Source organism: Hydractinia symbiolongicarpus, chromosome 2 (genome assembly GCF_029227915.1).
Source record: "Hydractinia symbiolongicarpus strain clone_291-10 chromosome 2, HSymV2.1, whole genome shotgun sequence".
In the NCBI taxonomy this organism is placed as follows: Eukaryota; Metazoa; Cnidaria; class Hydrozoa; order Anthoathecata; family Hydractiniidae; genus Hydractinia; species Hydractinia symbiolongicarpus.
In genome coordinates, this window is record NC_079876.1 from 30,595,374 (window position 1) to 30,720,926 (window position 125,553).

Here is a 125,553-nt window from a genome sequence, read left to right on the forward strand (position 1 = left end):
CTGAACATGATGGTGGCATCAAAATTTTGATTTTTTGTCAACTAAATGCCGCTTAAGACCATAAACGTTTCAATCGCAAGACTTTCAACCATGAATGATAGGCTGTATTTTTTGTTAGCAATTTTTTTAAAATGTGAGTTTAATATGACACGTTTCTTTTTGTTTGCGTTTGTTGTAAGATATAATGTCACTTGTGTGCTTTATCTTCAGAGCTTCATGCACCAAACCTCTTCGAATGTTTGGCACGATAACACAACGAATTAGCAGGTTGTCATCAAATATTTTAGAAGCAAGCGGAAATTCTTAGAGCCCCCAGGGCTTCTTGTTTTATTTGCTTCTGTAGACGAGCATTGTAAAGTCTTTTTCCGAGAAACTGTTGGTCGGTTTTGAACGTGTTAAAAGATGTTTTTGGTTGATGCGCATTTTCCGAAGTTGCAAGAGGGTACTGCAGGATGTAGAAAGTGCAGAGGTGGTTTTGGTACTTTTTCTGTCTTAAAGAAGAATTATCCTTCGCGACAGTTCTTTAAAGAAGCCGGTAACTCGTACACACAAACGAAATAATTTGCAAAAAATTTGATTTAAATAATTCGAATTCAATTCGATTAGGAAAAACTGTTTCACCTAAATTTCAGATTAAACACTTGTTTTGATAGACCAAGTTTGGAATATAGTATTTTTTTTAGCGAAATGACTCCTTTAGCAATATAAACAAGATGCAGAGACTGCATAAACTATCTCACTTTTAAAAAGGTGCAAATCAATACACTCATAATAGTGACACACCCAATTCTGTTGTTTAATTCACACTTGAAAAAACCAAAGTGCTGTATGCAAGTTTACATGTGACCACAAATCATGTTAAGTTTTGAAGCCTATTAAATAAATCTGGTCAGATGCTAAAAGAACTTTGAGACATAATACAATACATAAGATGTTAAAACAGGCTTGATCGAAATAAACTTTTGTGGAAACAATATCAAAAATATGATGCTTCACGGTATACACGCTTTTTATAAAAATAACAAAATTCTAACCAGGCTGATCATTATTCTATCTCTTCATTGTTTTTATTTCTCTGTATTTTTCTACAGAACACGCCTATTTCTTTTTCCTTGAAACACCGGACGAGTGATGAAGGGTGCTAACATAAAGCAATGAGGAGAACGGTGTGATTGGGTAGCGAAGCTTAAATAGAGTGAGAATAGGGTACACATACACTCTTTTTTATAAGAATATGCTTTATAAGAATATCATGCTGGGTTTTTCAGTTAAAAACAATAGGTAGACCTATTGTTTTTAACAATATTGTTTAAACAATAGAGAAATAAAAAATAATGGATTTAAGACCTTAATGCATCCGGTCAATGACGTGGACGTCGTGTTCAGTATTTTGAAGAAAAAAATAATATCTTATGCGCTCGCGAAGTGTTACTGCAAGCATTGTAATCATCATTTTACTTAAGTTATTTCATTTATGATAGTCACGAAATGGGCCTGGGCACAATCATGACGATATGATCACTACGGTTTAACTGATGGTTGTCTTTTTTTGGTTGTCTTCTTAATGACTTAACCGCTAGAACTAATTTCATAGACGAGGCAACAACAAACCAAATGGTTTAAAGACATCCTGTAGTGCTCCAGCCATTGGCTTTCGGCTAGTTATACATTAATACAAAATAATTTATTCCTCGTCCTTAGGTGGTCCAACAATGAAATACTTATTTTTACTTATTTATATTTTGCAAATACAAGAAACATTATTAAGATAATAACACAAGTTTGTACCTACGTAATACCTCAACAGTCAATTAAAAGTTATTAAAACTTCTAAGAAGTGACACAATAAGAAAAATGCATCGTCATTGTGATAAATTAGGCAGTCCAATGCTATCGATTTTACAAAAAAAATTTAATTAGAATCTGTAAAAAACAAATAAATCAATAAGAAAATATATCATGACCCTCTTGGTTTGAAAAGAAATTATTTTTTTCTTTCCAACGCTTTTTACCGAGTTGTCTAAGTTTAAAAATAACTGATCAGTGCCGGTAGAAATCAATTAAATACAAAATTTTACAAATACATAAACAAAATACAAACAAAACAATCATTTGTATCTAATCGAGTTCGTCTGCATCAATCATTGTTTCAAGAGTCAACGCCATAATTTCGTTAGAAGCTCTTTCCATACGATCCAACTGATCGTTCAACATATGATACGTTGTTGCGAAGGATAATCCACTTGAAATCAATGTTCCAATGCCAAGAATATATCGACTAACTTCTTCTACGGCCATGCTTGACGAAAAGGATGCAAATAAACTTAGAAGGTTCTCAGTTGTATCTATAGATGTTAGTATTTGCACGTTGTTGAGGATGTCTTTCTTGTCTGAGTGGACTCTCTCTGAAAGACTGGCTAACGTTTCTTTACTTATACCAAATTGTTGTCGGTAAAATTGTAACTCATGTAAGATAAGTGCCGTATCTATTGCTATGGACGCACCAAGAAAAGGTATGCAGGCACCAGCAGCAGACATAAGCGACACGTACCATACTCGTTTCTGAAGAATTTTCTTTTTCTCTACAATCATCGTGTCCGACAAGGATTGCAACGAAAGTGTCATCGCTTCTTTTTTTAGCTGTGGAAGTGCATCAATCAACTTCAAGCACAAGGATGGAAATTCATACTTTTGTGGGTGAAAATTAGATATTAGGAAAATATCAGGGTTGTCAAAATCTGGTTGGAGTTTTTTAACACAATCGTTTCTTATTTCTTCCATGACATCTTCAACTTCAAAGTTGTCACGACATCGTTTCTCATTAATTAAATCCTGATCGATTTTGCTTCGGACAAAAAAAAAGTTTTTTTTAGCCTTTCGAATTTGTGACGCCAGCCAGATGTCATTCTCGCTAAATCGGTTGGCCGTAATGATCAAAAAGAAATCATATCTGTAAAAAAAAATCAACGATATACCATGATAATGACAAAACACAGAATAGCTGCAGCAATATAAATTGGAATAAAGTCACCCTACCTTTCAAAACCAATCTTTTTTAGGTAACTTTCATCTTTTGGAAATTTCGGGGTCCCAACACCTGGCAAGTCCCAGTACTGCAACATTGGATTTTTAGGGTCTGGATAAGATGTTGGTTCAGTTGTACATTCCACAACACCCACACTCGCTGCATTCTCATCACGAGGTGTCAGACCCCGAATTGTATTTATAAAGCTGGATTTTCCAGTGCCAGAGGAACCAGTAATGCCACAATGGAGAGGTTGAGATTTCCAACCATCTAGCTTTGACTCCATGTAGGATTTTACTAAATCCAACCCTTCTGTTACCATTTTTTGCTTGATATCTTCCACATCGTCGGGCGTTACTACTGTGTATTGTCTTCTCACGTAGTCCTCAGTAAAAAGATCGGAACATACTTCATCCATTTTTTCAGAATACGAAGAGATAATATAAAGAATGTTGTGTCTGGTTTCTTATTTTTGATCTGCACAGCTAGGCGTTTAGAAGTTTAATAAACAAATTACAGTTGACTGCGTAAATAAATTCTTAAACGAATTGTTTATTCAGTGATTAATTGTACCATATATATCTATTAAAACATTTCCCGGAAAAACCTAATAGTAAGAAAAATGATTTGTCTTGCGAAAGCCATAGCTTATTAGACATAGGAAGGAGGTTTAAAAGGAGAAGGAGAGACATCTAAGCGACGTCCATTTAAGTTCTATTGAAATTTCTTTTGTTTATGCACTCTTCTTGAAACCCATCCGTTGTGCCCCTTTTGGTGTATTTCTACATGGCGAGAGTGAGACGAGTGTTTTAACGACAAAGCAGAACTTTTGAAAAACATGTTAGAACTAAATCAAAGATAAATTAAACACATAGCTCTGGTGAACTATAAGAATTAATGCTGGTGAAGTTTTTTTTGTCTACTTACAAACTAATCCAGCCAGCGTTTGGAGCTTGTATTGTGTAAATTGTTGCCCTGAGATATGATATAATTTTATATCTTGTAGATATTTCTGTATGTTCCCTCCTAGCACAGCGTCAGTTTAAAGATTGATAAAACTTTTAAAAAATATATTACTGCAGAAGGGGTTGCATGTTTGCACATTTTTTTTTCTTCAATGTTACTAAATTTTTGGTATAGAATCAGTCTTCAGTGACTATTGTGTTTTACATTGAGCAAAATATTGATTTTGTCTCAAATTATGCGTTGTGTGATGATTTACTTTTATTTTTTGCGTTTTTTTTTTTCTAATATTGTTTGATGTTACTAGGTTGCATTGCTTTTAAAAGTGAAACGATTGACCGTGGGACCTAGTTGAACAGATTTTGGACTTAGACCATATCAATGTGAAAAATGAGACAAGTTAATTTCAAGAATTATTATTCTTCTCACTTTGGTATGAGTGCTGGAACTCCACAGTAACTCTCGACGGTCGGTTAGCTCTTTATTTAGGTATTTAGTTCGATAATTCTTTTTTTACAGTTGGACCACTCCAAGCCGTTAGCGCACGCTGAAGAAATACAGACAGTTTCAAAAACTACATTTCATTGACGTTCTATCGGCGTCAGTCCGTTTGAGTTGCAACAATTGCGTCACATAATCGTACCAACATGTATTTAGCGATATTTTGCCGATGTTACTAGGTTGCATTGCTTTTAAAAGTGAAACGATTGACCAAGGGATTTAGTTGAACTGATTATGGACTTCGACCTTGTAAAAGTGATAAATGAGGCAATTTGACTCCAAGAATTAACATTCTTCCTACTTTGCCATGAATGTTGGAAATACACAGTTACACTGGACGCTCCGTTAGCTCTTTATTTTAATATTTAGATTAATAAGTCATTATATAGAGTGGGACGAATCCAAACCGATGCAACTCGCTGAAGAAATAGACACAGTTTCAAGGCCTACATTTCATTGACTTCTAACAGTATAGGTTCGTTTGAGTTACAACGATTGCGTCGCATATTCCTACCAACATGTATTTAGAGATATTTTCCAATATTTCCTAGGTTCCATTGCTTTTAAAAGTCAAATGATTGACCGTGGGACCTAATTGAACTGATTTTGGACTCTCTAACGGTATCAGTCCGTTTGAGTTACAACGATTGCGTCACATATTCGTACCAATATGTATTTAGCGATATTTTGCCGATGTTACTAGGTTGCATTGCTTTTAAATGTGAAACGATTGACTGTGGGATCTAATTGAACTGATTTTGAACTTTATCCTTACAAGTGTGATAAATGAGACAATCGAACTCCAAGAACTACCATTCTTCTTACTTTGGCATGAAGGATTGAACTCTGCATTTACATTGGAAGCTCTATTAGCTTTTTATTTGATATTCAGAACAATAAGACATTATATACAGTTCGACCAATCCAAGCTGTTAGCGCGCGCTGAGGAAATAGACACAGTTTCTAAAAATACATTTCATTGACTTTCTAACGGTATCAGTCCGTTTGAGCTACCACGATTGCGTCACATATTCGTACCAACATGTATTTAGCGATATTTTGCCGATGTTACTAGGTTGCATTGCTTTTAAATGTGAAACGATTGACTGTGGGATCTAATTGAACTGATTTTGAACTTTATCCTTACAAGTGTGATAAATGAGACAATCGAACTCCAAGAACTACCATTCTTCTTACTTTGGCATGAAGGATTGAACTCTGCATTTACACTGGAAGCTCTATTAGCTTTTTATTTGATATTCAGAACAATAAGACATTATATACAGTTCGACCAATCCAAGCTGTTAGCGCGCGCTGAGGAAATAGACACAGTTTCTAAAAATACATTTCATTGACTTTCTAACGGTATCAGTCCGTTTGAGCTACCACGATTGCGTCACATATTCGTACCAATATGTATTTAGCGATATTTTGCCGATGTTACTAGGTTGCATTGCTTTTAAATGTGAAACGATTGACTGTGGGATCTAATTGAACTGATTTTGAACTTTAAACTTACAAGTGTGATAAATGAGACAATCGGACTCCAAGAATTACCATTCTTCTTACTTTGGCATGAAGGCTTGAACTCTGCATTTACACTGGACGCTCTATTAGCTTTTTATTTAATATTTAGAACAATAAGTCATTATATACAGTTCGACCAATCCAAGCTGTTAGCGCGCGCTGAGGAAATAGACACAGTTTCTAAGAATACATTTCATTGACTTTCTAACGGTATCAGTCCGTTTGAGCTACAACGATTGCGTCACATATTCCTACCAACATGTATTTAGCGATATTTTCCAATATTTCCTAGGTTCCATTGCTTTTAAAAGTGAAATGATTGACCGTGGGACCTAATTGAACTGATTTTGGACTTTATCCTTATAAGTGTGATAAATGAGACAAGTGGATTCCAAGAATTATCATTCTTCTCATTTTGGTATGAGTGCTGCAACTCCACAGTTACTCGGGACAATCGGTTAGCTTTTTATTTAGATATTTAGCTCGATAATTTATTTTTTACAGTTGGTCCAATCCAAGCCGTTAGTGCGCGCTGAAGAAATAGATACAGCTTCAAGAGCTACATTTGACTGACTTTCTAACCGTATCATTCTATTTGAGTTACAGCGATTGCGTTGCATATTGGTACCATCATGTATTTAGTGATATACTTTTAAAATTACTAGGTTGCATAGATTTTAAAGTTGAAACGATTAAACGCGGGACTTAATTAACTAATTTCAGACTTTGACCTTATAAATGTGAAAAATGAGACAAATGGACTCCAAGAATTAACATTCTTCTTACTTTGCGATGAATTCTGGAACTCCACAATTACATTGAAGGCTTTGTTAGCTTTTTATTTAAAAAGTTGGTTCGATAAGTCATTTTTTACAGTTGGTCAAATCCATGCAGTTAGCGCACCCTAAAGATATAGTGACAGTTTCAAAAACTATATTTCATTGACTTTCTAACGGTATCACTCCGTTGAGTTACAATGGCTGCGTCACATATTGGTACCATGATGTATTTAGCGAAATTTTTTCAATATTACTAGGTTGCATTGCTTTAAAGGCGAAGCAATTGACCGTGGGACATAATTGAACTGACTTTGGACTTTGACTTTAAAAATGTCAAAAATGAGACAAGTGGACTCCAAGAATTATTCTTCCCACTTTGGTATAACTGCTGGAACTCCGCATTTACACTTGTCAATCGGTTAGCTCTATATTTAAACATTTAATTCGATAAGTCATTTCTTTTACAGTGGGACCAATCCAAGCCGTTGGCGCGCACTGAAAAAGTAAAAAAAACAGTTTCTAAAACTACATTTCATTGACTTTCTAAAGGCATAAGTCCACTTGAGTTACAACGATTGCGTCACATATTCGTACCAACATGTATTTACAAATATTTGTCCGATATTACTAGGTTGCATTGCTTTTGTTGTTTAGAGGGTGCCTCGCCTCTCTCAATTCTCAACATCAAGTGTTCTTATAAGCGCCTTAGAAACGAGGTTGTTTAATTTTTAACTCTAACCACAAAATTATTAAAAAACTTTACAAATTTTAGCGATCTATTTTTGGGGGATTGTTTTTAAGGAAATCTAAAACATGCAAAAAAATTTCTTTTTACAGCTTCGCAGGGCTTTTTCTCACGATAAACCATGAAAGGTAAAGTCCGTCTAAATATTATTATTTTTCTGTCATTCTTATATAAGATTTTTAACAAAAATACATTATTAATTTTAGCCGTCAAATACAAATTAAAAAAAGAAGGATTCCGAAGATAAGAATCAAAGAAAAACTAAAGAAAATAAAAGATTTTGCCAGTCAACAGAAACTTAAAATCCTTGTTAACATTATTATTTATTTTCTAAAAGTGACTTTAACTGTTCGTTTAAGGTTTTTTCATATTCGTAATCTAAGCTTGCTTTGTAATCAATTTGTTGCAAGAGAAATTGTTGATGATATCTAGCATGCTGAACGTCTTGTTCGTCTTCTGGCAAGTTTAACAGAATGTAAATCTAAAGAAAAGACGAAATTATTACTTTTCCATTTTTTTCTTCTAACATTTATTAAGTTGTAAAAAAAAGCTATCTTCCACTTTGTAGGATTTTTTTCCCCCAAGCTTGCAAAATATTAGCTATAGGGAAGAAGCTTCGTGCTGTTCGTCATCTTGTATTCTGAATCTAAATAAGTTCCTTCGCGGAAGATCATGTGATGTCAACTACTTGATGATAATTTCGCTGACTTAGCCCCGGCCCAGGACTTTGTATATACACAGGGGTCTTTAACCCAGCGATTGTTGACCACTTGTTTTGTGTTTTAACATTTATAACATGTAAATCTTGTTTGCTACTTTTCTCACAAAAAATTGCTTGCTTTTAGTTTTAATAAAAATGCCTGCACAAGTGTAGAGAACGTACGAGTTTTTGTTGTTTACAGTTTGACTTAACAAGTGTTTTTGGTTCAATTTTTCCTTTGGCTAGATTATTGACCGCGTTAATCATCACGACCACGTTAGTAAACACACAAAGTTGAGACACCAGGTCAAAAATTAAGATAACATGGGCGCCGACTAACACCTGGACTTAAAATACCCGCAACCTTGTACCAGGGACCCTTTTAATTTGAAAATGAAACGCGTACATGGCGCGAAAAACAAAAAAACATGAAATAGTATAAAAAAGAAAGAAAGAAAAAAGAGACAACAACAAGTACGCATTTCATGCTTCATATCAAAAGAACGCTACATTACCTGTGATTGAGGTTAAACTTCACGCAAACGCACACAGGTTTAAACGGACCGCACGACAAGCAGGAAATAGCACCCAGAGAAAATTAGAAAGCCGCAAATTAGAATTTTTTAGGTTACAATTTTCATTTTCTGCTTTCTAGTGCAACTTCCCATTATTCTTAGTGCAAGAACGTATAGCACAAGAAGACAATTAAAATTATTCACAAAATTAAACTTAGTTATAATTTACTCTTCTTCTTTTGCTCCGGGTTTTTTTCAATTGGTTTGGCAACAACATGTTCAAGGAGCCTTTTTTGCCATCCGGGAGATAACTGGGTTTAATCCGAAAAATAAATTACCATGAAATGGCGGGTTTTAACGAGGAAGATTGTTGTAAACACAAGAAAATGTGGCTTTATGTTTGCTTTATCATTTGATTTTTATTCAATAAATGTTAACCCTAGTGGTGCGGTCCATTTGTCAAAAAGCCTAATTTCAACACCACTTTTTTTCTAGCTTCAATTGATCATTATTTAAGAGTAAAAACGAACTAGATGCTCAATCCCAGCTCATTTGATAGAAAAACACCTAAACTTTCATTTTGGGGTGCAGACATTTGCGACTGGGCGTCCGTCGCCTCCTGGACCCAGGCAACCCACTCGGCTGTTGACTTTAGTTTAGCATAAGAAAGGATCGCAAGCATTAGATGTGTCGCTAATACATTGGCTGCATGCTACATAGGTTTGTGATGACACAAAACTGCCTTTGAGTGATAAAGGGCCGAAGTTTCACCAAAAAGCGCTTTTAAACTCCGGTTTCCTTTTTAAAAGGCAGTGTTTTTGTCTTACTACTAGCTCTAAACAAAGCCTGTTTGTTGAAATTCCTTGTGACGTAGCTGGGCGGACCTGTAAAACGCTCGTGGTTATCCCGTATAAATACGGGATCTGCACCTGTAGGGTTAAAGTACTAATTCTCAACATGAAAAAAAACTTGGAAGAAAAATTCAATGCAGAAAAGATAATGATTTTTTTAAATGTGTTTTTTTAAATGTATCACGTGATATAAAGAATACATACCGTCAGCCATCCAAGCATCACCCCGAATATGAACCCGGCTAGCACATCATACCAAAAGTGTAAATATATCGTGATCATGTAACATGAATACACCAAAGCCAACGTTATTGGAATGAGTTCGATTAATGTTAAAATCAAAACAAATTTTCTCGAGTAGATAGTGTAGTGGATGTATAGTACTATGACGGTCATACCATAGAACGACGCCTGCGCAACTCCCGAGGGAAAAGAGAATCTAGAAAATTAAATATAATTTCTATTATTTACCTCTTTTACGTGTTTTGACTAATCGATAGATACCGATATGTTGACTAATCGATAGATACCGATATGGTGACTAATCGATAGACACCGATATGTTGACTAATCTATATCTATTGATGTGTTGAAGAATAAATAGGTACCGATACGTTAACTAAACGATAGATTTGGATACGTTAACTAATCGATAGATGCCAATATATTTTCAACGAATCTTATATATGTTCAACAATTGTGATGCATTTTCAACGAATCTTATATATGTTCAACAATTGTGATGCATTTTCAACGAATCTTTATATATATGTTCCATTTTCAACGAGTCATTATGCGGCCAACGCTCGATATCGCGAACACTCAGGGGATCAACAAAAAAGTTTAAGATATCGAAAGTTCGAGATAAAGGATAGCGGAGATATCGAGCGCAAAGAAGCTTAATGTTTGAGATAGCGAAATACTCGTATTTGTTTACAAAGTTTATGTTTCTTGTTAGATTGTTTAGCGGAAATATATGAATAATAGTATTTTTACTTAAAGAAAAAACACTAACATTTTAAATTTCTGTGCTTTAATGAGAATTAGTCAGATTAATTTTCTGTAATCGGACTTTTTATAAAATCTAATGTTTTTGTTTCAACAACAAGGAAAAAGTTCGAGATGACGTAATAAAATGAGCTAAAGGAACCGGGAAAATAATTCCAAAAAGCGAAAGTTCAAGTTTGCATATATTTTTTTTTGTTGAGTATTGCTCCAAATTGGCAACGATAACCGTGTATTTATGAGAGATGTTTATATTCACTGTTATTCCAATCTCCTATACGAGTGAGCAAAAGTTTAGTTTAAAAACGTGAAAAATATTTTTAAAACAGGAACCTTTATTTCACTTTTTATCTTATCTAACTATTACCTTTCTGCGTCAGGAACATGTTGAGTGCATATGTCAGATGTGACGTAACCAGCAGAACAATTCGCTTTGCTGTAATCAGGTTGACATTGTGTTAAGAAGTTTGGTCGTAGTTCTCCTACTGAGCACTTGATCAAATTTAACATAAATTCGTTCAACAGGAATCCACCAATGGCTATAATGACCCGATTACACAATCTGCAAAAAAAGAAGTATATACATGTTCCGTAGATACAAAAAATATGTTAAATAGCCGATTTGTAATAAAAGTTGTATATAAATCGCGATGTCCTGTAAAACTTTTCAAGTTGAAAATGGGCTCGGAAGGAGTTCGAAAATGTACTTTAATATAAAACGTTATATTCCTTTCGAACATATTTACTACTATTTGTTTTTAATTGTATCACAAGTTTTGTGAAGATTACTTAATCTAATGTTATACATTTATACAAAAAAAACTTTTTTCTGTGGAATTTTTTTAGCGTGTGTTTATTGTCTACGTATTACAAAAAACTATCCCAATCCAACTAAAGAAATTACAATGTATACCTAACTCGACCTTACCGTGTAACCCAGGCCTTAATTTTGATTTTACCAATTGATAGGACAATCTCATCATCATTACTTTTATTCCCTTCACTGGGAGAACACCAATATGTTGAAATATCCACAACTATAATCTGAAAAAAAGTTAAAAATTTAAAAACAGGACGTCTAACAAGCAAACATGCTTCTAAGATAAATTAATATTTTACAGTTAGTGGTGTTGTTTTGTCCAATCTTTAGACGCTAAACAAAACTGGACATACCTTATCAGTAAAAAAAGTCGGCAAAAATATTAGTCACTTGGACAAAATTTAGTCACTTTATGCCGACTAAATCTTGAATTTAACTCACTAATAGAGAATAATTGAATAAAACTGATAAAAATTAGCAACAAGAAAGAAAAAAAGGCAAAAAGTGGTAGGCAAAAAAGTCGGAAAACAAGTTAGGTCAGAAAAACAAAATGTCGGCAAAATCGTTTGGTCAGTAATAAAAAAGTCTGCAAAAATTTTAGTCGGCAAAAAATATTAGTCACCTCGCCAAAATTTAGCCACTTTTTGCCAATAAGGTAGTGTCTGAAACTTTATTGGACAGCCTCAGAGAAGCATGGCTCGTTCTTAGACGCCGTTCTATAACATATAGTCTGTTTGGATCTATATAGCTTCGCCAGAGACACATTTACAGTTTAGTTTTGACCGTAGTTTGGCTTGGGAAATCTCTCGACACATTCAAGTAATTTTAAATGCTATGTATATATTGAGGATATTGTAATGCTTAGACGATACACAACTAATTGAACCAAGCGCAAAACGCACAACGTTATGCTAGCTAGTTTATTAAATGGTACCGTACACAAGTTGCACAAAATATTACTTTCTTCATATTCAGTTTATATTGTATTTATGCAATGTTTTCTAACCCTATCCCTACCACACCCCTCTCTTTATATATGTGCTGTATACCATATAGGGTTAGACGTTGTTTTAATTTCGGCTAGCGGATAGATTAAGCCGGTAAAAAAACAGAATCATAAATTTATCCTTTATCGATTCTAAACAATGTTTTTTAGCTTATAAAACTAAAATGGGTTTAAAGGTACAAAATAATATATGAAATAAGCCAAATGTTTTTACTAACACATGCCAACCCAAAAATATATATAAGGAAGTTGAGGTTGATTACTGCGAGTTTTTTTTTTTAATAAACTAGTCAGTAGCCCGTGAAAAAATATTGAATACAAAATGTGGATATTATTATAGAGAGCAGCGCAGCCTTGTCCCAAGGGTCTTGTGACCCCGCGCCTGAATCGCACGCCATACTTATGTCCCGCATCGCTATTTTGTGAATCTCTACACGTCTGCTAACATGAGGTATTAATTATAAGTACGATTATAATGAAACTTTAGTATAAACAAAAAATTTTAATCTTGTTTAGCTTTTAATTGTCCTTTACTATAGATCAAAAGATATTTTTACAAAAATAAAAATGCTCATTGTTGGTTTATACTTTTTGTTGATATTGATAACTGCCCAAACGATTTAACAACCTCCCTGGTTTCTACAAAAATGCAGAAAGATCACAGTAATATAAGCTACCAATTTGAACAGACAGACAAAATAGAGAATCTCTTTGTTGCATGTCTGTTTAAGTCCTTCTCTATTTCTGCATCCTTTATATAGAAGCAAACTCATCACTTACCACCATCACAATTGCGAGAGCAGTGACACTTCTTGTTTTTGTAGATATAGTTCTCTCGTGTGGATGTAAAGGTTTCATGAGACTTTCATCGTTGCATAAAAACACGACATGAACCGGACTCATAAAGTAACGATGTAATATAAATATTACTGAAGTTATAATTAAACCAATGAAATTTATAGCAAGTATTCGTAAAGTCGCTACCTCTGCCATTTTAAGTACTTTTAAAACTTCTTTACTGTAGCTAACAATAGTTATCAACACTCATTATAGCGCCATTTCACTACATAACTCTATTATCATGCAAATCCAGTTACTCTCTTGCTCACGTTATGGGTTGTCATGCGTATCCGTGATCTAATTGTGTTATTAAAATAGATAGTAGTTAGTGGTAACTGTCACAGTGCACAACAACGGTAAGACAGTTTTAATGAAATCAAAACATATTGTTACTAAAATAAAATTGCTCATTGGTGGTTTATACCTTTGTTGAAATTGATGATTGCCGCGATGTTCCAATTAATGCTGGAATATTTAAAATTTCTTTACTATAGCCAACGACAATTCTCATAGTGCCATTTCACTACATAACTATGTGTTTATGCAAAAAAAAGTTATTCTCTTGCTCACATTGTAGGTTGTATCCGCGAAAAGCTAATTGTCTTATAAATTAGGTAATAGTTAGTGGTAACTGTCACAGTACAGAACAAGCTGAAACATAACTATGGCTTGCCTAGCTAGAGTTAGCTTAACTACAGCTAACGTAACTGTACCTAGCTTTTTACTTTAGTCAGTACTATTCGAAGTACCGAATAAAGTAACTAGAGCGGTCATAAATACAATGTATATAAAAATAAATCTATATAATCAATAAAAAAGGGTCGCAGAGCAGGGAGTAGGGTTCTCTAGGTTCGCAAGCTCAAAATTGTAGATGCCACTTTTAGTCGAAACGTAATAGAAACCGAGTTCTCATGTGTTTTATTTTGTTCAATCAAAAAATTTTATCTTAACAGGCACGGTAAGGGCAGGAAAAGCAGAAAACGGCAAAGGAAAATTAGGAACATTGCAGATTATAGTTAAATAAATATAACTACATTTCGTTGTGATGAAGCAAAACGGTTTTATTTGGAACAAGATGCAGGCGCTGCATAAACTATCTCGCTATTAAAAATGCACAACTATGAAACATCCACAATGCGACCCAATTCTACAATTTCTGCTAACAAAAATACAGCCTATCGTCCATGGTTAAAAGTCGCGCGATTGAAACGTTTATGGTCTTAAACGGCATTTAGGTGACAAAGAATCAAAATTTTGATGTCACCATCATGTTAGCATACTTTTTTTGTTATCTGTGCCAAATTTTGTCGAAAATAAAGTAGTTTTAATTTCGGACCAATTTTGGCCTAAAATGACATTTAGGTGACAAAAATCAAAATTTTAATGTCACCATCATGTTCAGCATACGTTTTTTGTTAACTTTGCCAAATTTTGTCTAAAATAAAGTAGTTTTAATTTTTGGACCAATTTTGGCCTAAAATGACATTTAGGTGACAAAAATCAAAATTATGATGTCACTATTATGTTCAGCATACCTTTTTGCAATTGACCATTTGGGACATGTAGTTAGTTACGAGTTGGAAACCTATCCTCGCAGGCGAGATAGTAAAAAGAAAAAAAAAAAGTAAAAATAGTTACCAAGATGAGATTCGAACACACGACTACTCCCGTGTCGGTGCTCAGAGAGCCAAAAATTTCCATTTTGGGACGGACAGCTGTATTTAAATACTCCTCGCAGGCGAGATAGTAATAACATTTCGCTAATTAAATTAACTATGTGCTATGAAGATAGAGCTGCATGTAATTTTTTCCTTTTGTTAAAGGTTCACTAATGTTCTCCATACCGATCCGAACGCAATATTTAGTGTTTATTCTGGAAAAACCTCATTACTCATTAAAGTAACTGTCTGGTTTTTATTCGCTGAGAACGGGACAGTTGCAGTAGAAAATGGCGTCCAGTTCAACACAAGTTAAAATACATTTTAGAAATGATCATGACGTTTTAAAGTTTATAGACCATTTGGATTGTGAATTTTCTGCTGAAGAAGATTCTTGGGATGCCTCAACTAAGATTTGTTTTCAAATATGTCATGCAATGAAATTGTTTTGGCCCTAAGGCGTGCTTTACGTAGCTACCCTTTTTTATATAGCTACCTCTGCTTCATTACTTATGTTTAGACTCTGATGAAGAAACCGAAAATAAAGTGAGTAGTTCAAGCTGGTCTAATCAGCAAGGGCACACAACCTTTTATAAACAATGAGAACAATAGTTATCAGGAGAATGACACGCCACCCTCTACAACATCCACGCCACCCTCTACAACATCCACGCCAAAACCACCGTCAGAAAGTAAAAGTCAAAATGAAGCGTATGTAACAAAAAACGATTTTACTTTTAATGATGATCAAACTACTGGAGAAAAAAATGGTTAAAATAGGCAGGGATTTTCAATGCTAAAGGCATTTGTCACCACCAGTTGTTGCGTAGACACGTAAAAGTTAACGAATGGCGGTCGTTCAAGTCGCTTCAAAGAAGGGGTCACTCGAGATGCAGCTAACGAAGAGCAACAATCCAAATCAAAGAGAAGGTCTAGGTTTACTGGGAGCCCTGGGATAAATGTCCAAACTTACGACTCAAAAAGTACCCTTTAATCACTGAAGTAATTCTTAACGTACGAAATGCTCGATAAGAACTTACAAACGACCTTGTAAAAATACTGATCAACAGTCCCAAACTCCAGGAAAAGATTCACTCAAGTCAAAAAGTATGTTCAGTAAATGGGTACCAACGAATCGTGATGAGCTCTGAATACACGTAACTGTCCTACTTATGATGAGAATCGTTCAGAAACCACAGTCTGGCATGTACTGGATAAACGATTCGCTTTTTAAAACTCCTATTTTCGGGGAAATGTGTCATATGATAAGGTCAATGATTCACTTCTCTGAAGTTGTTGACTATGATCTAAATGATAGCCTACATAGGTTGCGCTTCTTTATTGAAAAGATATCTGAAAAGTTTGAAACCGTTTACACACCAACGGGAAATATTGCAATTGACGAATACTTTTTTTTTTTTTTTTTTTTTTTTTTTTTTACATTTATTCGGGTTCCATTATACAATGGTTCTTATCCCTATAATAACATAATAATAACAACAATAAGAATAAAAAGTTTAGAACAAAAATGATACAAGAAGCATGGAGATCTAGGTTTCAATAAGAGTTGTAGATTTAGGTTTTGTTAAATGGTTGTTGATAGATTAAATAGAGGAAAGGCATAGGCTATAGTTGTATATCGGCGGAAGGTCTCCTTCGACTCTGAAAGACTTCGTATACTATATATATATATATATAAAAAAAAAAAAAAAAAAAAAAAAATTCTATAATATAAAACCCAAGCATAGGAAGGCTCACTGTGGAGGCTCAGAGACTTATCTTTGTGAAAAGAAAGGTTATCTTTCAGGGTTCTATCAAAACGTGAGCGGTATGAAATTAAATTGTTTATGCTGTGCAAGAGCAATACGGGATATTTACCGAAGTTTATTATTTATACTGGTGCAACCACTGATTATGGTAATTGTAGTGACATATACTTACCCGCAGAAAATGAAATTTATCAGAAGCTGTTGAAGATTATAGGTCTCTATCCAGAGTTGTATTATCTTTCAGGAGACCTTTTCTACATAAGATTACGTCCCTACACTAGATAAGTATTACACTTTGCCAGAGCTAGTAATTGCGTTACTGAATACGCAAAACAGATTCTTAAGGGGCATTTTGCAAGAGAGAGGCCTTTCCTACAGACTTTGGTCCTGGAAGCTAAATAAAGGAGACTCGCCTATAACAAACCATTATGATAACATAATTGTCCTTAGATGGAATGATGTCACCAAAACAAAAGCACCAAGTTTGTAAGAATGCTCTCGACAATCCACACAGGAGAGCTCGTGAATAGTAGAAACGACTTACTGGAGAACCTGCATATAAACCAGACGTGAGAGTTTTGATTCCTTATATTTCCCAAAGGAGAGAAATCAAGTGGTGTCGAAAACTGGCAGAGTTGTTGGCTTTATAGTTTACCAAAAACTGAATCCGGGTAATAAGCATTTTGACCATTTATGTTTTCGTAAACAACTATTCAACGAAATAATTATTTTTCACAGTTTTGGTGTGAAAAACTGTCAAACTGGTAAAAAGAACACTGCTGACAAACCTTTGAGATTGATTGAAAAGACAATTCATCCAATCCTACTCCAGGAGCGGTAAGAAGAATGTCCCACACCTTGAATACGTCCGCTGTCGCAGAAGAGGCATGCGAAAAGATAGTCGGTACTGGTGTGCTGAATGTGGTGTAAGGTTTTATTCAATGGATTCTTTTAAGGCTTCTGGGTTTACTTTTTTAATTTTGCATAACCGGTTCCGGAGTTTTAACTGGCTTAGCACTTATGTTATTTCCACCAAATAAGGAGCGCACTGGAGTACCAACTGAAAAAATAGGTTAAGCAGAGAAGCCAAATCACAACAAGTCGTCGCTTGGTCGCCTTGTTTGGTTTTAATTTGCTTTAAACTTCGTACTTTTTGCGAAGTGGTTATATTCTTCGAAATTTTCTTTGATACAATCTATAAAACGTCACTAATTAATTTGCTCTGTAATTTACCAAACTTGATGTTTAAATATTATTAACTGCTAGATTTAACAGCTTCTCAGCGATTAAGATTGTGCGTGAAAGAAATTAATGCCCATAGGACCCGTGATATTTTTGATCTATCATCATATGAATTGTATCAGCTGATGTGTCGAGTTTCCATGCAGATTAAAAAAAGAAAAGAAAAAAAGTATGGGAAAATAGATCAAAACAATTTGTACCAACAGGACACACTAATTGCATTCAGGAACGCATGGCGAAGAGGTCTTATTGACAATGGGAAAAAGTGAATATTAAAACTGACAAAGAATTTGACAAGTCGCAAAGTTTTGTCTCACAGACGAAAGCAACTTTCACAACTTGTAATGAGAATAAACCCAATGCCACTGGTTCCTTAAAAGAATGTGAAGTTGAAAACTTTATGAAGTCAAATACTTCGACGTTGAAGATGGTAAGTTACTTCAACGAACAATATGGAGGATTTTGATCAGCGTTTCAAACTGTACCCATTTCAATTTACTGCGGACGTTAGAAAAACATCCTAAGCAACCTAATTTTCCTACGCTACAATCATGTGGAATCGTTTCGACACAAAAGTTACGAGAGCGAAACGGAACTATCGAATCTGGTATGGAGACTGAAAGATTAGTCCAAACCGTACCAACTGTCATTGATTATCGCTGCAAGAGCATTCCCATACAAATGAGGAACACGGAGATGTGATCTTTGCCTGTCACAGAGAACGCTTATAATTAGATCTGAACCTAAGCGACTCTTGAATAAACGAACTGAGCTTTTATCAAAGTGCCGACATAGAATTAAGTTTATAATAGGAAATATTATTTATATTCTATGTTGTAACAAAATAGATGTTTTTAACCAACCTCGTCCCTAGGGTCTTGTAGCCTTGAGCCGTTATTACAGAGTGGCCGCTATCAGCTTCATAACAAGGCAAAATGTCCTGGGAACGAGGTTGGTTTTTAACAATTTTCTAAAGTTACGTTTTATTTGTAACCTGATTATTGTACAAGATACATGAAAAGTTGCCACAAAGTTGTAATTTCTTACTTGTGTAACAAATATTATAAGGCTCTGTTTTTTAGAGATTGTGTAGCTACTCTGAAAACCAAGAAAAACCGTTTAATGCATAGAATACATAAAAGATACATATAAGATGCATATAAGATACATATAGGATACATATAATATCGATATAAGATATATATAAGGCACATATAAGATACATATAAGACAGATATAAGATACATATAAGACATATACAGGATATATATAAGATACATATGAGACAGATATAAGATACATATAAGACATATATAAGATATATATAAGATACATATGAGACAGATAAAAGATACATATAAGACATATATAAGATATATATAAGATACATATGAGACAGATATAAGATACATATAAGATACATATAAGGAACATATGAGACAGATATAAGATACATATAAGATACATATAAGGAACATATGAGACAGATATAAGATACATATAAGATACATATAAGGAACATATGAGACAGATATAAGATACATATAAGATACATATAAGATACATATGAGACAGATATAAGATACATATAAGGAACATAAAGATATGTATAAGATATGCAAACATGCGAGGATGAAATTTGTTAAAAAGGTAAAAATAATGAAAGAATCTTGGTCAAATTTGTTTTGGATCTGGGATTGAAAGGAGGGGCTGAAAAGGAATACTTTTTTTTAAACAGATGCATAGAAACATGAAAGAGTAATATCGGAGGAACTGATGTTAACCGAAATTGAATAATTTTATCACACTTGTTCCTTTTTAAAGAATAATTAAGAAAAGGATGTCATTTGAAAACCATTCAAAAGAAGGAAATATTAAGAAGAATAAAAATTCAAATTTGCTTTAAAAATCACTTCTTCAGCTGCGTGTACATGTCGAAACGACGTGTCCTATTTTGACTTTTTTATTATTTATTGTTTCATTGTTTTTCTTTCTCTTTTTTTTTTTTTTTCGTTCTTTGTATTTATTTTGCCATCTTAACAGTTTTATTTTTCTCTAGTAAAGACTTCTTTCATACTGGATATTAATTTATTTATTTATTTTTTCATTTGCAAACGATGCTGTTAAGATCGAGAGATTTTTTGTATCCAAAAAATCATGGTTTTTGTGAAATTTAAAAAAGAATTAACCTTTTTTCAGGGGCATTTATCCACTTTACTCCCCCGGTTGCTAAGGAGAGGTGAAGACCTTTCTCAACATAAGAAACAAAGCCTTGTAATTTTTCGGCATGTGGTAAAATATCCTCTAACATTCACATCAGATACTCGCTGCAATATGTTATCTTTCTTCTTGAGAAATTAGTTTTTTAAAAATTATCATGGTTGTATTCTATTCTATTTTATTCTATTTTATTCCATATGTTTTTACATATTCTTTATGTAATCATTTTCGTATTTTTTATCTATTGCTTTTGTATTTCTTATCACTTCTATCATTTGATTCTTTATTTTTAAAATATATAAAAAAGAGGCAAATTAAAGAGAAACATAACATCAACAAAAATATATTTCCATAAAACTTGAAAGAGAAAGACTCACGCGTGTTGTTTAAATGCTCCAGTATCGTGGACAAATTTCTCACTGCTTTTTATAATTTTATTTTAAGCTTCTAATTTCAGTCAAGAGAAGACATGTGTGTCTTGGATCAGATTCGCATTATATTTTTTGGTACTTTATTTTGTCATATATTAATTCTTTCTTTATGAGGAATGGAACAAGTATGTAGATATAACTCCTCCGTTACTAGTGCACCAGTTCGCGTAAATTTCTTCTTGTAAATGAGATTGCGTTTATATTTTTGCACATAAAGACGAGTACCCACTCAATTCGATTCGATCGGTGTTGGTCAACGCTAAAACTACGATCGTTCCAACTGGTCATAGTTGTTTAGGATTTCCTCTGTTAATTTTTAAACAAGTATTCTAATTTGATTTTATAAGGTTAATCCCTTATTTTCAGTTACACTTTGGACATCTCTAACTCATGTTGGTGGAACAACAGCATATTCACAATGCTTTCAAATTTCACGATTCACACCAAACATGTGTCAATATTCTGCCATGTTGCACTTGTGTTCTCATATGTGTTCGTCCAAAGTGAAAGGTACGTGAAATATTTCTTGTTGTTGTTGTTATTGTTGTTGTTGTTGTTGTTTTTGTAATTATTATTTATTTATTTTTGTTATTATTGTTGTTGCTGTTTATTTTTTGTGTGTAATGTTGTCATTATTATTTTTTAAATAATGTTGTTGTTTTTGTTGATGTTGTTGTTGAAATTATCCTTGTTTACTGTTTATTAATTATTGTTGTTATTAATGATGGTGATAATGATAGCGATTTTGCTGACATACAGGAGCCTATTCTTCTATTTTCAGATCATCTTGACTGTGGAGAACGCAAGCCTCTTTATCGGCGCATTATCGGCGGTGTCAAAAGCACCCAGGGTGAATGGCCATGGCATGTTAGCTTGAGCTTCAAAGGAAAACAATATTGCGCTGGTTCAATCCTGTCTGAATATTTTGTTCTCACGGCGGCACATTGTTTCGGTAAGGGCTTTTGACTAAAGATTGGCTGTGTTTAGCTCCAATATAGAGTGATTTGATTACATGCTGTGTGTTTTTCTTGTTTTTTTTCATCCCTAAATTTGGTCATTCTTCAAGGAAATGTTAAGGATTATACGAAGCTCAGAATATTTTGTCAAGTTTTTATGTTCTTTGTTTCATGAACAATTTTTCTTGACAATTTTTCTTGAGTCTGAATTTTTAATGCTACAGTATTACTCACAAAAGCTTTCTATTTAAAATATAAAGACTTATTATGAATTGATAAATTTCAATATATTTTTTTCAAATAAGCATATTTGAGCCTGATCATGTGTTTACCATAAGCATATTTCAATAAGTCTTTTTACCATGAAGCATAACCTAAACATATTTTGAGCCTTAAAAAGTACTTTTCATAAGCATCCTTAAGTCTTATTTTCCAGTTTCAATTGCTTTTAAAAAAACATGTAGCTTATCAATTAATAACGTCATCTAGGATTGTGCAGAATCTATTTTCTTGATTCAATCATTTTGTATATATGGCATGCAACGACGCCATATTTCGTCCATTTCGCTGAGAAAAATTTAAGTCTAGTAAAATAACTTTTGTATTAAAAACATGCATAGAGATATAAATATAAGATGCTACCATTATGAAATAATAATACAATCTTATTTGTATAAAAATAAAATCCTTCTGACCTTTAGTATATTTTTTTTGATCGAGTCAACAACTTTTTCATAGATGAGGATTACACCAGCAATAAAATTGAACATTGGAAAGTTTCTGCAGGAGATCATCAGCTCTCAATTTCGGAAGCATTTGAACAAAAAATAGACGTCAAAAAAATTATAATGCATCCAAAATATCGTGTATCTAAACATGGTCCTGATCAAGGCCTCTGGGTTATCCACAACGATATAGGTAGGTTGTCGTGGAAGTTTGCTTAAAAACGCTTCTCTAAACTTTTCAGAAAGTTTTAGATCAATACCTTGTTGGTAAAAAACAAAGTCGCAAACGTTTTTTGTCAGTAATAATGTTTTCAACACGTCTTTTAATACAGTGCAACTTAAAAAAACTAATTATTTTTGGAGCGTCACACTAATAATTAGAGGAAATAAATTATCTTGTTTAGAAAATTTAAATTTGCACTAAATATAGGAGTAAAATTTGACCTTAGTCAAAATAAAGAAAAAAAAAAATTTAATTTTTATTTCTTAATTTTTTTTATTTCTTTTTTTTTCTTCGCTTTTGTTGTACTTATTTTCCTCTGTTACAGCTACTTTTACTATTCTAATAAATAAACTTTAATTTAACGTCAAAAAACAATATTCGGCGGGGAGTTCCAATCCAATAACAAAAAACATATCCCCTAAATTATCTGGTTCACACTCTAATTAAAGGAAAATTTGACCTCAGTCGCATTAAATCTTCGAAAAAAAAAATGACCATTCGCACTAATTAGAGAATTAGTATTAAATTAGAGAAATGAAAGTTTACAAAATAAAATATAAAGTATATACAAGCGAATTTATTACAAGTTCTTCTTAGAATTTCAACTGTAAAGTTTTAACTAAAAACATCCAATCTTTGCATCTCCATTTTTCGAGTTTTTTGTGTTCTTAATGCTTGAAAAAAAAGACAAAAAGGAATCGGTAACAATAAGTTATCGGTTAGAAAAAAAGTCGGTAAAAATTTTGATTGCTAAATTATAGTCACTGAGTTAAAATTTGTTTACATTTTGCGAAGGCGATAAGTATTTTTTTTACTATGCACTTTAATCGCCCGATTTCCCGTCGCCATTTTTCCCGTCGTTCTTTTTTTTCCGTCGTTCTATTATTCGTTGCTTAATTTTCCGTCCTTCTATTTTCTGTCGCCCTATTTTCCGTCGCTCTATTTTCTGTCGTTTTAATTTCTGTCACTCTCCTTTCGTCACTCTATTTTCCGTCGCTTCATTTTCCATCCCTCTATTATTTGTGGCTTTATTTTCCGTCGCTCTATTCTCTAAAGTTTATCTCGACAAGGCTGGTTAGAAGACGCAGCGTGATCTTCAGACTGACGTTAATTGTGATTGGATATTTCGAGATTTTTAAAACATACTTTTATAAAGAAAATAATTTATCGTGTGTTTTGTCACTGCAACTTCTTCGTCCAAAACTAACCATTTCACATTCTAGCTATAGTTGAACTTCAAGAATCGATCAAACTACACCACAGCAACAAAGCTTCCTTGTGTTTACCTGACGATTATAAAAGTATACCCGATTTTTATGGCTGCTATATTGTTGGATGGGGTCACACGGCCTTTGCGGGGGAACAATCCGATGAATTACGTCACGCGAAAGTTTACACAGTACCGAATTCTATCTGCAACAGTGAAATAGCATATAACAATACAGTGAATTCAAAAGAGTTGATCTGCGCTGGATATAAAGATGGCGGCATAGACGCGTGTAATTACGACAGTGGTGGAGCGCTGGTTTGCAACAAAGAAGGTGAAGTTCTTCATAATGTTCTTAACAATGGGATATCGTGTAAAAAGATAACATGGATAAAGTTAATAATATTTTCCATGTCAAGGAACCAAAAAAGGAAATTTAGGCTTGTTTTGAGAGATATTTTCTTCTGCATAATGACAAAAAATCTTTCAACACGTGATGTTATTATCAGTCGTTTCTGTAACTTCATTTCTTTCTTATAGGTCGTTGGTATGCGACTGGAATCGTATCCTCTGGTTTTGAATGCGCGAGACCACATTCGTATGGTTTATATACTAATGTAGCAGAGTATAAAGATTGGGTCATCAAGAACATTTTGTTTACAACAAATTGAACGTGTGTCAGCATTTATCAATGACGGTCAACTAGCTAACTTTCTGTGATATTGACGTCACTGATATCATTATCTGCAGTCGACATCAGCTATCTAAAAAACACACTATCTCAAATATTTTCTGCGTCTCCCCTAACCACTTTTTAAAACTGATAAAGTAAAAAGGATACAAGAGGCACAGTTTGGCGTTCCCTCGTTTATTCTAAATACTTTTGTTTTTCCCCGCAGACTTACGTCACACAAGTTACTGTTTTACCGAACAGAAAGTCCTAATCGACACTGTCATGGCGGCAGCCGTAGTACTACTTTGTCCTCAAATATCTCGAGAACTAAAGCTCACAAATATAAAAAAAAATATCACAGTTTATATTCACAGTATAATAAACATTTTAAGCATAGCATGTTATCAGTCGTTAGTTCTTCTTTAAAAGCAACTAAACATATCACATTTGGTTACGTTGCAGATAGAATTCGGTACCGTGTAAACTTTCGCGTGACGTAATTCATCGGATTGTTCCCCCTCAAAGGCCGTGTGATATGTTTATATGTTTTACCAAACATATCATATTTGGTTACCAAAGAATATTTAGAATTTCCCAGTATTTAAAATGTTTGTTATTTTGCCCGATTTCGCCGATTCTGTTGAATTTTAAGCTAATGTCGACTTTTTAGAGTTTTCCACGGGATAATAAAGAAAATATAATGGTGTTTATTTTTTCTCATTGAAGCAGAATTTCAGATTACCAATAATTTTGACTCTTAGGACAGTAGCAGTGTCTTATAAACTTTTTGAAACCTTACAGCGATAGAATAACTGCTGGAAATGATGTGACTACTGCCCAACACATTTTTGTTTCATTTTTTATAAGGCATGAAACTTCAGCTGTTTATATAGATGTCTGTTTACACAAATACATACAAGAAGCAATAATTTTCAGTTATTTTTAAATTTGTTTATATCATCTCTTCGATTATTAGGCCCGACCATAATGAAATCTCCTTAGACCGTTAATACGAAATGTTTTTTAAACTCACAATCTCGCCCCTTTAACTAAAAACCTGTGACTTTATCTCTGTAACTAATCTAAAAATGTTGCTAATCTAAGACATCAGATTTTTATAATTTTCTTTTGCAACAAGTTAAAGGGTGGAGAGAAAAAAAATTATTTTAAAACATCATTGCTTTTTTCATCATGAAAAACATTTCAGTCGCAACCACCGCAAGTCTTTTTGCATAATTTTTCCCACCCATCCAAATGGCAATAGTAGAAGTTATTTCTCCAGTTGATGCAATGCGCTTCTGGTGCTTTGTCTGTGCAAATTTCTGAAATAAATATGAAGTGAGAATGTTACAATAAAGTTATGATTGAAATGAAAAGTGACAAAAATCCAGGGATGTAATAGAGAAAGGATTGATATACAATTATTTTTCCTACTATGTACCGGTGAAAATAAAATGTACTTTAAACGTTAATGCGGACCTGTTTTATCACCGTTATCTATTGAATGTTGAATGCTATTTTTACTGACGAATACTTTTTTCTGATCTTCCCAAATTGGCGTTACAAAGGGGACATTATGAATTATTTTTAATAGATTTGACAAGTTGGGACAATAAGAGCTGATACAGATTGCACTACCCGCTGAAAGAACTGAGGCGAGGTATAAAATGAATACAAGCGCTGCTAGTAGCAATCCTCTCATTGTGACACTCAACATGCTATTAACCTTATGTTAACTTTAGAATAAACCCCTTTCTTGTTCATGCAGTATACTTGGTCGTGTTTCCATCAATGAAAAGACGAACTGTACAAGCAGAGGAGGACAGCTTCGCAAACACCTTTCAACAAATTCTGTAACAAACTTAATTAAATCTTAATTTTGAAGAAGCACTTAAAAAAATTGGCGAAAGAGCACAAATAAAATTTTTTAAGATTTTTTAACATAACTTTATAAATAATAAAACATTAAAATTGAATTTAACTAGACAGCGGTACAAAATAGATAATTATAAAATGAAGTTCCAACGAATAATTCCTATACAATGGAGTTATTATCTTCTGGATAACGAACTGAAAATTGTCAGAGAAATATTTCGTTGGACAAAATGTGCGTCACCTAAAATTTTATAACCTTTGTCCAATTTTAAACACTCGGTGTATTCATTCACTTTTCCCATTGAAAAAATCTACAGAAATTCGCAACTGATATCTTTGGTTTGCAGACAGATAACAAGTAGTATACTAGACTAGTCGTTATCCCGTAGGAAAAGTAATCCGTTCCTTAGATTATCACCGTGCATATATCCCAGGCGTGGCTATCTTAGGTAAAATTCGCACAAATTCAGGTACTATTTTGAACACATTCGATAGCTCTTTATAAATACCGTCTTTGTTTCAAATTGTCCACCATATTATTTGGCAGCATCTATCCTGTTGTTACACCGTTAACCTAACAATCACACGGCAATTTTATTTGCCGGTATAAGATTTTGTGGAAGTTTCAAAATTATCACCAGTTTGTTATCACCAGTTTGAATAAAGACATAGCCTAACTACGTTTAAAAAATTAATTATAAAAAACATACATAGGTGAATATTTATCATAGTACATCTTCATTTCATTGTCAACAGAGAATGCTTCACCCCGATCAGACCTCTGATCATGTCGGGCGAGTACAATGCGTGTAAGTCATATTATAGAAGAGCTACTCTGTTCATCACTAACATACTACCTGGCAGTGACCGGGATTCGATCCGCGGTCCCCAGAACTGTGAGCAGCAGACGAACCCACTACACTACATGCGGCAATATGTTAGTGATAAACTCAGATAATTTATCCGGATGGTGTGTATACATAGGTGAATATTTATCATAGCACATCCGTATTTCCTTCTCAACAGACAATGCTTCACCCCGATCAGACCTCTGATGGTGACGGGCGAGTATAATGTGTGTAAGTCGTATTGTAGAAGAACTAAGATGAACAAAGTAGTTCTTCTATAATATGTTAGAAACCCAAATATTTCAAAGGCTTTAAATTTGTTTGCACTGCTTAATACATTAAGATCTTCGTGAAAAGAAAAACGTTATTTCTTCTCTTTTAACTCCAATTTGAAGAAAACAAATCAAATTATCTGGGAAAATAAACAGACAAATTATTTAAATTCTCCTGCAAACGTTAAAGTCCTTTTGTCCTGAGATAACAGATCGACATGATGAAGAAAGTCATTTCTCTAATAATCAAGTGTTTATTATGCAGATTTTTTTTGTGTTAGAATCTTGCCATTAGAAAAAATGAAAAGAAAATGAAAGAGAAAAATAGGGTAACGAATTTCGTTTCAACAAAAAGTTCACAAAAACCACATATGTGAGCAAAAAGAGTGGGAAAAACATGATGTAATTTAAGGTGTTTTATCAATCTAGCGTGCTTTTAACCCGGTGGGGGGAGGGGGTAGAAAATGATTAAAATATGTGCCTTTTTTTGGGCTAAAACTTTCCAATTTTCCAATATAAAACCCGTTTAAAAAATTATTAAATTATTATTTTTTGTTTTACATTATTAGTCTTTACAAACAAAACATAGTGTGCAACAAACAGAAAACATGAAAATTTTAAAATTAAATATCATTTTGTGGTATTTTGTATACTCAGTTACACAAATTCTGCACCGCTGGCACACGCCCACTTTTAATCATGCGTCCCCAAACCTCTCAACATTTTGTATAAAATAAGAACAGTAATTTTAATTTAGACATTCTTTGACAAGAGATAGTAAAGGTATGTTCATACTAGCTGATTTTTGAAAAAAATCTCAGCCGTAAGAAGTGTACTAGATATGTTGCTTATTTTGTTTAGATGAAGCTCCTCCTCGGTGTTGCATGTCTGCTTTTAGTAAGCTCTGCACTGTGTTATTCAGTGGCAGAAGATGATACTCCAGCCTGCAATGAAGTGTTCAGCGCACAGGTAAGTCATATCACCAATATTTCTTAAGCATTTTTAGTCAATAAGTTTTTTTGTAATACACTCTGCGATGGTGTGCAAATCTGTGGTGTCGTATGATGCACAACCTTCATGTAACATGCACTGGGATAGCAGAAACTCTTTAGGCGTACGCACTACCGTGGATAGCTTCGATAATTTCGAAAACTTTCTTTCAACACCTCGTTATAGAATTTAAATAGCGTTTTAGCAAATATTAAATTTCAGAATTTTCTGCGTGGTTCTATCCTCGACCCCAGATCTCTTTGAGATTAAAACCTTGAAAGTTTTGAGGTTTATCTCAAAGAACTCTGGGGTCGGAGAATGGTCGATTCCAAACATAATGGGACCTCCTTAATCAGTATATTTGCTGCTTCAGTTTTAAAAACAATTCGTCGGTCCACCAGCCCGTTTTTAGAAGACTTATTTAAGACTTATTCTCGGGACAATGTTGAATATGTAATTTTTGATATTCTTTTTAGGTTTGTGATGACTTCGATCAAATAGATGTGGACATGGCTGATGAGCTAGACCGCGCAAGGAGACAACTTCCACCAGGACCAGACCCAAATCCCGACCCAACTAAACAACTTTTGGAAGAATGTAAGACCAATATTTTAACCTCCTTAAATATTTTGCTGGTCTTTGTCAACTGTAATTCTTAAGTTGGTTATTTTGTTGCGCTTATCTAGGAAGAAGTAATTTGTTCACACTAAAGCGAATAATATACCTTATGTATAAATTTTTAAATGTGAAATTTTGCAATTTTTTTGAAATTAAAACCCCGGAAATTTCTTCATTGTTTGCTAAATTAAAAACCATATAAAATGATTTTAGTCTCGCGAAACGAAAGGAATACCGAGAACTTTTTCTCGTACTTAATAATTTACTCCAGTATAAACCGGGCTTAACGATAAAATTTTATCTAGTAAATAGGATGTTTTGATAGATTCATGTTTCAAGATCTATAAGACACTGAAATAAATAACTAAATTCTTTAAATATATATTTGACTGCTGCGGTCTGTTGTTTACATTCTCTACTTACAGGAATGAGTGCGCATGTCTATTGTTCTTACTGCATAATCAAGATACTTACAGGAGTAATTTTTGCAGGAAAAAACGTTTGTGTTTTTCAGGGGTTTTTTGTTCATTTTCGCTTTTGAAACTACAAAGCAGCAAAATCATCACAAACCCTTCCTTGAAAAAGTAATGGATGCAGACTTTTGAATACTAATAATAAGAAAAAAGAAGAAAAAAATAGAATTGTTGCCATTAGCGAAAAAATTGTCCTTGCAAATAATAAAGCAATTTTTGATTTTCGCGAAAATTTATTACGCGTAAGGTGTCCCAAAATTATAGCTTGCGAAAGATTTTTCGCAAAATTTCGCTATTTTTTGAAGGTATTTTGCAATTGTTTGAAGGTATTTTGCGTTTGTTTGAAGGTATTTTGCGATTTTTTTGAAGGTATTTTGCGTTTGTTTGAAGGTATTTTGCGTTTGTTTGAAGGTATTTTGCGATTGTTTTGAATGCGATTGTTTGAAGGTATTTTGCGATTATTTTGAAGGTATTTTGCGATTGTTTTGAAGGTATTTTGCGATTGTTTTGAAGGTATTTTGCGATTATTTTGAAGGTATTTTGCGATTATTTGAAGGTGTTTTATTTGAAGGTATTTTGCGTTTGTTTGAAGGTATTTTCTTTTCTTTTAGTATTGAAGAAGAAGATTCAATTCATCCTCAACCTTGGATTTCTGAAGAATGTACCCTTCATTGGACAAATGATTCATGATCTGGTTGCTAACGATCCTGACGGTGTTGCTAAGGCGTTGGCTGGAAATATCTTTGATATCATTAAACTTGTTTTGTCAAGAGTCAATATCGGTTAAACCTGTAATCAAAAGCGTACGAAATATATCGCCTCAAAAATATTGATTTTTTTTTGTTAAATGCATTTGGTGTGTGGTTCGAAAGTTTTTTTGAGAGATGTGGTGGTGGGTGACTAAAAGTTCCCGTGATTTATAACTTTTAGCTGCGTTATAGTTGCAACAACAGCTTGATACAATAGTAGTATGAGACGAAGGGAATAAATTAACATAATTAAGTCTTTTGATGACACGTCATCAAACATGTGAAGTCAACCGTAATCTTAAAATCATTTCTTAAGAAAATCGCATTTGGAAACGTTATGTTACGGAAATAATTTTGCCATTCAATTTTGATTTTATTTATAGCATAATTGTCCCATAAGATATCTGCCGGTTTTCACACATATGAATAGGTGAGTATTGGAAAAACCCGAAAATTCCCAGTGATTGTAAAAATCGGAGAAAACGGATTACACAGGTGGCGAAACAATTACTCGAAATGTTTGAAATGTAAATACTGTGAAGAATTCTTTATAATCATTGACCAGAATTTATTATAGCAAATTCTGTTTTATAGAATATAACGGCGGTCGTTTTGACTAATGTCTAACCAGCATTTATACAGCGCAGTCTGTGCATTAGTAAAGCGCTTGTAGGGACACATTTTTCATAATGGTAGAGCAACAAGAAGAAAACAACATTAGTAGAAACTTTGTGGTTTTACCATTATAACACTAAAATCAAAGAAGGGTTCTTAATGTTTCATCGACTGTATTCTATCCACAAGATAGAATATTGATCCGATCAACCATGCCAGCTCGTCACAAAGGTCGTTTGACAATTTTTTAATGACGAACAACAAAGCTTTTTTTTTTGCTGTTACCTTCTCGACCAGCACCGTTAACTGCTTGGGCTTACGAGTTTTTTCGTTCTCAACTCTTGCATTTCCCCGCTTGTCTAACGAAACCACGTATCACATTCTAGAAGCTTTGACATTTTTAGTCATTTCTTCGTATTTGGTATATTGTTTGGACTGAATTTCTTTATCACCATGCAGTCATTTATGACACGAAGAGCCATCAACGATTCTTCTTGCAAGTTTACAACAAGATCTTCTTTGATTGATGCTAAACCCTTTCTAATAACTAACCATGCGATAGTAAAACAAGCAGAAGATGTGGCAGTCGAAAGATAAATGACCCCAAGTGCCCATAATTTTTTTATAAAAAAAAACATAAAAAATAAAGTAAATGAATACCAACCCTGTAAAGTTAATAGCTTTTCAGACAGCATGGTCACTGGCCATATGAGGATGGAAACATACTTCAAATCTTACATCGACACTTTTAATCGATTACTGTTCCATAAAATAGGACGTTGCTGTGGAGTCAAAACCAAACGTCCAGGAGTTTTTATAATTTCAAAAAAAGAGTTTCTAGGAGCATTAACAAAATTCAGGATTTTCCAGGAGATACCCCTTCAGACACAAATTTAGTTCTTTTTAATGTTGCTATTTCAAATACTTAAAGGATGTAATTAATAGTCGGAATATATATCCGTCTCAACACAACCATCCTATAAAGGGCCTAAGCAATTCGCTTAGAATCTCCAGGCCTCACAACCCTCCACTGAACAGTGTTTCTTCGCGTAACAAACTTTTTATTTGGACCGCCGTATTCTCAGCATCAGTTTAAAAGCACTTTAACGATGCAAATAGTCGAAACTAAGTAAGTCTACATTAACTGTCGTTGAAAACAGGTATTAAGTTAAATTAAAGGCTAAAAAGGTCCTCTTTCACTTAAAGAACCTAATACCTGACTCAAAAAAAACAAGGTTGCTTAAAGACGTAAACGTATTAAGCTTAGAAAAAAATTATATGTAATTAAAGATAAGAAAAAGAATTGAAGATAATATGGATGATAAAAACTGATCTGAAGTTATCACATTCCTGAAAAATTATTTTCCAAAATTATTTTTCCGGCAAGCCTATGTTACATGTAAATGCAGAAATTCAGCGGGTCAGTTTTATAGAACTGATTACTATGGAATCATTTAAATAAAGAGACAGTCGATCATCAATATGGATTTATTTACAAATATAAAAGTTTAGGTTTATTAAATATTTTAATACAGTATTACGATACAGTATTCCATAACAAAAAGTAACAAAAGAAAGACTTCTAAGTAACAACAACGTTAAGCTCGCTTGCCTCGTTGATTTAAAGTTGCCTCGTTGATTCGAAATTGTCTCGTTGATTCAAACTTGCCTCGTTGATTGGAACTTACCTCGTTTATTCAAACTTGAGTCGTCAGTACTTGCAAACGTTCGGCGGAATCCCTTCGCCGTCATCTAAGCGCCTTCGTTTTCTCTTGTTTAGTTCTTCAAAAAATCCTTCGACGTCCTCCTTTCGAACAACCTGGGCAAAAAAAATATTATTTTTGAAAAATTTAGTATCCCCCTTTCTTCGCAAAACGGCATGAAAATTGGGTCGAGAAAGAACAAAGGATAAACTTGCTCACAACAAAGAAACACTATCAAAATGGAAAACGTACCTGATTTTCTTTAAAACCGCCTAAAAATTCTTGCAAGCCTGATTTAAGATCATTGTATCCTAGAGCGAAAAAAAGTGATTATGAAAAAGCATAAAAGCAGCGGAAGATCCAGGAAGAAACACCGTCTCAGCCGCTTCGTGTAGGTAAATCATGACGCACATCTGGGTGAGCACTTTAAGCCGTACACCCTTTTAGGTGCAATGTTTTGTACACAAAAGGTAATGTAAAAACTACCCAAGATTAGTAGTCAGTGCTGAATATTTCAACCAATGACCAGTTTAAAAATTGATTATTCTACAAGGCAATAATTAAGTCTGTCTCTCCTTTTGTCAAATTTCAAGACTTTTGATTAGTATTTTTTAACCTTTTTTGAGACGACGGCATTTATATCAATGGAGATTTGAGAACATTTTTATATTTTCCTAGAAAATTGAGTATTTGAGAATTTAGGTGTAACATATGTTAAGTAATCATGTTGCATTTCTATGCATTTCGAAAGCAAAAACATACGTCACTAAAATTAAGGAGATTGAATGAAGTTTTTAAAAATCTACTTTTGGAGAAAAAAAATTAGATTGAGGAGTTCCACAACAGGCCCTTTATTATCATTACTATTATTTGCCGAGAATAGCCTCTTCATTTTCTAATGGCACTGTTATCAATGAGAGACCTGCGAAGAAAGTACTAGTGCTTTTAAAGCACCCAATTGTGCTACGGAAGGAGTGCAAGCACAAAAGCCGCTTAAGTAGACAACTGCCTAATATATTAGGCCTATTCTCATGCTCAACGTTAAGCAGAAAGGATCGACTGGGGTTTAAAACCAAGAACTTCCGCACTGGAGGCAAAAGCTCTACCACAAGGCCATCAATCGGTTTGGTTTACCTGTCACAGACGTCAGTTCGCTGCATAGCAATGATTAGTAAATCATTTTCTTTTTGGAAAGCAATCAGTTTATTTATTATACAGAGATTTTATATAACCACCTTGCATGAGTTCCACTTGTTGTACTCTGTTCATCTGTGATATTGAGTTAGCCGCTTCTTCCCATACCTTCTCAACATTTTCTTTACCTCGTTTCTCGTAAAACGAGATTGTATCTGTATCAGTAATAATGAAACCAATTTCTTTCTCTTCATAATTACTCTAAGACAACGAACCAACAATAAAATCAAGACGGTATATAAATGTGGTATATAAAGGACAGGCGAATTATCCACGGGCCATCGACTAGTTATATAGATATTACGAAGATTTTTAATCTGCGCAAATCCCGTTGTTGCCCATCCGAAAACAAGTTACAAAACACTCACCAAACATTTCGGACATTGGCACAACATATTTCGCCAGCTGTCTTTCATGAATAAAGCTTTTAGATCTTTCTCTTCAACTGCTTTATATATTTGCTTCAAAATCTCAAGCTTGCAATTCTACAACGAGAACAATACCAACTTCACCAACAATAAAAAGATGAAGCGAAGCCACAGGAAAGATTGTGTAGAAAGAAGAGAAAATGTAAACATTCAATTTTAGGAGATATTAGAAAAAGCATTAACCTGAACTATTACGCAATCTGCTGAAATTTTAATCTTGTAAAAAGGCAGTAATCGAGTTCAAAAATGTAATACTGGGGCTGGTAAAATTATTGTCTCAATTTTTGCGTTCTACACTTTGTTTTGGGCATAAATTTGACTTACTGTTTAAAATTTTTTGATGGTTAAGATAAAGTTTTTTTAACGAATTGCAAAAAGAAATGACTTATATTTTTTTTCGGTATGAATTTTTCATGACATACTTAATCATGAAATGAGCCTAAATTGTAACTTATATATTTCCATATGACTTGCCAGAAAGGACTGAAAGAAAAGAACGGCTGTAAAACTGAAATTAAGGAGATTGAATAAAGTTGTTAAAAATCTACTTTTGGAGAAGCCTTTTCAAATCATTAATCACTACCAACCCTAACGATTCTTAATTACAGGAATTTTTATTAATTAGTGACAAAATTTAACTAAATATTTGTTTTGGCCTCATTATGTATAAATAAAAAATGTAATAAAAAACGCATTTTTTGTCCACGAAGTGTTATACTGTAAACACATAGTTCAAACACGATTACGTTTTATAGAGATCGATAGCACTTTTTTGGCTATTTTGTGAAGTTGGCAAAAAGCATCAAACTGTGAATTCGTTAGTCTGTTGAACAAAGGCCACAGAAGTGCTAATTTTCCTAGTGCTAGTCACACTTTCTAACATGTCTGCTTTTTGAAAATAATCAGGGCAAAAGAGAATCGAAATTTAAGAAAAATGACCTCGTTGACGTCAGCAAAAATTATCACATTTTGAGATAACAGATAAACTAAGTTTTAAGCCCGTTGTAAACATTGACAACTAAACTTGGACAATTTCAAATTAAAAATAAATAATATTAAAAACAGTCCAATATAATTAGTCAGAAAAAAAAATTAGGCGCATGTTGTAAATTTAACGAAGATGAAAAATTAGGTTTGGCACTACACAAATACCTCTGTATCATTTGTTGAAGCAAGTAGTTTTGAATCAACAGCCGATTCCACATCTACATTGTCATTAGTATCGTTGTTTTTAATTACGGTGGCAGATGGGGTAACTAAATATAAAGTATTACTTTCACGTTAAAGTGAATTGGACAATAGCAGGGCATGCTTTTAGAGTACCTCAGTAGAGAGAAAACACAAAGCATATTTAAAAAATATATTTTTAGCATTTAGAAATAGACGTTGAGTGTTTTATATATCCCTCACTGGCATACTCAAGAAAGTTAGAATTTGATAACAGCAAATTATTTAATACAACCAGCAGTAAAACAGTAACGAAAATTACCAGTAAAGTCTTTGTAAAACTGTAGAAATGTATTTTTCTTCACACACTGGTCACAAATCATTTCTGAATAATCTGCCGGTGCTAAACAGCCTAAATGCTGAAAATTAAGGTAGCATTTTTCTTGAACAACTGGGAGTAGTTAAAGCAATGTCTTATATCTAACATGGTTATCTAGATAAGCAAACTCATAGCATAAATAGATGTTCCAACACACTTAAACTGCCTTAATGGTCCATTTGGACCTCTACGATAAGCACCGAGGTTTCTGTTGAGGGTCTATGCAAATTTTTTATTAAGTAAAAAAATACAAAAATTTTGGAATGGATTTCAAAATAAAGAGGTTCTCTCCTGATACCTATAGAACTGGAATGATTAGTACCATAAAATGTTTGCTCATATGGGATATGTAAACAGTTGAAAGATTACCCTTCAACGTAACTGAGACCAACTACATATTTACAACAACACTACCACTTAATACACATAACCTACCCTGGAATGGAACCAGTCTTCACATAAAATACATTGAATCATTTCATCTTCAACCTACAAAGTAAAAACCAATACATATTAAATGAACGTATGCGACTAGCAAATTTTTATTTATCTCAAGCTTTGACTAAAGTTGAAATTTTCCCAAACTGACTGCTGGGTACTCTGATGTACTGTGAAAATGCAAAGGGTTACTCTAAAAAGCAACAATTGTCTTAATTTTCACTAACTTGGGCCAAAGTGAAACTTTCACGCAGCCTCTGTAGAACACAAATAAATCATGCTCTTGTAATGCAACCCACCTCATCTTCTGGATCAGGATACGGTCGCCCACAAGTACAATATTTACCATGGAAGTTGTGATTATATTTATTTTTCGGGTTTATTTCATCCTTTTCCTGTAATACAGAGAAGTAAAAAAAGTTACATCAAAACTACAACTTCTTACAATGTATGTATGTATGTATGTATGTTTGTCTGTCTGTCCATGCAAATTCTAATATTATTACCATTATTATTATTAGGATGACCAGAAAGTTTATTTGGTGGAAGTTAAACAAAAACTTTAGAAAGTAGCAGTAAAATCACCTTTTCTAAGGAGCATGTTAAATCACCAAATTTTGAATTTCCACAATCACATCTGAAATTCCTACAATAATTTAGTTATAATAAACATTTGAATATTTAAAGCAGACTATATAATAAAAGAAACACATTGCTTCAGGAGAAAGTTTACAGAAGAAAGTAATTAGTTAATATTAGATGCAATTCGGCTAAATTTTTGACAAACCACTTTTAACATCTAAATTGAACTATAAATGAAAAATTAAATTATTGAAAAAACTGTGAACTTTTCAAATTAGTGCAGACAAAATCACAATAGTACATCTCCAATTAAACTTGACACCTTAACTGTATATCTTATATTTAAATTATTGCCATATGACAGTTTTGTAGACAGAGTTCACAGAATGCATATCAAGACTTCAACTCTGAAGGTGGGTTCACAGTCAATCTATATTTGTTGTGAATAAAATAATGCAGTGCAGTTGCAAACACGAAAAATAAAACTGCACAGCACATAACAAATCAGATATTTATTTTTAATTATTTAATTATTTACAGGACTTTTTTTCATTTATTATAGTCAATATTATACTCAAGATATTCAATGTTTATATACATTAAATATTGCACACAGAAAGTGAAACTTATCTTTCACACCAACTTCAGTTTTATTTTGAAATCTTAAACCTCATTTTGACATTGTATTTCAAAACATGATTGGTTGATACATTTCTATTCGCTGTGGTAAATGAACTTCAGCCATAATTCAGCCTGACAAGCTGCCGTCAACTATTTTTTTTGTATTAGCGACGGAATTTCAGACTTCTCAGCGCCAATAGAATTACCGTTGTCAGGTCTTGCAGTGAATGACTTGCAACCAAACTAGTGACTGTTATTTAAAACTTTACTTCTGTTTAGTATACTTGCACTCGCATTGTACTCTTAGCTACTCTCAATTTTTTCTTTCTCATTTAATACTACTAGTTTAAAAAATGTGTAGCTTTAGTTGCGATCGACACTGTATGTGTTACACATTTTTCGTCACTTTGTTATCCCCACAAATAATATTTGTAGTGACGGCATATTTATTGCTGCTGGAAATTATATATTTTGCATATTCAGCAGCAATTTTAGCTACAATTGCCACATGCAGCAGTGAAATATTTTTCGAGTTTCTCACATGCAGAAAGAACACATCCAGTGTGGTGTCAACAGCATGACTTATCAATGTGTGTGAGGGGGTGTACACCTCTTAATGTCACTCACACAGGGAATTCCACAAAGAAAACAACAAGTAATACAAATCGCACAAATACATCATATTAGAGAATTTGCATGTGCAATTTGTCATAACCTACAGCAAGTATATATTGCAGGATTACATTAAAATACTGAAGAAAGAGAGAGGCTGCATTGTACCACGTTGTATTCACTGTGATGGCCTACCATTTTGTTTTGCGATGTCTATTCTCTCGACCTGGCCACAGACTATCTTTTCACGGGGGTTATAACAATTAATTTCAATGAGACGAGCGTATTCGTGTGTAAATTCTCAAACACAAAGTCTGCTTTATTTACTAAGTGATTCACCTTTTTCATAATTGCTTTTAGAAGTAATGTAAAAAAGAATGAATAAAATAATCAATGGAAGACATACCGTTTTGTGTAAAGTTCAATCAGATCATGCCCTTCATGGCAATGCAAGGAACAGCCGAAACAAACTCCTGCCAAATTCTCATGCAACGGGTCACATGTCTCACAGGAAAACAATGCTTGTCTTTCCACATAACCCTAAATATTATTAAAAAAACTCAGATTATTGTTAATAAAAAATTAATCATGTAAAATGTCAAATTTTGACCAATGCAGAACACCTGCAAACATGCCAAAAATGGTCGAAGTGCTTTGTGTCATGTACCAGAACTACTAACAACTTTTCTTCCCTGGCTCCCTATAGTCAGGGATGAAAAGCTGCTAGTTTGAGATTAGAAATGTTTCCCCCCAGGGCACCTCTCCTCTGGCACAGAATTGGTTTTTCCTTCCACATTTTAAAATATATTCCTATTTTGACATGATTAAGTTGCTCAGGGTGTGCTACTTGTATTGCTTATCTAAAAACAAAAATTGTTGCTGACAAAAATTTTTGCGATTTAAAACAGTCTTGTAAAGTAAAGCACACGCCCAAATTTGCTTTTATAGTGTCCAGACCTGTGATTTTCGAGTCTTCCATTGGTCTGTGTGTGATCAATAACACCAAAAATGACAAGACTGTTGAAATTGTTCTCATATCTCTGAAGAAATTATCCTGAAAATTTAGTTAAATTTGCAAATAGATAAACTTTTGAATACTTTGCAATCCCTGCAACCCAGAATAAAATGAAAGATGATGCAACAAAATTTTCATATTGACGACATTGTCCTTTTAAAGGAAGAGAACTATAGGAACGACTGGAAAATGTGTAGAGTGGTCTGTATAACACAGGATGCTACTGGAATTACCAGAATTGCTAAATTAAGGTTTCTAAATGGACAGCAACTTTAACATACTGTACATAAATTGGATTATGCGTCTATTCGAGTACACAAGCGTAACAAATAAATTTTATTTACTAAAAAATTTAAAGCTGAGTTATTAATCAACTAAAAACCCTAAATTTTTTTTTAGAAATTGTAATAAGGATCATGTACTTTTGATAAACAGTTGATGAGATATTAGGGTTTGATGTGTTTTGATGACGTCATAACCCATCCATTCCGAAACGGATTCGGGGACCCAAGTTTGGGAAACTTACCCAAATTGGTCCTAGGTGGTTACCCATGCGGTGAAAACATTGTCGTCACCACCTCGTTTCCAAGGTTATTTGGCCTCAAAGTTTTAAGTGCACTGTCATTGCCTCATTAATTTAATAGAGGATATTGACATTAAAGTAGTGTTATTGACGTCACACCATAACATAAAATTTAACATTTGAGACATTTTTTTCAGCAACTTTGACATAAAATTCTGGCGACTTCATAAGAAAATGAACACATCCACTATGACCGTCACATACACTTCGTATTATTTTATAAGATTATGTGGTATCACATTAGGGAAGCCATGTTAATGCCTCGGTGCCAGTTTCGTTGTTTGTTATATGTTTGTGTGTGCAGTATAATTGTTTGTTTAATTGTCAATTATGTTTGTAAGGTGTGTAGTTGTTCAGTTGCTGCAGTGTGTGCTTGCATGTGAGCTACTTGTAGGCAAACATGTGGATAGCAAATTAGTAAGTTTTTTTCTTGTACTTATTTCTTGTTCTTATATTTATTCATCTGGTTTATTAAGTTCTTTTAACTTTAGTATTGTTTTAGCTTGTGGTTGTAACATTTAATTTAGCAATGGGCATTTTAAACTAAATTTGATGTGTATTTAATTTGGAGATGATTTTTTTGACTGTAAGAGAATAATTTTTATGCGTTGAATTTGCCCATTTATTTTGATGGATAAAAAAATTAAATTTGGCGAGCACTTAATTTGGCAATTTCAGACCAAAATCGCTGAATTAGTGCTCACTAAAATTTGTACAAATACGTTGGAAGTTTTTTGTCATAACAATTTCAGATTTGTCAAAGAAAATAAAGATAATGTAAATCTGTTCACAAAGGAGAAAACTTTTCTTACATATTGCAACATTATTATGTCTTGCATTTTGCAACAAAATTTGGGATTTGGGCAAAAACAGCAATAATTATTTGATTCCACTTTTTTGGATGAAGCAACAAATAAAGAGCAAAAAAATTACCATGTTTATATAGACAAACAACTTTAGAGTCTAATAAAATTTCTATATTTTGTTGACAAAAAATGTAAATGACATCAGAATGTTTGTTGCTTTAAAATGGTTGGATGATGATAACAATTGCATGAAAATAGCGTGGTAAAACTTGTTTATTTAATCTAAGCTCTATATTAAAAACATGTATATTTTTGAATGTATAGAACTTGTGTTATTTTTATATTGTGATCATGTATCTAGATTAGAAAAGATATTCAGCCTTTGACTAAACAAATCATGATTTGTTATTCTGCACATTTAAACATTGAAGAAAATGGGAAGAAATATTGGCACTTCCACTTATAAAATTTGAAAGAACATAATTTGCTTATATAGTTTTTGTGATGAGGCACATGTATGGTTAAATTTTGATACATTTTTCAAATTTTTCAGATGGCCAATTTAATGTTTTAAACTTACCAAATTGTATGAGCAATTATTTTCATCACCAGCCCCTAACACTGCAATAGCATCCTCTTCCTGTTTTAGTTTCTCATTAACTGCATCCTGAATCGTAATGACTTCTTCCTCACAATCATTATCAATGGCTGACATTATATTTATTTTTTTTAACTAAGAATAAGAGGCATAGGTGTTTACTTGGCTAATAACAGTTTCTATTTCCCATCTATTTGTTAATTTTTGGACAAGAGGACAAGATTTTTTGAACAACATACTTATAATGCAGTCTAATAAATGCAGTCAAACTTAGCAGTTTTAAAAATTGTTCAAAGTATATTTTCTGTTGGCAACAGAACTAGTTCTGCTGATAATCTGCTGAAAAAAACACGATAAAAAACACAGGTTTGTACAATCACTATCTATTTAAATAATTTATACAAGGTTATATTTCCAAAAGCATGTTATTTAATTCCTAACCATGGTAAACTAAAAACGGAACATATATATATTGAAATATTAAAGCTGAAACCAAATAGAAATATATGCTACAAAAGGGTGTATATCATTATTAGTTGCACTGTCAGATTAGTGGACTCATGCTGATTTGTTAATAAAACAATTGCGTTACATCAATTTTCATTTTGCTGTCCTTCATCATTATCACCCCCTTGTTCCATGTCATCTCGAATGTCATCATCAATCTTTGGTGCCAAGAAATATCTGATATGGCCACAGTCACCAATTTTGTATTCAACAACAAGTGGAACGTCTTGACAAATTGACAAAGCTACACTCTTTGAAAGTGATTGAGCCTAAAGGTGAAACAATTATTATTTTGAAACAAAAAGCAATACTACTCTGTAATACAAGTACTGTAGCTAGCTCTGCACAAAACAAAACATAGAACCAAATATTATTGAAATTACCTTAGAAAACAGGATAAGAAATCGCATTGCATATGTTTGTGTTACAGCTTCGTTTAATTCGATTGAAACTTCTTCATCTTCTTTTGAATCAACTGAAGAACTTTGTCGAAGAGTAATGCTTCCGTTACCAGTCTCGCCACTACACGAAAATCGGATACCATCTTTCGTAGCAGCAATGGTAACAGTGTCCCCAAACTGACTAAGATCGCGACAGATTCTAGAGAACTCATGAGATGGCAGTCTAATTATAGCATCGTATTCTTGGTCAGGAATTCCAAGATGTTCGCTATCAATATCCATAACTTTCATTTCAAACTTTGATACACGCTCCTGATTTGGTTTTTCATAGACAAACGAAACCGTATCTGCATTGTCTTCAGCTCGAACAGTGATTGATTCATCATTGCCTGCGCACTTTAATATTTTGGACAAAGTTACGCAGTTCATTCCTAATGTTAAATTGCGATCACATCTGTAAGGGTCAAACGAGTCTGCTTTTAACAGGACTGAGCACAGACAAACGTGACTACTGTCCATAGCTTGACAGCTTATTCCTGCTGCTGTACAATCAAAATTTACATCAGTGAATAAATCTTTCATTGATTCTATCAGTTTTTTTAAAGGTGTGCCATCTTCAAGTTTTGCCTCAAACATTTTGACTTGGATTTATGTAAAGTTGTTTAAAATTTGTTTGGATGTAAAATGAAGACAGCTTGAGATAACAAACCACTAGTCTTACCAAGTTCCTCGCCCGAATGAAAAAATTTCCCGCGCGCGCAAAAAAAACATTGTTCCGCACACAATCGTTTGCCTCTAATTTGGGTCTCCCTCGTAGTTATGCTATAAAAATGTTTCATACTAGAAGGACAAAGAATGATTCATGTAAAATGGACAGTTAAAGATAAAGTTGTGTACAAAATCCCAGAGGCGCGTTGAAACAAAAAATTTGAACTATAATAATTGTGATTTTATGAATAAGTTCCCAGTAGGAGAGATAATTGTACTCGATGTCTCAGTTCAAAATGGGCTTTTGACACTCATGGCTCAAAGTCCGGAATTGTTGGTAGTGCATTCCAAAACGAAACCAAGTTTAAATCTTTTTTATTCTGAAGTGAAGTCCAGTGATTATTTGTTTTAAAATGTACAAACGATGCAAGGCTGGGAGCATTAAATGTCTGTATGTGTACCGTCAAGATCACGTTAGAAAATTTAGAGTTGCGTGAAGTTTGACTTTTACAGTACACAGAGCAGGGGAAAAACATTTAAATATGATGTTACAGTATAAAAAAACGACACCTCCTAATTAGTTGTCAATCACATCCTACTTAAGCGGTAATGTAAATGTAACCTAATCGCTTATGTAAAGGTAACCTAGTTAGATAATGTTAAACTTGGTAATAATTTTTTTGCATAGATAATTCAATAGGGGCATTGAAAAATTTTTTTCAGGCCCGTTATCAGGATATTGCCGCTAAGATTCAGACCTCTTTTAGCGGATTATTGTCCGTGAAATACACACATTCAGATAAATATTGGAAGCTCAGGGCATGTTTTGTTGATAAAAGAAATCGGAATTGATAACAAGAGGAATTATACTCACGAACGACGAAGAATTTTCAGGCCACAAACAAATTTTGAAATTTCTCAATCCATAGCGGACTTTTTTTTCAAACTTCAGACCCCCTTTCCCCTTAGCGGCGATATCCCGCTAACAGGGCCTGAAAAAAAATTTCGAAGGCCCCTTAATATAATAATTCTGCAAATAAATTATAAAGAAAGCATGATTGTTTACTGCTTTAGCAGAAGTAATTGAACCCACTGTTTTTGTATAGAATGTGTTGTTTAAGTTTGCAGCTTGCTCTCTATTATGTTTTAAATAAAAATAATTTATATATCAAAAGTGAGGTTTAACAATATTTCCCTGTATTAACATAACACAGCCTAGATTGTGTGAAGCTCAACTTTTAAAAATTTAAAAATGCTTGCTAATTGCACTGCTGTAGGTTTTGAGATTCAAACCTCATTCCCAAAGCCTTTTGTCTTTTTTTCATGTCTGAAAATCGATGTTGCCGGGAGTTGTCTAGTAGAGCGCGGGCCCTAATTGGGTCGGCGTAGCTTAAAAAGAGCATTAAATACTCTAGGAATCTCCATCTAAGCCATGGCCCCTCCTGGAAATAATAGACAGGGTATATCCCTGCACATCTATCTATCTAAGGACATTTTATTGGCTAAAATTAAGCATGAAAATATTGGTTTTGACACAAGAAAGTTGTAATAGATCATGTAAAGGTGGGGTTCTGTAGGAGTAGCAACATTTTGGCTTGAAATATGATATGTCATCTGCTTCTTTTGAAGAAAGACTGCAATTAAAAGAGAGGAAAAAATGATTATCAGATTTTTTATAAGAACCTGAACCTTCCATCATTGCTTATAAAATTAAAATAACCTGAGTTAAAATTTTACCATAACAACATTCCAGGATATAAATTCTATTACAATTCTCTCTACTTTTTTTAATTGTGGTTGATCCCTTTTTCATCTGTACAACTTTGAAGCTAATTGCTTTGGGTTTCAGAATAATGACACAAAATTGATATAAACGCTGTATTTCTATTGGAATGAGTAGACACAACACGTTCAGTATACGTTGGACTATTTATAGAAATTTTGGAGAATGGGTAGGAATGCAGGTGCCACCTTCATGCGTTGTCACATGCACAATTTATGCATATTCTGACCGTCAGGATATGCATCATAGGCGTTTTCATAAGTAAGACGCATGAGGCAGACGAGATGGCCTGAACGTCAGACACATGAGACAGATGAGATGTCCTCAGCGTTGGACGCAATGAGACGCCCTAGCATTAAACGCATGAGGCAGATGAGATGCCCTGAGTGTCAGGCGCATCAACATGCCCATAATGTCAGGCGCATTTTTGCTAGTCAAGTGTTGCTGATTGAGATGTCCTGAGCGTTAATTTTGTTTCAAGTACGCAATTAGAACAGCAAATATTGTGAACACATGTATACATGCCCTGGACGTTAGGTACTACAATGTCTTGTGTCAACACATTACTTGACTAGACGGCTGACGAAGGAGGCTCACCTTATCCACCAATTAAAGTAGAGGCTACCTACAGATTCGCTGTTTTTACCCCTGTACTAAAACCCTGACATAACATTGGCTAAAAGAAATGCCAGGGACACCTTAAGCATAAGCAAATTTTCTGGCTGTGTTGCGCAGGCGCTCCCATAACAGCTTTGATGCAGTTGTCTTTAGTTGTATTGGAGACTTTCATGATATATTTCGGCAATGTCTGCATTCCATTGCAGCATGGAATATGCTCAACTCATTTTGCACATATTTTCTCGAAGGTACGAAGGATAAAACACCTGTGAAAAGGCTTTTTCCAGAAAAAAGGGATGTTCCAAATATTTTTATGGAATATAAAATATGTCATTCAAAAGAGAATTGTCATGAATTTTTTGCAAAAAACCTAAAAAAAAAATTTGTTTCCTTTACAGTAACCTTAAAAGAACTACGTAGACATAAATCTCTTTTGCCTGGCCCCTTCGTTGTTGGTAACCATGTCTTACACAAGAAATCCAGCCATGTGGTTCTTAACTAATGCGGAGGTGAATGCCGACAGAGCACGGATGAAGCAAGTCTGCAAAACTACACTTACAGGCAGAATAGACTGGATTTAATTGTAGATAATTTCTTCAGGTCCGAATTTAATGGATTTTTTTCTTCATGCCTGACGAAACCCACGTGCGATGTAAATTTTTTTGAAGTTTTAAGCCACGTGAATAGAGATTTTTTTTAACTTGAAAACAAAGCATATTTTTGCCTATTTGCTTGTGATGACCTGAAAAGTGAACAATTAATATAAAAATGACAGTATAGTCATACATACTATTTCGGACATGTAGAAAAGGAAGTTAAGATTGAGGAAGTCGCTATACCAGTAGATGCTCGATCGTCGTGTTTGGGGTTTACGATTTAAAACGTCCCCCACTTTTCTACTGCAAAATAAAGGCGCAACAAAAAATAACCTCAGAACCCGTGTCATATGCGTAACATTCTTTGCACGTGCGCTTTACATCGCACGCGTTACTTGATTTAAACGTTCGAATCATCGCACACCTACTCAAATATTCCTGAAAAAACTGAGCTAGCTCCAGTCCTTTCTAGTGGCACATGACCCTATTACGTAGTATTTCAGTAGCGCTCACAAATTAATGACTTTTACTCGCTATTATTAATGACTTTCATAGCCAAAAACAATTAATAACTGTCGCAACGAAGTTAAAAAAATTCTATGTACATTTCACATTGACCTCTGTACTAATGATTGTTTTTTTAAAAAACATAATTCAACATAATATACTAGCCATTTAAAAGCAATAAAACAAAAAAAATAATATATTAGCAGCAGGTGTGTGCATGATTTCTTTCATTTCAAATTTAAATCAATTTATTTCAAAAAGCAGGTTGTGAAAATTACTGATCTTTAACCTGTTGACCTAGGCGAGTATGATGCTCAAGTGAGTATTGCCATCCTTGTTCTGAACAATCCTTGGGAATGAGGTTGCCTAAAGCCTGATTCACACTTGCTTGCGTCTGCGTCATGAAGTACGCATGCGCTATAGCAGCTTCTTTAAGAGAAACGCAAGAGTGAAGCAAGAAAAACGCAAGCCGTTCACACTTACATAAAAAACTTTAGCATTATGGATGATGAAAAAGCACTGATTTTTTTTAACTATTTACTTTTTTTCTCTCCCTTATATGTTTCTTATGTTTCGGAACAATTTTTCACCGTTACTGGCTAAAAAAAGTACATCAACATTGAATATGCTTTGTACTTTTCATGTATCAATATAATAGATTTATAACATTGAATTTTTTCGAGAAATCTTATATGCTAAAAATTAAGTATTTTTAAAGGAATTGTTTACCCAAGTTTTTTCTTGTTTTTATCTTTAACTTTTGCCTTGTGTATGATTTAACACACTGGGTATTTTCTAACTGCTTCACTGCAAATTTTTGCTCTTTTCCATTTGCAATTAATTTTAAATTTATTCACTTCTCTCAGTGAAATGATTTTTTTTTTCAATTTTTTTTCTCGAAAAATCTCTTTGCGTTTCTTGCGCACATTGCGTTTTTGTGTTCCCATTATAAAAATATGCCGCAAGAGTGAAGCAAAAGCAACGCAACGACGCAAAATATCAAAAAAATTTGATATTCTTGCGTCATTGCGTCACTTACTTCATTCAAGTTCACACAGTGCGCTAGATTGACGCAGACGCAAGTAAGTGAAATCAATAAAAAAGAATACTACTTTAATGCATCCCACGATATAGAAAGAGCCAGAAATTACTGTCTAATTAAAGTTTGTTTTATGATTTTCTTCCAATATGTAGTGCAAACATCAACAAAGTCCAGTAAACTAAACTCGTCATTTTTCCCTTTTGCGATAGCATGCTGAAATAAGCAGGGTTACAAAAGCAGGACAGACATCAAAGCGCAAGAGCAGAAACGAGAGACAGGTCTTTGTCAACGCTGCTCTTCACCTCCATCATTAGACACACCCTCGTAATTCGCCATTTTTAGCGTCGATATATATAGCTATATTTGCACTTATTAGAATACTTGTGGCAGCTTCTATATTTTTAAACTTAACAAAACACAAAAAAATGTTTTAGCCACCTCCTAAATAAAGAATATTAATTTTGCCGGAGAAAAGCAAAGAAAAATAAGAAGGAGGCAACTGAACTATGCTCTGGAAAAACAAATTCTTTTTTCCGCTGTTATATCTTTGGCTATTTTTACACATCTAATCACACAATGCCTAGGGACTTTTAATGTGCGATTTTACTACGTCAAAAAATTGCCAACATGAAGGTACTTGTTTTGAAAATATGTCGGTAATTACCTCTGCAAATGCCGAGTGCCATATCAAATTACTAAGGTTGTTACTGCCCTTAATCCTATTCATGCTGGAGGGGGAGGGGTGATGCAGCCCCTCTACCTTCCCGCTTCAACTTTTTCCATAACGTTTTACAGGCTTATAGTCACACCTTGATATTTTATTTGCCTTCCAAAATATATCCTTTTGAAATAAAAACCATACACAAATGTGTGACATGGTAAATAATCATTAACTTTCACAACCTGCGTCTCAAATAAAAGTCCTTTGAAATAAAAATCATGCACAACTTGCAGTTCAATAAAACGTCCTTTGAAATAAAAAACTATGCATATTTTATTTTTCGTTTGATTGCTCAGCTCTGTGAGAACTTATGCAGAATTATTTTAATTTTTTTTTAAAAAAAAATAATTGTAAAAGAGAGCTTTCGTTTCACTTTGCCACACGAAGGTATATGTTCTGGCTATGCAGTCAGTAATAATTAAAGCACTACCGAAATAATACGTAACAGTGTCACGTGCCACTAAGAAAGACTGGAGCTAGAATGAAAATTTTTAACGAAGAAGGTCGAAGAAACCAAAATGGCGGTTGAGCGACAAGAAAAATAAATATTTAAAAAGCTATATCTGGAGTTACATGAAGTTTTAACAAAAATTAAATATATTACTTAGCATTTCTCATGCAAATCTTTCAGATGAGTCCAACTTGTAAAAGTACCTTGGGATCCCTTTAAGGTAACAATAAGGGTTGCAAAGCCATCTTAAATTACTCTCTGACTTTATATTTCGCTTTTTTGTAATTACCATAATTACAGAAAGCTATCACAGAGATAAGAAAAGAAAGATTTGCACATGCGATTTATTGCATGCCTAAACAAATCTGCGCTTGTGTGTGGGTGTGCGTGCACGACCGCACGCCTCTCACGAAATGGTCTGCAGAATATTTGGTTGAGTAAGATTATTAAAATTAAATTGAAATGTACACTGTAAAAATAATCATTGAGCCATGTAAAAATATGCACATCTATATGTATAGCCCAGCACAGGTAGTAAAAATCCAAAGCCTTGGGTTCTTACCATAGCTGGGTCATGCCAGAGACTAGAAAAGTGTTTCTGCTTAACATTGAGGACGAGAATAGGATTGATATCTTAGGCAGTTGTCTATTCTGTTGTGCTTGCATGGCTTCTCTAGCTGAAATAGAAGCTTTAGATATGCTAAGACTCCCTTCGCATGATGCTCATTTATAACAGTATCAATATGGGTAAATAAGTAAATAGAGTAATAAATAATAATGATAATAAATGTGCTCATGTTGAATTTGTATTTTTAATTTACTCTTGTTCTTTAAAATTTGTAGCTCAACTGACAATCGGCACTAAAGTTAAGTCAATTTTTGTTTTTTAAGCCCTACTTCATTTTACTCTACAGAAAAGTACATTAATACATTAATATAAAACGAAATGGGTATAGGTTCATCAACTGTTGAAGAAAGCACTACTGCAGGCATTACAACACAAGGAAGTTCGTCTCTTTCAGAATGCCCAATGCACAATGGAAATAAAGCTGAATCTATGGAGAAACCACCTTCTGGATGCCCAATGCATGAAGGAAATATTACTCAATCTCAAGAACAGTCACCTGGTTGTCCAATGCGTGAAGCAAATAATGAAGTTATTGACCCAACAAATATGGTATAACTATTTTTTTAGACTGTGTTTGAAATGTGATACAGTTTAAACATGAATCCATGTCAACTAAGGCACATAAAATATTAAAGATTATCATAAAATTAACGTACATGATATTAAAAATTCGGAATACATTACATGCAAATACATTATGTGTGCATGAATTGCATGAATGGTGCATGGATAAATGTAGTAAAAACCTTATTTTTTTCCTTTCTTTTCTTTTCAAGAAAAAGGGTTAAATTTAACTATGGCACCACTCCTAGCATCTTTTACTGTGTAAACCACCCTGCTGCCTTCAAACCATTCAACACTGTTTGACGTCCTGCTTCTTTAAAGTGGTGATAAAAATCTCATTAAATTCATTCATTAAATTTACACAGTCACAAAATTAATATATCACTTTATTAACACGTACATGTATATGAAGTTAATGCGTCGTAAAATTAACGCACGGGCAAACTTCATTTCTTGCTTTATTAAATTTATGCAGGTACTCTTTTAGCATTTTCAGTGTTACTTTAATGTATTATATTTTCAAAAAATACTGTACTGTTACTGTTTTTATTTGGGTTCATGAGTCAAATTACTAAGACGGGCATTTGGAATATATGGATTTAGCATGACAATGAAAAAAAGTAAAAACCGGAAAAGTTAAAAAAATTCCCGTGGATTGGTTTTAATCTGTAACATATACTATAATATATACTATAACACATACATCTGAATAACTTTATGATAACAGGAGGGTGATCATATTGAAATTTGTTAGGCTTAGTGTAAACAGTTGAAAACAGATATAAGATTTCTATTTTTAAACTGTTACATTTTCATTTAAATTTGGAAACTTTTGTTGATTCTGTGCAAGTACTCAAGTGTCAATTAAATTTAGATGCCACCTCCAAATCAACGACCATCTGCAGGTCAACCTTTTGATTTAAGCACTAATCGACAAGTGTCTAACATTCCACGAGGAGGTAAAGAAGAAGGTGAAAAATGGGTTTACCCGTCTGAACAGATGTTTTGGAATGCTATGTTGCGAAAAGGTTTGTGGAAATTTTTCATCATGTAGATTATAGTGCTTACATTTATTAATAAAAACGAGTGGCCTAAAACTGCTGCTCAGGAAAATTTTTGAAAATTTGTTCAGCTATTGGCTCTATTGTGTAGAGCTTAAAACACTGAGCAAGAAAGTGTATATGATCATGTACTTTTGATGTACGATTAATGAGATACAAGGGCATAAATTTTTGCTGACGTCAGCAGAGACCTGTCAAAACACCAAAATTGTTTTTTAGAAATTTGTATACCTGTTGCCTCTATCGTATAGATCTTGAAACGTTGATTATTTTCTTGCTCAGCCTTTGGGTTTAAAGGTATTTTAATGATGTCATCCACCCCTTTGGTTCATAATGGTTGGATTGAGCTCGCTTTAGGAAATTGGCCCTGTTTTAGTCCCAGGTTTTTCCTAGTTGCCCATGCAGCAGACGATGTCAGTTATTTTCATCCGTTTTCAAATTATTTAACCTCAAATTTAAGTATATTTAAGTGTATTGCAATGGCTTTACCGACTTTTTTCACTTCAGCAACTTTAATAATTACATTGACATCAATCTTTGTAATGATGTAATGTTTAAAGAGTTGATAAATGAACTGGATTTTTTTTAATTTGAACTTTCTTTAGGAGGAAAAAGAAATAAACTTTGTTTATTAATGTAAGAAATTAAATCATTGATTAATTGGACTTTTTTTTAATTTGAACTTTCTTTGGGAGGAAAAAGAAATAAACTTTGCATATTAATATAAGAGATTAAATCATTAAAATCAACTTTATGTGAGAATGAAAATGGTGTGTCATTTCTCAGGGTCCTATTAAAGTGCCTTGTCAAAAAAAGCTGACATAAAAAAAAAATTCACTTTAACTTCATCTTTTAAGTAAGATTTCCTTAGACAAACATCAATCAAGTTAAAGAAAGAAATATGACCAAATTTATTTAAGGATGGCGGTGGGAAAAAGATGCATTGTCTCCTGAAGATATGTCGCACATCATTCGTATTCACAATGTTAATAATGAACGAGCGTGGCATGAAATACTCAAATGGGAAGCCTTTCATACGTATGCTGTTTTTTTCTTTTCCTTTTCCTGCTCCTTTAAATGTTTGTTTTTATAAACCACATATTCCAGAATACTTCGTTTTTGCAAGTTTCCACAAAGTCAGTAAAGTTAAAGCCAGTTTTTTTGAAAACTCTTCCCATAAGTTCTTTATATTATTTTGTTGTGTACAAAAATGATTTGTGAAATTTTTGTTTTTATATTAGTGAGTGTGGCAATCCCATGTTGTTAAAGTTTGGTGGTCGTGCAAAAGACTATTCACCAAGAGCACGGTTTAGAGCGTTGTTGGGGTGAGGTCATATCATTTTCAATATCCTTTACTATTATTATATCTTTTTTTTTTGTGGTATCTCTATATTAGCCCTAGTTTGCCCATCCAAAGTGGGTCGTCCTAACACACACAGAATTGCATGCTGCGAATAACAAATACGATCTATTTTTACCAACCTATCGATTGCAAAGTGGAAACTCCATTGAATTTTCTACAAACTAACATCTAGTATCATTGTAAATATAAACAATGTATTCGCAAATCATGTGCATCAAACAAGCTTAATATAAGTACTACAAACTTTTTGAAAACATAATCATGACAGATACAACATCTCACTTATTTCTTTTCGTAATTACAATTGATTCAATTCAGCTTAATGCAAGTTTTGATCTAAACCAGCTGTCAGGTGGCAAATTGTTTAGTTCTGAGCATTTATTTAAAATGAGCATTGCAGTTCTGTAGATTCCCGAATTTTTCGTTAAAAGATATTTTCATTAAAATTAAACAAACGGCACAAGATATACATTGTGACGTCAAGTTTTTTGATAAATTAATACATGAATTAAATGCATTTCAAGGTTTATTTCACAACATGACAAATTAATATAAATAGCTAGTTTATAATTTATTCTTCGATTTTGACACACCAACAAAATATAGTTATCAGACTGGCTAAGAGTGCACCATAAATGCTGCTAAATAAATTCCTGAAATTAAATCTGCAAAGACTTCAGTTCGCAAAATTTCATTTCTTAAACTTCCCTTTATTTTGTTTCTAACAATTGTTTACTGTGGTTATCAATTGTGATATTTCACGAGGGTCAAATCAATTTTCTTTCGTTTTGTTTTTTTCGCTTTATTGTCCTTTTACAAAAAATAAGCATATGTTAGAATCCTAATTTGCAAAATTAAACCCTTTGGAAGGGGCATTGCCTTCGCTTAACTGAAAACCTTTCAATACTTTTTCAGTTATGACTTGCCATTTGATCGTCATGATTGGATAGTGGATAGATGTGGAAAACGAGTACGTTACATCATTGATTATTATGATATTGGTGACGAAAATGGTTACAAAACAGGTGAATTTGTAGAGTTGGATGTCCGTCCAGCATTTGATTCATTTGGCGCCGCCTTCGATCGCTCAAGAGCAGCAGTTTTAAGATGGACTGCTGGTTTGGTCTCATGGGCAAAAGGTAACAAAACAGAAGTTTAACAAATCAAAACGGGCAAAGTAGATGTGAACTTCAGAAAAAAACTTTCCTTGTAAGCAAGAGAACCTCCTGTAAACCATCACAAGATTTTTAACCACTCTTAAGCTGCATACTGAACTAACACAAGTTTATTTTAACCAGAAAACTATAAGATGTTTTGAGTTGCATGAGTGACGTTAAAGGATTGAATTTTTAAAAACTGAATTTTGTTTTGTAAATCATTTTGCGAATGATTTTTTCGATTTCATATTTCAATATAGTTGTGAATGATTTAAATAGCAGTCAAAATCAAAATCTAAAATTGAATATAATTTTTAATCACACGATGTCTCTGTTTTTGTGTACATGTGAAATACATTTTACATTTTGATGACACAATTTATTCTCATACAATAAGTATGTTTTTCAAAAGAACTATGTTTTTAAACTGATATTATAATACCACTGTCTGTCTGTTTTTTAGCAATAGTATACCAAGTTCCTATTATAATCTCACCTATAATCATAGTAATAACCCCTATCAAGAAGGATTTGTAGGATAGCCAACTCTCTATCAAATTTTCCACAGGCTAATTTGACTAGTACATTATGAAAAATATAAAAGGTAAGCTGGGTTCAAATTGTACATTCAAAACAATTACCACTTGAAACTCCGATGCATCTCAAAGCAATAAGATGAAAAAATTAGACACTACTGTGTATAGTAATGTGTTCAGTTGCTTCCGTTAGGAATAAAAAATGTTCAAAATTTACTTCTTAGTTCTGTTCATTAAATGTAGTGGTATGGATTTATTAAAGCTGTACCAATTCTAGTATGTTGAAAATTCTATGTTCCTTTCCCATTTTCCCATTTACTATATGTGTATTGTATTTATTATATATATGTAAAGAAGATTTCACATGAATACCCACAAATAATAATAGTAGTATATTTAGTTTATATGTGTTATTTTTCGTTCTGTGCATTTTTAAATCATCACCTTCCTTTATTTATCTGGCTCATTTAAACTAGTTTGATCAATGAAGTGATATCGAATTATGATACCGAAATATAAAAGCTGTGAATAAACTCACACTAGTGTAAATGAGGCAAAAAGGATTCAAACAATACAATGTTAAACTTCTTGGAAGCCGAAAAGTTTAAAGGCGCAAAATTCAAGTTTAGTCTCTCTGAAATATTGGAATAAGAAGTGAGCTATACCGTGAAACCAATTTCTGTGAACACAGAATCTTTACTCACATTATGTAAGAGATGGAAAGCTGATAGCTAAAGGATATGGTATAGGGTAACAGAGGATGCTTTAAGATTTTAAACGATTTTTGTGCTGCTAAAGTTGTCACAGGTTAAGCTGGCTTTTTTTGGTGTGAGTTTTTTTAATATTGTTGTTTAACTGTATTTTTAAATACTAGTAAAAAAAATATGGAAGGAAGGAGTTTTGAAAAATCATCTGCTAGTAATACATATAGTTGTAAGTCATACAATGGAAAAAGAAAGCTGAGCAACAGCAGTGAAGAGGTTCGATTTAAACATGGTAACTACAATCGTTACTATGGTTACAGAAATTCAAAGAGTGAGATGGATAAACGAGTTCATTTATTAAAACGAGAATGGTTTGTTAATAAATGCTGTCTAGACATTGGTTGTAATGTTGGTCATTTAACTTTATGGTTAGCAAAACATTTCCAGCCAACGAAAATGAAAGGTGTTGATATTGACTGTGAGTTGATAAAAGCAGCACGCAGCAATGTTATACATTATGTAGATACATACATTTCTTCTTCCACAGACAGTGTCAAAAAATGTTCTAAATCTGATACTACTAGTGACGAACAGATTGGGAGTTCTAAAAATTTACCAGTACATCAGCCTGAATCAGAGGATGTTCTTGAAACTAAAACAATAACAACAATAACAACAACAGGGGAATGTGTGGCGGAACCAACTGAATCAAAAAATCAGCATGAAAAAGAAAGCAATTTTGAAAAACCTAATTCAAAAGAAAGTGCTAAGAAAAACGATGTGAAGCTTGTTTACGAAAATGATGCAACAGAACACAACGACGCACCAAAATTTCCTTACAATGTATTTTTTGTTACAGTAAGTTTTTTATATATTATTTCAACCAGTTACTAACAATCATGATGTTTACTAAATATCCACATAATAAATATCTTTAAAGTTTACGTTGTAAATTAATATGGTGACTAAATATGCTTAGTCATAAAGGTCCTGTTTTCAAGTCCACTTGTAAACAGAATTACGAGATTATAGATTTAATAAATATATTTACAGGTGATAAAATTGATCTGATGAAAATTGATTGATGAAAAACTTTTCTTTTCTTTCATTTTAAATGTCTAAAATAGGAAAACAGCTTTAACTTGGGCTGTTTAATTCATTTATTTTTAAAAATGAAACAAAACAAATATTTGCTGATAATTTTTTTGTTTGATTCGTCAATCCAGCTTTATTGATGACTACATTTTGCAAAAATAATCTTCAACTGAACATCATCATTATATTTTGCATTATAATTATTTTGTATGCTTAGGTGTTATATTTATAAGCTTAGAAAAACATGCATTTCGAATAACCAAAAGAATACTACATAATTTGCAGGAGGAATGGTCACTATATTCTCATCTAGTTATTATCTTATCTGGATGTTCCCTATGTTCCTAAAATATTCTCAGGTGTCGACCTCGCTGTTTTATTTTACCCTTGCAGAATAATTCGTGTTAAATTGATGAAAAAATCCTGGCAGTGTTGAAAATTAATTAAAAAAGTCCTGCGATTTTGTTCCTATTTTTAATGTTGGTTCTTAAATCCACATATTTTTCGCGTTAAATAAGGTAAAAAAAATAACAGATTAAAATGAGAAAATAGATATGATGTGTAAGGATAAATTCGTGAACACGTTCCCTTTTTAATTCTTTTTGTCACGAAATATCTTTATAGGTTGTAATGTTTTAAATGTATGCATCACATTAATTGTTGTTGTTTTTGAATTCCAGGAAAATTTTGTTCCTTCTTCAGCTACAATCTTAAAGTATACTAAACAAGAATATGATATCATTTTATGCCTGAGTGTCACCAAGTGGATTCAGTTAAATTCAGGTGACGAGGGGTTGAAGTTAATGTTTCAAAAAATATACAAATTATTAAATCCTGGAGGAATATTTATACTTGAGCCTCAACCGTTTAAATCGTATAAAAGAAAGAAGAATTTAACTGTGAGTAATTTTTATTTAATGAACTAGTTGCCATCAACATTGTTGTTACCATATACATCTTTCTTTGCTTTCATCGTTACTAACCACAGGGTGTCCAGGAAAGTCTTTGAGGGTTTTTTAAAAGCATTGTCAAAACATCAGAAAAGGGTCATGAATATTAGGGAAATGTAGATATCCCTATCCCACCTGTCTGTTCTACCAATATGCTCATATCGATTTTGCATTTTTAGTGTATTCAAAGCTTTATTAGAATAACACGATATAACTGGAAAAATGAGGGAAACAATATAACTGGAAACATGAGGAAATGTCAAAAATTAAGTTAAAAAATATCAGAAAAATCTTAAGAAGTATTAGGGAAATAGAGTTCGGAGTTAATATTAAGTGGACACCTTAAGCTAGTCTTGTTACTGTTTACCACCACAATTCCATCTTTTGGGACGTCTTGTACATTATATGCAAACGCGAAGCACAACCGAACCACCACCTAGGCACAACCCATTCATAATCTACACACCAGCAAGCAACAACTGAGCACCAAGATCTACTTTTACCATCACCATTGGATTTATAATGATGTGTAGTTTGTTTATTTTGCTGGTACTTGTAAATAGTCAGGATATATATTAGTTATAAGATAATTATTTTTTCATATTTAACTGGTTTCTTAAAAAATTATTTTTCGACTTCAATTGATTTGAAAATTATTTTTGTTAATTTAAGCTCATTTTTGATTATTTTTAGCCTGAAATTCGTAAAAATTATAATGCTATCAAGTTGCTACCATCGCAGTATATTGATTACCTTTTATCTGAAGAAGTTGGTTTCGCAAAATGTGAAGAACTTGATGTTTTGAAACATGATAAACAAGGTAAAACAATTTGTATAAAATTTGTTATTGTTGCTTAAAGAGGCTACGGAACGGCTGTTGGTTTTCAACTTTAGTGACTTAAACAAAAATGGAACTGGTGGCGACGAAAAACAAAAATGGCAATTTTTTTTGGCATTTATGTAATTTACAGACTCGAACATATAGATATATCTAGAATTTTTATCTTCTCCAACCTTGCTTATGTTTTCATCCAGAATGAGTCTTGCTGAAATTATTCTTTGTAATATGCTTTTCGAAAAAAAATATTAAACCAGCGAGCAAAGTGCGCTGGCCTGTTCATTGCGCAAAACGCGTTTGCCGGATTTTTAATATGTGCGCGGAATATACAGAATGTGAGCATTTTAACCGTTTCGCAGCCCCTTTAAAAACAACAAGAAAACCCTTGTAGTTTTAACACTTGTGCTGAGAAGAATCGGGATATCTTTAGAAGAAATTTTAAGAAAAAATAAAAGTTATGACTGCGTGCTACATGAAGTATAAGTATTGCTTTTACTAACAGTTTTCTCAAATCCTAATTTTTCATAACCTCACAATGAAAATCTTTAAAATAATGTGGTCCTGGCACGATGGGCAGGAAAAAAAATTGTTGTCTCGCATGCTTTTTGTAAACCACTATGCACCTCTAAAAATGAAAGAGTGTATTAATTTGAACCTGTTTTTTTATTATTCTTGAAACGTTTTTTTGAGCTTTTAAACAAATTACTAGTGAAGGATTATTCTTTTTCTCCATCATATTAAATTGCAGACGTACATTAATGCATGGTCAAAATTATAGTAGGAAAAAAAAAGTTGGGAAAAGGTCTCAACGAATTTTTTTATTATCACCTGTTTAATTGAAAGGATGTTGACAATTAATAGAGTTTATTTCTATTATTTAGGCTTTCAACGACCGTTATATCTGCTAACGAAGAAGTAGAGTTTCAAGTATGAAAATATAGTTTGTGTAAAAGCTGATGATACATGGGTCAAATAATCCCTTTTAAATTAGTTGCATTCTGCGAATTGACTCGTGCGTCATAATGAAATAGCTTTCAACTGTTAAAAGAAGATACTTTTATATTGGTTATTAAACAAACAACTTCTATATGTGCGCAATGAGAGTACAACTACTTGAAACAAGGAGGTTTAAAAAGAAGGAGAGAGAACTCGCGGCGTCCCTTTAAATTTTCTATTCAATTTTTTATTGTTTCGGCGCCCCTTTGAACTGATCCGTGTCTCTGATTTGGCTCAATATTTACCTACCGACTCTGAAACGAGTGTTTTAACGAGAAAAGATAAATCTTAAAAATCACACTTACAGCAATGCGGAAGAGCAGGAAAACATGTAGTTTAGTTAAACTACAAGATTCAATGAGGGTGAAGTTTGTTTTTCCACTTCCATAAGGACGCGGAAGGAGTAAAGTGCCTTCAAAGTGCGAAAAGCTGCCTTGGGAGATCGTAAAGTTTTACAACTTATAAACTATTTCGTATGTCCCCTCCTGGGAAAATGTTAGTTAAAGGGTTGATTAACGTTTTTGTGCAGGTCTCGTCAGGAGGGGTTATTTATAAAATTGTTTTTTTTACTCTCGAAGTAGACGAATTCTCGGTAGGGTGTCGCAGCACGTCGCAGCACTCGGTGATGTTTTCCATTGTCATGGAACAAAAGAAAATAATTATTAGTTCTAATTATGTATATTTAGGTAAAAGTTTTAAGCAACTTTTTTTCTTTTTTCCCCAGTGGGAGTAGATTTTCTGTTTATGTATATTCTTTCTTTCTCTCACACCAGCTGTATGTTTTGAATATATATTGAATTGAGTTTATAATTGTTTTTTTATTAGGTGTTACATAACCAGCTGGCAAGTGGTTCACATTTTTTTTTAATTCCCTTGACACCTTTGTGGGTTTTTTATGAAGTTTTTTTGAAAAATAAAGTATTCATACTTGAATTTTGCTGTGTCAACATGTCTGCTTCACATTCAGAGTATATTCAAAAGCTATGTAGATTGTGTGGGAAGAAAATTGTGAAAAGTAAACATTACGTTAATTTTAAATCTTGTGATATTTACAGTGAAGTGTTTCAATCTATATATGGAATAAATTGTGAACAAGAAGATCCTTGTGTATTTCCTAAATTTACTTGTAATGGATGTAGAAGAAAATTAGATGAGATGAAAACGTCAAAAAAAATAATTGGTACTGCTGCATCATTTTACCCTCATGTGGATGAAAATTGTGTGTGCATGAATTATGCTGTAAACAGAAAAGACAGCTTAAAAATACTGGAATTAGATGTGAGTATGAAGAAAGTTGGTTTTAGTATATGTGATAAATCGGATAACTATAAACGTGTCTATACCCTTTGTCAAAATGAAAAAGAATTAAACCATTTGCTTACAATACGTATAGACAACAGCAATGGTTGGGATTTCTCCATATATGGGAAACCTATGGAGAAAGAAACAATACAACTAACAAAAACTCTGCCATGTGTTTTGAAAAATGATGATATTTCAACTTTCTCGTCATTCTGGAAGTCAGTCAGTGTTTGCACGGGGTTACAAGGTTATGAAGATGTAATCAAGTCGAGATGTAATTTCGAACAGCCATTCATGAATCAGAGTGGAACATTTCCAGTAGCTTTTGTTGAAGACGATAAAATGGTCAGATTTGATGAAGACAATTTTAAAACAATACGCCATACCAACTGTCATTTTTTAGCTGAAAAACCTTCATCTGTATGTAGTATGTGCAATTCTTTTAAACCAACAGTTAAAAAAGTTAGAAGTAGACGGAAAAGTGATGATTCTGTGCTTGATTCCTCACATACAAACATTCGATATCTTTCCAGAGAAGAACTAGAGGAAAGATATCGCAATACTCAGGGAGAAAAACAGAGAGCAATAAAGAAAGTTGCCCAATTATCATCTTGGGTAAGAAAAATTACTGAGAAAGAATGCATCCATGTTGATGATGAGCAACACGAATTTATAAAAAATATTGTTTGCAATGAGGAAACATGTCCTGAAATACCCGAAGGCAGTCCCCAGTGGTTGTTATGGGAGCAACAAAAAGAAATGGCTTCCAAAAGTTCACCTAATGGCATGAGATGGCACCCACTAATTATTAGGTGGTGCCTCAGTTTATACCACCATTCACCAGCAGCATATAAACATTTGCGAAATCCGAATTTGAATTTTTTAAAACTCCCACATATTGACACACTTAAAAAATACATAAACTTCACTGATCCAATGTGTGGATTCAATCCAGATGTCATTGAAAGATTAATAGTGGATAGTAAAATTGCAACTCTGGATGATCACCAAAAAAACGTTTCGCTTATTTATGATGAGATGAAAATAAAAGCTGACTTGGTGTTCCGACAGTCAACTGGACAATTGGTTGGTTTCACTGATATGGGGGATATTAACGATGAGTTAGTTGAATTTCAAAAACGTGCTGAGGGATCATCAGAGAATGATCGTCACTTTGCTTCCTATGTGATAGTGTTTATGGTTCGAGGAATTGTTTCATCTCTGGTGTATCCTTTTGGATATTTCGCATCATTGGTTCACCTTTTTTAGATAAGACTACAGTCAACTTCTCTTTTTTCTCCGATGCTAGAGAAGCAAGTTTGCGTCGAACTACTTGTATATATGCAGTGACATATGCTTTTGCTCTGATGTCACACCATTTTTTAATGATCTGAGCTTTGAGAATTTTCGATAACTTCTCATTTCCAAGATACCGTGAAAGTATGACCCAGGCTTGATCAATTAAAGAGTCCTTCATAAGTTCATTTTCGAAAAGTTCCCGTATATCTTCTCCTTTATATTTTTTCAACATGTTCAAATTTAAAACTTTTCTAATAACGTTTTCAATTCTTCTGCAAAAAATAAACATGTCATCATTGACTTTTATCAGGTATCCTCTGCTGACTTGGTCCACCCAAGATCTTGTATAATCCAGAAAACTATATACCTGCAGTTTATCATCACCTGAAACTTTCAATGAGTTCAGAAACTGCAATGCAGCCACAGCAACAACTTTGTTTTTCGAATCTGCTAATCTTTGGTATTTTTTACGTAGCGAGAAAATTATGTATCCTGAAACATAATACAGAACAGTTTGTTCCTCAGTTGTGAGTTTCAAGTCAAGACTTTTTTCGACATGTCGATTTTTGTTTTCATGAGCTACTAGTATTTTTATTAACTCCATAACAAATTTCTGCAACAACATAGAGAATTCTTGACTGTCAATGCAGTATCCTTTAGGTAATACATGTTTCCAATGTTGTCTGAATTTATCGTCTTGTGCAAGTTCATGCACTTTTCTCCAAAGAGATTCTTTTCCTGAACCAGTCAGTAGGTTTTTGCAATTCTTTAAATATGCGACACACTACATTTTCAGAAATAATGTCCAAAACATCACTCCCAGCATTCAAAATTGAGTTGGCTAATTCTTTGACACGATTTCCAGGTGTTTTGAATCCTTTCACAACAATGTTATTGATTGGGTCTTTTGAAATTTTAACCATAGCATCACGAACAAAATTCATTTTTTCTTGCTGCAGCTCATGATCGGTGATGGATAAAGATTCTAAAAGGGTGCAAAAAAAAAGGTTTATACCACCAGTTCACAATATTTTGCTCTATATATAGCAAAAAAAAATTCCTTATGTTCTCAGAGTTCATGAATGAATACTTACGATTCGATTTTGATTTAACTTGTTTTGTGGAAATTGTTGTAGTTGATTTATTTTTTGAGTCATCAAGAGTTTTTCTTGCCACTGTTGTTGTTTCTGGATCTATTATTGGAATACAGAGTTGACATCAGAACACAGTTGTGATAACAAAACAAGACAACAACAACAAAAAGCATATCAAATGATGATAATACAATAGCTTTTCTATGAAATCTACATGCAGAGTCAAAAAACAAAACATTATAGCTAGCTAGCTAATGGTGTTTTAAAGAAAACATGACTTTATTAAACTGAAGCATTACCTGTTGGCTTTTTACATATCAGAGTATGTTTCTTGTAGTAAGCTTCTTTAAAATACTGTTTTTTGCACTTGCTGCACACAAACTTCACATTTTTGGTACTGTTGTTATCAACCACCATGTCCACATCTTCTTCATCAACGAATACTATTTGAGGAATACCCAAATATCCAGCATCTACTTCATTTTCTTCTTCCAACAGATCTTCCACAAACGATACTTCCACCTCACAACTTTCGTAAACAGTAAAATCTGACAACATTTCTTCCGTCACAAAAAAGTCATCATCCAATTCTATTATATTTTTAACGTCTTCGCCTGCCATTTCGCTTCTTGCTTGTTTATGATATGTAAAAACGACAAATTTATCAACTAACAAGCATTTACCGCTGAGAGAAAAATAGCCGCGGGCTCATAATTTATGCAAATAGTAACAAAAGACAACGGCTAATTTATTAATTTAAGCGCGAGATTTCAAATTTTGATTGACAGAATTCGATGTAAGAACAATAGAGAAAAGTAAACATGAGACACGGATGATTTCAATAGAAATAAAAGAGTTCTCTCTCCTTCTTTTTAAACCTCCTTGCTTGAAAGCAACTAATTGACTCGTGATGTGAGTTTATATAGGAATTATATAGGAATATAGGAATTATTTTTATTCATTTTTATTATTTAATTGGACGTAGTTGTATATTAATTAGATAGTACATTAGTGGATAGTACATTTGGTAAATTTTATTGGATGGTGTGTCCTGATGGAAAAAACGTTTAAATGCATATACGCATATCATAAAGATCTTATTGTTGTCAACAGTTTTTAATTAAAGGAAAGTATGGACTGATATTTTATGTCAACTGAGTAATACGGGTTACCTCTTGCTTAAACAACTACATAAGGGTCTTTTACAACTAGTAGAAGTTCAATCAAACAACATTCTAAGACAAAATGATACGAATTTTTAGGTTTTAACTCTGAGGCCGGCTTCAAAAACGTAGGCAAAGTTATAACACACAATTCGCACATTTTAATAAACTCGCATCAAAGATGCTGACCTCAGCATTAACGCCATTAAAGACTTTTAAACTAAATATTCTAAGTCTATGCTGTGGACATTGACATGTTTTATATAAGTAGGAACGAAATCGATGTCATCTTTTCAAAAAATGTTTTGTGTAGGGTTGCAACAATGGCCAATAGTTCTCAAAAGATTGTTTTGGTGTCTCGTGTTTGTAAAAATCGTAGTGTTGCATGAAAATGGATAATCGTTTGTCATGGAGATGGAAACATTAAAAAATTGTTGATTCGGAAGAACAAGTATAGTAAAAGTTATGAAGTTATATTTTATTTCTTAATAGTGTAAGAAGATGTAAGAAGAGAAAAGAAAAAAAGAAGTCATATTTTTGGTAAAAAATTAGGTTGCCTCTGAAAACATGTCTCTTTCTGTTTCCACAAGTATTACTCGTGCTTTTATTTGTACAGACCTGAGGTTACTTAATGTTTTAAATCCAGTTCTGTTGTGCGCTGTGTTGTATACTTGTTTCTTTCTGCAGATGCTCTCTCTTAAGGATCAACTCAATTAAGCGCAATTATTTTGAGCATTTTTATTGGTTGGCAGAAGGAATATTCTGCAGAGTAAAGATGAAACTGAAATGTGTATTAAAAATAAAAAGTATAATATTGCATTTTTAGAAGAACATTGTAAAAATGAAAAGACTTTATGAACTCGTTACCATGCTCCAAGAGCTATTTGACTTATTTATCAAAAACGAAAAAGAAAGCTTGCATTTGCTTGCGATATTAATGATTACAATTGGTTTTGTTGTGTTTATCATTCTCATGTACCAACCAGCTACATATGGTCGTTACTCAAGCACGGGTAGAATATACAGTATTGCTGTGCCACCGAAGACAGCCTGGTTTCTACAAGAGCTTCCATCTTTTTTAATCCCAACACTATTAATGACATTTTCATTGTGTGGACATGAGAAGTTAGGTGTTTATAGTGCGTCACAGTTGATAGTTCTCTCGTGTTTTACCTTGCATTATTTTCAAAGGTAGGTAGTTTGTTTTTGTATAGCATTTTGCAATGAATTCTGACTACTGTGTTTGACAAATTAAACGCCCTGGGCGTGAGGAATTACCCTATGCTATTTTTTGAGTATAGGCGTTCATTTGGAATGGGCGTTTATTGGGAATTACCCATTTATTTGGATTTACCCTGGGCGTTTATTCACTTTGGGTGTGGGCGTTAAATTGGTTAAATACTATAGTTGTTGCCCTTAAAGGTGATGGAAAACGTGGATTTGCGTTTGTTGTTCCACTTTCTATTGTCGAGTGTTTAGGAGTCCTCCAAACATCATAGGTTGTTGCGTATTTTGGATTTCTGCAATCTTTCTTAAATTCTTTAAGCTTGAGTAAAACTCTTTTGTTGCAAAAATTTCTTAGTTATGATTTTGTAAAGTTCGATTTTTAAAATCCAAATTCAAATCTACTGATAGCATAACGAGGCTCTGTACTGCAGTAACTTTGTATGTCCAATATTCGAGAGTCGTGTGACAAGTTATTTTAAAGAAATGACTGATGATTATGTTGTATCTTCGGTCTGGTTGTTATGGCAAGGGACGAAATAATTTCTTTCTTTAGCAAATAAGCCCTAACGAACATGCAAATAGCTTGTGACACTTTTTTTCTATCCATTTCATGTTAACAGTTAAATAGTTGAATAACAGTTTTACTTTCATATTATTCTCTCATAGAACATTTGTATATTCATTGAAGTTACAAGGTGGCAAACCAACTCCTCTCTTTGCGTTTCTTCTTGCTACCATCTTTTGTACAGTAAACGGTTACATGCAAGCGCGTGGTGCTCTGCTACTTACGGCTTATCACAACAATACGCAAACGTTACTTCGTATCGGTGTGGGTATTTTGATATTTGCGTATGGCTTGTATGTCAACATTTACAGTGACCATCTGTTGCGAAATTTACGGAAACCGGGAGAAAAAGGTTATAAGGTTCCTAGAGGTAAAGTTTTTAGATATTATTGTGACTTAATTTAGTATTTACAAACTAATTCAAATCTTATAGAAACAACACCACTGAACAAAGGTGAAATTATTTTCAAAAAGATATAAGAATGAGAAGTGTAAATACTAACTTTATGTTTATATCCTTTTAACGCCGTTTAAACCGGCCCTTATTAGAGTTTTTTCAAATATTTACAATAGACGAACTCCCAGTATGTGGTCGGTGTAACAAGCAGCGCCAGGGTCCTTAAAATAAATGTATAATAAAACGAAGGAAGCATGTTAGATGTTATTGCAAATAGGTTTCCTGATATTCATGTTTGTTTTTAGTTTGTTAGCCAACACGTGACGTACTCACTTGTATTTTAGGAGGCTGGTTCGAGTATGTTTCATGTGCGAATTTTTTTGGTGAAATGATTGAATGGTTCGGGTTTTTTGTTGCATCGTTCTCATCTGTTTCATTCGCTTTTTCCTTCTTCACTGTAGCGAATCTCCTTCCCAGAGCTATTTTCCATCATAGGTAAGTTTAAAATATTTTTCGATGTTTTTGTTTGTTTGTTTGTTTATTTATTTTTACGAATTTTTTTTAGGTGGTATAAAGAAAAATTTGAAGATTACCCAAAAAATAGAAAAGCTGTCATACCGTTCTTGATATAAATTAAATTTTTACTTTTTACATTTAATTAAATTTACATTGTTTATTATATATTATTATATTTTAGATAATCATTATATTTTTTTTAATTTTGCATTATTATCTGAAAAAAGTGATTTACGTAACCGGCGGCATTTTTGCCCATAAGTATGAGCAAACAAGTGATGCCGATATTTTTGCGCTGTTTTTAAACAAGGCTCATAAATGGGGTACATCACACTCTTTTCATTGCTTATTAGGTTAAAATTACAAACTTTTTGTAACATTTAACAAATTCGTCACCAGTACTTTACTGATCTCCAAATGTGTTTTGTGTGCTCAGCATATCACAAACGCAAAATAACTTTGAGGACGAAGTTGCGTTAAAAGGATCTAGCAAAAAGTTATAGCGCACAGGTATAATTTTTTATAAGAAATGCGATGCTAACTTCGACTTAGACGTTTCTTAACTTCAAATTAATGTTTCAAAATCTACAAAACGTAAACCCAGAGCTGGCAGTCATGTGTACGATCTTTCAAATTCTTGTGAGAATACTCGCTTTTTATAAGAATACCAGGCGGAGGTTTCAGGTTAAAAACTGGATATCGTTTAAAACAATAAAAAATAACCACCTGGTTAGAGTGGTGGAATGTTTATAAAGCGAAAAAATGTTGCCATCTATTAAACACCGGCCTCTAAGATAGAACGTAAAAAGCGACAGTTGTTCCATTAACCGCCCGGGCGCTTTTAAACTTAATCTTTAGTATGGACTATATCAACATTGCCAGGGTGGCCTAAAAAACTTCATGGAAGTTACTCTTGAAAGTTTTTTGGCGTCGATTAAAATGTTAGTTATAGTAACGTAGTCTACTAAAATTTTATAACTGTTCTACTGACACACGAAATGCAATATATAAAGTACGGGATATCCCTTTACTTGCAGGAGTGAGGACTCGAACTTGCACCTCACCACACGATCTTCTTTAATAAATGTTTAAAGCCAGCTTGTTCGGTTTAGTCTTTTATTCAACAAAATCAACTTTTATAAAAATATACATACGAACAATGTTTGAAAACTACATAAAAAATAAAATATTTACTTTGTTACATAGTGCGGTTAATCACGTGGGTCAAACTACCAATCAAATTAATGCGTCGAAATAAAACAAAGCTTTCTAGTCTTTAAAGTAACGGTTTGGAAAGAAGTACAAAAATTTAAACAACTAATAAATTAATCACAGCCTCGTTCTCATATAGAGGCAAGTGCAGTGGAATTGTAAAATTTAAAATATAAGTAACAAATATTGTACAGTAGAAAATATATACTTCTGAAGAAATAAAATAAATAAGTTCTCTATCGTAGGAACAGAATGATGTTTCGCATAAGAATATAAACATCTACCGTCATTCAACGTTCCACGAAATCGCTTCAAAAAATCTATCGTCAAAATAAACTACGAAGGAGTGCAAATGTGATCTGCCTTTCTATTGATTTTTAAGTAATTTTTGAGGCGGTTTAGACAAAGAAAAAAGTCAGATCACGAAATAAACACTTTAACAGAAAATTCGAAGTGCCGAGAAATATATCGTACAAAATTAAAATAATATCGAGCAAAATACTTGAATGTATACATACTTTATCAACTGCAGAGAGTTAACAACGATAACAGTGCTATTCTCAAGATATTGACAACACGGTCTGCCTTTATTTAAGAAGACAGCCGAAACCAGACCATCTCTCGTTGTGTGTGGATTATTTTTAACATCGTGAGTAGAGTGTTCAACCTGTGCAGACTTTTCCTTGCATGTTTACTTAAAATTAGCGTAGTTGCTAAAACAGTCTAAAAATTTGCGGATGGACGTGTAAATAAACTGGTACTGGTCCTAAAAAGAAGAAATATATTGGATAAAAAACAATGCCAGCCAAAACATCAGTAACAAGGAACAACAACCAACCGTTGAAACATCATGAGTTATGAATTTTCTTACCAAATGCTGTACAAGCGACGTTCTTTGTGTACGCATCGACCGCACAGTTTGAAATACATCGATCACACCTTCTAACTTCACCTTCTCCAAACAGTACATCAATGCGGTTAACGCTCCGCTTCGACCTGATCCATCGCTATAAATAAAAAAAGATTTTTTATCAAGGTTTGTTTGGCCATAGCCTGTTGATTCTAACCTTTAGAATTAATGAATAATATAAATGAAATTCCTGTCTAAAAGCATTTTTAAAATTCCATCATTTACTGTTCTGAACACTCGGGCTATTCATAACAGCGCTTTAACTCATTCCGGTGGCTTTTTATATATTCCGGCGTATAAAAATGACGGGTCAACATTCTCACCTGCAATGAATGACAATAGCATTGTTGCCGGTTTGTTGTTGCGACTTTTGCAGCTGACCAATCATTTCAATAATCGCGGTCGATTCAGATGGCGCGCCGTCTGTTGGCCAATCAAAATACATGAAGTGGGAGATGACACGTGATTCTCCATTCTAAAACAATGTGAACCAAAACAAATGAAGCACTTCGTCACACATGGAAGTAAGTAAACAGATTCATGTTTTATTACAAGACAATACTGATAATGAGCACTTTTGAGACAACGTATTTGACGTTAGTGAATTTCATATAACTTTACAACATATTAAATTTTGCCTGTAGAAAGTAAACTATTTTCTTATTATTTTGAAACTCGCAAAAACTTCAACGCAGGACGTATGACATATCAAACACTAACCTTCGAATTCGTCACACGAAACTCTCTTCTTATATAACCATTTCTTTCTTCTTCGGCAGCAATTTGCACACGCAATAAACCAAACAAGGTTGGTTCATTGTTTACTGGCCAATACGGATAACAATGGTGCTAAATAAACAATCGCTGGTTACTCCAAGTTAGTATTCGTACAAATATTAATCAAAAAAGCGCATACAAGTATGGTCGTAAAGATAAAGTTAGCTAAATCTTTCTGGACCATATTACATGAAGAAAACCGAATATTATTAGCATTATTTTAATTATAGGGATTATAAAGGTAAAGTATAGTTGACTGGAGCTTTTGGAACAAATTCCCGTAAGGATAGCGTGAAAATGAAAAAACAACCAGTAATTTTCTATTAGAATATCAAAAAAACAAACGTCGTAATTTAGCATGGGTAGATAGACTAATTAGCCTTTCTACATACCATATCTCGTTCCGTTGGACTTGATATCATGACAATTGAGAAGACTTCATACTCCCATAACATTCTCCAGAAATCGTGTATAGTGTTTTCTAACGGTGCTTGTGTCAACATGTAAGCTTCTCTTTGTTGGTAACCCTAAGATTAAATTGTATTGAAAAAAATGAGAGTGTAAACTATACGCAATACATTAGAAATAGGAATATATAACTTAAAATTAAAGCGCATATGAGACAAGTAAGAGAGAAGTTCTCACGCAATTATATACTTACATCAACAAAACTTGCGTTAATGTAATCAGAGCCTTCAACGTTTGGATAAGGCCATAGTTTTATTCGTGTTGACTCATCTAAAAAAAAAGTTGGGAAAGTATTTTTAGGGGCCTATCGATTTTATGCTAAAAAGAAAAAAATTGCCAAACATGTTACACTGTAAAATTGAAAAGTGGCGATAATCTCCTCCGTTGACGTTATTAGTCGCTATTCGCTATGTATTATACTTACAAGGAAGAACTTGCTGGAATCTATTTTTAGGTTTATTATAAGGTAACATGGCGGCTTCGTATTGGCTTTTATCATCAATATTCATGCTCAGCCTCTACAAAAAACCGTGTATTTGCATAAAGAATCAAATCATGCTGGTAAAAGTTAGAACGGTATAAACAGATGAAATGACGAGACTTGAATATAAACGTTTTATATATGACTAGTTATTGTGCCGTGGAAAAAACAACGGGGTCGTCTGTCCTTTATATATCGCATTTCGTGTTTCCGTAACAGGACGGTTCTTTTTCGGACAGACAGACGACGGCTATTATTAGAGAGAAACATAGATTGGTTAACAGATTATCATGCCACTCGATGTTATTTCTATAACATAGTCGAACATTCACAAAAACTACGCAAAAAATATATAAGAAAAAGAGTATTTATCGAGACTAACATGGTCAAGACAACAGACTCGCTTACCTCGAACTCTTCCTGCATGTATGTCCGTGTCGTTCCAGGGTTAATTGAGCACAAATGTTTAATCCTGGTTGGTATATCATTAGTAAATACTTCTGTATTTCCACATGCTACTGATTCTAACAGCGCATCATATACGAAGATATACTGAGGCTAAAATACAAAAACATAAATTATTGTGCAGTGAGAGACAGCGGACAGTCACACTTTACGGATTAATACAAATCATCCGGTGATTTTACGAAAAGAACAAACATTCAGATGTTGCTGACTATATTTTTTTATCCATTACGGTTGCAAAGATTAAAAATATTAGAACTTTAAGGTACGAGAAAACAGTAAAGGTGTTTTCAAAGAAAAAAAACTCGAAAAAAATAAACTAGAGTGCAGCAATTTTGTGAAAAAACTTTTGCCAATGGGAGAATTCGCAATTACGAGCCGTAAGATTTTGCGAACATAAACTTTTACGATGCAGATGGGTGAAAAAACTTCGCAAGCAAATTTCGCAAATCGCCAACACCTTGTTTTTATTACGCCTTAATTTCCGGGAAATTTTCTGCCCTCAAAAGTGTCTGCCCTGATAGTTCCTGGCCTCTTAAGTTTCTGAATTTAAAATACCTCTGTTTGCACCATGAGGTTTCTTTGACTTCTCATGTGTGTAACAAACCCTAAAATATCCACAACTTTCTCATCTTCAATCTGATCCAACATGGCATCCAGAGCTATGAACGTTCCGGTACGTCCAACACCCGCGCTACAAGAACAAACAAAAACTATTATTAAATAAAGGATTGCATATTGTAATCTGTATATCATTAAATCGTCGCGCATTTCCTGAAATAGAGTTTCCAAATAATTTTTATGAGAAGTAATGTTCGCGGAAATCGCCTAAATTTGCCTAAAAAAATCAATTCACCATGACATCACGCACGTTTTACAATGCATCTGAACATATACAATAGTGAATTTACCTGCAGTGTATAAGAATTGGTCCAACATTTTCATGAGACAGTGATCTTATTCTTTTTACAAATTGAAGAAGTCCAGTGGCATACTGAGGAACACCATGATCAGGCCAGCTTAAAAATTGATACTGTGTCACTTTGCGAGAAGCTTGCTCTGTTCCATCTGATCTTACCTACAACAAAAAATTAAAACACTAATATTAGGAGAATGAATACAAATTTGTTATTTTCTCTTGAGTTGTTCCATAGCTTTGAAATATTTATCTTTAAATTACTGAGATTTTGAACATACGGTCTCGGTTTCGGCTTTCCATTTAAAATATTACACATTTTGATATAAAGAAGGTCGGTAGTTTGTTCAAATAACAAGCCCGTTAGCTATCAGTTTAGAAAATATATATTTCTGATTTAATAAATTCACAAGAAAAACTTTAAGTGACCTTCAAATTTTGATAAGGGTGACTCGTAAATCGAAAACTGAAAGCTGAATGTAGATCTATCGTTAGAGAGGGATAGGTTTACAGTACGAAAGGTAAGTTAGAGAATCAAGTACATGTCGAGGAGGAATTGATATCAAGAACGAAAGCAGAAGAGTATTTTCTTTGTTAACAAACTATTACAACCAACCAATCACATACCAGAGAAACTTTAAACGTCCGAATGACGTAATCAGCCAGTTCGATTTCATCTAATGCTTTGATGTGAATGCTACCTTGTACTTGCACCTTACCAATTTCAGAAGGCCAGTACTTTTGACATTTGATCTAAAAAAACAACGCAATAAGTATTAAATTTAGCTCCATTTTAATCTACAGCTTTGATCAGCTTTGATCAGCATAAAAATTTATCTTTAATAATTGCCATACTAATTAAAAAGAACATCTAACTTTGATTTACTAGAACTTGGATGTAATTGTCTGTAAAAGCAAAACAAATTGCAGCCTGTAGCTACACCAAAAGTCAATATTTGAAATCAACCCTACCCGACTTCTTTCCACAAGATTTGTTACCATAACAATGGTGTGTGTATTTTGTTCCCATACCATCCTCCAAAAATCGTCGAATGCAGCAACGACAGGTCCTGAGAAAAAAATGAAAAATGTCAGTGTTTAATGTGTCAAAGAATGATTGCAAATTAATTCCTGAGCCACAAGAAAAATTTTAATTTAATTTTCTAAGCATTGTGTGTAAATGTCCATTTTGTCAAAGTCTTAAATTCCCTGACTTTTTTGTGATCAATTCACATCATTTCTTGACTTTTGGCAGCCATAAAGTTTAAAAGTGACATTGTGACATTACCATGTGAAAGAGGGCGCTGAGTTGAAGGCTTCGATCGACAGTAAGAATGATTGTTATTTTTAAATGTCTCTTTATCTTAATTCGCAACAGGTTACTACTGCTCTATGATAATAGTTCAAAGTGTTTTGTTAGTTAGAAGTGTTATTTGAATTATAACAAGAAAAATGAGTGAAGGTATTCTATACACAAAGACGTGTGAAAAGGGGAGGTTTAAAATTTATGCAAACATACGATTCCAGCATCATCTAACCAAAAGTAACATAACTTCACGACCGTATCCAATGAAGATGGAATTACTAATATTTTACTCAACTCAAGTTTCTTATTACAGTACATTTTTTGAATCAGTAAAATAATGTTGACAAATAAATATTAGGAAGCAAATTATCTTACCTTGACTTGCAATAAACTTCGCCTTCTTCTTGTAGCCCTGCAAACAAGACACAACAAAAAAAATGTTTGTAAAACATACTACGAACTTAAAGTTGTACATTATTTTCAAATAATACTTACATCAATATAGTTTGCATTTACATAATCTGATCCATCAAGATTTTCAACAGTATTCAATACAACACGAGTATGATCATCTAGCAGAAAAAAGTTGAGAAAAGTAGCTTTTAAAAAGTTTTTTACACACTTAAAAACAGGAAGTTTTTTTAGCTATGGTAATGTAAAAATGATACATCTTTTCAACTTGGCTGTGTTAACATAATTTGATTTAGAAAAGTGAGACATGTACAATGTAGCAAGACGATGTTGAAAGTAAGACGATCTTGACCGTTGAGAAAGAGATGATACGAGGATAGCTAGGTAGATGTGGTTGGTTATGACACTTATAATGAATCGAGAATAATAATTGTGTTAAAAAATGTAAAGGCTTTAGCTCCTAGAACAGCCTGAAAGTAGACAGAGAAAGACCTGGCAGGTTTTGTTAAAGACAGACCTAATGTGGAGGGATTTGAGTTTAGAATTAATACAGTCGAGATCAAAAGATTATGTTAACAGACGTTAAGTCGAAAATGATGATGACAATGATATCAATGACCAATCGATGATGTCCTGTATTTTTTCCACTTTAAATGCAAAAGTTAGTCAAAAAATGAAAATATAAAAATAATATAAAAATAATATATAATATATAATATAAAAATAATATAAAAAAAATGGGTTAATATACTTACATGCCAAAATATTGGCGTATCTATTTTTACACTTGTTTTCAGGTCTATTACTAACTTCGTACGTAAAATCACCGACAGGTTTGATTGACTACATAAAAAAGTAACTGTTTACTTAAGTGTATATTTTGAATAATGTAATCAATCTTGTAAAGCTTTGTCGCTAAGCAAAATATATGACAATAGGACAAAATCCCCTCTAAAATAGGTGCAGAAGTTTTATTGGGGGTTTATATTTTGCTTATAATTTTATCAACATGTTGCACATCCAGATAATGTAAAAAACAATACAGTTTGTAAAAGATTTGCACACAAATATGAGTTTCTTAACAAAGCAATTACAACATACTCTAAACTCATCAATAAATCCTTTATCTTTACTTCCATGATTTTTATTTACATAATCTCTCAACGTAGTGATAGGGATCGGTCGTATAGCTCTAAACTTTGCTAAAATAAATAAATAGAACACTATATACTACTTTGCTGAACAAACCAACATTATCCACAAACTTGGTATTATGGTTATCACAGACAGTAACGCTTACAAGAATTATCACAAGACTGAAGGCTTGGTTTTGCTATCTCCACTATCACAGTTGATGATTCAGTGACAGCTAATTTAACAAAGCCAGCTCCAGAGCTGTCTGATGTAGCATTCTTTAGACGCTTTCTCCTATGAATGAAATAATAATTTTACAATTAAAGAAGAAGAAACAAATTAGTTTTCAGCTGTAAGGTGTATCCGTATGAACACGAAAATGATTGTGCTTTATCGTCCTTTCAATCTTAGAGACATGCAGGTCAAGAATGTGAAAAATCTCAGTTTGTAATGTAATCTCCGTGGTAACAGAAACAAAAGTTAAATACGTTACAAGAAAAACCTTTTAAAGTTTGTGTTAGTTCTAAAACAGTGAGCATTAAGATTGGCTATTTTATACACTGCAACTAAAAATTTCTTCATTTAAGAAGGTAGTCTAAAATCTAAAAAAAGTAGTAGCCCCATTTTCTACATATTTGTTTGCAAAATGAATATAAGTATAACTTACCAGCGATTTCGTTAATTAAAAGTTAAAATTCAGGTAAAAATCACGAGATTTAATTTTAGATTTCTTGATTATTGAGCTGTGTAGATTTTCCTAGGCCTATCACTTTATTACAGTAAAAATTATGACTTAAAAATAAAAACTCACCGTGATATATATAAAAATACAATCACAACCAATATAATGACAAACAATACAGTAAAGACACCACCGAGTATCGCTCCGGTATTTGATCCACCATTAGAATCAGTGTTTGGTCCAGCCAAACCTGAAAAAGAACACTTTATATACACCCCACTGCATATCACCTCTCGTAAATTACTGTGAGCGATTCCACCTTTGATTCATTTTGTAGTATAGATTCATTTTTAAAACCAAAGAAATTGTTTTTGTTGACACATTTTAGGAGAAAATCCTTTTTCATTGAAGTGTGATTTGTTATGAACAACCTCTTTATTTTACCCATGTTTAAATTTCGTATTAAAAAACTGTGAATCATTAACAATCGATCATAACATCAGACACTCTCTACTTTTTAATTGGAAGTTTTGCAGAAGCTACCTAGGCATTTTAAATAAAAATTATCATTCAATTTACACATCGACCTTAAAATAAATACTTTCCGTTCCATTTTTGTCTCTTTAATAATAACCAATGTTTGTCTATTTCTGCGACAAAATGGTACTGCCAATAGCGAGTAAAAAAAGGCTGGGCGACATCATGGTTTTATTCACAGGACATCAACTTGTTTTATATATATTTGTCTTATATATTAACTATATTTAAACTTTATACGTACCGGTGAATTTCTGTGTAGTTACTGTGACAGTCTGACTTGGTTTGGAAACTGCTCCTTTTGAATGTGCGTATACATTAATTTCATATATTGAGTCTGGTTTTAGGAAATCAAGTGTGTGATAAAATGTCATATTATTCAATTGATCTGTTACTTCACTTTCATAACGATCAGTGATATTTTTATAGATGATTGTAAATTTCTGTAAGTTGCCATGTATTTTTAATGGTCGGTTCCATTTTAGATACACTTTATTGTAGCTGTATCGAATTGTCTCAAATTCTGTCACAATATCAGGAGCTACAAAATCATTAGCAGTTATAAAATAATTTGTTTTGGCTAAGAACACTATCATTTTTACAATCATTGTTTATGATTGTTATTTATGATCAACACCACTGAAGACTATTTAAAAAAAAACGATTGGAAAGAATCTTAGACAGTTCAATTGATTTTTATTATTGAAAAGAAAATTGGAGGAGTAAGGGCAGAGAAGATCTTGTACCATATCGAACAAAATCTAGAAGTAGCCCTGTACTGGAGGTTTTTAAAGCATAAAGAGACGTTCAACATCATTTCGAGTAATTTATAAAAACTATTGTCCGTACAGCAAAAAAAGAGAAAATAGTAAAAAAATAGTGTGCGCATATTCACCAAACTATGAATTCTCCAAACATAACGTGATGTCAGATAAACATACCTCCCTCTGGCATTACAAACTCTGTTACTTGAGAGTAATTACTCCATGTTGGTTTCTCTCCTGCACCCTCTCGAAGTATCAGTTTACAATCAGAGTATGATAACATACTGTTTATTTGCACATAACGTCCGCCTGATGTACCAGGAGTTATTTTTGGTTTAGTTTCGGAGCTATCTTCTTTAGAAACACAATGATACTGAAGTTCGTATTTGGTTATTGGAGCTTGGCTATTTTGAGGCGCCTTCCAATACACTTTTATAGTTTGGAAATTGACTACAATTACTGATATATTTTCTGGAGTTGCTGGAGCTAAAGACAAAATATAAATAATTTTATTAATTCAAAAGCATTTAAACAATATTAGATTTGGCTTGCAGGAGCTTGTGGAAAATAACCTATCTTAAAATTAAAATGTTTTTGTACTGCATTGCTGAAAACTTCACTAATCACCGTATTCAAATATTCTCTAATTGTAATATATTTTCTGACTGGTTATAGGGGAAGTAAGCATATTTCACTGACATGCCATTAACACTTGGATTTATTGCATAGCATACCAATTTTTTAAAATTGTGAAATTATTATCTTGAAATCAAACAAATCCAAAGCAGGCACCCTACACGTAAATAACATGTAAATACCTATTGGATCAGTGCGCTTTTCAGCAAGTAAGGACCATTCACCGTAACCAGCAGATGTAGCAGCCTTTACTGCAGCCACATACAATGTGTATGGTTTTAAATTCTCAAAAACAGCAAAAGTTGTGGAAGGATTTGGTACCGAAATAGCATCCTCAAATGTTTCAGCTTCTTTTTCAAAAAACTTCACAGAGTAGTTTGTGATTACGCCATTAGGTTCAATCGGTTGTTGCCATGAGACATTCATTACTGCTGAAGATAATGCAGTTAGATCAGGCACTACAGGTGGACCAGGAGCTATACAAAACACAATTAAAAAAATATTATGTAAAAAAATAATATTTAGAAAAATAATTTTTTTTTAGTGAAGCTTTTCATAGTAAGCTGGGATACAAATAAAATACAGTTAAAGACAAAGTACAGGGTTCGAATTGGCAAGTAAAAATTTGCAATTTGCAAATCAACAGGTTCTCTTTTTGCGAAAAATGTCAAATGTTGCGAATTCCATTTTTTTACGAATCATTTGTATTTCTTATTTCCATAATAGTTGTTGCAACAAAATAAGCATTAACAACTATTAACCATTGTGATCCCAGGTGGTCCTGATGGCTTCACTGATTTAATAATTTCTATTAAAACTTCAGTCTGAATGCATTAATGTTGTGCCGTAACACCTAGAAACTTTGACGACACTTTCTTGGCGAGTGCAGAGGTAAATGAACACATTGCCTATTACATATGCAGACTTGTTATTATTATAATAGATTATTTATTTACCACTTTATTTTCTAAATAGCTTCCATGTACTACCCATGGTTGATGGTGGTATGACAAAAATAATTGAATGCATAGAGCATTTTGTGCCACTTGATTTTGCTGAGAGCCAATTTAAATAAAAGGAAGACGGGAGGGCGTTGGAATCGAAAACGCCATAATAATCGCACCCATAATCATAGTGTCCAAGTAAATTCAATACTTCATGTTAACTCTTAGCAAAGATGCACGAAATAACAATGCAGAAAATGTGTAAGACAGAAATTTTTAACATTACATTACGCTTACCATCAGTTAAAGTTTCAAATTCTATTTTTTGACCAACTCCTTCAAATATTTCATTCTTTACTGTAATATTCATCACATAGTGTGAATAGGGTGTTAAGCCATTATGAATATGGTAGGTTTTATTCCAATTAAGTACAACCTTTCTGACTTCATTCCCCATAAAAAATCGATATGAAAGTATCAGTTCTTTTAAAACACCATTGCCCAAATCAGTTGGGAGTTTCGTAGTAAACCTAACAGATCTTGCGCTGTAGTCCAAATCCTTTATTTCGACCTTTCCAGGTTTACCTAAGAGAGAGAGGGAGCCAAAGAAGTAATTATGTTGCACTTTTATTTATGTTAAAATTTTGGCAATTAGTGTTCCCAAAAAATAGTATAGAAAAATAATTTTGCGAAAGGCTCACAATTAATTCAGCAAAACTTAGTTCTGCAAAAATTATTTTTGTGTAAATTCTTTACCACCTGTAACTTTGTTTCTCTGAAAAATTATTTGCCTGTGTTTTAACTTCTTAAAGTTCACAACAGTAACCATTTTAAGTGGAATAATATCATCTACAATGGTACACTTTAATATGTTTACAACCTTCTACCTTGAACAAACTGGCAAAAACATTAGCAGTTAATATGTAAAAATTACAAGAGAAAGAATTATTTTGTAAAATAATAAGCCCATGACTAGCTCCTTAAAACACAAAAGGGTTTAAATATCCTAGAAATAAAAGTTTTAATATAATATATTTTAACTTTTTTACATGTTAAAATTCGGTCACCATTTTTAGCTTAAGTTAACTTTTAAATTTTTTTTCTCCTATATGACATCAAAGCTCACTCACATCAGAGGCTTAGTACAGAGTGGAGAGTATATACATGTAAAAATATTACGCATGGTCTCCAATTGTAGATGTTCCTGTTTAGTAAAACTGTCTTTATAAACTTTGGGACATTGGCTTCTGGACAAACCATGTTAAAAAAATTAGAAGTCAATTTCCACTTTATCCATCAGATGTGTACAAACCATTTTACTTACTTAGCCGCACAACTTTTACTTCATGTCTTGCTGCACCGAGGTCATTACTTGCTTCACATAGATATATGCCGAAGTCAGTATAACGAGGAAACGTTAAAACATATGAGCTGTTCATTCCAATTTCATTTTGATTAACAGGTCCATTCCATTTATAAGTTGGTTTAGGTATTCCATCTGCTACGCAATTTATATAAACAGGTTTTGGGTTATCAAGATAACTCACAATACGATGACTTGAAAGTTGTTGGTTTATTACTGGAGCATCTACAAGCAAATTAAAACAATTTTAAATGAAGAAACTTATTGCAGGTATTAAAACAGCAAAATAACATGGTTCCCTGGCGTGATTAAAAGCATTACTTGAAAGGCTAATACATGTGCGTTTTTGCTTGGCGCAAAAATGCTTAAGTCTCACTTCGCTCACATAATTCCACAATGGAAGAAAATATTGTGGTTTCCCCAGACGTGATTAAAAAATGTTTTCAAAATTTTGTCAGGGTAGTAGCTGACGCTCAAATTAAAAACAGTTAAGCAAATTAATCTAATATTTTACATTTTATTTGTTGACACTTCCCTGTCATGAAGGTAATTGACAAGTAGTAATCATTGTTGCTTCAACTGGCTTTATGTGCAATTATCTTGCATGTTTTCGTTTAAAATTTCGTCAGAAAGCTTCATTTAATGGCATGCCATAAATGCTTATATTAAAAGCAGCATACTATTATTCAAAAATATGAACCATGAGGTATAAAATACAAAATACAACTATATTTGAAAGGGTCCTTGGCTTCTGTCATTTATGTCTCTAAACATTAAAATGTTGCCGCTTTCTTTTGTGTATAATACAAACTTTGAAAATTCACTTGTTAGAACAAAGTTGTTAGATAAATACATTAGGGTTTATAAAAAATAAACTTACATTGTACAATAAGGACAACATGGTATGATATATTTCCTACAATATTAGAAGCAAAACATGTGTAATTCCCACTGCTTGTCCGACTAACAGAATTTAACACTAAACTTTGTGAAGTGGAATTTTTTGATTGTGAAACAATAAAACCATTCTTTAACCATTGGATGTCTGCGCCAGGCTTTGCATCAACATTACAAATTAATGTTGTTGAATCTTTCTCTCGAACAATTTTAGGAGAGTCAGACGTTAAACGAAACATAGGCGCATCTAAAGAAAGAAATGACTTGAAATTTGTCAACAATCATGAGGATTAAAGTTAGATTTTTGTTAATCATTTCTAATACGTTAATTCCGGAATTAGGATACCATCGCAGCATACATAAAGTGCTAAAATTTGCCGCTTTCTTGGGATGTTTCTGCTTATTCTTGTGTCAGCTTCACATTTTAAGGCTCTTAGGTCCTGGTACCCTGGTAATGTATACATAAAACGCGGCAAGATAGGCGATAAATCTATTAAAATAATTTTTTTTTCACACATTTTGTATGCTTAACTAGTGATGGAAATAGTGGCCGGAAATTGGACATCTCTGACCGTTTTTGAAAGTGTTGGTCGAAATATTTTTACAAACTTAAAAAATGTCTGGTAATTTCGCTTGAAATAAACATGTAAAACTTTTAATTCTTCAATAAATGTGTGTACAACAGAAGAGGGTGTTACGACAAGCATACTTTTTATGTGTTTTCGCATCACATACGCAGTTAATATTTTGTTGCGGAAAAAAAAATTCACCTCCCTAAAAAAAATGTTTGGATAGATAAATTCCTTCTCTTGTTTTGAATTATTAAAATTAAAACTAGCTGTCAAGGTGAAAAGATAAAAAATAATTGAATGCTCCAATTTGAAAGTTATACAGCAAGTTATTCTCCTCCCACTTTTAAAAAAACCTGTTTTTTGCGCAGCCTTATAAAATAATCTAAGGTGCAATTCTTTTTAACAGACTGTATTTTAGTTGGCAATATTTAAAGTCTTTCAAAGCATTAAAATTATTATGTTAACACAAGTGTATTTTCCCTTTTTTATTATTTTTCCTAAAAAGTCTTGCAGTGTTACATTTTAGTTCATCATCATCATCATCATTCTCGGCTTAACGTCCATTTTTCATGCTAGCATGGGTTGGACGGGGTATATTAATGACCCTCTTCCAATCTGATCTAGACTGTGTTAGATCTAAACTCAACTTCCTCTCTATCAAGTCTGTCCTTATAACCTCCTGCCAAGTCTTTCTCGGTCTGCCTCTGGGCTTTGCCCCAGGAACTATCAAGTCTCTACACTTTCTTACCCAATTATCCTCCTCCATTCTTTCCAAGTGCCCCAGCCAATTCAATCTTCTGATCTGGATAACATCTTTAATTCTACGGATACTTAGCCTGCTTCTTAGCTCATCTGAACCCTTTCCGTCTCTCAGACTGGCGTTACACATCCACCTAACCATTCTCATATCATTCCTTTCTAAACGGTCAAGATCTTCTTGCTTCACTGCTCATGTCTCACTACCGTACAACATAACACTTCTTACACAGGCCTCATACAACCTACCTTTTACCTCAATTGACAGGGCTCTGCTAGTCAACAAAGGAAGTAACTCTCTGAACTTTTTCCAAGCAGAACCTATCCTGCAAGTAACACTTCTTCCAACACCCCCTTCACTGTTAGTTATAGGGTATTTTCTATATAATAATCATAAAGAAGGTGTTACACCATTATGTCTTGTTTTCAGTTGTATTATAACTATTTTAGCGAAAGTAGCTAATCTTTATTTTAAATCACATAAAAATTTACACTTTTGTTTGACCACGTAACTATTTTTGTGATTAAAAAATTGGTGTCTGAAATTTTTCGCATGCAACTCTTTATTTGTTTGAGTTAGGCGACTCCAATTTAATTAGTTGTTCTACGGGCCCGACTGACACTAATTTTCACGAAAACAAAAAAATAATAATATCAAGCAAAAAAGTTTAGAGAAAAAAAGAAGGAAAAAAACAAGTTCTCATCCCATCTCGTGAAAATATAATGAGCATAGAAGATAATCAATAACGTTATTTACTTAGGACCACTGTTGTTAAGGCCACTGGAAGTTAATTCTTTGTTCATGGTAATTTGTTGCGATAAAACTATAGATAAAACAGAAGTTTTTATGTTATTTATAACAAAAATTAGCTTCTTTCGCTAAAATAGTTATAATACAAGCGAAAAACAAGACAGATTATTGTCATAACACCCTCCTTGGTTATGATTATTATATATGCTTAAAATTACGCTAGCTAAATTGTAATAGTGTCGATACCATTCAGGAAAAATAATTAAAATAAGATAGAATACGTTTGTCGTAACACCCTCCTCCGTTATGAATTTAAAAAAAAAAAGAAAAGCCCTTGCAGGCTAAAAGATTTCAGATTCTTGTTCATGTGTAATTTTGTACTATACTTAAGGTCGCCAGTAGCCTGTTTTGTACAGAACTTCTACAGTGTTGTTCCATTATTTGAAATAAATAGGTATTATCCCGTGGTAATATCTTGAACTTGCAAAATGTTTCATGTAGTACAAATGTCCAAAACGTGATTTGTGAAAATTAATACTTAAACAATACAGCACTACACTTAACATTCATAAGAAAGAAACAAAGACATTTTAGCATATCCATTTATTAAATATCATTGCTTGTGGTGTAGCGATATTTTGGAAATGTTTTATTATACCTGTCACATGACTAAAAAATTTATCAAGTTTAAGATATCTAAGATTTGACCAAAAAGTTGGATTCTACAAATTTAAAAACAAAAAAAGAAATACAAGTAGGCGAAAGAAATAAAAAGGTTAAGACTACGTTCATCGGTTTAGAATTAACAATAGAGACTAAATCCAAAATGCGATTCCGTGGATGAACACAGCAAAGTCTAAAGTCATGATTAGTAGCATTGTAGCCAAGTGTGACGTTGTAGTTGGAAAGTGGCCTTGTGGAGTTTGCAGGAAAGGGGTTGGTAGTAACTCAATTTTTTGTCAGACTTGCAAGCACTGGGTACATAAGAAGTGCAGAAGCATTGGTGGAAGGTTAAGAGCTGACATTCAGTTTGTATGCAAGCGTTGCAAAGGTGAGATTATAGAGAATGAAGTATTTCCAGCTTTAATGATGTACAACAGTGGCTCGTTAGAGATAGTTGAGAACTTCTGTTACTTAAGTGATGTGTTGGGCAGTGAACGGGGTTTTAGAAGAAGTGTTAATTGCAGGATAGGTTTTGCCTGGAAAAAGTTCAAAGAGTTACTTCCTTTGTTGACTAGCAGACTCTTGCCAATTGAGGTAAAAGGTAGGTTGTATGAGGCCTGTGTAAGAAGTGTTATGTTGTACAGTAGTGAGACATGGGCAATGAAGCAGGAATATTTTGACCGTTTAGAAAGGAATGATATGAGAATGGTTAGGTGGATGTGTAACGCCAGTCTGAGAGACGGAAAGGGTTCAGATGAGCTAAGAAGCAGGCTAAGTATCCGTAGAATTAAAGATGTTATTCAGATAAGAAGATTGAATTAGCTGGGGCACTTGGAAAGAATGGAGGAGGATAATTGGGTAAGAAAGTGTAGAGACTTGATAGTTCCTAGCGCAAAGCCCAGAGGCAGACCGAGAAAGACTTGGCAGGAGGTTAAAAGGACAGACTTGACACAGAGGAAGTTGAGTTTAGATCTAACACAGTCTAGATCAGATTTGAAGAGGGTCATTAATATACCTTGTCCAACCCATGCTAGCATGGAAAATGGACGTTAAGCCGAGAATGATGATGATGACTAGCCAGAGAACCCCGAATCGAAACGCCGAGTTAAGCTACAAGTAACTGTGTTACCTGGCGGTGAACACCTGAAATAGCGATTAATAAGAAGTGTAAGCTGGGCCACACATTTAGGTGAAGCGCTTTAGTATAGTATGTCATAAATTGAGTGGGGCGCAAAACATTATGGTGTTTCTGGTGGAATAAATTTTGAAAAAAATAGGCGCACAACATTATGATTCTTCCAGTGTAATAAATTTTTAAATAAAAAACTTTTCACAAATTTAGCTGAAATAAAAACACAGTTTACAACTCATTGCTCCCCTGTTAGAGCAAAAACAGTTGGCCAACCTTTTTTATTTTTCAGAGAACGTTCCCGCTAAAAGTTCAAACATACTCTAGGCTGAGGGATTAGTACAGGCAAACAATGACACATATCCATATAGGCATAATACCCTTTTTTTGAAAAAAATATTGTAACTTCGCATAAACAGAAACTTAGGAAACAGCCATCATTAACATTGGACTGAGCGGTTAGTACAGGTAAACTGTGTTGTCAATGCGTTTAGGCGTAATACCCTTTTCAAAAAAACTTTATTGCAACTTTAGTTTAAATAAGAACACAGGAAAAACAGCCTGTCGTTACCCTGTCCAGCTAAAAAAATCGCTCAGCAATTCTATTTTGTGGAGTAAGTTTTCATGACACCAATAAAAGGTGTCGCTACCTACTAACTGCTTTTAGCATAAGAAATATTGATTAAGAATTTTGTTGTAGCTGCATTTGGCTACTTTTACTCTTCAGCCAGAAGTAGCTAAAGAGCTAGCTAGAAGAGAGCCACAACCCCAACATTAAAATAAATAATAATAAACCAAACTTTAAAAAAATAAGAATAAATAAGGCTAGCTACAGCTAGCTGGCTTCAACAGGATGCTGCCTTGAAATCTACGTTTGTAGCTAAAATCTTGAAATTGTTTTGTTTTAGATTAACACATGGCTAGAAAACGTGATGATATTTTCATCTTAATATGTGAAAACAGCCACAATGAAGAGAATATCTTAAATGTTGATAGAACTGAAATTTAGGCAGCTAAATAATTATACTGACCGAACCAAATATTCCTCTTCCTTCAAAAAAGCTTTGATTCACAAGAAGGCGAGTATACCTTGAACTCTGTCCCTCAAAGAAACAACTCGTACCATAACCCCTAGAGCTCGTTAAAAACATACTGGAAACGAAAAATTGCTAATTTCACGAAAAACATAATACGCACACAGCCTGCATAGTGCCAGGTCGCGGGGTCACGTCGGACTTTAACGTCATGACGTCATGACGTTACGGTTAAAATACGGTTTAGTTTAATCGCAACAAATTACTATGAATGAAGAATCAAATGGAAGTGGACTAAAGACATTGAATTTTTGTTTTTTGTCAAATCTTTTATGGCAAAAATTGATCTAGTTTATTGTCTGGAAATGTCAATTTCCAAGCATCTGGAAACACTAAAATGCAAAAGCACCACCTACAGTGGGGCCTCGAAGGGACTCTTATTAAGGAAATTTGTTGGGACAAGTTTAATTTCCTTATTTCCATCACTGCTTTACTACTGGAATAGAGGGTGCAAAGCCCAGCTTGCTTCACTGCGATAAAAAATTAGAAATGGTATCCTAATTATAAAATCTAATTTGCAGATTTAATAACTCCAAATAACAACAGGAATAACAGTTGTTACAAAATAACATAACAAAATAAATTTAAAATAAATTAACAAAATAAACTTTAGCATGTTATGAAGGACTTACATATAACTTTCAGTTTAGTGTAAGCAGATTGCAAGGTTGGGGAATGAATATCGCAGAAATATATCTTATTATCATTTTTCAAATCTTGAACTGGTATAGACATCTGTATCTCTCTTGCTGCAGTGTTGACTTTGAAAGTTGCGTGCTCTTCATACCAAACATATATTGGATTTACTTCTAATAATGCTTTTGAATATGAAGCAACTACAGCATATTCTTTTACACCATCCTTGTAATAAACAAAGCCAAGTCTGATGAAGGTGACAGTTTCGCTATTAGCCAGGTCAAATTTCCAAACAAACACTGCCTTATTTCCAAGTTCAACTTGTATATTTCGCTGATACGGTTTAAATGCAAAGCCAGCTAAACAAAAAACAAAACACTTTATTATCATTGCAAATTTAAACTTCCAATTATAATATTTACCTTGCAATAATAAAAAAGTACAATTTTTGCATCTTTAGTTTTGAAGCGTTCAAGAAAATGGTATGATACAGTGGATTTTAAAATTTAGTCATGGATAAACCATTAAGCTAGGTCATTGGGAATAATGTAATACTTATATGTAAAAGATTAGATATTTGGATAAGAATTCCAGAAATGAAAATATTTCAAAAGTTCATAATGTGTGCTTAAATTTGTTAACACCTCTTTCCTTCTGTACTTCTTCGATGCAGATATGCTGCATATGGCATTTAATGATTGGCATGCAGGAATGAAGAAGAGCAAAGCCAACAGCAAAATAATAAATTAAAACAGGACAAAAAGAATTATTTTAAATAAAATCAAAATGTGTACAATATTTTGCAAAAAAAGGATTTTTCAAAATTCTTTTTTTTTGCCTTCACTTTTTTTTCTATTCTTTTTTTTGACCATAAAAGAGAGATTCACAAAATATATCTAACATTTGTCAAATTTATTTGCATGCTAAATTCCTAAGTATTTCGTTCTATTAACATAAAATAACATAACATGTAAACTATGAGACTTTTTACACCAAAATATATAATTCTTATTGGATACAAATAAAATGCGATAATAATAATAATTAGCGTAATAATGTTATTTGTATTGATGTGAAACAATAGCATAAAAGACATCCATTTAACTTTTGAACTTCTTTCTATAAAATACAATTCCCTCTTACTTAAAAACGCATTACTACTGTTAAATACGAAAGGCCTGTTCATTGTGGACTACGAGGTATAATTGTATAGTCCCTCTGTTAAATGTCCCTCTGTTAAATGAATTTAAGTCTCAGTAGGCAATTGTGAATTCTGGATTACACTCTGTAGTTGGTATGGTAACAATAGTTTTGGTTGTTCCTGAAAATTATCGTTTGGGAAAAATTTAAAAACAGGAAATTTGCAATTAAAAAAGTCTAAACATTGGCGGCTAAACAAATTTCTTTAGTTTTTGTTTGTTTATATACTGCTGATGTCATCAAAACTTCTCACTATTCTTTAACGTCATTTTATACGTCAGACGTATGTATGACTTTCACCTGAACTTGAGTGTCCGTAAATATTCCATTTTACCAGGTCATTTTAAAAAGATTCATACCATTCATACCAGACTTCTTCTCTTTTCTTCTTCTCTTCTGTCCTTTTACCTACCTCCATGCTGGACCATCCTGTGATCAGGGTGTTTGATTTTTTCGCATGTCCAAACCAATGCAGGCATTTATCCTTTCGAATGGTATCAAGAGATTTCACTTGGAGTGAATGCAGGAGCTATGTGGTACTAAATTGTGTGTTTGGCTTAACATGACACATCCACACAAGCATAGCTCTTTTCATTTTGCTCAAGACAAGAAAGGTCTTCACATCAAAGAAACCCACATTCCGAGCCATAGATCATGGTGCTACAAACAAACCTATTTTACAATTTACCACAGGTGGGGAGGGTTAGTGCTTGTCAATAAAGACAAGAGTTCCCTGAATGTTCCTCAGGCACAAGGAGTCCTGATAGTTATTGCAAGCTCACAAACACTACCTGCACAAACACTATCTCCTAAGTGAACAAAAACAACCATCAATCAAAAGGGACCATCAATTAGCCTATCGCTGATATCGAAGCTTTTTTAGCTAATCTAAGATTTTCTAGTTCGCGACTCTGAAACTATTATTAGATAATCTCCTTGGCAGTTTTCTTCAGGCGATTGAGATGGAGGTGCAGTTTGTGCCGTTGGATGTTGCACAGAGTTGTCTCCATACCAGGATCCGAAATGCATTTCTTTTATGTTGATACAATCTCTGAGATTGCATTAACAACATTGTATCAACTCCACAAATCTCAATACCTGGTCTGTCAGTTTTAGGCCACTATAATTTCCACATTTCACAGCATTTCATTTGCCCTTGTACCGATAATTATACTTTTCTTTTTATCTGCTGGTACTTATGTTTGATATTTGCATTCTAAGATCAGCTATAACTTAAACACAAATATCTGGGGAGGCCTTCAACATTTCAAAGACAATTCTAGAATGGCCAGCTGCTTCGACAATCTGCATCCCTGACAATGCTTTGTGGATCATTTTGGGAGTAATAAAACATGCAAGGCCAGGAACAGGTTCAACATGAGGTAAATTTTGGGACCATGCAAATTCAACATTTAAAAGATGCTCGTAATGTTGTCCCCAAGCATTTTTTTGTCTCATTCTGATTTTCTTGTTGGATTTGTTTAGCTATACAATATGCTGTCTGTCCCAGAAAAAATCTCAACCTTCTCCTCAGAGGGATTACAATGCAAGTAATTGGAGTCTATAAGTTTTTAATTACTGTGATTTGAGAATATTATGTCCCTTAGGGAATTAGTTGCATGATTTTTATTTATTTGGTGCATGTTTTTAATTTTGTGTGGCATGATTTTGTTTGTATAGCAATTTTACTCTAGGGGAATAGTCAGAAAAGTAAGATACAATCTTTGTATGTACTTTAGTTGAGTGAAATGCATGGGGCCTCTATTTTAAATAGCAAAATAAAAAATTAAAATATTGAATTTATTTCTTGTTCCTTTAGAACAGTCGTTTCCTGCAGAAATTCTCCTGGAACAACCTATATTTTTTCATTGTTTCATAACTAGTAAGAATTGTATTCACAAACAATCTTCCGTCATAATGAAATTTAAAAAAATATTTTGAATTCTTTAAATCATAATAGTATTAATGTTTAGGAGCAATCAAGATTTACTAAGTTTTATATTGAAGTGTGAAATTATGCCGTTACTTTTGGTAGTTTTGCTTAAAAAAAATTCTTTTCCAACGAGGAAACAACTACATGCACACAAACCATTACAGTTAATCAATTCGCCTCCATAATACATCAAGAAAGATTGTATACATAATATCCTTACACATGCCAAAATTGCCGATGACAGAAAATGTCAAATTTGGTTTTCTTGACATTATAGTTTCATGCACCATAATTAAAAATCATTAAATGCAAGATCATCATCATCATTAATTATCTTAGGAAAGAAAAGAGCTTTTTAAAAAAACTGAAACCAACTGAATTCATGAAAATTTGACAACGGTGGCTGCTTTGGAAAGGGGAAAATTTTAAATCCTAAAATTATATTTCAATTAGACTAATGAGCATATTAATAGATCAACAAATTCTTTCCTGTTTCTGCTGTAAGAATATTATCGTTTGAACTTCTTAACATTTCCTACTTTTTAACTTTTTAATATTACCATTTTCATAAAATGACACAATGTAAATAAAAATACTGAAGGAAGGTATTTTTGCAGTGGAAGAATAGAAACAATTTTTATTATTATTTATTATTGTGATCATTATTTAAAAATGCTATAGCTTTAAATGCTTGCCACAATGGTTATTATGTTATTAAAAATGTTTTGAAGTATATATTGAGATTATCAACATGAAAGGATGACAGTTTACAGGAGTATTTTCCCCTTTGAAAAAAAAGTATAAATTTTAAAATAAAAGTAAACAAAATCAAGTGAAACGAAACAAAAAGTGATATCATTTGTAAATATTAATGTTCAACAAGCTAAAAAATACTTTTTTTTCACCTGTTGTCTAAAAAATTTCTTTAAAACCATAAACATTCATCACATTCACAAAACAGATGTTCAAGAAACAAATAAAATAAAATTTGTAGTTTTAAGGATTAAAAATTTTAAATAGCAAAATAAAAAATTAAAATATATATCATTAAAATATGATTTGTTTTCTAGATTAGTACTTTTTAATTTTGTTTTAGTCAGTGAACTAATTACTTAATCTTGCTAAAAAAATTAAATATAATATGCAGATAGTAGAATGCTCAGAAAAATCAAAGTACATTTTTATAGTGCAGCAATTAAAATATTTATATAAATACATAATACATATTTTTAAATGATTAATAACTATTCAAGAATTGTGAAACTACTACACATTTTTATAAGTATATTGTTTATGGGCTCAGTCTCAATGGTTTGATTACCTAAATTTTAATTTAGGTAATTACTCTAGGCAACAGGTTGGATAAAAATGCAAATATACTTAAAAATGAAACATCTCCCTATGTCTTCTTGCAAACATTGGGCTTAGATGTTGTATAATCTATTTTTTATTACAAAAACGAAGAAGAATTTTTTCACTATCCAATGGACTGCAAATGACTTTCTGGTTTATTAAAATTTTGCTCCATTTCAAGCATTATAATATGCCGTATTTATGCTTTAGTTTTTTTTTTCCAGAACATTTAAAATGAAAGGTATTAACCACAATTGTAAAGTGATAAATAAAATATTCCAAAAAAATCTGTTTAAACTTTGGCAGTATTTCAATGCTTTCATCAATGCATCATATTAAAAAAATTAATAAGCCTTACTTACCTCTAACTCACTAAGTGTTCTTGTTCAACTTGATTGCAGTTTTTTTGCAAACTGTCCACATATTTTAAAGGATTACATTTTCAGTAGTATATAAGTTATATATATACAGCTGTATATATCATATATTAAAAACCTGTTGGAGCTTGAAGAGTTTTCCTTTTCGACATATTTTTCTCACAGCACGATTATTAAGTGTTAATTGCTACATTCATACCTCATGGAGCAAAAGAATCCACTATAAAATACCTCACCTTACCTGGAATCTGATTTTTTTTCCTCTCACCCATATGCAAGACCTATAAGAGCTTACTGCCTGAATCCATGTAGCTAGCTATATGGATTCAGACAGTAAAAACGATCTCAGACATTTGTGTCTGAGATCGTCTTTTTTGAGCTGGCTAGCTAGCTAGCTAAACAATGGTCCTTTTTATTTAACATTTTTGGCTAGTCATACTTTTCGCTATACACACGTGCCTCAGTTCGATGTTAACATGAAATGTAGCATCACTACAGGAAATTGTCGCTAAACTAATAGCCATAGCTAATTATGAAAGTTTTACGAAGCAAAATACAACTATAGCTAGCTAGCATAGCTATATTAAAATACTCACCAACGCTCTCTGTCGTCCATAAAACAAAGATCAGAAAATTAACTATCATATTCTCTCTCTTTCTACGTCTATCAGATTAGTGGTATACATGTTATAAACATTTATATTCTACAACACATCCACCTTTGTTCCTGAGAATGTCAGCAATTTGTTTTGACATAACTTTTTGTACAACAAGCAATAAGTTTCATTTGTCTAGCACGGCTATAGATTTTGTTGGCACCTTAAACTAAATGTAGTTTGGCGTAGTAAATGCAAACGCAAAATGTTTATAGTTTGGTGTACAACTAGATATATACTATAAAATTAATAATGGTGGGAATTGATTGTAAACAAAAAGGAAGCATGCGTTTTATTTTGATTTTGCTAATAAATCTTCTTTTTCATGTCTTGTTATATCCAGCTAGCTAAATAATTATGAAAGTGTTTTGAGGGGTAATACTTTAGTAAAATAACGTAATTTGGGTCAATGTAAATAAAACTAAGTAGTTTTAAACTTAAGATTTAGTGTTTGCAAAAATAAAACATTCTTGCTCTCTAATCTATCTAATACTCCCTGGAGTTGCATTACATTTTGTTGTTCCTTTCAAGAAAAAATATACACATGGAGGAATGGTGCGACAAAGAAAAATCAGTGGATTAACATTTGCACATCTTAAAGTAACATTTGCTGCTCAAGCGCTGTGTTCTTTGACACAGATAGAATTCGAATCTGCAATATTTTCTGCATTAGACGCATTACATGGTCATGTTGGGGCAGCTATTAACTTTTCAGTTGATGCCTATACCGACTGTCTTGCTGAGATCTCGGTAAGGGAAGATGAACTTACCAAATTCTGGAGTGCACTAACATTATATGGGTTTCATGAAAATAAACGATGTATGTTTACAGTAAAAAAGCTCTAGCATCTGTCATGTTTGTTTTGTTTGCTGCTACTTGTTTTTAATGTATACTTTATTGGTAAAAAAATGTCAACAGAAACTTAAACTTTGGATAGTTTTTAATAGATGTGTAGCTGGAACATTTCTACTAATACGTTTGAATTTTTTTTCTGCCATACAATTACTGAGTATCATTGTTACTTTTCAGAGTTTTAATGTTAGGGTCTTAAATGAAGATTTTATAGAATATCTCACTGAAAGAAACCTGTTATATGAAAAATAACACCTTGAAAGTACAATTAGTTCATTCCAATAGTTTTGGTAAACTGGTCATCATAAGTTTTAACCTATATGTCAGCGTACAACAAGATACATATATTTCTACTGCCTAATGTTACATCCTGATGCTATCATTCGCAAACAATTAATTTTAAGATACCTTCAATTAATCAACAGAGTATCAATCCCAAAGAAAAATTTGTGAAAATTTCCGAAAATATCAATTGACAAAGATATATCTTAGTGAAATTACTAATTCTTTTAATCTGTGATATCAAGTTCAATATCATACCTCAATATACAGATCTAGTAGATTTGCGAAAATAATTCCTCTCAAAAAACCTTGAAATATTTCATTTGCGGAAAAAATCTTCGCGAAATATCTCAATATGACTGATTTACGTAAATTCTTTTTCGCGATTATGAATTTGTTTTGACCTAACGAAAAATAGCCTTAGCAAAAATTAATCAATATAAGGTATTCGCGTTTGGAATTCTTATAGTTAAATTTAGGTAACTCGAACACCGGATAACACGAACTTTTATCCCCTAAACTTTCCCTTACAATTTCTTCTAAAACTCCAATTATCTCGAAACTTGGATAACTTTCGTGTGCTCTGACAATATTTCGATGGAATTGCTAATTGTTTCGTAGAATTTTTGCTCGAGAAAAATAAATCAAAGACGACAAATGTACAGATTGTATTCAGAAGATGTAAACAAGCCGATATGCGAATCTTCAGTGTTTGCAAATTAATTCTCGCAGGAATTAATTTTCGCGATTTTTCTAAATTTCTCGAAAATTAATTCAGACGAAAATTATAGGGAACCTCGCTACTCGCGAAAATTGGATTTTTTTTATTATTATTAGAACTACATATTGATGGGTTAAAAAAAAGTTAAAATAAAGCAAAAGCTTTTCGGTATAAAAACACCGTCAGTGCATATAAGCATTTATGTTTACTTTTGACCGCCATTTCTTGTTGATATTTTTCATAATTATAAGATTACACCTTCGCATTTTTATATATATAAAAAAAATTGTGTTTAGCTTGAACTTCCATGTGTGTTTGTGAAAATTCGCAGGCTTGGTATCTTACCCTTGTGTTTCTGAAAACCATGTTCCTTATGAAAAACGAGGCGCGTACTGCTGCAATATATAGGCGTGCGCTTCGGGCGCTAAAATAAACGGAAGTCTGATATGTTTATCTTTTAATGTCAATCTGAAAACTCAGTTCGATACATAAAAATTTAGGAGAGAAGTCACCTACCATACAAAATAAAGTTACAAAAACGTAATAAACCTATAAATAAAAAACTATAAATAATGCTAAATATGCAGAAACATATTTCTAAAGAAGAATTACATCGTATCTTGTAGTGACAAACTTAGACGCCTTCCTTAATCTCAAAAATCTAAACACTGTTAATCTTCACTGCAGGTCGGGTGATCGTGGTTACCATTTTAAAAACGTTATATCTTCAAATCTAGTGACTTTTAGGCTATCTAGATCGATTTTCTGAAAGTAGACTGAATCTCCTTAAGCGGTGCACAATTAACGCGAGGCGATGCTGTGATACTGTGAATTATTTTTTTTCCAAAATGCACGACAGAAATGGTTGCAAGTAAAATTTATTGTCAAATTCCCACGTTTATTTTACACGACTATCAAAAATTCGGTTGAAGGAAATATCATAAAATATAGTTCCTACACATATTAAAAAATTCTAACTTAAAATGATTTTTCTATCTAAACTGATGTACCAATTATTCTTACATTTCTTTCCAAAAAAAGTTGTAAAAATATTATTTCCATAAAATAAAAATAAGAGTCTTGATTTCATTACTTTGTTTCAGTTATCACTTTTTCCGAAAACTTGTGGACAGCATCAACGAAAACCCGAAGATGTTCCGGATCCATATCGGGATACATACCGTGTCCCAGATTTGCTATATACCTCGATGTACCAAACTCTCGAATCATTTTTTCCACACATCTTTCTAGCACTTCCTATGACAGCAGACAAACATGTAAAAATTTCTTCTTTTAACGGTAACAACGGAAACACATAAAATTTGGTAGGAAAAATAAATTTGAAATGCGGCTTTTGAATATATAGTTGGGGGTTGAGGAGGAGGGGGTAAATCATACGAATCCGAAAAATAAATTCTTTTACAAAGACAAAGAAAAAGATGCCGGCCAGTTTGAAGTCTCTTTTAGGTGGGTATTTTGCGGACCAAAATAATTCGTACTTTAAACAGAGCGGATGAAATATAGTACAAAATGTCAATATTGTCTTACCCGTAAAAAAAATTGTAAATGGCGCAATTTAAGATATTTATGCTGATATCATCATTTTCTGATTAAATTTCATAAAGAAGTTAATGCAACTGTTTAAAAGTGGATATAAAACCGTTTTTCGCGCGTGTTAATATTTGCGCGATAGCAATTTTCGCGCATGATAAATTCCCTACAAATAACAAAAGAATAATAGAAGAATAGTTTTTGAGAATAAAATTTAAATTTTGCGAGAACTAATTTTCGCGAAGTTGGCAAGTCCTAATATTTCGCGAAAACTAAATTTCGCGAAAAAAGAATTTAATAGTATTTTATTTAATACATCGCGGGTTTTAATTTTTGTGAAATTGACAAAAGCTCGCAAAAGTTTGCGAATATTAATTCCCGCCAAAATTTATTTCCTTAAGATAATAAAATTCTAGGTTTTAGACAATATATTTTTATATATAAGAACATTTAAATTATGGCCTAAGGCAAGATAGTGCATATTATCATAATTAACACTAAAATTCTTCTTATGATGTTCTTATAACAAAATCTTTAAAGCCAAAAAAACTGTAACATCTGCTTTTTAACCTATTCATAGCTTTGTTTTATTCGAAGCTCGAAAAAAAACGGACACTAAACTAACTTAATTTTTCTAGTGAATTTTTCTAGTGGGTTTACAACTTAATTTTCGGACTAATAAGTATCGTTTAAAAAAGCATAATTGAGATTAAAGTCGATTTACCTGATCGCTCAAATTTTCAGAAAATGAGTGCGATAGTACAAAAAACACACACACACACACAGAAGCCTAATACAGCACAAAATAAAACAAATGTGATTTGATTTTTCTGCGTTGATTTCCTTTAAAAAAAGGTCTGGATTCTTGATGTTTGAAACAAAAAAACATCAGTTCTTACCTTTTCAGCATATAATGCGCACGGATCTAGATTTCCCATTAACGTTTTATTCGGAGCTAACAGCCTAAGAAATACAGTTACCATTAGGTAAAATCATAGTCCAGTTTCAAAAATTCTGGTAGATCCCGAGTATAATCGTTGAGCCTGGTCTACACACTGCTAATTCCATTCAGTCAGCGGAATACTCCGGGCTTATTTGTGGGGCAGGCCGACTTAGAATATAATATATGCCCTCCCAAAGCAGTACTCCCCAAATACAGAAATCATTGGGAGGGCCGTGTGGTATTTTGCAGAATACATGAAAGTCAAATCCATGCACATCCCCTGTATCGCCACTTGTGGCGTGAGATCTTTCGGTTATTGAGTTCGCTTTGTAATCACAAGGTCCGTGGTTCGGTCCACAGCGCGGGCATGTTTAACATGTGTCTTTACTACAGCTACAGGTCAACCCATGCCATGTGAGGGAAATTGGGTAGGTAATCCGGGGAAAAATTAATGTATACATTCCTAACACAGGACCCACATTGATAACAGTGTTTTAAACTATATCCTGTCTAAATATTCGGAATAATAATAATAAAAAGAAAGAATGAAATAAAATTATATATAAAATTTATTTATAAGGGTGATAATTCTTCAATTTAAATTTATTTTAGTTTTTCCTTTTTTAAACTTTTAATTCTTCGCATTAATTTTGGATTGCATATTACGACAAACTTTTCCGCAAACTAATATATAATTAATCATTTTATGGCATATATATAATTTAACGTTTAACAGGCCCTGGAATTAATTTTGAATAAAATCAATTCAAAAATCTTATTTCTATTCAGCGATGAAAAGAACCGACTATCTGGTTATTGAACACATGTCTCAAATAAGTTAAAAAATTAATTACTCGCTAAGGAAATTCCAGAATTAGAAACCAATTTATATCGTTTTCTCCGTTATAAATTTGTGTCAGCGTGCAGTGATTCGTTAATTTCCCATCTTTAATTTCGTTGTCAATAAGCGTCCAGCTTAAAAAATTACGACTTTCATAACGACGAAATAAGACGCTGTAGCTACAGTGAAAAATACAAATATATAAATATTTAAGATTAATTTAATTTTCTGGTTTATGTTGAAAAAAAATCGTACTTCGTGTGAAAATATATTTTTTCAAAAAAGTTCTCATTTTCTCCTTTTTATTTACTACGCCGTAACATTTACACAAATTCTAGATTAAGCAACAAAACAATATTTTTCTAGGTGCCAAATGCCACACTAAACATTTTCAGTTTTTGGACCAATTTTGGCCGAAAAAAATATAAAGGTGACAAAAAGGATAATATTCATGCTATTTTGTTTCTTATGCCTAAATTTATTGAAAACGGAAATAAACCTCAGCTAGCCAGATCATACTTACAAATCCAGAAACCCAATCAGACTAAAAAGTGAGGCAAAAATTATTTCACTAAAACAGCAGAATCCTGTTTCAATTAATCACTCTCCTGTCGCTCTCCTTCGAGGCGTGTTTAAAAAGCGGAATATGAAGGACAACATATCAAGTGATTTTTCTTGTGATAAAGCAGAGATAAGCCTTAAGTTAAAGAAGATAAAACAGCCTTGAAAAGTGGGTGTCTAATTACTTGTTATCGAAAATGATTTTAATCAAGGAAAATAAAAAGTATTCATAAAGTAAATATTTTTAGTCGGACAAAGGTTAATCTTATTATTCACCACCCTCGTTTTTTTTTAAATAACTTTTCTTCGTGTCATTACAATGTTCTGATTTTTAATAACTTTTCCTGAAAATGTTTGACTTATCATTGTAAAAAAATTTATTTAAAAAATTGAAGAGTTTTTCAGGGGTAGATATTTGGTTGAAATTACGTTAACACTTTAATGCTCACTTCGCACACTTGCATTTGTTGTTAACAATGTATTTTTTAATATTTAGGATTAATTAGAGCACATATTTCAGTTCATTTGACGGACCAGATTGTATAGATTGTACTGATCACTTATTAAAGGGAACCCGAGGTATAAAATGATGTTGGGCTTAAAATATAGAGATCAAAAAGTTGGTTAACAAGTCTTTTTTAAAAAGCGACATGAGCTCCCAAGTGATGGGGTCATCAGTTAAAAAATAAGAGGCCTGGGACGAGCAAATGAGTGTCATTTTGGCAAAAATTTTACGTCAATCAATTCACCTTTATAATATCCATGCATTGATAAAGTTTGAGTATACATACCTTAACAGGTCTAAAATTGTTGATGACAGAGAAATACCAAAATTTGTTATTACTTAAATATGACATTATAATTTACGCAACAAAATCAAATCTGAATTCTTTAAATGTGAATATCTTGAGAACGAAAAAATGTTTTTTAAAAAAAATTTTTGTGAACAAGCAGAAGTCATTGGAGAAGGGTAGGGGGAGGAGAGGGATCTTAGCGTATGCTTTTCGATTTGTAAGTCATCCTTAACCAAGTTTTGGTTCGAAGGTATAAGAAATGCAAAAAAGATGTTACCAATTTCATTGTTTGTCTCCTGTAATGATTGTATGCAAAAAAGAAATCCTCTTTTTTTTGTTTTTTTCGAGGAAAAAAAGAAAGTGGTGTTTATGCTTATGCATTACTCAGAACTACTAATATTTTAGAACCTGAATCGAATAACAGAGATTCATAGAGCCAACATAACACTGATTATAGTAAACAAACAGCATTTTGACCACCACTATATATAACTAAGTAGTTAGATTGTTTAAGATGATTTAGCCCTATGTAGCTCAAGATGGTTAGCCCTATGTAGCTCAAGATGGTTAGCCCTATGTAGCTCAAGATGGTTAACCCTGGGAGAGAGGGGCTCAAAAAATTACCAATATCCCGGTCAAACAAGACTTTGGTATTTCCGTGAAAAATAGCCTAATGTTGGACCAATCAAATGACGTTTATATTGAAGCATACCTGGCTTTTTTTCTATCCATTTGCCAATCTAAAGCGATAACGTCATATTCTGTTTGTGCAAGCTTCTCAATTGCGTAATGGGCGCCTTTTGCGAACACAATCTAAAAAGAACCAAACCAAAGTTCCTGAAATCTACAGCATTTGATAGTCTGTACAAAAGCAACATAATAAAAGCACTGGAGACGGTTGAAACACACCTTCGTTTTTTTTAAGAATGCCATAAAACTTGCACAAAATCCAGGGTTCTCGTTTAAGAACTAATTGTTTTAGAATACTTAGGAGAATTTAAATGGAATTTAGCTGCTTAAGAAAGAAAAACACTACAGATGGATGGTAATATTAAAAATCTTCATGGCTTTTAAACTTAATACTAAGCTAACCAGAAATATGGAATGTGGAAATTAAGCATGATAACTTTTACTTAGAGGGCAGGTGCAAAAGAATCTTACAGACATAAACTCCTAAGTCTAATAGAGAATACTCTAAAGCAACCAGAAAATTAGAAAGGAAGAGTCTAATAGTCAATAGTGCAGCAATGTATCCACAATTTGTTGAGAGAGAGAGGACACTTTCACCAGGATAAAATAACCACTAAAGATATATCACTGTCATAGATTTGTACAACCTACCATAGGTACAGCTTTTTCAGCACCTAATTTTGCTTTCACTTTCGTTACAATCTCATTAAGGTATGGGTAACAATACTGTAAGAACAAATCCTCTGGTAGCTCTCCTGCATGCGAATCAAAAACTTGCAATAACTAAAATAAATAAAAAAAAATTTTCACTCCATGCGTGTTATGAAGGGAAACTGTCGTTTAGAAGTTCTAAGCTCAAGGAATTTTGTATATGTGGTGTCTAAACTTGAAATTTTTTTTTGTGTGTAGCAATGCTTTTATTTTGGCATCTTTCGAAGGTAAGGTGGGTGAACTTCTAAACGGCTACGGCGGAACATCATTTTCAAAACCCAACCGTTTGGTTATAAACGGAAAGGTGTCTTAAGATGTCACATCAGGGCGTCCACTATTATATTTTGCATGACAAAATTAACAACGACAAGAACACCAAGATCAATGTTTTAAGCAAGACTTGAACTTACTGTTAGGGGACCTGTGCAAATCAGTTAGAGAAGTTTAAAATCATGCATTTTGTAATTCTTGTTTTGTCGATTCAATTCAGGAATGGAAAAATTTGACAATTTAAAAGTAAAACAAAGGTAAACGACTTAATTTAAGAACTTTTTTTAAAAAAAAAAAAAGCAAAAAGACTCAGCAAATGGGAAAGTATGGTTTCTTCCACATGTAAAATACAAAAAAAAGCTTTAAATATTGAATAGATTCTAGAAGTTTGTTTATTTTTTTATTTCCAAATCACACCAACAAGCTTATACCTGAGCACCAGCATGAACCTGCTCGACTAAATATTCAACTATTATGTCAGTTAATCGTTGTAAAAGATTTGTACTGGCTTCAGGATAAAGATACAACCATCTTTTAGCTTTCGAGTACGTTTTAGATGAGCCACCTTCGATCATGTACACCATCAATGTCCACTACAAAAAAACATAATGATAACATTTTACAGGTGATTAACTCTATTGATAAATAATAAATTTTTTGAAAACATGCCACAGAAGAATAGACAGGCGGTAATAAGGACAAACTTGATGCAGTGGAATTTCAGTTTAGAATTAACAAAATCTATATCAGATTAGAAGGTCATGAATATACCCTGTCCAACCCATGCTAACATGGGCAACGGACATTAAGCCAAGTATGATGATGCTTTTTGGCAAATTTCATTTAGGCTAGTTTGGTTCTGTCCTCAACCTTCATCTTCAAAGTTTAAAACCTACTGTAAATATGATATACTAGCTGTTTACCATAGAAAAATTTCTCATTTATTTCATGTAATATATATATATACGACACAGCAGAATCTTACATCTGCATTATTATATAAATGACCAAAAAAGTTGAAAGTGTCCAACAACTGCTGTATATGTGACATATGTGACATTTCAAATCTAAATCTACTAAAATTACTTGCCCTGAACTTCTGACAATGCAAAAACTATTAGGAAAGAAGTTTACCAAAGCATTTCAAACTACATCTTAATGTCCCTCTGCCAAAAATTTTTATTTAGGTGCAAAAATGGATTGCGAGGTTAAAATTTGAAATCTCACGAATGTTCACATAAAATATATATAAAAAATAACAGTTTGTATAGTGTGAAACCAATTGACAAAATATGTTTTTTTTGGCTAATTAGTCAAATTAGAAATGCAAAAAAAAAAAGTTTGAGTCACAATGAGTCCTCTTAACGATCAATCTAACAGTTCATTTTATATCAATTTTTGCACCAAATTTATAATACTAAATTCTCTTATTTTGGTCCATTGCATACCCCCGGTCTGTATAGATACCCTCTAAAACAACATTTAATCCAAAATGCAAAAAAAAATCAGTTATTCTGATGATATTGCATACACTCTATTCCCACAAAAGCTTTACAAATTGTAAAAAAAAATGGTTGTAGGAAGTACTTTTGATTCAACAAAAATCAGTATTTTTGACATTTTGCATGTTGTCCTTTACCAATTAAGTCCTACCCAAAATTTCAAAAAACTGCTATTTGGAATGCATCAAATTTTAATAGGGAAGGATTAGTCATTTCAGTATGTTGTACCGAGTCCTCCTCGGTAAGAATTTATACAAAATATAGAAAACATCTAATTCTTCGTCTGTGTATGGACGACCTCACAAAATAACAAAAATATGTCAAAAAAGTTTCAGTTTCAGTTATATCATCTCAGTTATATATTTGTCATGCCGTTGTCTTGGACAAAATGTTCAACTTAAAGTTTCACCAGGCACAGCCTGTAAATTAAAAATGTCCAAAGAATTTATATAAAAATGTGAAAATTGAGGGTAAAACAGAAATTTGCAAAATTCCACTTTTTCATATGCATGTTGTATATGCCTTCTACAACAATTATTTAATTAAAAATGTCGAAAAGAAGACAAAAATAGCTTACAAAGAGTATAAAACAGAAATCAACAAAGTAGCTCTTTCGGTGTATTGAATATTGCTATGCGCACTAAAGTTTACACAAATGTAAAAAACAGTCGTGTTTAGTATTTTTAAATCAACAAACATCAGTTCTTTTAGCATGTTGATTTATGCCTTTGCCCAGACACTCTTACATGAATATATCAAAATACCATAAATTGGAAGAAATTAAATTTACATTTAAAATTAGTAATTTCTGTTTTTTACTTTTGGAAATTTTTGCAGAAAAAGAACTTTGCAAACCAAAAAAAGGGTTTCTTCAGTGTTGCCATGTATACAGTACTCCCTCAAAAAAGTTTATATAAACTTTTCTCACGAAATGTCATAAACAAAAACATTTGAGACGGAACATCTAGAACAACACAAATCAAACTTAAGCTATCAGAATTACTACATGTTAAATAAGAATCGTTTTGTCATATTACTTGCAACCGATGTAAGTTTAGTTACACAGAATGTGAAAATACATTATTTGTATAAAAAAGAGCCCTTAGATAATTTTTTAAAAGGTGTTGTGGTTTGTTATAATTTCTAATTTAAGCTTAAAAGCTCAAGTCAAGTAAGTTACAGCCATATTCCTAGTAAAGACCAGTAAGATAAGTACAGTAGCTATAGCTTACATGTAAAAAACAACATAAAGGTCAGAGGTTAGCTAGGTACTGCTGGTAATCTTAAGTTTAAAGCTAACATTAGCTAGCTACAGTAGCTGATAGGTGGTAAGTTAAAAATAAACTTGCGACTTAGCTAGGTATAAAGAACATGGCTACATATTGATAAATTCCTAGCTAGCTAGTTGTTGTAGATGTGGTTGGCTTTATGATGCTAGCTAACAAACATGCCTCACATCAATAATAGCATCAAAACTGAAAAAAACATAAACAAACCTTTTTTTGGTTCATTTATATGCCATTTCCCTTTTTAAATGTTTTTATATTGAAGAAAAGAGTAGACAAATGCTTAAAAAGAACAGCCATCTTTTGTGCAAACACAATTTCCGTTACTTTGTGCTAGGAACTTCATTTAACAAACTTTTTACGTTTGTTTTGATTGTCAAGGAAAGTTTGGAGTTTTCAGCAAATAAAATTGCTTTATTTTGATCACGTGGTTTGATTCATCCAATTAAGTTTTTATTTTGATCAAGTGATTTTAAAACGCAAACAAACAAACAAACGCAAATGCAAACTCTCAGCATTTCTCAACACATATTTATTTCGGCAACATCAAAGTTTTTTTCGGCGATATCAAAGGAAAATAAGCATATCAACTTTGCTTGTCACAGACACACTGGCATATTATTATATACATTAAAAATAATTCTAGGTGAAGATCTTTAACATTGGTAGCAATAACATTTTGTGTATCGTAACTGGTTTTGCTTGTAAACAACGCAAAACATCAAAATTTTTTATCCACGTAAATTTCTGACCATTAAGTAGTAGAACATTAAGGTATTTCATACTTCCATAAAAATGAGGAAGACTCACCGGTGCACCCGCAAAACCAATAAGAGGAACTTTTCCATTTAACTTTTCTCGTGTCAGTGCAATGGCATCATAAACATATTTTAAACATGACTTTACATCAACATCTGTAGTTAACCTCTGAAATATATTAAATATATATATATATATTAAAATGTATTTAAATATATTGTATGAACACCTAGTTTGAACTTTTTCAAAATTGTAACAAAATGTTTTGTTACTTGACTTTTTGTTTACCTTTAAATCATCTGGTCCATTTAATGGTTCAGGAAAAACTGGTCCCTAAAAGAAAGCAACAAGCAAAATTCAAAATCCTATTCAGGTTGCGGTCCAAGTGACTAAGTTAAATGTTTGGGGAATGAGGGGGGGGTTAAAAATGCCCTACCCCTTTAACTTCTGAACTACTGCCTTACCTTAAAAGATAGTTTGCAAATACAACAATCATCACAAACTAACTGGAATTCCAGCCTTATTTTCATGTTTGATGATGTCGTTAATTGCTGATGTCAGCACAAACACAACAAAAATTACAATGATTTTGCAATATGCATTTCCCAGGAATGTCCTTTAAATGTCCAAATTATGTCAAATTACTTCGATAGACAATTTATATTTTAAGACTTTTTAACTTGTTTTGAATATTCTCGTTGCTATATGACTCCAAAACGAACAAATTTCTATTACAATTTAATTAAAAATATTTTACATCGGAAAATGGGATAAAAAATAACGTAATCTCTTTTAAAACATGTATGCCACGCACCCTCAAACATCAAACTGTGAAATAAGGTTCATTTTACATAATAAAATAGCACAATTACTGTTTTCTTGTCTAAGGTGACATGACAAGAGTGCAAATTGTAAATTATAGGTTTTCACATTTCCATCCTTACAATAAAGGGTGTACTTGGCCATCAGCTAGTAAAGCAAATTTTTTTTATTAGTCAACATTATAGATTAAAAAGATTTAAGGAGAAATCTGTTAAACTACCAGCAGGTACAGAAAACTCTGGGGTACGGCCTTTGTTCACCCCCTCTCCTCAATGGGGTTAACAAAAGATTATGTCAAAAAATAATAATATTTGAACAGTAGTCGATAAGGACCATGAAAATATCCCCTTAGGCAAAAAAAAATAACCAAGATTTAATGGCGTCAGCAATGACCTGTTAATGCCTAAATATTTTTTTTACAATTCTTTCTAGCTGTTACCTGTAGTGTAGAGCTTGAAACGTTGATAAAGTTTTTATATGGAGATATAAGATATAATATATATAAGAATATATATAAGAGATATAAGAAGGGATTTTAATGATGCCATTAACCCTGCTGTTCCGAAACAGGTGGGTTGACCCAGCTTTAGAAAATTGGTCATAATTTGGTCCCATGTAGTCTCTAGTTACCCACGCAGGAGATGACGTCAGTTATTTCTAAGTTACTTAGCCTTAAATTTACAATTGCAATGCTATGGCTTCACTAATCTTCCTTTGACGTCAATATTATTTTAACGTCAAAGTCTGGTAAATTACACAACAAATATTTTCATAGACTTTGTCAAAAACATTTGGAAGAATATAATCCACTTTGCAAAAGTCACAGACGGAAACATGAAAGCTTCATATTATTATATAGTTTATTTACCTTTCCTTTAATCATTTGAACTTCCATTCCAAGTGCCTAAGTAATGATTTCATAATCAACAAATGTATCAACATTTAAGAAATTATACCTTTTTCAGTTTTATTCTTGAAGCAAGCCTTTCCTAAACTATCTTATTTTGAGATTTTAGAACCAGACATGTCCTTAAAGTGACGAAAAAACCCAAAACTGCTAAACAGGAATACCACCAACCTAACTTCAAGTTTAAAAATTCTGACAAAAAACACTGCATTGTTTCCATTACACCTATATTTTTCCTTTTTTTAAAATTCAAAACAGTTTGATGCAACTTACCTGAGGGATGACCAGAATGTCACTAAAAATAATGGATGCATCTAAGTCGAATCTGTCGATTGGCTAAAAATATAAAAACATAAATTTATGTAAAATAAAATATTCTTTGAGTCTCTGTGACTTCAGGACAGGAAAGTGTTACTAATTCCTTAATGTATAAGAAATATCCTATATTTATAAGCAGCAAGTATTCAATGTTTACATTAAATATTGCACAAAAATAATTTTTTTTTTCTCCAGTCAAATTTGTTTTCAATTTGTAATCCCAAACCTCGTTTTGATATTGTAATTCAAAGCCTGATTGGTATATAAATTCTCATTCATTGTGGTTGTTAAACAAGATTTAACTATCATGACGAATGGTGAAAAAAATGAGAGAAAATTAATATTGTGAATGTAAACCTGCCTTTAAAGGAAACCCGAAGTATAAAAGATGGTGGACTTATATTATACAGCTTAAAAAGTTGGTTAACAAGTGTTTTAAATTTTTTAAAAAGGCTCTTTTCGTTCTCAAGGTATTAAGATTTAAAGAATTTCAGATTTTATTATGCAGCATAAATTATAATGTCATATTTGAGTAATAGCTAATTTTGACATTTTCTGAAATCTGTAATTTGTTAGACCTGTCAAGGGATGTGCATTCAAACTTTATCAATGCATAGATATTATAAAGGTGAATTGATTAACATAATTTTTTTTGCCAAAATAATACTCTGTTGCTCTTCCCAGTCCTCTTAATTTTTTGCTGATGACCCATAACTTGGGATCTGCATGTCGGTTTGCAATTACATTTTGTTAGTAAACATATAAACTTACCCAGAAAATGTTATTGCAAACCAAGTTGCAGTTCCCGAGTTATGGGGTCGCCAGCAAAAATTAAGAGGCATGTATCATTTTCGCAAAAAAAAAATTATATATATATATATCTTGAAAACAAAAACTATAAGCTCTATAATATAAGTCCACCATTATTTTATACCTCGGGTTTTCTTTAAGACTATAAATTTATGATGAATCAGCTTTTAATAGATGACCTAACAATGACTCCATAAACCTGCCAACCACCTATTTAAAACTTCTATAACAAATCAAACCTTTATAAATTTTTAAATATAATAAAATGAATTTGTATATAGGTGAATATTTTCATAGCACATCCGTATTTCATTCTCAACAGAGAATGCTTCACCCTGATCAGACCTCTGATCATGACGGGTGAGTATAATGCGTGTAAGTCATATTGAAGAAGAACTACTTTGTTCATCACTAACATACTGCCAAGCAGTGAGTGGGATTCGATCCGCGGTCCCCAGAACTGGGAGCCGCAGACGAACCCACTACACTACGTGCGGCAATATGTTAGTGATGAACTCAGATAGTTTATCCGGATGGTGTGTATACATATAGGTGAATATTTTCATACCACATCCGTATTTCTGGGGACCGCAGATCGAATCCCGCTCACTGCTTGGCAGTATGTTAGTGATGAACAAAGTAGGGTTTTTTCAATATAAAATGAATTTGGTTGTAAATTTCAGTGAATTTGTAAATCTTTTTCTCTTATTGTTAATTTTTTTGCACTATAAAACATAGTTTAATGATGGTTCAACATTAATCTATACAATAAATAATACACTACCTGCAATGTAACTTTGCATGCAAGTTCAGGTGTTCTACATACTTTAAAAAATTCATGCTCCTCTCGAACTTCTCTAAATTCTAAATATGTAACGGTATATGAATATAAAGAACTTATTATTACCAACCAGTTTACTTCTTAAAAAGATGTTAAGTTAACTTATAATAATCACAAGACAAAGTTTATATGTGACAATACTTTTTTATGGAAAATCACCCTATTCGATTTCACCTTAACAATCACAACATGCACAACAATCTCTTGTTACTACTACCTCCAGTTCAAGGGCTGCCATTACAGTAATAAATGTATACTGGTATTGCAAAACCAACTACGAATTCTCCCATAATTGTTTTAAATTCTTCTTAACCATTTCTTTTTAAATCTTACTGTATCATAAGAAGCATTGGAAATATTGTACTGTGTGCATGAGAAGCTTAAAAGATATGACCTGTACCTGGCAAATATCTTCCAGCTTGTCTCATACACCATACTGGAACTCTTGTGACTGATTCGCCTCTTGCAGCTCGAAGGATTAAATCATTCTCCATTAGGTTTAATTTTTCTAATTTTTCTAAAACATTTTATTACACATTTACTTGTCATTATTACTATATCATGTGACTACATTGGTATACGGTTTATTAACATTCACACATTCTGAACATTGTACAGATCATCCAAAAGATAAGATAAGTTGCAGGAAATGTTATATAATTTACTACTTTGTATGTATATAGAAGATAAAAAATTGTTTATATAGTTTTTTGGAATTTTTCAAAAATGATTTTTCACTTTAAAGATTTCCAATAGACCTCAAAACAGTATCATTGACATGACAATTGATATAACCTTACATTGATACAACATCCTCAGTGACATCTCCAAATAACCTGGTAATTATAAATTATTTATATTATAATACCCGCATACGTCTGTCTGTCATGTAAAATGGTACCGCAAGTACCGAGACGCACCCAAAAATTTCAGTGGATCTACCTAAATATAAAACATTAGTAATAACCCAATCCTCAGAAAAGTTCAAAAATACAAACCGTTTTGGGAAAAATTTTTTTAAAAAAACAGACTTTTTTTCTCAGAAAACTGACTTTGACAAATTTAAGGGTCTATTGTTCCCTGTCATAGTGCATAGCATCAGAAAAACTAATCCATTTCTGAGAAAAGCTAGTAATGGACTGAAAGCTATTTATAGAACCACATCAGTACCAAGTGGGTCCAAAAAAGATTTTTTCTAAATCTCAAAGGACTTGATAAACAACTTTTTATTCTCCACAACATATCATTTTCAATGCAGAAGATCTCAACATATTATTTATTGGTTATTGAATTACATTTTTTACATAAATAGACAAAAAAATCTTTTGGATTAAAAATATACCTAAAAATATAACAGATCAAGGTCTTATACATATATGACATATGTATAAGACCTTGATCAATTAGACCATCACATCAGGCGAAGGAATTGATTCTGAATTTTATTTTGCACTGACAACGTCAAAATAAAATGCCATTAAGACTTTTTCTAGTTTTTCAAATAAATGAGTTGTTACAGACAATCAAATTTTCATTTGAAAATAAGGTAATAGTTTAAAATGCATGTCTAACATTTCTAGGGGCATGTTCTAGATTTCTAGAACGAGTTATGATGGATGACTTGCATTCCTTGTGTAGCCATGTAATTGTCATTTTACAGCATTTTCTTAAAAATTTATAACAAAATATGTAAAACAAAATCAAGTATTTATTATATATTCATTATATATACGACAACAGCAAGGATTCAAATAAAATCGATGTTGTCATGGTTTGTCGATTCACATGGCTGTAGTTGCATAAAACATTTGTCCTAAGTTCTACATTTTTGACTTTTTTTTTAATTCTTCTCCCTTTGCAGATTGCATTGTTTTTTCCCAATTTTGTCCATCGAAATCTAAGATCTTTATTTCTTTAACTGTATCCTGATCAAGACAATGTGGCATTACACCAACTCCATCTGGATTAGATCTTGGAAAGTAAAAACTCTGAACACCACATACCTTACAAAACGTATGTTTCGCTTGATGTGTATTAAAGGTATAAGTTGTTATGTCATCCTTGCCCTGAAGTAACTTAAAATTATCTTTTGGAACAATGAAATGAATATTCTGCTTTTTATAACAGACAGAACAATTGCAATTTACACATTCCAAAATGCTTGAAGCAACAACTTGATACTTTATTTTTCCACAGTGACATCCACCATGATGTAATACATTCATGATAAATTTTTCTTCTCTAAATAAAACAAATTGTATATGTGAGGCAGGTAAAATCAAGAGTTTTACGAGGTGTCATAGGGGAAAATATTAACAAAAAGATTCCAAAGAATTGAAAGGACTGTTCCATTATAGACTGTAGGTAGAGGCAACCAGACCAAGGAAATTACGTGGACTAAAGCTCCTAGAACATGTCACGAAAGTATAAGTATAAATATTTATTGCAAAGTTTATTTTCATGAAAAAGAAAAGACAACACAATGGCTGCGTTTCTTGCACAATGATATACCAACTAGCCTAGCAAGAGAATAAATAATCTCAAAGAGATTTTACATTTTATGACTTTAATAAAATGTTGCAAAAGAAAAAAATGAAAGGGATTCCTGCATTTAAAATGATATGTTTGCACATTTATATAGAAGATAAAAGGTAGTTCATAAATTTTTTTAGAAATATTCTTTTTGTTTTTAATCAGCTTCAAAATTTCCACCTAACGATAGGTTGTGTAAAAGGTAGTACATATAAATTATTATTTTAAATATTTTGCAAAATTACACAATATCAAAATCTCAAAGGAGTGTGGACTTCCACAAAATATTATTTCCAATACAGGAATGCCTTTATGGCCCTTAAAAGATTATTTCATGGCTATTGAATTTTATTTTTTACATGAATGGATAAAAATTCTTCTAGATAAAATATACCTTAAAATATATAAAATATAATGTCATATATATTATAATACACTAGTCGATAAGGCCCGTGGAGAAATCCACTTAGACAAAAGGTCAATAAGAAAAAGTTGTTTCAGATTTTTTGCTGATGTCAGCAGTGCAGTGCAGATATAAATAATTCGCGAAAATGGTTTACATACTACTTGTCCGTAATGTGTAGAAATTGAAACGCTGATCAAAATAACGTACAGGATTATATGTTCTTGACAAACGCCTAAAGAGAATCAGGGATTAAAAATTTTGCTGACACAAGCAATGACCTGTCAAAATCGAAAATTGATCAAGAAAATGTTTAGCCTGTCCATTCCGAAACGGATTTGGGGACCCAGGTTTGGGAAACTTACCCAAATTGGTCCTAAGTGGTCCCTAGTTACCCATGCGGTGAAAAATCATTGACGTCACCTCCTCATTTCTAAGTTAATCGGCCTCAAAGTTTTAGGTGTACTGTAATGGCTTCATCAATTTAATACAAGATATTGACGTTATAGTAGTGTTATTGACGTCGGGCTGTAACGTCAGAAAATTTAACATATTGGATATGCATTTTTCGGCAGCATCAAAGGAAAATGAAGACATCCACTTTGCCTGTCACAGAGACACGGAACTGGCATATTATTATATAGACTAGTCGATAAGGCCCATGGAAAAATCCACTTAGGCAGGATAACAGAGAAAAACAACCGTCATTTAAATTTTGATGACGTCAGCAGAGACATGTCAGAACACATTTTTTTTTCAGAAATGTGTATGCCTGTTGCCTTCATCGTATAGATCTTGAAACGCTGATCAAGAAAATGTATAGGATCGCGTATTTTTGACAAACGGTTGCAGAGATATTAGGGTTTGAAGGTTTTTTGGTGACGTCATCAACCCGTCCATTCCGAAACGGATTCGGGGACCCAGGTTTGGGGAACTTACCCAAATTGGTCCCAGGTGGTCCCTAGTTACCTACGCAGGAGATGACGTCAGTTATTTCCACCCGTTTCCAAGTTATTTAGCCTTAAATTTAAAAGTGCAATGCAATGGCTTCACTAATCTTAATATACTTTCCTTTGACGTCAATATTGCTTTAATTTACAGAACAAATTTTTAGGCGATATTTTATAGACTTTATCAAAGAAATTTTATCCACTTTGCAAAAGTCACAGACAGACAGAACTGGCGTATTATTATATAGATGTACACATTTGTCTGTCTCGTAAAATAGTTGCTTACCTGCGCATAGCTTAAAAAATGCATAAGCATTTCATAGTATTTATTTTTTACCCTTTTTAAAAACTTAGGTGTTAAGGTTGGCTTTACATACTTAATCTTTCCAACTCTTTGCCCAATTTTTTTCAAGCACTTAGCTTCACCTTTACGCTTTGCCCCTTTACGCTTTGCCCGTTTGCTCCAATCACTTAAAGGTTGCACAAATAAATAAAATGCAAACTTTGCCTACTGTCTAATTATTGTAGGTTCATTTAATATCCTCTGTGACAATTGTTCTGCACTAAACTTACAACCTTTTAAAAGCTGCCCTGATGGCAAAGTGCAACTTTATCTTACATCCTCATCCACCTAAATTACAGGATCTGTTAATAAGTAATTATGAATGAGCTAAAAAATTTTGCAACCTAGATGCTATAATAATTTGTTTAGTTAACATGGCTTTTCCTGTTTTGGAATTTGTTGCCTAATTCTTTTCTAAGTACAGTACTTTGCACCCCAATAAAAACACAGTGCCTTCTTACAGTCAACCAATGCCTATATTTGCATGAACAACCCTGTCAATAATCCATGCAACTGGGAAATGCACTCTATGCAAACTGTCCTTGATTAACTTTCCCTTTTTGCAGACAAGAACAGAAACATGTTTACGAAAACAGGGCCCCTTCGCAAGTTTCTATGATAATGAGCAATGAACCAGACTGCCACAGGTACAATGCACTAGTTTATGAAGAAGTAGCTGCAATATATATCTCTGAGGATAGTGACCTCTTGTACAGCAAACTATTGTTGTTTACTTTCAGGATCAACATTCATGCATTATGTCATACACATCAGTTAACAATGTGACAATCATCTACCCCATTATTCTATAGAGGGGAAACCTGGTCCATGTTGAAGAACTTGCAAAGGCACGTTGCATTCATGTGACCCAGATCCAATATTATGTGTACAAAATAGCCATACGAAGACAATTTTTTGCTATTTTGCTGTACATTTTCACTTGGAAAAAATAGAGGTGGATAATTATGTAAGAAATGTAGAGACTTGATAGTTCCTGGGGCGAAGCCCAGAGGCACCCCGAGAAAGACTTGGCATGAGGTTATGACAGACTTGATACAGAGGAAGTTGAGTTTAGATCTAACACAGTCTAGATCAGATTGGAAGACGGTCATTAATATACCCCGTCCAACCCATGCTAGCATGGAAAACGGGTGTTAAGCCAAGAATGATGATGATGATAGTTGAGGAAATACATCTTGACTTTATACGAAACAATGAACAGCAGCTACAGGTTGATACATACAGCACCTTAATTGACTATTTGAACAATATTGCAAACGAATGTAACTTGCAAGCAGGTAATATTGTTGTCCTATCCTCCACCTTTTCTGGAAGAGTATGCACCAATTGTAACTTGATGCACGGCTTTGGTTGCAAGAAAAAATAAACCCAATTTTGTTCTAGACTTTCACCTGCAACCTTATTATATGGCTGAAAATTGTTGAGAATTTATTGCTTTGTCAACAACTGTTTAGTTACGTATTTATATATATAAAACAGCCTTGCATATACAAAATCCTCAGCAGCCTCACAGGTCAGCGGAATTATCATCCGGGATTTGAAGTCACAAGTTCTTCTGTGAAAGAATTTGACATTCTAGAGGCAAGATACAGACATATACATTCATACTTTACATAGCTAGTCTCACAAATACCTGGGGATATACCCTTTCTGTTTTGTTTTTTTCCATCAGGGGCCCCATGACTTGAATGGGGAGTCTCACGAGGAATCTCACGAGGATGGCGCAATAAGCCGCATACGCCGTAAAAAGTGCTGGTGTTTTCGGGCCAGTTCGGCATTTTGAAGAAAAAAACTCAAGTACTTGCCTGAAAAAAAAACACATAGACCCGAAAAATGCCCGAAAAAAAACTCAGAGATTCACAATAAATTATAAAAACTATAAAAATTAAAATAAACTTACTATGTAATAGCGAAGTCCTTAAAGAACTGTTTTTGATGGGTTTTACGCAAGCCACTTGCATTCATGATGGCAACCTTCAGGACAAATTCTCGGAAATGAAGTCAGCAAAAAAGCAAGTTCGATTTCCTGTTATTTTTTTCACTAAGACAGGAATAAGAAAAACAACCTAATGAAACTAACCTCGTTTTGATCACTTTAATATTAGCCCACCTGTAATTACAGTATCGCCGAGGGAGAGGCTAACATTGTTTGTTTAAAACAAGGAATATTTGGAATCTGTTTTGTTTAGTTTACATTTTATAAACGCAATAATTACTCCAACCTCGTCCTCACACCCCTTTACATTGGGGGACTGCGTGAATAATAAGTCCCTAATATAAAAAAAGCGAAAAGGGATCCTGAGAACGCAGTTGAATTTTTCAGTAGTATCTTTTACGTAGCTCCCTCATTCATTCCGAGGGCTATACCTTTTCAGATGTTTTTAAAAAAAGGTTGTTAGTATTCAAACCTCCCATGTCAGCTACAGAAATTATTGAAATCTCTGCCTGACTGCTAGACAGAGACCTTATGTGGGCCCTTGTACCTAAGACGAGTGGATCGAAAATTTATATATCAGTAAGTGAATAGATTTTAAGACCACTAATACTTTTCCCCATTAATTTTTGACCTTTTTTCGAGTTTAGGAAGGAGTGCATTTGCGAGTTTATGCTCGCCCTCCCAAGAAGAAGGGTGCAAAGGTATTAGCAATATTTCCTCTCAAACGTAAGGATTTCTGATAATTTAAACACATAACATTATGGAGAAACAACCTCACCCTATGGATCTTTTTCTCTCCGTCGTCCCAGATGGTTGATAAAACCTGCAAGCTATTTTTCATTAAATTACCATAATCAAGCTTATCATTATTGTTTCTCTATTGTTCTGAAGCAATACCAATACAGACCTATTGTTTTTACCCTAAAAGCCAACCATGATATTCTTTGAAGCATTTTTTTTTCACAAAACCTTGTGGAAAAGCAAAATATTAGGACTAAAAATAGACCTCGGAAATCCAAAAATTTTCTGCATTAGATCAGGACAGAACATAACACCAGAATTAAAACCGATTTTGTTCACACGAAAATTAAATGTTTAGCTTTAGGATTATGTTCAAAAACAAGGCAAGGATATGGACATTCAAAAAATGTCAAAACCGTAAAATATGTAAGCATGTAAAAACCTAACAGTATTAACTATGGCGAAAGAAACATTTCTTTAATGGAAACTGTTTTCTCGCATAAAATTTTCTCGCACTAAATTGCGAATAGGGGAGCTAATTTAAACAAAAAATCATGCCCCAAAAGAAAACGTTCCTGGCTTTCCCTCTCTCAAGACACTTCTTCCACATTAGTCCAGTCTGCTTTAACCCTATCAATGCCGATTTGATAACCCGTATGATTTCAGGGTTTAGGTAAGCTGAGATATAAAAAAATCAAAATTTATAAATACAATTCTTTTTCTAACATTTTTATATTATTTACAACTGAAACAGTGGCACAGTAAAATCTGTTAGAAACAATATACATTTCTTGTTATGCTGTTATAAAACAGAACTGTCAATCGAATTAACATGAAAAGTTTACCTTTAATCAGGTCACTAAAAGCAAGAAAAGTTAGATTGCGTTTTACTGAATTTGTTAGCGACGGGCTGTCAACACTCAGAATGAAGCTTTATTATTGCAAACGTGTTTAAATTAAGCGTTCATACAATTTAGCAGTTCACTATATTGAGGAATATGCAAGTATTAATACAAAAATACATTTAAAAGACATTAAAACCTGTCCTAAAACATACATGTCTTTTAATCGGAATTTTTCTCTCCCAATCTTCATCACCAGATTAGCATATCGACCAATACAGTATGGTAGCCGTCCAATACAGCACAGTTAATCCCATTGTACTGGAAATTTCGTCACCCTTGGTTGACTTGCTAATATGTTTCGATGAAGCTAAAAGTGTAAGATGTCGCAGTAGTGATGCACGAAAACAGAGGGTGTCTGCAACATATTTTTCGGACCAAATTCAAGGTCATTCAGAGTTATTTAACAGCATTTTTGTTTAATATTGAGAGTAATAAGACTCTAGCGTTTTTGTTTCATTTTCAGGGTCTTTGATAAAAATTTTACTCTTAAAATGTGGGAATCTATGAAGCTGCACATTTAATTATGATTTTTCTTTAAAATTTTGTGTAAAGAATTATTTATGCATGGTGGAGTAACCAAAAAATCTTTTGCTATCCTTTTTATGAGGAAAACTAACCTGTTCTAATATAACCTGTTGCGGTGGATTCTCCCTCATTTCTGGATCACCATAATCTGTATTTACATAATAACCAACACGAATAAATTCAGCACCTTTGTATGAACAAGTCAATAAAATAACTGTCACTCCAACGACATCTGAAGAAGGAATCAACTCAGGTTTTGGTGGTTCTGCCTAATAGATAAAAAACAATAACAATATTACTAATAAAAATACCAATGATGGTGCTAAGCGTAGCTAGAAACAGAATGAGATTTTTCAAGAAAGAAATGGAGGTCATGTACCTAGTATATAAAAATTCTTTTAGTGTGAAGTAATCACACAAACAGCTAAAAAATGCTTAATACTGGTTTGCCACTTTTCTCGAGGTCTGTTTTTTAGTTGGGCATTATTTAAATCAGTAAAGACATTGTTAAGTTATTTGCATAACAACCGATTGTGATAACACTAAGGGTATTGGATACCTGTGCCAAACAATAAAAGTGGGTATGTTAATGAAAATATGGCAACAAAAAAGTTTAGCATACACGAGTAGCAAAACATTCCAATGCACTTACTTGAAATACAAACATGTGTTTCCCTGGTTGAATATCTCCAACAAGAACAGTATCTAATACTTGATCACATTCGGAATTTTCAGCAGACCCAACATAAATCAACTTCCATTCTAAGTCTAAAAAAAACATAGATCAAAGAAAAACATGTTAAAAAATGAAAAATTATAATTGAAGATCTGAAGAAAGGGATGAGAAAATACATACTAAAAAACCTTTTGTCAATTTTTTAGATCAATAGAAGGAACCAAATGACAAAAGTTGAGAACAGGTTACTTTGAATTGATGGCTATTTTAAATTGGTGTAAAAGCATGAAAAGTCAAAATGTCATGTTATCTGCAGCCATGATTAGAAGGCAATTGCATCAAATGGAAGGAAAGAAACTACATAACCAGGCCTTGTCATGAATAAATAGTCTGACTGAGTGATCAATCGCTTGCGTGAAAAATTGACCTGATGGTCCCCCAAATGATCAACCGTTCACATGAAAAAATTAGTGTGAGCGATTTTTTTGTTCTTTTAAACAAGTCCGCCACAAACTGAGATATTACATTAGAAGATAAAGCCTACAGACACAAGGCTTCAACTCTTTTGCTGCTATATGTAGTGGTTATAACATTCAAGTTTGATTTCATAGAAGTTGGTGTCCATTACAATTGTGAAACTTAGTTGTGTTGCTCATTTGTGAAGTGCGAGACGCGTTTCCAGCCAAAATTCTGATAAACATGTGCAAATTTGTCAGAGTGTAGTTTCTCCTAATCCAATGGGTGGTTTTTTGAAGAAACATGACTAATGTTATTGACACGTTTTTATTTTCTATTCACTAGGTCTTATCCACAAAAAACTTATGTGAGGTAATAGCCCCTCTACATTTTTGGTGCTGCAGAATTTGAGTTTCATTACTGGCACACACCAAACACCAAATAAAATTGACGTATACAGTCACATCTTCATCTGCCATAGTTTTCAATCCCATAACTCAGTTCTTTTCCCAAGAGTTAAATGTTGCTAATTTTACATGCTTTCCTTTAGTATTTTTTTCTGCCATTGCAAACAACAGTGAACTATGTCTTTAGAAGAATCACATGGAAAATTGAAAGTATATTATTTACTTAGATAGATGGCTAGCCTCACAAATGTTGAGGGATATACCCTGTCTATTAAAAAAGATCTCAAGAAAAGCTGTGAAACGGTCAGATGACTCTTTTTTCAGTAACTTTTGTAGGCTTTACTACTGAAAACGGGGGTTCAACGTCCAATTAGCCCCACCGTGATAAAAAAATTAAAGGTGGTATCCTAATTTCGAAATTACGTATATTCCTATATTTTTAAATTTTTGCCTTGTTCTGCTCAGATTGCAAAAACAACCTGTTTATAAACAGGACGGTCAGATTATGCATGCATGGCCAAATTTTTTTTTTTTTGCCCTGATTATGACCAGATTATGAACGCTAATATAATGGCTGGCCAGGCAGGCTGTGATTGGCATTCTTTTGGAACTTTTCTGAGCAAAATATTCACTAGACATGGCAAAAGGAAAAGTTTCAACGTAATTCTTAGTGTAAAGTCCTCTTGTGAGTACATATACTTTGATTATTATTCGTTTTGCAGGAATTAAGTTTGGTAAAAAGTTATTAAACTTGGGAATCCCAAAATTTAGTTTCCAAAAAATTTCGTTTCATTTGAGAACAATAACAACTTTGCCACCAGGGCTATTTTCTTGTCAGAAGTGATGACGAATGATAAGCCGTCAGCCCTGATTATGTTGGTTTTATAAGTGAGGGCTAACTTAAAAGTGTTGCAAAACCCTAAAATAAACAGAAAGGGAGCACCCGTTTTTGTTTTTATTATATTATTATATTTTAAGTTATATTTAATAATCAAATTAAGACAGAGTTACATGCACCTCCAACATACTATACTGCTTATGTTGAACATTGAACTAAATAATGACGTAGATTGAATCCTGGTCAAGTTATGTAAAATTTACATGGCACTATAAATGGTTAACCCTGGTGTATATAGGATAAAAACATAAGAATATAGCTAGTTGGCTAGCATTGAAAAAAATTACATACCGTGTGAAAGTTCCATGCATTCGAATGTGATTTGAAATTGAAACGGATCAAAGAACTTGCAAGGGTTGTTCAAAACAACAACATTTGTGACTCGAACTCGCGCCATATTATGTTTATTTATTTTTAACTAAAACTTATATTTTCCTAAATTCATTCCAATACTATAATAAAGTTGTAAAATAAAATGTCAAGAAATGATTCCTGTTCTGCTCTTGCTTGTTGTTGTGTTGTGATCAACCGCGCGCGGGAAAGAAAATTTTATAAATTTTAATGCGCGCGCATAAACATTTTGTGGCAACAAACAATGCAAACCCTTGCCTCCACCACGGAGCACTCAAGTGAGCTCTCACGGTGGTAGTAAAGGGCATATCGGAGAAAAGTAGGATGTGGGATGCGGGATACGGAATGCAGGATTCGGGATGCGAAAAGCGGGATGTGGGATGCAAAACATTCATTGAAATAAAATACTGACCATGCTGTTACCGAACATTGCCTAGACATTAAAATACACTACGCCAGAATTTTTTTAAAAAGAATACAACAGTTAGAAATGAATGACTTGATTTTTTTTTTCGCTTGGTGAACTTAATGTGATACGAAACTATATGTTTGACATTGAACTTTTAATTCCTTTGGCGAGGTTGAGATATCCAGCAACAAATGTAAATGCCTCCGATCTGAACAAGTAGTGCTTCGAAGTGACACACTCTGCAAAGAGAATGAAATAGTTTGAAATAGTTATTGTTGCAGAAACCAGGCTATGCGTGAGTGTTTATTTCATTGACTAAGAAAAACAAAAATTTTCGTGAATATGAATTGCCCTTTTTCTTTTTAATAAAAACGAGGAGTAGAAACCAGGTTTTCACAGCGAAAAGCATAGAAGAATAGACACAAATCTGTCTTGTTTCTCGTATCTAAACCCAACTATCCACGCTACGAATTACGGTCTAAAGGTATGCGCAAATGCGTCAAACTTTTCATCAAACTCCTTCAAACTAGCGAGTTTGTTGAAAATTTTGATGCATTTGAGTTGAACCATCAAACACAATTTTTTCGAAAAAATGAGAAAAGAAGAAAAAAATTGAGTTTGATGAAGTTATGAAGTTTGATCGCGTTTAAACTTTTCATCAAACAAAATAGGTTCATCGAACCGAGTTTTGCTATTTGATGGCTGTTTGACGCCATTTGACTCGAATTTCATCAAACAGTCATTTGTAATAACCGCGATGAGTGCAAAAAACATCAACAGTGGAGGGTCTTTTGAACGTTTCGAACGTCTTTCGAACATTTTTCGACAATCGAATACTGCTTTTGATATTCCAAAAAACAAATGCTCATTCGGTCATTCATTGAACGTTGAACAAGACCAAATGGCAACGTCAGAAAGTGAAACAGAGATCAAAAATGGGATTTGTTTGCCAAAAAAAAGAAAGAGAAGAAGAAAACGGATGCTAAAAATAAAAAAGAACTAAAGCTAAAAGTTAATGAAACGAGTTGACGCAAATGGAAAATTCGATTTCATCAAACATTCGCAGTTTGATAAAATTTTCATCAAACAGTTTGATGAGCTGTTTGATGAACAGTTTGACGCATTTGCACGCGAATAATGCGCGAATAGTTTGCCAGTTAGTGTGTTTTAAACTTTGTATGATTGCAAGCTATTATTTTTATCATTGTGAATATTATTTTGTATTATGAAACTCGATTCTGGATTTTGAACATATTTCGATTATTCTACTGGACACGGTTTTGTAACTGGATTTTGGATTTTGCTTTGGAACGGGATATTACACATTTTAAATTTTGAATTTATCTGGTTTTGCGCTATACCGGTAACTACTATTTATTGATGAATTGATCGATTTCCACTTGAGCGTGTGCTTAAAATATCCGTGATAAAAAAAACAAGCATTTTGATTCGTTGGCGCTTGGCGAGTAGCAGTTATAAAGGGGGATTTTCACGAAGCGAATTGAACGGCGAATTCAACGGCGAATTGTATCTGAGCATGCGCAGTTTTGTTTCTTTTGATTTTGCATCGAACTTCACGTCTAGACATTTTTTTCTTCAAAGAACCTGGTATCTATGCACATAGTATACTTTGATTTCAATTTGATTCGCGCAACTTTTCAACATTGATCACTTGCCGCACCATAACGAAAGAAATGAATGTTATTGCAAAATCAAATTTTCTGTTCCGTTAATATCGGTTAGTATGGATTCCCATTGGTGTTATTGGTTGATTTCCCATCAAACGACCAAGTAAACAAAAGGAAATATATAAATTAATTTTCATGAGGTTTTTGCTATATATTTGAAAATTTTTAAATCCTCTCAAAAGAGCAGAAAGTAATTTTTGGTTATTATTTGTACTAATTGACACTAGCAAAAAGTAATCCCTTTTTGAAGAAGGGTATCCTTTCTACCCACTTCGCACATTTAAAAATTTTCAAAGCAAAGTCACCTTCCCTTATCCTTTGTGTTTTTCATAATTAACTTCTTTTGAATTTGCTAAAACTCGGAAAATGTAAGAAAATGTATTTGATTATTATCGATTTTTTCCGTGCGTTGAATCTATGGCGAGAAAAAAAAACATTGGCACAGTCATTATTATATTTCGATGATTTTTTGTGCCCTGCATCCCGCATCTTGAATCCCGCATCCTGTGTTCTGGTCAGCATCCCGCATCCCACTTTTCCGACTTGTCGGTAGTAAAGGCATGGGCTTGTTCTCCCCTGTGCCAAAATAAAAACAGTCGATAGACTATTCGACTACAGTGAAATCTCCTTATAGCGAACAGCTCTCTACAACGGACACTTCTTGGGAACGGATAAAACAACGGTCAAACTCTCATAACAAAACCTCCATGTAGCAGACGCTTTATAACGGACACATCTATATAACGGACATCATTTCAAGGTCCTTATTGACATTACCCCCTGGAACTGACCTCTCTATAGCGGACAGGCTTAGAAATGGGTTAGGGTTAGGGTTAGAATTTCTTCATATTTACTTAAGACAAGTTTTTACATTATTATTTAATAATTCTTTAATCTTTTGTATGTTATCTTTCAGCCACTTTATGGCTTTTTCAGGCAATGTTTTTTGTCAAGTCTTGAGCTTGTTTTATTTTTAAAAGAAAGGTAGCATACCTTTAATATATTGTCTTCACTGTTCTTCTTTCTTCCCAAAACCAGGCTCTTATACACATTACGGTCGATTTCAATATGCCATAATAGCCCCGGGATGGTTTTTGAAGAAATTTGAGCTTATTTTGGGAGAAACCTCTATGTAGCGGACACATCTCTATATAGCGGACACTTTTTTGAGGTCCCGATGGTGTCTGCTATACAGAGGTTTTACTGTATCAACCAAAAGATTCCTTGGAAAATATTATCACTATTATATCCGAATAATTCGGATCCTGAAAAACTAGTTAAATCTAAGTCAAGCGGGGGATTTTGGTGTTTTCTTCATCAAAAAATAACTTGTATCGCTGTCCCCGGATGTCAGAAACATACAAGATGTCCTGGGAACAAGGTTGCATACAAGTATCAAAATTACAGATAAAAAGTTTTACAACACACAATAAAAACAGAATTTTACAGTTAGCATATAAACATATAACCCCGCCCGGCCCCGGTACATAGAATAAAATGGCAGAGGGTAAAAGTAGAAAACTATGCAGTCTTATCATCTTACACCTTCTGTCATTGAACTAATAAATATAACTTGACGAACATGTAAATATGATGTTGAAATGTAAATGGTAAAAAATTTTTAGAAGAAAATTTCTTCATTATTACTTCTGATTTCTCAATGCATTTTAATAAATTGATTTGAAGATGTAATGCTTTCCATCTCATCATTTAAAACATAGCCATAAGAGAGTCTCTTTCTTCTGATTTTAGAAGCATGCTCTGAGATAGAGCTAATAGAAGAGAAATCGGCTGATACGATTGTACTGTAAGTTCAAGTATCCATTCTAGCGCAATTTGTTCATCCTCGTCCCCAGGGTTTGTTGCCTGATGTCAAAGCCACTAGCACTTACTTAAGAACCCCTGTGGACGAGATTGCAATTTGTAGTGTTGTTAGTTTATGTCGAACTATCTGTTTAGCGCTAAATTATGAGACAGAAAAGTAATTTCTTTCGCTGTTGATAAATTTTTATTTTTCCGTAAAAACGAAACACATAATTTATACCTATTTTAATATCGCAGAATCTCGAAATAAATATGATTGCATATTCTTAGAGAACTGGCTAAAGTAGTTAAAAATGACAGGAAGGAGAAGAAGCAGTAGTACTGTTACCACCAAGCACCGAACTCTTTCACAAAATGTTAGTCTGGCTGATCGAGTTACGATCTATCAAGGAATATGCTCTACACACTTTTGCTAGTTATAAACAAGACGTATGATATACGCAAACAACCTCGCGAATAAAGTTTACAAAAAGCTGTCTATCAAATTGGGATTTTTGTTACGAAGTTAGACACGACATATTTTACTATTCAGATACGCAATAATATTTGTTACACACTTATTTTTCAAAATTTATTTGTGAGATGGGTCCGTCTTGGGTGAACCGACTGACAGGAAGAAGAAAGACTACAAACCCACAAACCCCAAAATTTGCGAAATTCATTAATTCAGTTAATTCTGCCTACATTCACTTTTAAAAAGTTTGGTTGAAACACCTTTCTTTACTAGTTAGTTAAACAAGTGTTTTGAACACTTGTCTTATCTTTTTAAAAAAGAAAAAAGAAAAAAAAAGTAAAAATAGTTACCAAGATGAGATTCGAACACACGACGACTCCCGTGTCGGTGCTCAGAGAGGCAAAAATTTCCATTCTTGTAGGACAAATTTGCGTTTTAATACAAGCTCACGAGCTTGTAAAAATAGTAAATTACTTTATAACGTGTTAACATTATTATTTCTGCTGCGAGGATTGCGTTTCAACCCTTAGAAAAAAGCGGGTTTACTAGAGAGATATGCTACCTCGTTCTTTTTCTCTTTGTCCAAGATTTTCAGATAAAGAAAAAGAGCCCTGGATACAAGGTTGGAGAGGTGAAATTGTTTTTCAATGCATGGAAAGCAGGTCAGGATTGTGTTTTCAAAAGAAGAAAATTAGCACTTTTTTTAAAAAAAGTCACAGAAATATGCTAAAAAAAACTAGGTTCAACAATTTCTTTCGTTGCGCGGAAAAGAAGGAAAATCAGAATCTCTTTCTCCGCGGAGGAAGTTTGCATTTGGAAATCTTCTTTCCACAATTTTGGACATAAATTAGTGAACAAGTATTAAATTTTAACACACCCTTTCCCCTAAGCTCAGTGTTGCAGCCAAATCCGAGACTGGCCTTCAAAATTCAACCTTGAAGTTAAGGGAAAGGGGGAAGTTAAAAAGCCTATACATATTTTGTCCAAGGTTGCAGATGCTAACTACCTCTTCTTGTCTTCACGCATGCGCCGCGAAGACAAGTTTTAAACAGATATTTTAAAGTTCGAAAGACATTGGCTCGTGGGACAGCATCAAAGACAGCCGGGTTTTATTTTTTATTATTTATTTATCTTTACATAATAGATCCAAGTTATGCAAAGTACAGTAAAAAAGGGAAACATAATCCGACACAAAACGTACAATGCAGCAGTTGCCTGCATCGTGTGGATATTCCATCACAATCACGTCTGTTTTTGGTTTCCCTCCCGGCTTTCCTGCATCAGTTAGGATGTAAATATTAACTTGCACATAACGGTTAGAAATTACCATTAACATTTGAAATAGTTGTAAACTGCTACTTAACCCGAATCTCCACTGGACGATCTTCGCGACGATTTTTGTGACGAAAAGTAGAAACCAATTCAACTTTTCGTCATGACGAAAATCGCGACTAATCGAATTTGGGTACTGATGGCGATCGTCGTAAAAATCGTCCAGTGGAGATTCGCCTTTACGCTGTTATGCGGCGGAAATATGAAAAACGCAGATACGGTACGGGATTGATAGAAATTACAGCAATGACATGCTGGATTATTATTTCAAGCCATGTCGATTATAATCAGGAGCAACAAAAAAAAAATAATTACCACTTTTTTAAACTATGATAAAGAAAACAACGGCACAAAGTTCAGCCAGTTATTGCAGACCTCTGAATAAAGTCCTTTCCACCCCTCCCACAACCACCATCACTATCACCTAAAAACATGTACCCGTCCTCCTCCTCCTTAATGAGACAAGCCCTGTCCATTCGATAATGAAGTCAAATAGAATATGCGGAGGAGGGGAAAAGAAGAACACGAAGATTATGGCAAGCAAACGAAACATAGTGTAAAAAAAGCGCTTTGTCACAAAAAATTTCTATAGCACAGAAAGCGTATAAAGCGTATTTATAAGATAAAAATGACAAAGTGATAAAAATAATCAAGATAACAGAAAAAACTTTCTGATGAGATAAGATAAAATAAAAAGATGTTTCTACGTAAAAAGACGCACAGTGGAATTTAAAACTTAAAACATGATTTCACTTTGTCCGAAAATATTGTTTAAGAATAAAAATCATTCACACACGAACGCAAACTAATTTTGAAGCACGAAGGTATTAATTACAAAATTGATTACTTAAAAAAAGAAGACGATTATATTATATCGTTATTCACAACAAAATAATTGTTTCGCGAATTTTTGGTTTTGTACTGAAAAATAAGTAGCAGTGTAGTTTAATTATTTCGGTTGACGTACATTTTGCTATATTCGTTAAACATTCTGTCTTTCATACTTTTGTATTTTCCAATTGTTTTACCAATGCTGGTTCAAAATCTATAAAGAAAAAAAAATTAAAAATATAGGAGTGCAAATCAACAATTTTTGTGTATATGACGCGGTTAAACAGATAACAGATTCTAAATCTTAAATTAAAATTAAATACACCTTTCCCGAGACTTATTCTTTTTGTGCCGCAACTTTTTCTGTTGAGTTTTATGAAAAACGCACAACAGATTTGAATTCCTTATCAAAATGTCATAAACAAAGAAAATTTCGAAACAATGCAGCAACCTGCTATTCTAATTTAAAGATTTGTGGCATGTCCAACCTCTTTTTGAAAACGAGGCGGGACATGGTAACTTGAGCATTAAGAAGACTTTAACTGTGATATATATCTCCTCAAAATAGCACTTTCTGTTGGCGTATTAAGTTAAACTTTTACACATAAATTAAACAAACTATGCTAAAAAAAGTATGACTCATGGTCTCGGGAAAGGTGTATTGGGGTACAACCCCCTAATGGCAATTTTTATATACGTCAAACACAATCCCCGTGATGGCAATCTTTTTATATTTTTCACGTCCTGCAGAAACGGGGTTCCCCACATTTTTTACAACTTTAGGTAAATTTAGGTTTTGGAGTAGAAATTTAAAAAACACTGAAACTATCCCATAAGCGAGAAATGAAGGGTTAGTAATAATTAGGCCAGACATACGGTTTGATCCTTTTTTTAAAAAAGATGATAACAAACAAATTCTACTTGGAAAGAAAAATTGTATGCTAGGATAAACAATGTTAGCAGGACTCAACATTAACGCCAACGAATTTCAAGGAGACAATTTTTAAACTAACATTAACGCCAACGAATTTTAAGGAGACGAATTTTTAAACTAACATTAACGCCAACGAATTTTAAGGAGACGAATTTTAAACTAACATTAACGCCAACGAATTTTAAGGAGACGAATTTTAAACTAACATTAACGCCAACGAATTTCAAGAAGACAATTTTTAAACTAACATTAACGCCAACGAATTTTAAGGAGACGAATTTTAAACTAACATTAACGCCAACGAATTTCAAGGAGACAATTTTTAAACTAACATTTTTTGCATAACTTTTTTCGTGGAATTTGGATTTAGTTTTAGCTAATTTTAAGAAAAAAATCTAAAATTCGATTCTAGCCAATACTTTGGAAGAAAATAGATAATTGACAACATTTTTCCTAACATTTTGACAGTTTATTAAAACTCCCGAGAATTCATGACATCTCTGATAGAGTGAAAACCTTTAAAAAGATTAAAATATATCTACTGTAATACTAAGTGGAAGAATATACATCAATGTTTTGACATGGTGCTTATTGCAATTTTCAACCATTTTTTTTGATTAACTATCACAACGAATTGGGAGAAAACGAGAAAACAAGTCATACTTGATCCTGAAACTGCATATGCTATTGGATCCAGATGCTCCTTTTCTTTCTCA

At 33.0% G+C, this 125,553-nt stretch overlaps 16 protein-coding genes across 18 annotated transcripts in view; 6 read left to right on the plus strand and 10 right to left on the minus strand.

Annotated features, from left to right (window-relative positions):
* Positions 1-1,282: 1,282 nt before the first annotated feature.
* LOC130630613 (interferon-inducible GTPase 5-like) lies at positions 1,283-3,532 on the minus strand. The gene is made up of 2 exons (XM_057444176.1): positions 3,037-3,532; positions 1,283-2,950 (listed from the first exon to the last, which is right to left on the minus strand). The coding sequence occupies exons 1-2, from the start codon at positions 3,441-3,443 to the stop codon at positions 2,119-2,121; spliced, it is 1,239 nt and encodes a 412-aa protein (XP_057300159.1). The 5' UTR covers positions 3,444-3,532; the 3' UTR covers positions 1,283-2,118.
* Positions 3,533-7,847: 4,315 nt separating this feature from the next.
* Positions 7,848-13,673, minus strand: LOC130630614 (phospholipid phosphatase 1-like). Its single transcript, XM_057444177.1, has 5 exons — positions 13,218-13,673; positions 11,540-11,655; positions 10,979-11,173; positions 9,811-10,045; positions 7,848-8,021 (listed from the first exon to the last, which is right to left on the minus strand). The coding sequence occupies exons 1-5, from the start codon at positions 13,428-13,430 to the stop codon at positions 7,860-7,862; spliced, it is 921 nt and encodes a 306-aa protein (XP_057300160.1). The 5' UTR covers positions 13,431-13,673; the 3' UTR covers positions 7,848-7,859.
* A 6,811-nt stretch (positions 13,674-20,484) lies between these two features.
* LOC130630615 (serine protease hepsin-like) lies at positions 20,485-24,788 on the plus strand. The gene is made up of 6 exons (XM_057444178.1): positions 20,485-20,672; positions 20,964-21,107; positions 21,379-21,549; positions 22,292-22,471; positions 23,725-24,042; positions 24,249-24,788. The coding sequence occupies exons 1-6, from the start codon at positions 20,636-20,638 to the stop codon at positions 24,377-24,379; spliced, it is 981 nt and encodes a 326-aa protein (XP_057300161.1). The 5' UTR covers positions 20,485-20,635; the 3' UTR covers positions 24,380-24,788.
* Positions 24,789-28,107: 3,319 nt separating this feature from the next.
* Positions 28,108-30,286, plus strand: LOC130627658 (uncharacterized). Its single transcript, XM_057441399.1, has 4 exons — positions 28,108-28,159; positions 28,238-28,345; positions 28,843-28,963; positions 30,069-30,286. Exons 2-4 carry the CDS (start codon positions 28,238-28,240, stop codon positions 30,242-30,244), a joined length of 405 nt encoding a protein of 134 aa, XP_057297382.1. The 5' UTR covers positions 28,108-28,159; the 3' UTR covers positions 30,245-30,286.
* A 2,008-nt stretch (positions 30,287-32,294) lies between these two features.
* Positions 32,295-41,112, minus strand: LOC130630628 (putative E3 ubiquitin-protein ligase UBR7). The gene is made up of 11 exons (XM_057444195.1): positions 40,930-41,112; positions 38,352-38,485; positions 36,716-36,776; positions 36,430-36,525; positions 36,128-36,181; positions 35,636-35,732; positions 35,299-35,402; positions 34,087-34,203; positions 33,760-33,919; positions 32,777-32,835; positions 32,295-32,640 (listed from the first exon to the last, which is right to left on the minus strand). The coding sequence occupies exons 1-11, from the start codon at positions 41,062-41,064 to the stop codon at positions 32,533-32,535; spliced, it is 1,125 nt and encodes a 374-aa protein (XP_057300178.1). The 5' UTR covers positions 41,065-41,112; the 3' UTR covers positions 32,295-32,532.
* Positions 41,113-41,314: 202 nt separating this feature from the next.
* Positions 41,315-42,612, minus strand: LOC130630634 (proliferating cell nuclear antigen-like). Its single transcript, XM_057444204.1, has 2 exons — positions 41,838-42,612; positions 41,315-41,723 (listed from the first exon to the last, which is right to left on the minus strand). The coding sequence occupies exons 1-2, from the start codon at positions 42,489-42,491 to the stop codon at positions 41,541-41,543; spliced, it is 837 nt and encodes a 278-aa protein (XP_057300187.1). The 5' UTR covers positions 42,492-42,612; the 3' UTR covers positions 41,315-41,540.
* A 6,555-nt stretch (positions 42,613-49,167) lies between these two features.
* Positions 49,168-53,992, plus strand: LOC130630636 (holocytochrome c-type synthase-like). Its single transcript, XM_057444206.1, has 5 exons — positions 49,168-49,458; positions 50,348-50,501; positions 51,455-51,572; positions 51,776-51,859; positions 52,813-53,992. Exons 1-5 carry the CDS (start codon positions 49,228-49,230, stop codon positions 53,054-53,056), a joined length of 831 nt encoding a protein of 276 aa, XP_057300189.1. The 5' UTR covers positions 49,168-49,227; the 3' UTR covers positions 53,057-53,992.
* A 131-nt stretch (positions 53,993-54,123) lies between these two features.
* Positions 54,124-63,542, plus strand: LOC130630631 (7SK snRNA methylphosphate capping enzyme-like). Of its 3 annotated transcripts, none has more exons than XM_057444201.1 (5): positions 54,124-55,152; positions 56,070-56,288; positions 57,033-57,159; positions 58,059-58,104; positions 63,524-63,542. In XM_057444201.1, the coding sequence occupies exons 1-4, from the start codon at positions 54,475-54,477 to the stop codon at positions 58,094-58,096; spliced, it is 1,062 nt and encodes a 353-aa protein (XP_057300184.1). In that variant the 5' UTR covers positions 54,124-54,474; the 3' UTR covers positions 58,097-58,104; positions 63,524-63,542. The 3 variants fall into 3 exon arrangements, with proteins under 3 accessions (XP_057300184.1, XP_057300183.1, XP_057300182.1); XM_057444200.1 differs by lacking the exon at positions 63,524-63,542 and adding an exon at positions 63,345-63,484; XM_057444199.1 differs by lacking the exon at positions 63,524-63,542 and having other exon boundaries at positions 58,059-58,617.
* LOC130630639 (uncharacterized) lies at positions 59,215-62,744 on the minus strand. The gene is made up of 3 exons (XM_057444209.1): positions 62,168-62,744; positions 61,869-61,967; positions 59,215-61,759 (listed from the first exon to the last, which is right to left on the minus strand). Exons 1-3 carry the CDS (start codon positions 62,487-62,489, stop codon positions 61,482-61,484), a joined length of 699 nt encoding a protein of 232 aa, XP_057300192.1. The 5' UTR covers positions 62,490-62,744; the 3' UTR covers positions 59,215-61,481.
* A 301-nt stretch (positions 63,543-63,843) lies between the features above and the next one.
* LOC130630635 (3-oxo-5-alpha-steroid 4-dehydrogenase 1-like) lies at positions 63,844-65,975 on the plus strand. The gene is made up of 4 exons (XM_057444205.1): positions 63,844-64,222; positions 64,925-65,193; positions 65,565-65,715; positions 65,786-65,975. The coding sequence occupies exons 1-4, from the start codon at positions 63,873-63,875 to the stop codon at positions 65,850-65,852; spliced, it is 837 nt and encodes a 278-aa protein (XP_057300188.1). The 5' UTR covers positions 63,844-63,872; the 3' UTR covers positions 65,853-65,975.
* An 860-nt stretch (positions 65,976-66,835) lies between these two features.
* LOC130630619 (receptor-type tyrosine-protein phosphatase delta-like) lies at positions 66,836-90,870 on the minus strand. The gene is made up of 26 exons (XM_057444181.1): positions 90,700-90,870; positions 85,237-85,599; positions 79,623-79,886; positions 78,704-78,967; positions 77,677-77,964; positions 76,618-76,911; positions 75,977-76,285; positions 75,280-75,576; positions 74,628-74,748; positions 73,983-74,110; positions 73,784-73,884; positions 73,438-73,525; positions 72,767-72,843; positions 72,647-72,683; positions 71,938-72,035; positions 71,593-71,718; positions 70,961-71,127; positions 70,608-70,743; positions 69,993-70,142; positions 69,528-69,621; positions 69,297-69,373; positions 69,028-69,162; positions 68,579-68,707; positions 68,182-68,333; positions 67,820-67,955; positions 66,836-67,714 (listed from the first exon to the last, which is right to left on the minus strand). Exons 1-26 carry the CDS (start codon positions 90,746-90,748, stop codon positions 67,640-67,642), a joined length of 4,155 nt encoding a protein of 1,384 aa, XP_057300164.1. The 5' UTR covers positions 90,749-90,870; the 3' UTR covers positions 66,836-67,639.
* A 220-nt stretch (positions 90,871-91,090) lies between these two features.
* LOC130630644 (ribonuclease P protein subunit p14-like) lies at positions 91,091-91,614 on the plus strand. The gene has a single exon (XM_057444215.1). The coding sequence runs from the start codon at positions 91,312-91,314 to the stop codon at positions 91,603-91,605; it is 294 nt and encodes a 97-aa protein (XP_057300198.1). The 5' UTR covers positions 91,091-91,311; the 3' UTR covers positions 91,606-91,614.
* A 1,441-nt stretch (positions 91,615-93,055) lies between these two features.
* LOC130630627 (uroporphyrinogen decarboxylase-like) lies at positions 93,056-112,451 on the minus strand. Its single transcript, XM_057444194.1, has 12 exons — positions 112,371-112,451; positions 106,622-106,738; positions 106,165-106,244; positions 104,526-104,588; positions 104,214-104,249; positions 102,812-102,856; positions 102,575-102,691; positions 99,408-99,569; positions 98,647-98,778; positions 98,018-98,118; positions 95,066-95,129; positions 93,056-93,872 (listed from the first exon to the last, which is right to left on the minus strand). Exons 1-12 carry the CDS (start codon positions 112,429-112,431, stop codon positions 93,705-93,707), a joined length of 1,146 nt encoding a protein of 381 aa, XP_057300177.1. The 5' UTR covers positions 112,432-112,451; the 3' UTR covers positions 93,056-93,704.
* LOC130630643 (centromere protein V-like) lies at positions 107,479-109,338 on the minus strand. The gene is made up of 2 exons (XM_057444214.1): positions 109,318-109,338; positions 107,479-108,462 (listed from the first exon to the last, which is right to left on the minus strand). Exon 2 carries the CDS (start codon positions 108,444-108,446, stop codon positions 108,042-108,044), a length of 405 nt encoding a protein of 134 aa, XP_057300197.1. The 5' UTR covers positions 108,447-108,462; positions 109,318-109,338; the 3' UTR covers positions 107,479-108,041.
* Positions 112,452-113,847: 1,396 nt separating the features above from the next.
* Positions 113,848-117,558, minus strand: LOC130630642 (histone chaperone asf1-like). The gene is made up of 4 exons (XM_057444213.1): positions 117,306-117,558; positions 115,230-115,345; positions 114,670-114,846; positions 113,848-114,359 (listed from the first exon to the last, which is right to left on the minus strand). Exons 1-4 carry the CDS (start codon positions 117,409-117,411, stop codon positions 114,297-114,299), a joined length of 462 nt encoding a protein of 153 aa, XP_057300196.1. The 5' UTR covers positions 117,412-117,558; the 3' UTR covers positions 113,848-114,296.
* A 5,761-nt stretch (positions 117,559-123,319) lies between these two features.
* Positions 123,320-125,553, minus strand: part of LOC130630638 (uncharacterized) — a 4,613-nt gene continuing 2,379 nt past the window's right edge. The window contains exons 4-5 of the mRNA XM_057444208.1: positions 125,501-125,553; positions 123,320-124,117 (exon numbers count right to left, since the gene is read on the minus strand). The exon at positions 125,501-125,553 is cut by the window's right edge and continues 112 nt beyond it. Of these exons, the coding sequence (XP_057300191.1) occupies positions 124,071-124,117; positions 125,501-125,553 (100 nt within the window). The 3' untranslated portion in view covers positions 123,320-124,070. The remainder of the gene's footprint in view (positions 124,118-125,500) is intronic.

Excerpts from the sequence above, each read along its gene's own strand:
- LOC130630613 (XM_057444176.1), bottom strand. The coding sequence starts at position 3,443 with ATGGATGAAGTATGTTCCGATCTTTTTACTGAGGACTACGTGAGAAGA. Across the intron at positions 2,951-3,036 it reads AAAAAGATTGGTTTTGAAAG|ATATGATTTCTTTTTGATCA; the intron begins GTAGGGTGACTT and ends TTTTTTTTACAG.
- LOC130630614 (XM_057444177.1), bottom strand. The coding sequence starts at position 13,430 with ATGGCAGAGGTAGCGACTTTACGAATACTTGCTATAAATTTCATTGGT. Across the intron at positions 11,656-13,217 it reads CTCTCGCAATTGTGATGGTG|ATTATAGTTGTGGATATTTC; the intron begins GTAAGTGATGAG and ends ACTTTTTTTCAG. Across the intron at positions 8,022-9,810 it reads TGATGCTTGGATGGCTGACG|ATTTACATTCTGTTAAACTT; the intron begins GTATGTATTCTT and ends TCTTTTCTTTAG.
- LOC130630615 (XM_057444178.1), top strand. The coding sequence starts at position 20,636 with ATGTGTGTCTTGGATCAGATTCGCATTATATTTTTTG. Across the intron at positions 21,550-22,291 it reads CACGGCGGCACATTGTTTCG|ATGAGGATTACACCAGCAAT; the intron begins GTAAGGGCTTTT and ends ACTTTTTCATAG. Across the intron at positions 22,472-23,724 it reads GGTTATCCACAACGATATAG|CTATAGTTGAACTTCAAGAA; the intron begins GTAGGTTGTCGT and ends TTCACATTCTAG.
- LOC130627658 (XM_057441399.1), top strand. The coding sequence starts at position 28,238 with ATGAAGCTCCTCCTCGGTGTTGCATGTCTGCTTTTAGTAAGCTCTGCA. Across the intron at positions 28,346-28,842 it reads ATGAAGTGTTCAGCGCACAG|GTTTGTGATGACTTCGATCA; the intron begins GTAAGTCATATC and ends TATTCTTTTTAG. Across the intron at positions 28,964-30,068 it reads TAAACAACTTTTGGAAGAAT|TATTGAAGAAGAAGATTCAA; the intron begins GTAAGACCAATA and ends CTTTTCTTTTAG.
- LOC130630628 (XM_057444195.1), bottom strand. The coding sequence starts at position 41,064 with ATGTCAGCCATTGATAATGATTGTGAGGAAGAAGTCATTACGATTCAG. Across the intron at positions 36,526-36,715 it reads TAACATGCTCCTTAGAAAAG|GAAAAGGATGAAATAAACCC; the intron begins GTGATTTTACTG and ends TCTGTATTACAG. Across the intron at positions 34,204-35,298 it reads CTTCAACAAATGATACAGAG|AATTGCAAGCTTGAGATTTT; the intron begins GTATTTGTGTAG and ends TTCTCGTTGTAG.
- LOC130630634 (XM_057444204.1), bottom strand. The coding sequence starts at position 42,491 with ATGTTTGAGGCAAAACTTGAAGATGGCACACCTTTAAAAAAACTGATA. Across the intron at positions 41,724-41,837 it reads TTCTTATCCTGTTTTCTAAG|GCTCAATCACTTTCAAAGAG; the intron begins GTAATTTCAATA and ends TTTCACCTTTAG.
- LOC130630636 (XM_057444206.1), top strand. The coding sequence starts at position 49,228 with ATGGGTATAGGTTCATCAACTGTTGAAGAAAGCACTACTGCAGGCATT. Across the intron at positions 49,459-50,347 it reads TTATTGACCCAACAAATATG|ATGCCACCTCCAAATCAACG; the intron begins GTATAACTATTT and ends AATTAAATTTAG. Across the intron at positions 50,502-51,454 it reads GAATGCTATGTTGCGAAAAG|GATGGCGGTGGGAAAAAGAT; the intron begins GTTTGTGGAAAT and ends AATTTATTTAAG.
- LOC130630631 (XM_057444201.1), top strand. The coding sequence starts at position 54,475 with ATGGAAGGAAGGAGTTTTGAAAAATCATCTGCTAGTAATACATATAGT. Across the intron at positions 55,153-56,069 it reads ACAATGTATTTTTTGTTACA|GAAAATTTTGTTCCTTCTTC; the intron begins GTAAGTTTTTTA and ends TTTGAATTCCAG. Across the intron at positions 57,160-58,058 it reads TTTGAAACATGATAAACAAG|GCTTTCAACGACCGTTATAT; the intron begins GTAAAACAATTT and ends TCTATTATTTAG.
- LOC130630639 (XM_057444209.1), bottom strand. The coding sequence starts at position 62,489 with ATGGCAGGCGAAGACGTTAAAAATATAATAGAATTGGATGATGACTTT. Across the intron at positions 61,968-62,167 it reads GATATGTAAAAAGCCAACAG|ATCCAGAAACAACAACAGTG; the intron begins GTAATGCTTCAG and ends TTCCAATAATAG. Across the intron at positions 61,760-61,868 it reads AGTTAAATCAAAATCGAATC|AATCTTTATCCATCACCGAT; the intron begins GTAAGTATTCAT and ends GCACCCTTTTAG.
- LOC130630635 (XM_057444205.1), top strand. The coding sequence starts at position 63,873 with ATGAAAAGACTTTATGAACTCGTTACCATGCTCCAAGAGCTATTTGAC. Across the intron at positions 65,194-65,564 it reads AGGTTATAAGGTTCCTAGAG|GAGGCTGGTTCGAGTATGTT; the intron begins GTAAAGTTTTTA and ends CTTGTATTTTAG. Across the intron at positions 65,716-65,785 it reads AGAGCTATTTTCCATCATAG|GTGGTATAAAGAAAAATTTG; the intron begins GTAAGTTTAAAA and ends AATTTTTTTTAG.
- LOC130630619 (XM_057444181.1), bottom strand. The coding sequence starts at position 90,748 with ATGATAGTTAATTTTCTGATCTTTGTTTTATGGACGACAGAGAGCGTT. Across the intron at positions 74,749-75,279 it reads AACTACACAGAAATTCACCG|GTTTGGCTGGACCAAACACT; the intron begins GTACGTATAAAG and ends GTTCTTTTTCAG. Across the intron at positions 69,163-69,296 it reads TTAACGCAAGTTTTGTTGAT|GGTTACCAACAAAGAGAAGC; the intron begins GTAAGTATATAA and ends ATTTAATCTTAG.
- LOC130630644 (XM_057444215.1), top strand. The coding sequence starts at position 91,312 with ATGGTGCGACAAAGAAAAATCAGTGGATTAACATTTGCACATCTTAAA.
- LOC130630643 (XM_057444214.1), bottom strand. The coding sequence starts at position 108,446 with ATGAATGTATTACATCATGGTGGATGTCACTGTGGAAAAATAAAGTAT.
- LOC130630627 (XM_057444194.1), bottom strand. The coding sequence starts at position 112,431 with ATGCAAGTGGCTTGCGTAAAACCCATCAAAAACAGTTCTTTAAGGACT. Across the intron at positions 106,739-112,370 it reads AAGGACTTCGCTATTACATA|AAAAATTAGAAAAATTAAAC; the intron begins GTAAGTTTATTT and ends AAAATGTTTTAG. Across the intron at positions 98,119-98,646 it reads CTGAAAAAGCTGTACCTATG|ATTGTGTTCGCAAAAGGCGC; the intron begins GTAGGTTGTACA and ends GGTTCTTTTTAG.
- LOC130630642 (XM_057444213.1), bottom strand. The coding sequence starts at position 117,411 with ATGGCGCGAGTTCGAGTCACAAATGTTGTTGTTTTGAACAACCCTTGC. Across the intron at positions 115,346-117,305 it reads ATGCATGGAACTTTCACACG|ACTTAGAATGGAAGTTGATT; the intron begins GTATGTAATTTT and ends TGTTTTTTTTAG. Across the intron at positions 114,847-115,229 it reads AACACATGTTTGTATTTCAA|GCAGAACCACCAAAACCTGA; the intron begins GTAAGTGCATTG and ends TTTATCTATTAG.